The following is a 144179-nucleotide window of genomic DNA, read 5'->3' as shown; positions in this document are numbered from 1 at the left end:
TTTAGGAAGAGTACAAGTCACTCCAGACTGGGTTGAACACCACTCACCCACACTTCTGAGTAAAAATCAGAGGAATGAAGACTCTTCGGCACAGATAGACATGCTGCTTCTCACACAAATATGCATGCAAGGAAAAGAAGCTGAGTCTACATAGCCACACAAGCTTTTAATGTCTCAAACTCCTGTATTTGTTTTCTTTATATAATTTCTGATTATTTAAGGCTAGCCATGGGCCTTGATAATTTAATCAGTTGAACACCTGATATTTTCCCATGTTTACACTTGGACACACCTGGCAGTGTTCTCCATATGCTGTCAATAATTGAGTTTGGCTAGCATTTAGTAAGGTGCATCACTGGTGCATTTCCATCAGTGAGTTGAATTTTCGGGATGATGAACAGTGAGACAACAAGGCAAAAAGATGAGGCAAAAGTACCATCGGCATTACCTAGTCCAGTGCTTCCATAATCCAGGTGCCAAGTAAGTGATGATATTACCATTATTTGTGTTGAATCCAAGCAACGCAAGCCATTTTGTTGATCTCCCTTTCTAGAGACCAGCAAGGCAGAAGATAATTAAGTTTAAAGCTGACCACGGAATAATCTCAAACACATCACCACTAGCAATAGCAGTCTTCTGTCTTTTCAAAGGTCAGTCAGATGTTCTGCATCACATTCCTTGTAAATTGACGAGACTGTATTCTTGAATTATTGTTTAAAAATGAATGGCTCGATATTAGATGTTGTTGGACATAAGCTTTCATGGACTGGAAGTATACTCAAAATGGTTATCCATGGAGCAGTGCAAGTCCACAAGCCATTGGCTGCTGGTCCACAGTGGCTCCACTGCAGTCCAGTTGGATGGGACACTTCAGGGACCAAATAAGGCGCCAGTCCCTGGCACACTGGGGGGCAGGAATTGCCAGTTGAACACATCAGATAGCTTGAGTAGCACTCGGCAAGAGTTCTGCATCTGATGAAGAGAACTCTTGTCCATGAAAACCTGTTCTGCAAAATTGGGCACATATACACTTCCATTGTCCAATGAGAGGTTTTTCTGAGAGGTTTTTCTTTTCTCTGACCATCTTCCCTGGGAGAACCCGCTGTTTACTGCTGAACTGGAACAAACGTCAATTGGGTTTTCTGCAGATTGACATTTATTCTGATTCAGCAGTAAGCAGCGGGTTTTCCCGGGAAAGTGGTGGGACAAAATAAACCCCTTTTGGACCCATGTCTAGAAATCACAGAACAAATGGAAGCAACTGCAGGACAAAGGGAAATGTGGATGAGCCTGTAGTTAGATTCTGAAGTGCCACATAATTCTTTGTTACTTTTGCTGCTATCACTCTGGAAATGATTGTCTAGGAGTAAAACCCACTGAACTTCTGAGTAGACATATATAGGGTTGCACTGCTAATGTAGAGATCAAGTTACTTGAAGACTAAGTGATATTTATGATGACATGATTTAATTAGGAGAAAAAAATCAAGTAAACCTTAAATCCCCTTCACGTGCGGCTAATTATGCATGGTGTAGAGAAAGTGGATTAGGAGAAGTTTTTCTCTCCCTCTTCATAACAAACTAAAGTACTTCTTCACACAACCCATATTACCTTTCAGAGTTAATTCCCACAATATGTATTGATTGCCACAAATTTAGATGGTCTTAAAAGAGGATTAGGCTAATGGAGTACAGTGGTACCTCAGGTTAAGAACTTAATTCGTTCTGGAGGTCCGTTCTTAAACTGAAACTGTTCTTAACCTGAGGTACCACTTTAGCTAATGGGGCCTCCCACTGCTGCTGCGCCACCGCCACGCGATTTCTATCCTGAAGCAGGAGTTCTTAACCCGATTTACTATTTCTGGATTAGCGGAGTCTGTAACCTGAAGCGTCTGTAACCCGAAGTACCACTGTATAGGCTATCAAGCCACGATAGCTATGTCATACCTCCATTGGCTGTAGGCCTCCAAATACCAGCTGCTGAGGATCAAAAGTGGGACGAGTATACAGATTGTATATGAATCTCAAATTTCAGAGTGAAACTGCTATGGCTTTCATTCATGAACTAAGAAACCAAGACCGCAGCAGCTGAAATGCATTCCAATTCATCCTTAAAAGCTGGATCATTCCCAATAATCATAAGGAGCAAAACATTCTTTTTTAACACAATTTGGTCACTGGTTTGCTAATGGAATAAAAACTACTCTTGCAGTGCAATCTAATGCATGTCAGAAATAAGTCCCATGGAATTCCATGGAATGTACTCCCAGGTGAGTGTTTGTATAGACTGAGGCTTCAGATGGTCTTTCTTTCCAAGACGCAGTATTTATTTACCTTTATTAATTTCTTAAATTATCTCACATTCAATAAGCGGTGCCTATTAGTTTCAATTATTATTTTCAGTGAATTGTATCTAACTGGCCCTTCAATTCAAAGGTTTTCATGGTGATATAGTAATAGTTGTGGCAAGAAGCTGAGGCGATTTCTCACACCACGGCTTTCTGATGACTAACGATAACAATTGTATCAAAGAAAGCTGCCACAGGGACTGGGAAGAGTCATCATTTACCAAGAAGAATCAGAAGCACTTGCTTCAAGTTACAGCAGAGGACCAGATGAAACACTTTTTATTTTTAAGAACAATTGCACAGTGCAACATGTCGTGTCTTCTCAGAAAGCTAAGTGTTAGGTTAAGCTTAAGAGTAAACAGCAAAGACAATGGGAGAACAGGTGTCACTTGGTAGGAAGATTTATTCATTTCCCCCAAATTTGGGAAGTATCCAGATTTTTGGTCAACAGGGACAGGTGAGACAAATTGGTTTGCTTCTGATTCTTCCATATAATTTGCTTGGCATGTCAGGTACTGCCTCTGGCCTACATGAAGTATGTGGCGTGGAAGAGGCAGCTAATCAGGTTTTAAGGGATTGTTTGAGGTATGAAGACAAGTAGTACATTTCTGGTGTTATGATTTTATTTCGGGATAAAAAAAAATATTTGGAATCCAATACTGGTGATTCTGTGGAGGTTCTTACAGGTCACCAGAATTTATACTTGACTGTAATGGAGAACTGGTAATATTATAGCCAGGATGCAATAGTAGGATTACTAGACTGCAGCAGAATATATGTTTTCAGAGGTCTATCTTTCAAAACCTGCTTCTTCTCTCCTGTTTTTCTTTTCACTCCACCATCGTCATTAGGTTGGTCTCTTATCTCTTCTCAGTTTATTTTACCTTCTGTTCATCTTTTTTTTAAAAAGTGCTGATAATTTTAGCTCTGCGAGGGGCAAACTACAGTTCCCAGGATTCCTTGGGGGAAGCAATCTGCTTTAAATGTATGTGTACACAGCCTAAAGGAAGCCTGTTTTTATTTTGCTGTCCTTTGTTGCGGGGAAGGGCCTTAGTGATAAGAGTGCATGGTTTGGTTCCTGGCATTTTCCTGGCTTATTATTAAAGTTTATAATTCCCCTGATTTGAAAGATTACTTTCCCATATGGAAAAAATCTTTGTGGTCTTTCTAAGTCTGATCCTCTTCTTTAGACTGCTGTGCATGTTGTAAGCAAGCTGTCTTATCAGCCAACAACAGGCTTCTTTGGCCTTCCAAGAGAGACTTACTGTGCAGCAATCATCACACATTCCAATTAATTTAGCTAGAACACTTGAGCTAGTTATTGATCTCTTTCCCAGATAAATGTGTACATGGTGCATTTTCAGTTACAAAAGAGATTCTCCCTCTTTGGGTCGTGCAAGCAAATTTGTGGTTGGACTTTGCAGTGATCTTTTTAATACCGCACTTTTCAAACTTTTTGTTAGTTTGCAAAGAAACAGCAAATGCTGCCCTTCTGAAAGAGTAAACGCAAGGAGTGTGCATAAAGCCTTCATACACAACTGTGACAACTGACTATCAATGCATTCCTATTATAGCACAGGACCTCCATATCCATGGCAATTGTGGGACCCTAATTCACAAGTATGTGATTGAAACCCACCCCAAAATAGTAAGTCTAGAAGCGCTTTCTCTTTGCTTTGAGGGAGAGGAAGGTGAAATCCTAAATGCAGCATTCTTGCAAAGCGGCCATAATTTCAACATGCAGAAGCAGGAGGCCTGGGGCACTATCCATTGCCTCTTAGACAATATTCCTGCTCTCTGTGTTAAGGGTCCAGTGCATGTTCTTCCTCTTTTTCGGTCTAGAAGCATGGAACTCACAAATGCATGCCCAATGCATTTCAGATGTACGCAGATTGTCTATTGCCTAATACTAAAAATGGGCCAAAATGCATATTAATAAGTTAGCCAAGAATGTGAAACATGCTGGTTTGCAACCTGTCTGTGGCTGTGTCTTTCTTACGTCACTCACAATTTCATATTTGCTTCAGAATATCGTCTTCAATGTAGCAGCAGCTTGAGTTATGAGACATGGAAGATTCAATGATGCAGCCAATGATTTGATTTGATTTATTTTTTTTAAGGCCTTCAAGCCTTTCTAACTTAAGGGGTTGTTCCAGTCAGTCCATTATATGTAATTTTAACTGTATCCAACTGAGAAGTCATATAATTGTAAAGGTCATCTTTGTGTAATAGTCCCTGGAATCTTACACAAATACCACCATCCGAGACTGTGTACCCGCTATACCTTTAAAGCACATCATTTCTCTCAAATAATTTTGGGCATTGTGGTTGACACCTGACAGAGTTTCAATTCCCAGCTGAGTGCCACAGCTGAGGTCTAAGATCTAGGTCTCGTCACCCAGACATCTCAAAGCAAAGGAACACACAAACATTCAGGGACCCACAGCTTCCTCAGAAGATCAAGATACTATTGAGTGTCATCAGAAAGTGGTAGATTCCTGACCCAAATCTCTATACAATCTCTCCTGTCAGCGTCACATAGATGTTAAGAAGCACAGAGTGTAAGAGGAATCTCTGCAGCACCCCATGAGATAATTCCTAAGGTGTGGAGCAGTCATCCTTCCAGAACCATCTCCTGCAATTCCCTGGTTAGGTAGGAAGTACTTGTTGGAGGGTTTCCAGTCACCAACCCCGACTGGTGGTGTGGAAAGATATTAAAGGTGACTGAAACATCTGGGAGAATCAACAGAGTCACATGCCCTATTTCTCAGTGCAGTTCATCCACCAGCCAACCAAAGGAGTTTCTCTGTAAAACCAAACTGAAGTGGTTCCATCTAAATACATAGCCTGGAACTGACCAGCCATCATTCGTGCTATCACTTGCCCAGGCATGACAACTCTGAGACCAGCATCGGTAAATGGGCTCATCAGATCCATTATTTCAGAAATTTCTGTTCAAAGCACAAGCGATGGAAGATCTATGTTCACAGCAGGATACTTAGTGAATGCCTTTGTTTTGCGGAAACTTGGCATGATTCGGGGATGTGTTTTCCTAGCATGCTTAGAATTCATATAATGGGAGTGGCAGACCAAGTTTTTTAGTTAGTTGTTATCCATCTCTCTCAAGAAACAATAGAGTGTGCCTCGGGGTTGAAATAACTAGACTGACTGTTGCAGTTGAATGCAGTGGAATTCCTATTAGTGGCAGGGTGAAAAAAATGTAATCCCTTCTGCTTTGGGGAGGATTTCTCTGAAGCAGTTTTTTATAGCAGCTTTGGGGTAGAGTGGTGTGGATTTTGACTGGGGAAATGATATGAGGAGGAAGGGTTAACCCTCTCCTCCATTGCCATGGCTCCAATCCAAATTGGATCCTGTGGCTGCTTTGAAGTCTTTTAAAAATTATGGTATCTCCTGGGGAAGGTATAGTCTGGATTTCAGTTAAAAGGCACTTCTTCAGCCCATTCCTTCCCTTTGATGTCTAAGCCTTGAAAACAAAACATGATACTGGAAGTAACGCAATTTCAATTTGTCTTTAAAATAATCTCCTATGGAAAATAATGGGAGTCTCACAGCATGAGCTTCTGAACTCAGAAATGGACGAAGCTGTGCAGCATGCAGAAAAAATGTTTGGTCACAGGATGAAGCGTCGCATTATGTAGTACAGGGGTCACCAACCTAAGGCCCATGGGCCAGAAGTGGCCTGCAGAGGTCGTTTGACCGGCCCCCGAGCCACCCACTCACGTGCTGTGCTAAACCGGCGCAGCGCAGGGAGTTGCTTCCGCTGTGCTGGAAATGGCGTCTGTGCACACGCAGATGCCAAAAATCACATCTGCGCAGACGCCGAAAATCGTGGGTGCACGCGCTCATGCACACACACAATCCAGCCCATGGAGGGATTTCCGTGAGACTGAACCGGCCCAGGTAAGATAAACCTTGCTGACCCGTGATGTAGTATCATCACCTTTTGTTCCCCAAGAACGTCATCAGATTTTGATAATGCATTACGGATTGCAGCATTTCATTCAGTTGTGATGACTGTGTTCTTGAATAATAAACTCATCGCTGTAGGACAATATGACTGTTGTCCTGCTGTGAGGTTCTCAATGGATGTCAACTTCTGTTTTCCCAGCTCTGATTCCCATGTTTCTGGAATTTTAATTCTTAGGTCAAAGGTTCTGTGTGTTTCTAAAAATAAAACAATCCTTCTATAAATGTACGTTACAAGTGTCTCTGTACTCTAGCCACTGCAGTAGCTGAACTACTAGTGACTTTTGGACAAATGTCACCAGTCTTCAAGAAGGCCAAGGAAGGAAGAAGCAATGCTGGTTTAGAGTGCACATCTATTATAAACAGGACAAGGTAGACTTTTGAATCCATGATATCAGCTAAAGAAGATTCAACTACCCATTGGCTCCCATCCTTTCCTTGGGCTCTCCATTAAATTCATGGGCCTGCTGAACAAAGACATTTTGACAGTTTTGGTGCACGATGCACCATTCATAATTCTCAGTGCTCCTTGAGAACTTGCCGAGATGGAATATGAGGAAAGAGCAAAATCAAGAGTAGAAAAATGAAAAATAGAGAGAAACTGAAACTAACACATTTATTCATCTCTTGAGGGAAATAAAATGCAAGTATAGATACTGACAATTCAATTAGAGCTAGTAATATCATTGTACATTTAAAAAAATGTGAGCAGATCATGCATTTCTACTAAAGAATTTAAAAGCAAACCCTGAAAAACTGAAGCAACCTCCACTTGAGCTAGATTTCAGGACACTTGTAGCTCTGGTGTTTGGGGCTATTTAATTTAGAATAAGTAGACTGTAAAATTACCCATGGTATGTAGAAAGGGCCGCTTCAGACTGCTGTTTTATGATAAGTGGTGGAGCAACATGTTGTTGACACATTAATAGTGTGATATTAGTGGTTGTATACTGGATTGCCTACACATAAACTCACTTTATCAGTTGTTTTGCAATGCTTCCCCATGTTCCTCCTTTGTTGCATTCAGACTTTAACTGCCCATTCCATCATCCATGTTCCCAACACCTTGAATTCTCTCACTCTTTTTTTTAGTTACTTGTGCACCCATAATTTCATCTGTACATTCATACATATACTAGTGGCCAAAATTGTGGAAACCTTTTGGGGAAAGTGTATTTCCAAGGTTTGATGGCTCATAACACCACTTTTTTTGGAGTAATGCCATAAAATTATATATCAATGGAAAGATAATTTAATGAAGAATGTAATGCAATAATTTTTATGACGGATTATTTATTACAACAGCAGTCATAAAGAAGAAACATGAAACACATAGAAAAAATGAGATATACAATACTTAGTTGAGTAACCTTTAGTTTTAATTATGGCCTTACAAGACCTTCCCATGGAGTGAACCAAGTTTTTTTAGTTCTGCAGCTGTAATAATCTGAAACCAAGATTGAATTATTGCCTCTATTAATTGGGTTTTATTGCTGGGTTGCTTCTGACAAACAAGTTTCTTTTGTCGGCTCCACACTTCAAACCATGTTCATGGCAGCTTACAACATTTTTAAAAATGCATAATCGCAACATAAGAATAGTAGTCGTAAACAATAAATGAAACATTAAAAAAATATACAACCCAACTGAAAAAATTCCACATATATCACAAGGTCCAACAGCAACAACCCTCCCAACAACTCCCTCCCCCAAAACAAGAGCCCAGCCTAGGAGTCGGTTCAGCAGCCTCAGCTTTTGTAGTTGGTCAGTCAGGGGGGCCTCCCCCCAACAAGCTAAGTGGAAAAAGCTTGCAATCTGTACACTTCTTATGTTTGCTATGATTGCTTTGCTACACCATTGCTCATTTCCACCAAACGGAACAAAACAAAACGCCCACTCACTAAAAAACAAAAGCCCACATGAATGCTGGTATCCGGCATCAACCTGAAGTATATGTGAGTGGTTACATCACAAAGAAGCAGATACAATGCAGCACATTGCCAAGGCCCCCTTGTGCTGTAGCGCAATTAGAAGCTGGACTAAAAAGAAGAAGAAATAGAACATTTGTAGTACAGTGGTACCTCGGGTTAAGAACTTAGTTCGTTCCGGAGGTCCGTTCTTAACCTGAAACTGTTCTTAACCTGAGGTACCACTTTAGCTAATGGGGCCTCCTGATTTCTGTTCTCATCCTGAAGCAAAGTTCTTAACCCGAGGTACTATTTCTGGGTTAGCGGAGTCTGTAACCTGAGGCGTCTGTAACCTGAGGTACCACTGTATATGGGATTTCAGGAGGAAACTACTGGACATACAATGCAAAGTAGTGTGACTGCTCCAAAATCTTTGAGGGCGCAAATCGTATTTACTCTAGGAGCGCAGACAACCATCTCAATAATGCACAATAAATAGGATGAAGGTTTTCTCCCATTCTTATTCTACTAGAATAAGAAGCTGGACATTGGAAGACTCAGGACCTACAAAGGAAAATTCTTCTTCACACACTGCATAGTTAAGGTATGAAATTCACTCCCACAGGGTGTAGTGATGGCCACAGGGCCTGCCCAATACATTTTGGCACCCGAGGAAAACCACAAAATGTTGTCCCCCCCCCCCCTGCCAGGGAAGAAGTGGCAAGTGAAGACCTACATCAGGAACAAGGAGGGACTAAAGATCTATACTGAGATCTGCTCCCCCAAAGATCTGCTGCGGAACACCAGTGAGGAGAGTGCTCAGGTACTACTTGAGAACTTCTCACAAGCATCTGGTTGGCCACTGTGAGAACAGGATGCTGAACTAGATGGGCCTGTGCTCCAATGCTCTATTTTTCTATGGCCATGTGTTAGCCACTTCCAACAACACATTGCTTTTTTTCTTGTTGACGGACATTGCAATGTGCAAGGATGCAAAGAAACTTCTGGGAAGTCTTCAAAAAGTTAGTCTGCATGTCGTTTTTCGGGTGTATTTTAAAACAAGATAAGCAGATATTTACATGCTCCAACCCACCGCCCTGTTCCTTTGTGGAAATTGCGAAATTAGTTTGTTTCAACTGAAACCATCCTTATGGGAAAATTCATCCGCTTTGGAGAACAGAAAAGAACAAAAACTCAAAAGAAACCAATGCTGGCATCCGGATACTTCTTAACTCTGGACCAAAGTCCCCACCCTGCCAAGATCTCTTGGCCTGAACATGTTTTTCATGCTCCCAGCTCAACAGCCTGGTATGTTCCAGCCAGTGAAGTCCTACTGAAAGTCCAAATTAGGTTGCAAGTTCAGCATGCTTTTTGGCTGATCACCCAGGAAATGTGGGGGCCTACCGCCATCTGTTGGTAAGCCTCTTTCACAGCAGGTGCAGCTTTCAAAGAAGAACATAAAACGATACGTTTTGTCTTGCACTTTTGGAAGCTTTCAAGTGACATGGAACTTTTCATCGGTCCAGGTGGAAAAATTGCTAAGTCTTCAGCATGGGAGACCATCCCCTTAGATGTGCAATATTCAAGACATTTCAGAGAGACTGTCTAATTATAAATATCACACACACACACACACAGAGAGAGAGAGAGAGAGAGAGAGAGAGAGCATGTAAAGGTTAAGGAGAATTCTGAAAGATATGAAAGTTTGCCATTCTTGAAGTGGGAGAAGAGAATTTTTATTTTTGCTCCCCTTTCTCTAGAAATCAGGAGTGTTTCTTAATCTGAATATTTAAAGGCCTTTTTGCACAACTGGTCAGGATTGCAACCTTCAGATTGAGGAGCCTACAGAGAAAGAGGGGAAAGGGGTAGAATCTGGCAGCCTAGATGAAAATTGGGGAAGGGAAGGCAGAAAAAACATGCCTTTCCCCCCTTCCCCAACTCCTCAAGCACCCCTCCTCAAGACATGAACAGAACTAGCTTCCTGCTCAAAGCTCTCAGGAGTCCTAAAAAGCACCCCTCTTACAGGGCGGGATGCACTACAACATTGTGTTGCAGTTCTCAGACGATAAAAATAATAAATTATAATTACTATGCACAACTCACAGCACATTCCTATTGGTTTAATGGGGCTTACTCCTAGCTAAGTGGATATAGGAATGCAGCCTAAAGTTTGAAAATGGTCCTTGGCTGATATCCAATTATGGTAACAATAATGGAATAGGCCAGTAATTAAAGAAAGAAAAATTATTAAAAGCTGAGATTTGGTAACTCAATATATAAAAAAAAGAATTACAAATCTCAAGAAGAGGAATAGATTATTTGTACTTATAAGAGAAAGAACATTTGGAAAGCTGGCTCGTATACTTTTGGAGCGAGTGTGATATTATATTGTTCATATTCGATATTTATTAATACTTTTTGCATATTTCACTTTTTGAAGGGTAACCTGTGCAATAGTTTATGGGCCAGTGTTTATAATTTCTTCTTTTTCTGGCTTTCACAAGCAGAACTCAACATTTCTTTCCCACCGCATCTTTTTGCTGTTGTGCAGTTGAACAGAACCATAACCAGGAAAAATGTGGGACTGTTTCACTTTGAAGGAGAATGTTGGCAAACTGGATTCACTTGGGTTGTAGTGATGGGCAAAAGAGATCTCTTTGGGGAGTGCTCCTTTGGGAGGAAGGCCAATACATAAATAAAATAAATAATCAAAACAGAATAAGTACTCCTAAAGTCAAGGGAAGTGCATGTCAAACCTCCTAAACCAGCATAGGAATATAATGCAATCGTCTTCATTTTTTTGAATTGAACATCAAGGTCTGTGCAAGTAAAAATTAGCTGAGTAACGACTGCACCTGCCATAGGCTTTACTTTCTGTAAAGCCAAGTTGTATGTGCAGATGTCAGTGAACTAAAATGGATCAGTGAACTAAAATGGACGGGAATGGGCGAATTCAGTTCGGATGACCATCATATCTACTACTGTGGGCAAGAATCCCGTAAAAGAAATGGAGTGGCCCTCATAGTCAACAAAAGAGTGGCGAAAGCTGTACTGGGATGCAATCTCAAAAATGATAGAATGATCTTGATACGAATCCAAGGCAGACCTTTTAACATCACAGTAATCCAAGTTTATGCACCAACTACTGGTGCTGAAGAAACTGAAATTGACCAATTCTATGAAGACTTACAAGACCTTATAGAAGTGACACCAAAGAAGGATGTTCTTCTCATTATAGGGGATTGGAATGCTAAAGTAGGGAGTCAAGAGATAAAAGGAACAACTGGCAAGTTTGGCCTTGGAGTTCAAAACAAAGCAGGGCAAAGGCTAATAGAGTTCTGCCAAGAGAACAAGCTTGTCATCACAAACACTCTTTTCCAACAACACAAGAGACGACTCTACACATGGACATCACCAGATGGGCAGCATCGAAATCAGATTGATTATATTCTCTGCAGCCAAAGATGGAGAAGCTCTATACAGTCAGCAAAAACAAGACCTGGAGCTGACTGTGGCTCAGATCATCAGCTTCTTATAGCAAAATTCAAGCTTAAACTGAAGAAAGTAGGAAAAACCACTGGCCCGGTAAGATACAATCTAAGTCAAATCCCTTATGAATACACAGTGGAAATGAGGAACAGGTTCCAATACTTTGGCCACCTCATGAGAAGAGAAGACTCCCTGGAAAAGAGCCTGATGCTGGGAAAGATTGAGGGCACGAGGAGAAGGGGACGACAGAGGATGAGATGGTTGGACAGTGTTCTCGAAGCCACAAACATTAGTCTGACCAAACTGTGGGAGGTAGTGGAAGACAGGAGTGCCTGGCGTGCTCTGGTCCATGGGGTCACGAAGAGTCGGACACGACTAAACGACGACAACAACAACAACAACAACATGCGCAGATGCGTAGAATCGCGACCTGTTGTACTGTGATTATAAAAGTCATAATTTTTGCTCACTTCTAGTGTATAATTGGGACGCGGGTGGCGCTGTGGGTAAAAGCCTCAGCGCCTAGGGCTTGCCGATCGAAAGGTCAGCGGTTCGAATCCCCGCAGCGGGGTGCGCTCCCGTTGTTCGGTCCCAGCGCCTGCCAACCTAGCAGTTCGAAAGCACCCCGGGTGCAAGTAGATAAATAGGGACCGCTTTATAGCGGGAAGGTAAACGGCGTTTCCGTGTGCGGCTCTGGCTTGCCAGAGCAGCGATGTCACGCTGGCCACGTGACCCGGAAGTGTCTCCGGACAGCGCTGGCCCCCGGCCTCTTGAGTGAGATGGGCGCACAACCCTAGAGTCTGTCAAGACTGGCCCATTCGGGCAGGGGTACCTTTACCTTTACCTTTAGTGTATAATTATCCCTGAACCAGGCAGGCTTTTAAAAAGAGAAATAAAAGCCAGATCTGGCTTCCTATCGCCATTCCTAGAAGTTTCAACCGCTGCTTTATGTTGCGGCGTTTTCGGATCCAGCACTGAACTGTGCCGAGCTTGAATCTTACCAGCGTGGGCACAGAATGCGCTTCTGAACAACCTGCAAGCGTTAAAAGCGCGTTTTCTCATCATCACAAAGGCAAGGCAAAGCCTCTAGAGGCCGCTTGATCTGGCAGAGACTCGGTGTCCTTCGCCCCATCCTGTTACTTATTTGCCCATTCGGGGAAGTTCGCCTTTTCCGCAGGGCTGCTGGTTCCATCTATTCCGGCCAGCGTTCGCATCTTCGAAAGGGGTCGGCCCTGAGCCGCCTGCGAGGGGCGGAGCTTTCCTTAAGCACCGCCTCCTGGTGCCTTCGCGCGGCTCCGCTTTGTTTAGCCCAGCCCAGCCTAGCTCGGCCGGGACGGGTGATTGACACGGACCAAAGTTATCCCGGAATAAAGGAAGCACGCATGTGCCATCACACCGGATGTGAACATGCTCATTTGGCCTCCTCCGCCTCCATCACCCGGGAGCTCGCTTTGTTAAAAAAAAAAAAATCAGAAGGGGGGGGGGGCAGCAATCGTGCCAAGCCGTGCCAAGCTGGTTTACTCCGCGCTGCGGCTTCCGCAGCAGGAGAAAAAGAGAGGGGGGCAGGGTAAATGCATTCGCCCCTCGTCCCGCTTCCTAAAGACGATCCCCGACAGTAAAGCTTTAGCACCAATAAACTGAAGCGGGTCAAATCCGTGCCAGCCCCTGATGAGGGTTTCAAGCACTCCTTGCGCCTTGCCGGCCGCTTCTCCCTAATGCCCGTCTCCTGCGCTTCCTGCAGCTGCTGTTGGGGAGCTGCTGGGCTTCCCCGCGCCGAGGGGGCGGCGGCAGGTTCAGAGGCCGGGGGTCGAGCATGGATTTCCGAGGGAAGAAGTACGAGCGGGGCAGCAACTGGTCGGACCCCGAGGTGGTGGAGCTGCTGCACTTGTGGGCCGACGAGTCGGTGCAGGCGGAGCTGGAGAGCTGCCTTCGGAACCAGCACGTCTTCAACCGGATCGCCGAGGTGCTGCGGGAGAAGGGCATCCACCGCACGGGCGACCAGTGCCGGGAGAAGATCAAGAAGATGAAGCTGGAGTACCGCCGCATCAAGGAGAACAACAAGGCCCCTCGAGGGGGCAGGACTTGGAAGTTTTACGACGTGATGGATCGGGTCCTGGCCAGCCGGCCGTCCCTCGCCTACAGCGCCGCCGCCGCCAACAGCAGCAGCAGCGGCGCCTTGCTGATGGCGCAACAAGTGCTGCCGCCGGGGAGCCTGGTGGAAAGCTACCGTCCCCACTTGGCACCCTCGTCGGCTGTGCCCTTCCCGCCCTCTCAGCCCCCGGAGCTGATGGAGATCAAATGCGAGGAGGTGGATTCCGAGGTGGAGCAGTGCTTGACGCCGGAGCCGCCGCCTTCTCTCACTTACCAGCCGGGGGGCTCCCCCGAGGAGGAGAGGGCCTTTTTGGACGACTCGCCCCTCTCCAGGCTGGAGATGCCCATCGAGACCAGTGTCTCGCCCTCAGGTAGGACGGCGGCGGCGGCGGGCTCGGCTCACTTAACGTCGACCCGGCAAGGGCCTCTTCGTCACAACAGAGCAGGCCCCACCCGAGACATGTTGGCACTGGAGGGGGGCATCACATGCTGCCCCCCTTCTCTCAAGTCAAGGTACACAGTACCCAAGGCAGGTGAAGTTAGCCTGGCGCCCCCGAGGCAGACAATCCCACAAGCACCTCCTTCCCTCACAGTAAAAATACAACAACAATACATTAAGTAACCAACCATTTGGTGTCCTGCCAGGAGCGAACATTGTTTTTGTGGTGTGTGCTAGTTATGTCAGCAGAAGATCGGAAAGCAAAGAATCCAATTTCTGAGGGATCTGGCTTTCAGAGTGGTCAGTTACAATCTCTCTTTTGCTCTATAAAAGATGAGGCGTATACTCCCCCCCCCCACCAGCCAATCTGTGTTTTCCCAGAAAACGACAACACTCTGTTTTAGTTACAAAACTCATTTTTAATCAAGTGCCTTTCCCTGATCTCTCCAAGAATTCCCAGTCCTTTGATGCCAAGTCCCTCTTTCCTGCATTGAGACCAGGCTTACCTGTCCTCTGGTTTTGTAATACAGCATAATTTCAGCCTCTCCCCCCCCCCCAATACAGGTGTGTTGTGTCTGTCCCCCTCCCCCAATTCCTCCAAGGGTCCTGATGTGCTGATTTGAAAAACTTTTATCCTATCTTTATCTGAAGCCACAAAACATTGCCTTGGGCATGTTTCAGGCAGAAAGGCAATTAAATAAATAAATGGTATACTTTGGGCCTTTGAAACACTCTGAGGCAATGAGTTCTGCAGCTAAATGCCCTTTGCAGTTAACAAATAGTAACCTGAGTTTACAGAATGCTGACTTTCTTGGAATTGTCCCATGTATCAAATGGGGAACAATGCAAAACAGTAAACTAAATCCATGACTCAAACTACAAAAAAAAAGAGGTTTAAAATAGAGATTTGGGTGATTTCTGGGTGAGACAGGCTGCTTTGGATCCTGGAGCAGTGGCGGACTTTGGGCTTAACATTTCAGTGGCACCTTGTGCAGCACCAAAATCCCCACCTCTCACCTTCCATTGTTCATCAGCTTTCTGTGAGGCCCTTGTGGCTCCGCAACTGGTTATAATAATAATAGCAACAATTTATTATTTATACCCTGCCCATCTGGCTGGGTTTCCCCAGCCACTCTGGGCGGCTCCCAGCAGAATAAAAAAGCGATAAAATATCAAACATTAAAAACTCCCCTAAAACCACCTCTGCCTGGAGTTTTAAATGCCACAAAGCAAATAAATAACTCTAAATGCTGAGTCTACAATAATACCTCTGTTCATGTCACCTTGCATGAGGGGAAATCTATACCATGAGCAGGTGTACCAGTGGAGATGTTTAGTTTGGCATCGTTGGTATCAGACTTTAGAATGTGAACTTCCACACCATCCATAGGCGCCGACTCCATGGGGCTTGAGGGGGCCCGAGCCCCCTCAAAAATTCGTTTGGGGGGGCTCCGCCCCCCCATTAATCTCCGGCGCCCCTCCAGCAGAGCGCCATCGCCGCCCCTCCCCCAGCCCAAAATGCACAGGGAGGGGCGGGCTGCATGCCTCCTGCCCTCCCTCCCGAGCAAAAGCTCCACCCAATTTCCTTTGGAGCTGATTAATAGGCGCAGCACGCTCTCCCCTATTCGCTCACGAGGAGGCGGCGCCACTTTATTTGCATATTCATGAGCTTATTTATTATTCATGAGCTTTCCCGGGCCCCCCCAATATTTTTTATAAGTCCGCGTCCCTGACACCATCCATTATTTGGAACCATTTATAACTCAGGCTGGTGGCTTGCTGGGATCAAGCCATCTCTAGGGCGTTTGAAAACCTGTTGCTCAGCCACTACGGCCAACCACGGTATAGAATTAAGGTACAGAATATACCCTTTACCTTTTACCTAGAATTAAAGGTGAAGGAGCTTTTCAGTGAGAGGAAATGGCATCCACCAAGATTGATCTCCAGCATCGGTGATTTTAGAAATTGAAACAGTGGGAGCCATGTGCATTGCAGGGAGTTGGCCTTGATGGCTCTTGGGATCCCTTCCAATTCTACAATTCTTCCAACTCTACAATAGGATTCTATGTCAGTTTCTGTAGCTTGTTCGAAGCACGATGCTGAATGAGTTGCATCTTTTTGTTGCAAAAAGTTAAAGGAAAGGGTGCTTTTCTAGATGTGCGAATTTCATGCTAGGAATCATCAGGAATAGAACTGAAAATAAAACTGCCAATATCATAATGCCACTCTAAAAATCTGGTGTGACCATAACTGTGTACAGTTTTGGACACCTTGCCTCAGGAATGATATTTGAGAGCTGGAAAAGGTTCAGAAGAGGCCAATAAAGGGGCAGGAACCCTTATGATAAAAGGTTCAGAAAACACTCAGAATTTTAGTTTAGAAAAAACTTGAGTAAGGGAACATGATACGGGTGCGCAAAATTATGAAGAAAATAGATAGGCAAAAGTTTTTCCTCCCTCTTACAAAATACTCCCAACGTGGGGGCATTCAGTGAAGCTGGGCATTAGAAGATTCAGGACAGCAAATACTTCTTCCCACAAGAAACTTCCCACAGGAAACTATGAGATTTGCTCTCGCAAGAGGCAGTGATGGCCACCAACTTGGATGGCTTTAGAAAGGGATTAGGCAAATTCGTGGAGAATAATGACTACTAGCCATGATGACCTTCACTGTGGGAGACACTAAGTGTCTGAATACCAGTTGCACGGAGGATACTGCTGTTGGGCTCAGGTTCTGCTTGCTGGCTTCCCCCAGGCAACTGGTTAGCCACTGTGAGAACAGGATACTGCACTAGGTGGACTATTGGCCTCACCCAGCAAATGCTGCTTATGTTATGCTGATTTATCAATATCCTTACTAGTTTGGTTTGCTTTGAGATTCTGCTATGGACAGGACTGATGCTAATTAAAGGCAACAATGGCAGAAGGTTCAAGCAAGTCTGACCGTAGTCAAGAAGCGTGAAATGATTTTGTGCCTCAAAAGAAGGAATTTCCCTTTATCTGTTTCCTCCTTCAGGTTTCAGTGAACCCAACATGGCTTCGTCGTCCCGGATCCAAAGTCTGGGGCCACGGCCTGGCTTTTCCACCCTGCACCGCCTGCGGAAGAAGCGAAAAGCCCAGCGGCTGAAGGATCCCCTGGACGCGCTCTTGCTGAAGACCCTGGCGGCGCAGCGGGACATGGAGGAGCGCTTTCTGCAGATGGAGGAACGGCGGCTCCAACGGGACCTGGAGGCGGAGGAGCGGCGGATACAGCTGGAGCAGCGACGCTTTGAACTGGAACGGGACCACGAATTCCGCATGTTCAATGTCTTCGCCCAGATGCTTAGCATCCTAAAACAAAGCAATAACGGCTCCTTTGCAAGCGGGCTGCCCCAGGGCATGGACCTTAGCCAAGCATTTTCCGATAGCACTGGGGCAGGCGAAGGGGCACAGCAGGAAGTGAGGACCACACAGCTGGTGCGGCCCGTCTTGGACAGGACAGCCTATGTCTTTGATTTCTGCAACCATAGTGATTTCCAAAGCAGCCCATACCTCTCGGTCCGAGGCAATATTGCCAACATCTTCAGGGGGTCCACAGAAGAAGGGTACAGGGCCTATCATGCCGACAAGTATGAAGAGGACAAAAACCCTACGGTGAGTAAACTCTGTTTCTGCTGTGTGCCTTCAAAAAGAAAAATTATTATTTAATATGGTTATGGATTTTCCACGCAGATCAAGGTTCAGCATAATCAAGGAAGAGCTCTCTGCTGCAGGAGCTTACATTCTGACGTGTGATCAAGGGTGGAGAAGGGTGTATGAACAAAGGATAAATCTGAGCACGTGCACTTAGGAAGCCTGGCCTTCATTTTGGTTGGGGGTAAAAACTAAGACTGTAATCCTCTGTATAGCTATGGGAATAAACTGCATAGAGTTCAACAGGATCAGCTTCTCTCAGTTTTGGGCTGCCCAGGATTGAACCAAATGGGAAAAGGTGGCTTTGAGGAGGAAAGGGGGATGGAAAGTCTTAATTGAGGCATCCCCCACCTCCCACCACTCCTTGGTGGAGAATTTAATATAGTGAGTGGACAGAATCCTCTGTTATTTAAAAACAGCTGTACATCCATCCATCCACCCAGAGAAACTGGCAGTTACATGCACGACTCCTAAATTTACACAATTTACATAGCATTGTATCTTTTGATATCTTTCCTGAAATGAATGTTAGCCCAAGGGGACTTATAATTATGTTTTTTTTACAATTCGGGGGCCGTGTTATTGTGAACACTAAACCACAGTCTAACACTATATAGATGAGTCTCCATGTGCCCAAGTGATACACTGGACTAACATTTCTTCCTCTTTCCTTCTCCTCCTCCACATCCATGGGTGTAGCCAAGTAAAACAATAGAAATAACTAACTGACCAATCACATCGGTTCTGCCCCCCCCAACAAAAGTCCTGTCCCCCACCCCCCAACAAAAATCCTGCCTAAACCAATGTCTTTTGCTTTCAAATAGGTTAGCATGATGTATGTTGAACTGGAGTTGAAAGACTTGGGTTCAAATCCTTACTGGGTAATTTTGGACCAGTAACTATTTATCAGCCTAATCTACTTCCCAGGGATGTTGTGAGGGGGGAAATGAGGTCTGTGTACCCCACAGATTATTAGAGAAAAGGCAGTATACAAATGTAGTAAATAAATAAATTACCTGGGTAAACATGGTGACTGCCCAAGCTACTGTCTCCAAGAAAAATCGTATCTATACCTACTGACCTGCAGTTTCTTTCCTACTGTATGAATGATGAAGTGTCTATTTATGAACATAAATGAACGGCATGAAATGATTTCGTTGAGGAATATGAATATGTGCCATGTAAATGCACGCAGATTTACAGCTGAAGCCTCTCACATAATTGTACAAAAAGAGGAATCTTGAATTCAGATATATTCACAAGTGGACTGAAGAATAAATTATATACTATTTGCTTATATGCCTGATCTTTAAAAAATCTATTTCCCAAAGTGCTCATTGGCTCCAGTACTTAAAGGAACTCTGGTTCACACATTTTTAACGGGGTAATAGCACGTCAGCTAATGTGAAATACATATACATGCAGTGATTGTTTTTCTTAACAATACTTCTGTCTCTGTCTCCAGGGAATCATTAATTTTGGCACCAGTGAAAACAAGCTGTGCTTTGATCTGATGTCCAAGCGGGTAAGAGAATCGTAAATGTGCTTGATTTCTGAGCTGTGCTGGTGGTGTTGCTCTTTCCCTTCCCAATTCAGTTAGCCCTCAGAGACTTAATTTTACATGCTGAAGCATCTTGATATGAATACTTGTTGACCCCTTTCTTTTCCATTTGGGAAGCTTACAAATTTGTGCCTTTTCCAGAGTAGTGGTGGTGGGAACATGGCACCTCTCTTGGGTTTCTTGCAGTCAACCACCAGACACTTTCAAATATTGGAAAGAACTTTCTGCCCTATTCCTGCCCCAAGCCCTTGCTTCCCTAGTATGCATGAATTTATCCATCCCCAAAACAACGGGGGGAGAAAGTGGGCAAAGGACCCAGAAGAGGATTGAGACAGGACTCTGCAGAAGAGCCACACCCTTTAGAAGGGATGGAAATGTTTCCCAAGCTAGCAATCTTACCTTGACCAAGCTTTAAACAATAATAGAAATCAAAATTATTGTTATTCTCTTAACTTAGGGTGTTTCTTTGACTTTCAAATTCTGGGTACTTCTAGAGACAGTGTCTCTTTCCAGAATGAGGGTCCTCTTCTGATAATAATGTTGCAGGAGCACTAGCAGTGTGCCTGTTCCCGTGAAAGGAAATGGGATGGACTTGCCTTGCTAACCAATATAGACTTGCGTGTTTTGGGTTTTGTAACTTGTAAGACGAATGCCCTCCAGCAGGATGGGAGCATTCGGTTCTACAGGTTTGATTCTTACCTTTTCCAGACCAATTTGGCTTGCTTAATTATTGTGCCCTCTCCTTCTCCTTGCTAATAGCTGACACAAAGTGACATGAACGTCATAGAACCTCCACTGCTACAATATCCTGACTGGAAGGGCCATATGTTGTGAGTAGTAACTGCCCTGTATCTTTTCCCCTTCGTAAGTATCTTCACCCTATTTTCTGCACCTACAAGGAAATTATTATCCTGTTCTGCAGGATATTGCAGGTGCAGTACAAGCAATAAAGAGAGCCTTTTCCAGGCAGGCAAAGTCAGATCTCTCTTAGCAGGTCAGGATCCCGGTCAGCTGCTTTGCTGAGCTGTGAGACATGTTTCAGCAGAGAGCTGGGGCCATCTAGAATCCTGTTGTTTGATGTTGGTTGGTTATGCCTATACTATTTTTCTAGAAAAAGAAGTGCAGGAACTCACCATGAACACCTCCCTTGTTGTCTTAGAATGGCAATGGTGCCCACTTGAGAGGTGCCAGAACTGAATTCTGGTGAGTTCCAGCTGGAAAAAAAGCCCTTCCTCCCTGAGGAACTGGCTGAGCTGAATTAAAGTGCCCTTCTGCAGGAGGGGCTGTTATTGAGGAAACACCCTGAGACTGTGAGAGCTCTGTGGGAAGTGCTGAGCCCCATGCTAACCCCCTTCATGAGCAGCTAGTATTTCCCCATCATCTTTATATTCCCTGAGGTAGTGGAAGGGGTTGAGAGGAGGTCATGACAGTTCTGGCGGAGGAGGAGTATTTTTTAAAGTGCCTGAAATGGCTACATGCTATACAAAAATAAAAAATAAAATCTATGATTGTTGTAAGTACCAAGAGCATGGTTGTGAGCATGGTTGTGTGCATGTGTGTATAAGAAATCAGAAAATAAAATACATAAGGCGTATGGTGGAGGAAGGGTATGCTGAATTATTTCAAAATAGCACCTCAAGAGTGCAATGGACTGTTTGCTAACTGTGTGGCATGTGAAGTCTTTGCGCCTGAGGTCGTCTCTTGAATATAGTTGATAATTTTAATAACCATATATTCTGATAACACATTCATTCTCCAAAGGCTGTTGTGAGCATAACTTGGGTGCAGGGGAAGCTATGTACACTGCCTTGGAAGAAAAGGAAGGAAGGAAGGAAGGAAGGAAGGAAGGAAGGAAGGAGGGAGGGAGCTAAAGAGGACTGTGGAAATACCCAGGACATGTAGTTTGAACTGGTCCAGCCAGGAACATACCATGCTTGTAACAGGAAGGGCTGATCTTTCAGTGAATTAACTGTATGTATATTCTCCTTTTCCGCAAAGGGAGCTCAGCTCAGTATACCAGGGAACCTGTGCCCCTCCATTTGTTGCTGACTACAGCTCCAGCCATTTAAAGCCAGCATGACCAACAATCAGGAGAGATGAGAATTGTAGCACAACAACATCTGAAGGGCCATCTGCATCCCACCAGGATATGGTTCTTTTAAGCAGGGTTGGGGAGTCAATAACCCTCCAGATGCTGTTGGACTCCAACTCCCATCAGCCCCAGCTAGCATGGTCAGTGGTCCAGGATGATGGGAGTTTTGGCCCTGCATCTGGAGAGTCTTAGGTGCCCCATTGCTGCTTTTAAGCATTTTATACCTTCAGTTCTCATTGCAACCAGACCTAAAGTGGAAATTAACAATAATAAAGTGCAGGATTTTATGGCATCTTACGTGTGTGAATAACGGAAATGTTTTGTGCTGGCCCACTAAAACTTTATCCTGTTTCCATGCCTACTGCATAAACCTTCTTTGTGTTCTGCAATGCATCCTGGTGGAGAGCGAAGCCTTTCCTTGGGAGAAGCTAATTCCATGGTTGCTTTTATATCTCCTTCAGCTTGCGAGAGGAAGTGGCTCGATTTTTGACCTATTATTGCAAGGCACCTGCACCTCTTAAAGCAGAAAATGTAGGTCAATTTACTTCTGGCTTGTTTGTTCTTTTAGTAATGTATTGGCACTCATAGTGATGATTATCCTACCCTAAATGGGAGTAAACATCTATCCCAACATGTCTTCTGCAGGTGATCATACTGAATGGCTGCGGCTCTCTGTTTTCTGCTTTGGCTACTGTTCTCTGTGATCCAGGGGGTAAGTGAGATAACTAGAGAAATAGTGGGTGGTATTCAAATTAATGACTCAGTTAGGTCCATGAATTTTGGTAGGCCTATTTTGAGCGAAACATAGTTGAATACAACCCTTAATATATGGATTTGTTGGTTGGTAATAGAGTAGGAATATTGCAAAGAATAGCAACAAAACTGCTAATGTTTATAGTCATAATTCTGCTGGGTATTCTTCTTTATTCCCTTGCCCATTGTACTTGCACTAATTAGCTACATTAATCAGGGCAAGTAAAAGTTAACTCCAAACTGGTCTCTCTGGACTCGTAGAAAGGAACTTTTCACAAAGACCCTGACCTCAGCTGCATTGTCCCAGCTGTAAATTTCAGGGGTTACAAATTGCAGCAGTGGGGTAACCGGCTTTCTTCTTTTGATTTCAGAAGCCTTCCTGATCGCTACCCCTTTCTACGGAGGCATCACCCAAAGTGTGTTTCTCTATGGGAATGTGAAGCTGGTCTATGCCCATTTGGACAGTCAGGTAAGAAGGAAAGCGGACAGCCATCACATTCTATGACCTAAGGGTCCGAATGTGGACTGAAATTTCCATCTGTCCCCATGCCAGCATATCCATAACATCTGGGGCCACCATGTTGGCTACCCTTTCTATTGTCCTATGGCATTTTCTGGCAGCAGGCAACCTTACATATCTTCCTCACAGTTCACTTGAGCAATAGTTGCTAAAAAATGGGTTCAGGCTCCAAGTCACAGGGAAGGTTGGGTATGGGTTGCCAAACTGGCTGACAGAGAGGGAAGTATTGCACACAATATATATTTAGTTTTTCTGAGAAGACAAAGTTTCTGAACAGAAATTACCTGTGTGTATCCCTACAGTAAGAAGTTTTGGAACACCTTTCCTAGAATATGTTTGCTGAATTTAAGGCTTAAGTAATTTGGGGTGTGAAGGCTGCCTTTGCTTGTATCCAAATCAGCATTCTGGCATTCCTCTGTAGAGGTCCACGAATATCCCTTCCTCAGTAGAAGTTGAACTCCAGCTTCTGTGAATGGCTGCTCAATTCATGATGTCACTGGGAAGTGTGTTAACCATTCTTAACTCTGTAATAACATCCAGTTGAAGGGAGTGGAGTCCCTGTTAAGACTTCTTGAGATGTGCAGCACAAATAGCTTTTGTTCGTTTCTGAAAGGCTTTTGTGCTCAGCCTACTCTTTAATGCGTTTCAGGTCACCGGCACCTGCAACCGTCCGTTCCAGCTCACTGTGGAAAAGCTAAAGAAGGCCTTGCAGGATGCACAGTCAGAGGTGAGCTTGCTTCATCTTACAGTTGCTGAATCTTCCAAGGCTTCGTTGGTGGGTGGGGCCACAGATTACAGGGCTGTTGTGGAATGTAATACAATAAACCTTTCGATTTTGGGGTAATTCAGTGTTGCGCTAATACGGCCGTTCTGTCAGTGCAAGCATTTCTGCTTGCCTGATGGAACAGTCTTCCCCAGACACTGTTCTGGGGTTTTTCCCAAGCTCCCAGAGTGGATTTAGGGGAGGCGCAAGGGGAAGCCCCATTGCTAGTGGGAGTCTTTGCACTGGCTTCTGCTCACGGGCCAGGTTAGCTGAATCTGGCCCCTAGTTTTGATTCATTTCAGTGGTCCAGGGTGGTCTAAGTATAAGCATTGTTGAGGCCAAGTGTGGTAGAGGCTGAATGTATTATGGTGTTTTTACTGCTGCATTACAACTTTGGAGCTTTGATAGACAACTATTTAATTACAGCATACGGCAGGCATAGGCAAACTCCAGCCCAGCAGATGTTTGGGACTACAATTTCCATCATTCCTGACCACAGGTTCTGTTAGCTAGGGATGATGGGAATTGTAGTCCCAAACATCTGGAGGGCTGGAGTTTGCCTATGCCTGGCATACGGGATAGTTTGAATGGACCCTTATTGCTTGCTTCTGCTTCTTTTGACAAAGTTTATGCTCTATTTTGTTCTCATTTGGAAAAGACTTCTGTTTTTTGAAGGATACCTTCCTACCTCTAATAGCTTCCTTGATTCTGCTCATTAGCCACATTGGCATCTTCTTGTCTCTGATGGAGTCTTTCCTTTATCTGTGATGTACTTCCTAGCTCAGTTTGTATGAATGAGATTTTGAACAATCTCTAAGTATTTTGGTGAGATTTGACACTTCCCACTTCCCCATTCAACTTTCTTTTTACCGATTCCTTCAGTTTTGGGATGTTTCCTCTTTTAAAGCCAAATGTGGCTGTGTTGGATTTTATTGGCAATTGTCCACTTAACATCTATGTGGAATTTGATTGTACTAAGACATTTTTGATTTAAAAAATATTGTAAAGCTATAAAAGAGAATTCAACCAAGCTCCTTTACTTTGCTACATTCCATGATGCACTGGCAACAGGCAGGTAAAAGCAGCCTGATAATGAGGGTCACCAATGTTATAAACCAAAGTGCCTCAGGACAAGTAGGTTTCTCGACAGGCAGTATTTTATATAAGGTCCCTTGTTCTTTGTGTTTTACAGTTTGATGCTTTTGTTTTATAGGGCGTCAGAGTAAAGGCTTTAATTCTCCTGAACCCCCATAATCCCTTGGGGGACATCTATTCTCTCTCTGAGTTACATGACTTCTTGGAATTTGCAAAAAGGTATGATCTAAGACTTTGTTTGGAGATGGCTAGTCCAACAGACCAAATATTGTAGGCTGGGATGAGTGAAAACATGCATTTTTACATCTGCCTAGGCTACATGTACTTAGTTTCTGCAGAGCAGGAGTGGGGAACCTGTGGCTTGTCATCATCAGCCTCAGCAAGCATGGTCAATGGCCAGGGATGATGGGAGTTGTAGTTCAGCAACATGAACTACATGGAGGGCCAGAGGTTCCCCACACCTGTTGTAGAGGTTGTAGAGGATGAGGTTCAGCTGAAGACTCCACAGAAAAGGTGAGGGGCTTTTTGTGGGGTGAGGTGGTCCTTGAAGGCAAGAGTTGGGTGTGACACTAGACATACTCCAAGAAGGAGCTTTAGCTATAAGGGGCAGCAAAGGAGAATTGATGGGGTGCCATTCAATGGTGCAGGAGGTCTTCGTTTACTGGAGAGTGGTGGAACTGGAGGAGCAAATGCCATGACTGGGGATAAATTTCTGGCTCCATTCCATTGATATTGCTTCCTCTATAGAAAGAACTAGGAATGCTGGGGGAGAGTTACACCTGTGTAGCATCCTGGTTGCTTCCAGATGACCTATTTCATTGCACATTCATCCCGATTAGTTCCCACGAAGTTTGCAAGGTCAGATATCATTGGTCATTTCCTGAGCATTCCCTCTGATTTGTTTGCTGGGATGCCTATACAATGTTGTGTCAGCAATTGTTACTGCCCAGTTTTCATTGTTTCCCATCGTTTTCCTTATCACAAAACGTCCAATTTTAGGGAGGATATTGCCCAAGAGAGCCAAATCAACTTTTAATTGCATGGCCTGAATTTGCCCAAATGTGATTGAATGCCAATAAGATTGAACCCACCCCAAAATAGCAACAATCTGAAAGTGTCCCCTGTTGTTATCAGCAAGCTGCTTTGCGTGTCAGTGAAAGGTAGCCTTTTCGGTGGGAAACTGAATGTCCATGAAGGTTTTGCTGTCATCTTTAGTAATGGGAGAGCAAATGTGGCTACTAGGTGTGATGTTTTCACTCTGTTCCTGCTGTCCGGTTTTGGGAGCATTGCCCTACTAAATCCTCCTCTCTAGTGGCAGCCGGTTGAACTGTGCCCACTTCCTGGCAGCAAGCAGTCTCTCTACCCATTTCCAAAAATCCCGTTTTTCCTTTCTCTCGTTCTAGGCATGAGCTGCACGTGATAGTAGATGAGATCTACATGCTGTCAGTTTTTGATGATTCTGCCACATTCCACAGTGTGCTTGAAATGGACAGGTAAAGGTATCTTTAGTGCTTCCATCACCTCTTAATGGGGGTCGCCAACACTATAAAGTTCTGTGGAACAGAAAAGCGGCACTGAGCAAACACTTTCACAGCACAAACTGCTATTAAGAGTCCTGATGGGTTACAAGTTGGCAGCTTCTACTGGCAGCCGTGTGGTACATTCCCTTTTTTAGGGGCTTGTAATGGGGAAAGTGCTCTCCATGCTTCTGCACCACAATATCCCAGGGCTTCAAAGGGTTGCTTTCTGGCACAGTTTTAACAGTAGCAGCACTGTGAGAATGCCTCTCTGGTTCAGGGGCGAGGAACCTGTGGCCCTCCAGATATCGGTGGACTGCAACTCGCATCATCATTGGCTGTGCTGATTGGGGATGATGGATGTTTGAGTCCAGCAGGCTCCCCACCCTGGATCGGGACTATGGAGGAGAGGAACAATATGCATACAATTGTCCCTGAAATTCTTTTGCATGTCTGTGATAGTTGGAGGTTTTCCTAAACGTGGTGTGGAAATACGCAGCTTGGAAGCAGAGCGGAGAGACCTCAGAGAGTCTTTTGACTCTCTGAGAGCAAACCAGGCCTGACACATTTTTGTTATGGAGATGGACTACCACAGGGTAATCCAAGCAGCCTTGAGAGTATGTGGTGGTGGGGAAGGGTTTTTTTAATTCTTTTCCTCCATGCCACGGTCCCATGGACGAAAATCCCCTTTCCAAGCAGCTACTTTCATTTCAAGGGGAAATTTTATTGGTGTCATTGGTAGAAAAGCTGTTCTTTCCCTTCTCTTTTCCAGGTCTTCTGGCAAATCAGAATAGTAGCAAGCCCCTAAGCAGATAAGAGAGGTGGATTTAGGGCAGTGCAACTGGCTTACTGCTCTTGGCACTGAGCCTAGGGGGCGCTTGCAGGGCGTCGCAACTATGACATAGTGAATTGAGCAGAACAAAAGGCAAGGATGACCAATTTTGGTCTCATGCTGCTGAAATAGGAAAGACCAAAGTCCAGGCTTTCAGATAACATAGGTGACGCAGGGGAGGATGAAGAGGAACTCGTACTGGGTGGGAACTAGAGACACTTGCAGTTTCCTTGATAAGTCTTAGTGGGTGTCCTTGGGAACCACACTGGGGACTGTATAATTTCTTCTGGTGCTTCAGAATACCCTAGAAGCCTCGTTGATTTGTTGCTAACATCTACATATGCATTCTCTTTATGCACAGATTTCCTGATCCGCAGAGGACCCATGTGATGTGGGGAATTACTAAGGTGAGTGCTTTTTTCTTTTCTATCTTATTTTCATTTTCAAATTTTACAAATATTTTTAACAAAAAAACCAAAATCTTTCAAATCTCATTTACCTTCCCCTCTACTTCCCTCCCCTCATTTCTGCAGTTACTTGTTTTATATCTTTTTATTACTGCGTATCCAATTCAAGTCTGTTTACTAATTTTCCAGTATCTTCGCACTGATTATCTCTTGCTGCATGTGTTTATATCAATCCTGCTAATGTTTTGATTTGTTTACAATGTATCTTCAAATAAATTGTCCCCATTCTGTTTTTAAAAGTCTCTTCTTGATTTCTCATTCTTCTGGTAAGTTTCGCTATTTCTGCGTACTCCATTAATTTTAATTGCCAGTCTTCCTTTGTCGGAACTGTTTCTTCCTTCCATCTTTGAGCATCAAGATGCATTTTTTCCCCTGATGCTCAGGTGGTATTATTTCAAAAGCCTGGGCCATGCATGAGAGAGATTTGTTTATTCATTGGTTGGCTCAAAAGATTATTAATTTCTGGCCCCTGCAGGATTTTGCTGCCGCAGGGATTCGCTTTGGGACACTGTACACGTTGAATCAAGATGTTGCCAATGCTGTGGCTTCCTTGTGCTACTTCCACGGGGTCTGTGGGCCGGTCCAGTACAAAATGGCCCAGCTACTCCGAGACAGAGGTGAGGCCAAGAATGTCGCACAACCCCTCCCTGCTCTGTTCTCCCTTTGAGAAGGGAGCTTTGCCAAAACTGCAGCTTTTGCCTGTCCAGGATTCTCAGGCTGTAGAGTGGAGATGGTTGCCAATTCAGCAGCATTTTCAATTAAAGCATAAAAATATTGCACAGCCAACAACAGCCCTTTTCATAGCCTCCCCACCATAAACGCAGCAATGTGTGGAGTCGGAAGTAACGCCACATACCCAAGCTCTGCACGTTTGGTTGGACATGTGAAACAGCCCCCTTTGCATGTACAGCTCCCATGAGATCTGGAGCTCTGCTCAATCCAGGGGTCCAGATTGCATGGGAGCCTGCATACAAGTCTACTCGCTTAGGGGATCCTTTCAGACATTCTGCCTATGATAGAGTGGCTTAGATCAGGCATAGGCAAACTTGGCCCTCCATGTGTTGTTTTTTTTTGCCTACAACTCCCATGATCCCTAGCTAGCAGGACCAGTGGTCAGGGATGGTGGGAATTGCAGTCCCAAAACATCTGGAGGGTGAGTTTGCCTATGCCTGGCTTAGATGGACCTCCTTATATTTTTAGGTGTGTATCTTAAGATGGTTTTCATGTGCACACCTGAAATGTGACCAACAGGAAATTGCAATGCATTGCATAAACTGACAAGGCCCTGAGGATTTTGCATCATGTTTTGCTGCTGCAATAGTTGATCGTGCAGAAGGTGAGAATAAAGAAAAGGCGGCAGTGGAGTGAGACCAACATTTCAATACAAAATATGGGCAGTGTTGTGTAGATCTTGCCCACGTTCTTCTCTGTGGGATGCTTTGTGCGTGCACATAGTTCGCCTGCAGCACCAAGTGATGATCAGTGTTTGAATGAGTTGCTGCAGATCAGCTTGCCACAGGCAGAACTTGCCTATATTCTTGAATGGCTTCAGATGCAATGCTTTTCAATGGAGTCAGTTCACACGCTGAACCACCAGTCATCAAAGAGTTGAGAAATCAAGCGATTTTATATGTATGTGTCTGAACTGCCTTATGTGTCTTCCTCTTGGCTAGACTGGATCAACCAGGTGTACTTACGGGCCAATCATGAAAGGCTGAAAGCTGCCCACACTTTTGTAACAGATGAGCTCAAGACCCTTGGGGTTCCCTTCCTGAACCGCAATGCAGGCTTCTTTGTATGGATTGATTTCCGAAAGGTCAGTGCTCATTAAAGGAGGCCCTGCAGGATCAAACCAAGTCCTTCTATTTCAGCAGTGGTGGGTGCGAATCAATCAGACATCCAATGTTATGGATTTCAGAAAGATCTGGCTGGTGTGTTCACACACACTGTCTCAGTGCCAAGGCATTGCTTTATTTTGTAAAAACAACCTCACCCCACCCCCCCGCCGCTGCCGCCCCACTTTGAATAATTCATCTCCAAAATTATCCTTTGAAAATTCTGAGCTTACTCAGAATTTTCTGTAAAGTAGAGAAGTAGCATTAGTTGTTTCAATTCAGAAACACATCTTGAGATCTTTTATGAGGCAGTGAAGTAGTTTTCTTGGGTCCTGTAGGCCTCCTTTTCCTAGGTTTGGTTTTTTTTACAACCGTAGCATTTTTGCCTTTAGGCGACTGCTGATTTTTTTTATTTCTAAGAGGGTTTCCCTGAAGAGAGACTCGGCCATTTTGTATTGCATTCATATGGAATCTTGTAATTTAATTCTTTAAGAACTTAATTCTTTAAGAACTGCTTTTGGACTGTTCTGCATATTCATTATGAATATAGATTTGGGGAGGGGTTGCTACTTTTGTACACCATTTTGAAGACATTTGTTGGGAAGCAGTTTATAAATCCTTATATAATTAAATATCCCCCAGAAATGTGAAAATGCCTCCCTTATAGCTTCAGACCTTTTTTTAAAAAAAGAAAATCTGTCCTTATTTTAGTGGGCAGGGTCTTTTTGCATGATTCTAATTCTATGGCTGGGCAGAAGGCAAGTCTGGATCTACTAGTAGATCCATGGGTAATTTTCAGTAGATCCCCTTGATGTTTCTGACTCCCAGAAGTCTCTCTCCCACACATACACACATCCCTGAGTGATGTTGCACCTGACTCCTGTCGGTGGATCTCAAGGTTCTATTAAACAGAGTAGATCCTGAGGGTGTGACTCAGCTAATGAATCCTGTCAGCAGATGCCTTGTGTGATGACTTTTCACAACAGAGCTTTCCACTCCTTCTGCTTCTGAAACTGAGGGAAGGGGTGTCGAGATTTTCCCGAGAGGGGGAATAGTTTCATCTGAGAAGCCAAAATCCTTGTTCTAACAGAAGACCGTGGCATTGAATTGCCCCCCACAAGCCTGAATCCTGCCTGCCCCTGCTGCGAGGAACCTCAGGTCTCCATGGTCTTACTGAAGTTGAGGAGATGTGGCTGTAACTCCTTCTTGTGAGTCGGAGCTTACTTGTTTCTTCACTCCTTTACTCCCTAGTACTTGCGAAGAGGAACATTTGAAGAGGAAATGTTGCTCTGGAGGCGCTTCCTGGACAACAAAGTCCTGCTCTCTTGTGGTAAAGCTTTTGAGTGCAATGAGCCTGGCTGGTTCCGCATCATCTTTTCGGACAAGATACATCGGCTGCAGCTAGGTCAGTGTTGTCCTTCTCCTATCTTCTCTCCCAGCTGGTGACCCAGCATGCCAAACCCACCAGCAAGATACTGTGGCCTGATAGCTCAGACCTGTTAGTTGGTTCTCTTGAACTGTCAGTCACTGCTTGGTTGCTTCAGGACCATAGCTCTCCATCTGAATCCAGCTTTCGTTCCAACTGGTGAGTTTTTCTCTCCCCCTTCCTCTCCCTTTCCTCCAGGCATGCAGAGGGTCCGTGAGGTTCTGGAAGAACACGAGCATGGAATCCTGAAAGAAGGTAAAGACCAGCCTTGTGAGTCTGACTCGGAAGGCAAAGCGGACAGCGCAGACGAAGTGATATTTGTGTCCCACCATCAGGAGCCAGCCTCAGCTGGTGGCTCCAACCTCGGCGATCTCATTGGCCTCCTGCAGCAGCAAATGCGCTCGTCTGACTGGCTGCAGAAGAATACCGTGGAACAGTTTGCCCAGGAGAAACCAGAGGTCTATGATGTTTTCCGCAAGTTGGTGGGGAAGCAGTAGACGGTTTTGCTGCCCTTCCACATGGATTGCCGCTGGAAGTTCTTGCTGCTCGGCTTTGACTTACCTAATGATATATATTTCATATAGCAGGAAGCTGTTTGTAAACCTCCTTCCTGTGGCCATCTTCTCATCATTCTATTAAACTGGGGCCAACTACAGATGGGTGGCTTTTATTCTGTCTCCACCCTTTGCGTTACAGTTTTAAAATTTTTGTTTCTAATGACCAAGCTCATGCTCTCTTGTGCAGACGGAGAGAGAGATTTTATCTTTGTTTGTACTGTTTCTGATTCATCTTCACTCGTTTTCTATTCTTACCTCTAAAGAACTTCTCTCTCTCCTTTTTTTTTTTTTTTACATCTTCCATGACCTAAAATGAAATCAAAGTACAATTCGCTATGACCTAAGTTGAATATTTCATTAACAAGTTGTTTTAATACAGAATTTTGAGGCAGATTTAAATGCGCACCATCTCTGATAATCTACTACAGGTGTTTTTATGTAACTCAGCTGGTGAGTATTTGTTACTAACAACACTGAATTCGAGTCAATGTATTTGTAGTAGGAACATAAGAGAAGGTTGCTAGATCAAGACAATGGCACGTCTAGTCTGGCAACCTGTTCTCACAGTGGCCAACTAGAGGCCCATGGGAAGCCAACAAACAGGATCTGAGTGCAACAGCCCCTCTCTCCACTTTAGATTTCCCACAACTGGTATTCAGAGGCTTACTTAACGCTTCCTGCTTCTTAAGCAGGGTTAAGCTTTCGGGAACAGACCACAGCCTCACATGCACTCCCATCTAGCTCTTTTCCTCTCGTACTAGAATTTCCCTTAAATGTTTCAACCATGGTCACTTGTAATGGCTGCACTGATGTTAACTTAAAGGTAAAGGGACCCCTGACCATTAGGTCCAGTCGTGGCTGACTCTGGGGTTGCAGCGCTCATCTCGCTTTATTGGCCGAGGGAGCCGGCGTACAGCTTCTGGGTCATGTGGCCAGCATGACTAAGCCGCTTCTGGCGAACCAGAGCAGCACACGGAAACGCCGTTTACCTTCCCACTGAAGCGGTACCTATTTATCTACTTGCACTTTGACGTGCTTTCGAACTGCTAGGTGGGCAGGAGCAGGGACCAAGCAACGGGAGCTCACCCTGTTGCGGGGATTCGAACCGCCAACCTTCTGATCGGCAAGTCCTAGGCTCTGTGATTTAACCCACAGCTCCATCCGCATCCCGATGTTAACTTAGGTTAACCCTAATCTTGGTTTGCTTCTCCCCAAAATCTGAAATGTTGTTCCAGGGACAGCCAATGGGGTGCCCTGCAGATGTTTTTAACTACAGTTCCCATCTTCCCTAATCACTGGTCATGTGGATCATGGCTGACTGTAGGAGAACTGTAGTCCAAAACATACTGAAGACTCCACATTGGCTACTTGTGTGTGCTAATCATAGCTAGGGTTTGTGCATATGCCACGACTAACCATGATTAGGGCAAGAGAATTCATGCACGAGATGAGTCCTCCGGTCTGTTCCTGATCCTTTAATGGGATGACATTGTTGTGTCTACTCCAGCCTCAAAAACAAAAAATGATGAAAATCTCAGTGGCTTAGGTCCCAACTCTTTTAAATTCTGAATTTTTTTGCAGCACCATCTTCAAGAATTCAGTAGTTTGAGTTGGCAAGAAGTGGCCAGTCAGGCCAGTCAATTTTTTTTTGTAGCTACAAACACTGTCTCTGAAATAAGGTAATCACTTTGAGTCTCTCATCTACTATGAAATTGAAGGGTATCTGTTCTCAGTTCTTATACAAACTTTTAGCAGTAACGTGCTTCACAGTAGCCTTTTTAAGTTCCAATACCATCATACTGGTGGAGTGAGCAAGGGCCTTGTCTGATGGACATTGTTGAAGAGGCAGAAGAGAGACTGTGATTCAAATATAGTGAAGTGGACCTCACATGGTGGTTTGCAAGTTAACAATTTCTGATAAATTCTTGGTTTTTTAAAAAGGGTTTTTTTTTTTTAAAAAAGGGGATGTGTTAATGTGATTTTAAACAAAGGGAGGGAAGAAAGTAACTTTTCCTTGTGTGCATTAGCCCTTTGGTGTTCACTGGTAGCTGTCGTGGGTCAACTTGCTTTATTCTGCCTTTTCCTTTTATATATATATATAAAAGATGGCATTTATTGCTTTCCATTTCACTGCTGTGTTGGGCATTAGCACAGAATGACAACTGTGCCTGCCCCCTACCCCAAAGGTAGAACTGTAAGGTTGGCTTAAAGGTCATCTACTCCAGCAGGATATTCCACCCCGAACAACCCTATCATATTAACTCGCATCATCCATATTACAAGTGTAGAGCAAGCAGAAAACAAGAGGGACTGAGAGATGTCAGAAATCCCTGCATGACAAGGAATAACCATCCGCTCAGCTAGCATAAGCTGTGCTGCATGCTATGGGAGTGAAGGTGAATGATGCACTGTGGGACTGAGTAGAGATCTGTGGTGCAAAACAATTTAGATTGCAATCCTATACCCACTTACCTGGAAGCAGGCCCCTTTGAAATAAACAGGACTTTTGGGTAGACGTGTCTAGCATTGCACTGTTCACTGCAGTCCTGTACAACTGCATTTATAGTTTAGGTCAGGGATGAACAGACCTTAAGTTTGTGGGATCTTTGTGCTTTTTTAGTAGAATACTCAGGTCCACCAATCAGAGCCAGTTGCAGAATAGCGGCTGCCAGATACAAATTTATTTTTAAAAAATTTATATGCCAACACTTGTCAGAAGACCACAATGTGGTTTATAACATACAACACCAATGCCACAACATAACACTAGTACAGCATAATAACTACACGCTGTACATGCCAAATAATAATTATATAGATCCAATGTCGGTGACTGGCTGGACAATGAGGAGTGGAGGCTGGATACTGATAAGTGGGCACCGGGAGAAAGGGGGTTGGATCCCCTTTCGAAGAAGGGATCCGTGAACTGGGGGAGCCTGTAACAGCCAGGAGATGAGTCTGAGGCAGGAGAAGCTGCAGGATTAGAGAGTGAAGAACAGGTGCAGGAGGAGGGAGAGAGAGGTCAGGCTGGTGGAGAGTCAAGGACTTCCATACCACCACCTCCTGCTGCGCCCACTTCTGCTCCACTGTCTCCCAGGGCCAGAAGAGGAATGAAGTGAGAGGAGCAGAAGGTTACACACAGGCAGAGTCTTTGCCTGCTTGCGAGCAGCTCAGATGGGGGAGATACATAAGCCAGGGACGGGGCCTCTCTATTGTAGCAACTGTGACATCAGGTGCACACCTAGAAGTAGCTGAGAGACATGGGGCAGATATACACGTCTTTCCGTAACTTGCAAGTGTCCTTTTGACAATTAAGAGTTGATTCCTCACTCTGGACATTCCTGGCCTGAGAGCACAGTGACATACAATTATAATTAGGAACACATTAAAAAATACAGATTCTAGTAACAGTAACAGCGTAACAAGAGAAAAATCAGCAACCAGGTATCTAAAATACAAAGACAACACCCAAGTACAGAATCTTTTCTTAAAGGTAAACCAGGTAACTGCTTTTAAAATGTCAGGTGGTGTTAAGTCAAGAGGAAAAATGAGACAATGTCTTCCCTCTTCCTTCCCATTGCAGCTAGAACTGAACCTTGTACTGCCATTACTGCCACTCCCTTATCTCCCCTTCCCATTCTGAATATGGCTGCAGAGAGAAGGTGGGTGTGTTTCACCAAACTTCTGAGTGGCATAATGGGAGCAGCTTTCTGCTCATGACCATACTTTGTCCATGTCAAGCATAGCTATGAAGGAAGAAAGGGCTGTCCAAAGATAGCTCAGTTGGTTAGAGTGTGGTGCTGATAACACCAAGGTTAAAGGTTCAATCCCCATATGGGACAGCTGCATATTCCTGCATTGCAGGGTCTCTTCCAACTACAGTTCTATGCTGCCCTCATTGTTCATTCGTAAAGCTAATTTCTGGGGTGTTGAGTGGAGCAGGACCACACACTTGTGAGCCCACAATGTCTCCTGCAGCTGCGCATAGTGGGGCCTGCTGAGGGGCTTGGCAACACCCTGCTTTCTCCATCATAGTCAGGCATACTTTGTGAGCAGGCTGCCATTGGCTTTGGCCACAAGTCTGTATAGAACACGGGTGGGGGACCTGCAACCCTCCAGGTGTTGCTGCACTACAACTCCCATCATCTCTGACCATTGAGCATGCTGGATAGAACTGATGGGAGCTGGAGTCCATAGGTTCCCCATCCCTGGCTTAGACAAAAAAAAAAGCATACTGGGAGCTGGCTGCTTGTAGATGAAAAATAAATAGAAAGGAGGGTAGCCGGCCAAGTCACAAGGTCCAGGCTTTTCAGCAGTTTCTTGTTCAAAAGAGTTTACTTTTTGTCCTCAGCTTGCTTGGAACACTTATTCATAGTAAAGGACACGAGCAAAACCAAGCATAGCAAAATATATTGGATAAACACTGGGAGCAAATGCTATTTTTAGCACCTCTGCGTATTCCCTGCTGTTCTCCACCAGATTCCAAATGTGCACAGAAAACATGCAGGAGGGCTTAGCTATTCTAGGCAAGTCCTCCTCGTGACCCTTTCCCTTCTGAACACCCGAATGCAGAAAACGTGGGGTGGATTAAAGATGAAAGCTAAGGCAAGCCACGGAAACAGCTTTCCGTAACGGGCGTTTGAGTTTGCTTTCTCAGTGACAGAAGCTGAACAGAGCACTTCCAGAAAAGACTCAAGGCAAGCTAAGTCAACTCACCAGGCATAAATTGGGGAGTCACTTGATCTGAATACAAAAAGCGAAATGTGCATTTTGGTTGTATTCTTCATGGGCCAGACCACTGCTGATCCCAAATGCTGTATCTCCCAATGACTAGGTGGTTCGCAAAAGTAGTAATCTTGTAAAATGGACACCTAGCACAGGACTGGGGGACCATTGTGAAGGCAAGCTGCCTTCTGGGGGCTACATACCATTTGCACACCCCTTTCTGTCATCCATCCAGGCAGGGAAGAAACATCAGAGCTCATGGACATGTTCCAGCTAGGCAAAAATGCTAAAGGAGGTTGCAAAGAAAGCCTGGGCAGGGCTGTGGCCTTTGTATGATTCTGAGGGCCAAATCGAGAGGGTTGCATTTGCCACCCTGCCCCCTCACCCGGGCCTAAGTCTCCTTATCCTCATCCCTGATCTAATAACATGCCTGGTATAGTAGTGTGTGGTACTATGACCCAATGCTTCGCTTTCTATTTTTATTCCTCTTTTATGTTATGGAAGCACTGGTGAGGGGGTCAAATGTTCCTGGGTCTAGTGTCCAGAAAATACAATGGCTTCCAAGAATTAGAAGCTCCCCATCCGAGAGGATGCATGTAGCCAAGGTTCATAAGTTATGAGATAGGGGACTCCACTTCTAGCCAACCATAACTTTTTCTGTAGTAATCTTATCCTTAAGTACACAACACTTCAATATAACAGACTATGAGGTGATAACTCCACTATCTGCCCTCCTGTACAAGATGCTGTCATAACCACTCCAGCATCGCTAAAGATAACCAGCTGAGGAATCCCAGCTAAGCCCTGTTGCTATTTTGCCCTCCTCTGCAGTAATAATAAGGAACAAATGGAACTGGGTAAGCTGATGCATCTAGAATATGAATGAACAGCAGACCAGGAACCGGCTGCAAGCCGAAGGCACTTTATTTGTGTTCTGAAACTGACCTCAGTCACGCCGCACATGAAGGCGAAAGGGCGGAGTGGTGGAAAAAGCCCTGCTCTGACGTATTTATACAAATTAATAGCTTGTCACCCTGAAGCTGATGAATAATTTTGCGGGATATAAATGGCAAGCCGGAGTCCAAAAATAGATCGGTTTGCTGCAGACCTGTCTGCCTCAGCTACACTGCCAGAATACAAACAAGATCCCTTGCTGGGTTTCTCTGCAGAGCCAAGGAAATCTCTGCTCAAAGCAATGTCCCCAAACCTAAGTAGTAGTGGAAGAAGGAATCATTGCACAATATATACACTTTGCTGATTTGCTTATGTTACCTCAATTGCCCTCTGCCCCTTGGTGGAATTTTCCTATTTTGCTAGTGAAACTATTCGTCCTGACATTTTGCTTCTGCAGTTGACCTGGTACAGCATATTCAATCTGGAAAAGCACTGACATGAGACATGCCTGTGGACATTCAGTGGGCATCAGCATGGCATGTGCCTCCACCCTCAGCCCCCTGCCCTCTTCTCAGTTGGCAACACGTGGACTGGCTGGTGTTCTTCTCACATGGCAAAGTTCTTCCCCAGGGCTCCATGACATCCAGTCATCACCATTCGCACAGATGAGAGCCTCTCCATTCATAAAGAGGCAACACTTGATTCACAATGCACCATTTGTTCTGGCGTATTCCTAAAATAGCATCAGGGTACGTGTTTTGTTTGTGGCAACCTACAGATGCCCTGTATGAGGAGCAATATATATTTGTGGAAGGGTTTTGCATACAGTTCCTCCCCACACGAGAAGCTGCTATGGGAAGGCGGGAAGGGTGATCCCTTAGGGAAGGACTGTAGCTCAGGGACAAAGCATCTGTCTTGTGTACAGAAGGCCATATGTTCAATCTTTGGCATCTCCAGGTAGGGCTGAGAGAGGCCCTTGTCTGAGATGCCAGAGAGCTGCTGCCAGTCATTGCTGAGCTAGATGGGCCAAGAGTATAAGGCAGTTTCCTAAGTTCCTATTCAGCAGTCTTGGTTGCTTGTGGGCTCAGTTCAGAGACCTGCAAATTCATAGGCATGTGTGCTGCTGCCACTCTCTTTGCAACTGAGGAATGCTTGAGTGCAGGAATCCCCCTTCCTGCAAAAAAGGCTAGTAGATGTTGATATCCTTACTCTCCCTGAATTTGTCTCATGAAGATAAACACAATAATCTGAAAACCAAACCTTATGAGGAACGGTTGAGGGAGTTGGGTATGTTTAGCCTGGAGAAGATTGAGAGGGATATGATAGCCACTTTTCAAATACAGTGGTACCTCGGGTTACAGATGCTTCAGGTTACAGACGCTTCAGGTTACAGACTCCGCTAACCCAGAAATAGTACCTCGGGTTAAGAACTTTGCTTCAGGATGAGAACAGAAATCGTGCGCTGGCGGTGCGGCAGCAGCAGGAGGCCCCATTAGCTAAAGTGGTGCTTCAGGTTAAGAGCAGTTTCAGGTTAAGAACGGACCTCCAGAACGAATTAAGTACTTAAGCCGTGGTACCACTGTACCTAAAGGGCTGGCACATGGAAGATGGAGAAGGCTTCTGTAGTAATGTAGACATGTTCAGAAAAATCATTCCTTGGTCAAGTAAAAGAATGTGGCCTTGTGGGTACTTTGCTAGTTACAAGGACCCTGGGAAAGGGAGCTGTGTATCTTTAACCCCAGACTTTTTGGCTCCTTGCCATGAGAGGTTTATGGGAGGAAAGGGGTCCTTGATTAATGAAAGGTTTGACACCTGGGCTGGTGGTAAGAATCTCTTCCTCCTTCCCGGAGGTTGTTTGTTTTCAAATTGCTGAGAATTGGGGATCTGGTTAATTTCCACAGGTGGGAGGAAGATTCTTTGATTAAGGGTTCACACCTAAAACTGACCCAGCTGCAAAAGAATGGGCTAATCCAATTAAGGCTCATGATTGGCCAAAAGTTACGACGCAGAGTCAGAATTGTAGATAAAAGATCAAGGGAATTGCTGACTCTTTGCTCTTTGCCAAGGCTCCCTGCCTTTGCTCTCTGCCATTGCGTTGCAACTTGCAAAGATGCCCGGCTGTAACTTTCATCAATAGCCGTCGTTACGTCCTTTTGAAATGGAAAATCCTCAAACAGCTCCATTACGCAACAGCTTGAAAGGACTCTTACTATCTTATCTGTGTTCCTTTGTAGGTATGTAACAGTTAGTTATAATGTACATCGTTATTATTTTCATGTTTGTAAGACATTTAAGATGTGCCTGTGGTTTTCCCACATGTTTTCAGTTATTCTTTTAAAATAAACTTTTATGTTAGAACCTGTTGGTATTTGTGCCTTTTCCGGGGGAATAGCTAAATCCAAGCCTTCCGCTTAGTTACGCTCTACCAAGTGAATTTCTGCCTGCAAGCCTGTGGATGCAGCTTGTAAGGAAGGGGGGATTGCCAGGTTAATTGGACACACTCTTCTCCCTGGGTGGTGTCCTTGGGTTCCCCTGAACTAAAGGGAGTGGTGGCAGCCCTACCGGTGTGATTTCGGCCTGTGTTTGAGAAAAGTAAACCCCCTCGCCAACCTACTCAAGAAACCTGGACTGGCCGGAGAGCAGAGTCGGGTGATGGAAGGGTAGTGTGGGCGAGGGGCGCCTTTACTACATGTTGGCAGCGTGGTGGGATCTAGAACTTCCCTGCGGAAAAGCACTGTAATGTTTTAAAAATTTTTTGGCACGTATCTTGTGGCTTACAAACGGTTTGTTATTTTGGATAGAGATAGTTAGGATGGAGGACTCTTTAGCAACTGCACAACAATCTATGAGAACTATTGATCAATGGGGGGAAGTGGGAGAAGCTAGTTCCCTACCGGTGGAAACCAACCCCATGAGGACTCCAAGTCCTAGCGAAAAATCCGCGTCCTGGTTTTCCGACGGGTCCCAGGAGGAGCTGGTGGATGCCAGTATCCCGGAGACGGTTCGGAGGGGTCAGCAAGAGACCTGCCGTGCGGAAGGAGGGAGGGCTGCGTCAGAGTACCAAACCCTAAACCCTCGTGAGGAGGTGCACGCAGAGGCAGCTGCTGCACGTCCTAGGGAAAATTTTCCTGTTTACACAGAGTCTAAAGAGATGGATTTCTCGGAGGGACTTGATGTGGAGTGGACACGTGATCCAGTGGACGGTGGATTCCGTTCCAGAGAAAAGTGTCCAAAAGTCGGTGAGGCTATTCACCTAGCACCACGGTACGACCGGAATGCGTGCGATTACCAAGGTTTGCCGCAGCAGCGACAAGAGGTGGCGGGGAGAGACTACAGCCGAGAGGCGTATGGGCCAGATGTGCGCAGGAAGGTGGAACAGCCTTCGTTTTGCCCGGGAAAGGTCTACTCGCCCGTCAGTGCTCAACCAGTGCGCGTGCCAGTACGCCGGTATGTAACGGAGGAGGAAGAGTTCTTTCAAAGACCTCAACGTGGCTGCGTGGCGACAGACCAGCAACGCCCGGATGGGTGGATGGCGCCTAGCAGAGCTCCAAGGTATGAACCTGTCCCAGTGCGGGGGGGAAACCAGCAACAACCGCCCCCTCCAGGACTGACTTTAAATAACCTCAATTGGAGGGTGTTCCAAAAATATCAACCTCCTACTGATGTACTGTGTTACCTAAATCTTTTTGAGGTGACTTGCAAAGACATGGGAGTTGCTCCGGAACTTTATATGGTGGTTTTGCGCTCCCTGGTCTGTGGGGATTTGTCAGAACTGATGGGACATCTTCCCCAAGATGATTTGAATAATTATGAGAAATTTAAAAAACTAGTTATGCGACGGCTGGGCTTACATCCTGAGCAATATAGAAAAGCCTTTCGGAAAGTGGAGAAAGGTGGGCTCACTGACAACATAACCGTATTTTCTGCAAAGATGGCTCAGAATTTTGAACTGTGGCTTGCAGCCGAGGGGGCTCGGGATGCGAAGGAGATCAAGCAGCTCCTGTTGATTGAGCAGTTCATGCGGTCGTTGTCCCCTGAAATTGCTAGCTTGGTTGCAGACCAAAAGCCACGAACTTTGGAGGAAGCCACTACTCTGGCTGAGTCTTTCTGGCTTAATCGTGCCCAACGGACTGCTAAAGGGGGGAATAATGCAAATAGACCTATGATTGGGTCTGGACGACCTGCCCCCCCCATCAAGGAACCTAGCCGAGGTAGTCCTACACCTGCTAAAGAGTTTGCTGCAACAGGGGGAGAGCGTTCTAAACTGTCCCCCACATCGGGATTGTGTTTTTTCTGTAAAAAGCCGGGACACGTGAAAGCAGCTTGTCCCCAGCTTGGAAATAAAAAACCGCCCATCCTCACGTCCACTCCCGCTGTTCGGATGATACAGCGGCCGGAGGAAGATTGGGAAGAGGAACAGCAAAAATCCGGAGTGGAGCAGAGTTTGGCTCTGAAGGAGGAGGGTGGGGCAACACCTAAAGTTGAAACACCTGCTGTCCCAGTAATTGCTGTTAATGTGGGTCCGGTGAGTGCGGGGAGTAATTTTAAAACCCCCCATGTGAACTGGGCGAAGTTGGAGTTTTCTGCCCCTATTGAAGTCAATAAAAATGTTGTGGAATCGTATCGGGACACTGGCTCAGATATTACAAGCGTGTCTAGAGATCTGGTCTTGCCTAGCCAGATGCAGGCAAAGCCCCTGAAAATTAGCCCATACGGGGTAGAAGAAATTTTTCAGCCAACAGCAATAGTCCCCCTTCAATACAAAGGCTATAGCGGGGACCACTTGGTGATTGTTCATGACCCACAGGTTTGCAAAAGCCCCGTCTTGGTTGGGAACGATCTTGGGTTTCAAGTTTACTTGCAACAACAAACCAAGGTGAATCCGGTGACTGTAGCAACCCCCCCCACCCCAATTCAGGCAGGGACAGACTCTGTTGTGCCTGAGACAGGGTTGGATGGAAAACCCGGAGGGGAGGGAGAGGTACCCATTTTGGATGTGGATCCCAAAAAGGACTTTGATGCCCCTGTTGAACTGAGAGATTTGGGTCGGAAGGTGGGGACTCATTATGATAATCTGCCCAATAAGTTACAAAGTGTCCCCTCGAAAGCAAATGTCTTGGAGAACCTTGTCCCGGATAGGGAGGGTGGAAGTTTGGCGCCTGATACTATAACTCCCAAAACTACTAAGACTGTTGAGACTGTGACACCTGAGAAATTGATGGGGAGGAGGGTTGGCTTGATACGAATTGCCACTCCTTGTGTTAATGAGCCCTGCTCAGCGTCTGACGTCATCCCCAGGGTTCATCGAGTTGTTGTGCCTTCTTTTCAAAGTATGGACTCTGTTTTGTCTCCATGGTACCAGCCTGACTTCCAGAAGAGTAATCCTGGTTGTGGAACTTTAATTCCCCAGCCTGCAACTGCTGATTTGTTTATCTCCAAGGGTTGTATGGGGGAACCTTTTGATCCAGGTCTTGAACCCCAAGTTAGTGAAAATTCTCTTTTGGGGGAAAATGTTTTGGAATCGGCAGTCCCAACACAGCCGCTTGCAGCAAACCCCCTAGGAACACAAACTGAGAACTATGCAAGTGTTTCCTGTCAGCCAAACGCTGAGAGGCAAGCAGAAGGAGGGGGGTCAACTCCACCCAGTCAAGCAGCTGTAAGAAGTTTTGAGTTTTTTGATCATTCTCTCCTAGGTTGCCGGGAGGCTGCGGAAACTCCACTTTGTGAGATTGAGTTTATTCCTGTTGTGACTAACCAAGAACTTTTTTGCCCGCAGCTCAAGGACTTTAAAGACCCTGCTGATGTGTTTATTGTGTTTCAAAAGATGTTTTGTAATGCAAATGTTTGTGTCAAGAAGAAAGTGAATTTGGTGGGTCTTTTACAAAATTTCAGTCCTAGGAAACAGGATGATGATGTTAAGAGCAAAAATGTTTTCAGGTTTGCTTGGAGTTTCATTTTGCCCAATCCCTGTGTTCAACATCTGTTGGGTATGTTTAGAGGAAAATGGGAGGGATTGGAGGAGCTTAAGCTGATTTTTTCTGACTTGTGGCCAAAACGCCTTAAGCATGTACAGAGTGTCTTGGCCCATTTGCAAGATCCAAACCTGATCGAGAAGCTGGGATGTGCAAGATTTATTACTGTTATGGATTTGACCAAAGGGTATTGGCAAATCCCTCTGTCCCCTGAAGCTTCTGAAAAGTCTGCCTTTACCACTCATGTAGGCTTATACCAATTTAAAGTGCTACCCTTTGGATTACGAAATGCTCCTGCAGCTTTCCAAAGGTTGATTAATTCCTTGATTCATGACATGAGTGAATTCTGCTGTGCTTACTTGGATGACCTAGCTATTTTTTCCGAATCCTGGCCAGAACATCTTAAACACCTGCAGAGAGTTTTGGCCCGGTTACAAGAAGCAAACTTGACTGTAAAAATGTCTAAATGCCAGTTTGCTCAAGGAGAGGTGGTGTATTTGGGATTTAGAGTCGGGTCTGGAAGCATCAAGACTCTGGAGGCTAAGATACAATGTATCCAAGAGTGGCCTCGCCCTGTGGTGAAAAAAGATGTGCAGTCCTTTATAGGGTTGGTGAACTATTACAGGCGTTTTATCAACCACTTCTCAACTCTGGCAGCTCCTCTTACCAACCTTTGCCAGAAATCCTTGCCGGTTAAGGTAGAGTGGACTGAGGAGTGTCAAAGAGCTTTTGATTTGTTGAAACATGCATTGATAAGCAACCAAGTCATGTTGGCCCCAGATCAGAGACGGCCGTTTAAAGTACAGACGGACGCTAGTCAAGTTGGATTGGGTGCCGTTTTGTTACAAGAAGATCAGGAGAAAAATTGGCGTCCCGTGGTTTATCTGAGTAAGAAATTGATAACCCGGGAACAAAATTATTCCACCATCGAGAAAGAGTGTTTTGCCTTGGTCTGGGCTCTAACTAAATTGCGTCCCTACCTGTGGGGTACTTCCTTTGAGGTTCAGACTGATCACTCCCCACTGTGTTGGCTGGAAAGAGGAAAAAACTCTAACCAGAAACTGGCTAGATGGAGCATGGCCCTGCAAGATTTCCAGTTTAAAGTCACTCATATTCCTGGAAAAGAAAATGTGGTTGCTGATACTCTGTCTAGAATGTACCAATCTGTTCCATGAAGCGTGAGATATGTATTACCTGTATCCTCTGATGAGAATTCATTGTCTTGAAACTGTGAAAATATTGGATTAGGGGGGTGCTGCTAGTTAGGTATGTTTAAAAGCTGCTAGAACCCCCTGGACCAGGAAATCTACCTCAGTGTAAATAGTTAGATGAAATTATGGGACTTTACCCTATTAATTTCATCTGGAGGGGAGGGTGTAGTAATGTAGACATGTTCAGAAAAATCATTCCTTGGTCAAGTAAAAGAATGTGGCCTTGTGGGTACTTTGCTAGTTACAAGGACCCTGGGAAAGGGAGCTGTGTATCTTTAACCCCAGACTTTTTGGCTCCTTGCCATGAGAGGTTTATGGGAGGAAAGGGGTCCTTGATTAATGAAAGGTTTGACACCTGGGCTGGTGGTAAGAATCTCTTCCTCCTTCCCGGAGGTTGTTTGTTTTCAAATTGCTGAGAATTGGGGATCTGGTTAATTTCCACAGGTGGGAGGAAGATTCTTTGATTAAGGGTTCACACCTAAAACTGACCCAGCTGCAAAAGAATGGGCTAATCCAATTAAGGCTCATGATTGGCCAAAAGTTACGACGCAGAGTCAGAATTGTAGATAAAAGATCAAGGGAATTGCTGACTCTTTGCTCTTTGCCAAGGCTCCCTGCCTTTGCTCTCTGCCATTGCGTTGCAACTTGCAAAGATGCCCGGCTGTAACTTTCATCAATAGCCGTCGTTACGTCCTTTTGAAATGGAAAATCCTCAAACAGCTCCATTACGCAACAGCTTGAAAGGACTCTTACTATCTTATCTGTGTTCCTTTGTAGGTATGTAACAGTTAGTTATAATGTACATCGTTATTATTTTCATGTTTGTAAGACATTTAAGATGTGCCTGTGGTTTTCCCACATGTTTTCAGTTATTCTTTTAAAATAAACTTTTATGTTAGAACCTGTTGGTATTTGTGCCTTTTCCGGGGGAATAGCTAAATCCAAGCCTTCCGCTTAGTTACGCTCTACCAAGTGAATTTCTGCCTGCAAGCCTGTGGATGCAGCTTGTAAGGAAGGGGGGATTGCCAGGTTAATTGGACACACTCTTCTCCCTGGGTGGTGTCCTTGGGTTCCCCTGAACTAAAGGGAGTGGTGGCAGCCCTACCGGTGTGATTTCGGCCTGTGTTTGAGAAAAGTAAACCCCCTCGCCAACCTACTCAAGAAACCTGGACTGGCCGGAGAGCAGAGTCGGGTGATGGAAGGGTAGTGTGGGCGAGGGGCGCCTTTACTACAGCTTCTTTTCTGCTGCTCCAGAGGGGTAGGACCCAAACCAACAGATTTAAGTTACGAGAAAGGCGAGTCCAAGTAGACATAAAGAAGAACTTTCAGAATGTAAAAGCTGTTTGACAGTGGAACGGACTCCCTTGTAAGAAGGTGGACTCATCTTCATTGGAGGTTTAAAACAGAGGTTAGATGGCCATCTGTTATGGATTCTTTAGCTATGGTTCCTGTTTTGCAGGAGGTTGGAGTGGACAACCCAGTGATCACATTACCGTATTTTTCACTCTATAGGATGCACTTTTCCCCCTCCAAAAATTAAGGGAAAATGTGTGTGCGTCCTGTGGAGCAAATGCAGGCTCCTTGGCTTCAGCGATAGCAACACGAAGCCTCGGAAGCGCAGAGGGAGAGCTCCCCCCGTGCTCCGGAGGCTTTTCGTTGCTTTCGCTAAAGCCGCCTGAAGCCCCCGGAGGCTTCAGGCAGCTATCCGCAAGCCTTCGGAGCACAGCAGGAGTTCCCGCAGCGCTCCGAAGGCTTGCGGATAGCAGCCTGAAGCCTGGAGAGCGAGAGGGGTTGGTGTACACCGATCCCTCTTGCTCTCCAGGCTTCGCTTCGCTGGAGAGGCACTGCACAGTTTTCCCTCTCTGCGCAGCGCCCCGTCAGCGAAGCGGGAGGAGAAATGGAAGGCGTTCTGTTTCTCCTGCTGCGCTGAAGGGGCTCTGAGCAGAGAGGGGGAGAATTTTTTTCTTCCTGTTATCCCCCTCCTATGGTCCAGTGCGTCCTATAGAGTGAAAAATACGGTATGTTGCTAGTAATGGTGCAAGAGAAACGGCTGCTGTTTGGCTGGTGGGAGAAGGGGGATGTTCATACCTCTCCAAATTGAGCAGGACGGTTAAATAGATTTATTTATTTATTTTAGTTAAACAAGCATGGGGAGGTCTCACATCATTGTCGGTGTATGAGATCAGCAACGGAAGACTGGTTACAGAATTACACCTTCAATCAACTCTGACCCTGATATCTCAGGGTAATGAGCATCCATTCTGGTGGGCAAGTGATGTGGTGCTGTGCTACCCTTTTCTTGGATGAAATGCATTTGAGAGAGTGCATGCGGCAGCAACTCTGCTGCTTGAAACTCTCAAGGATGGGGGGGGCACTCGGCTCGAAAGATGTGGGAAGCTACTTGAATGCTAACAGCTCTGGAGTGATGGGCTCACTTTCTTGTGACAATGCCTGGCCATGGAACTCCAGTCTGGGACACAAAGAGGTGCAAAATAAACCAGGAGTCCATAGTACATTCGTGGACATGTTCTGTGAAAAACAGCAGGTGCAGTAAAACAGGGACAAGGTTTTCTAAAATGGCTCCAGGGTGATATTTCCTTCACTGTTTGAAGAGCATCTCACCAAAGGGGACTCCCCCATCCCTATCCCTCTGTCTCACTTGGAAACATTTGATCAATGGACTGACCTGGCTGAGGGCCAAACTCCCTGGTGATTTGTTTATTTATTTGAGATTCTGCCCCTCATCAAAAGATCTAAAGGCAGTTCACAAGAAAAAACACACAAGTTAAAACAAAAACAAAACAATAGCCTCCCCCCACAAACACATTTTAAAAAGCTGTAGAATATTAATCAGCTAAATTAATTTATTAATTTTCTATCCCACCCTTCCTCTCAAAGGAGCACAGGGTGACAAGAAATAAAACAGCAAAACAATGCCATTAATATGAGAGAGAGAGCTTTCTGTATTGCAGGAGGTTGGACTAGATGACCCTCAGGTCCCTTCCAACTCTACAATTCTTTGCCTCTATAAGAGAGAAATGATCAAGTATTCTCACGGCTAAAATGTTCAAGGTTGCCAGGAACTATATACTGCAGCCATCAAATGCCCAGGCATTGAACAGGATTGTTTTAAAATTCCACCTGAATGTTAATAACAAGGGAGACAGAAACACAACATATCCCCATGGAAGGCCTTCCATAAATGGGGAGCCACTACCAAAAAGGCCCTATTGTGGGTCGGCACCAACTAGGCAGTACCCAGCTGTTGCATTACTCACACACTACCATTTAGAAGAAATAGAAGCTGGGGTTACCTATCTGGAAAGTGTTCCCAAGCTGGATTGGGGCCTCACACCCATTTCTAGACCTGCTCATGTCGAACGCACCTGGTATTTGCCTGTTAAGGTGCTGTTTCCTACAAACCCTGTAAACAATGTGTGTGCATGTATACATGCAATTTTCAGCAGTGAATCTTCACAAGGTGCCAGTCTAGATCAGGAGCATGGTCCAGACTTGAATCTCACAGCTCCTTTTCCATCATGATCATAGCTGCTAGCTGGATTACACTTACAGTCGTACCTTGGTTGTCGAACGAAATCTGTTATGGAAGTCTGTCCGACTTCCGAAAACATTCGACAACCAAGGTGCGACTTCCAATTGGCTGCAGGAGCTTCCTGCACACAATCAGAAGCTGCGTAAGCTGCGTCAGACGTTCGGGTTCCAAAGAACGTTCACAAACCGGAACACTCACTTTTGCGGTGTTTGGGAGCCAAAACGTTTGAGTCGCAAGGCGTTTGGGATCCAAGGTACGACTGTCCTTTTTTAATGAGTGAATAATGCAAGACATAGTTTGGGGTCGGTGAAAAGGTCATTGCAGTGCTAGTGGGAGGGGTGTGGAGCTCATAGTTGAGCTTTTCCAACTCTTACTATTCTGAGCCAACGTTTCTTAAATGCAAAAATATATCGTGTGTGGCACTGTTCAGAACATTTGAAAATGGATAACGATGAAATATCAGTTCCTTGGGGAAAACCTAATTGTGTATCCTAGGGAAAAGCTGATACGGAAAGACACACTATTTCTGTACCGGAAGCTGTCTCATCTCCATGCATCCATCCAGCCATTGCCCCATTTAGGTATGGGTCAGAATAATCTAAGCACCAGTTACTTGATATTTGGGATGTGAGCACTAGGAACTTCTCTCACTACATAATCACGTAGCCTTGGGGACCAAGCACATAGAACAGATTGACTTACCAATATAGTGGTAACCTACAGCGCTGTTTACATTTCACAGCCATAGGCAAGTTCCTTCACTGTGACTTATGTCCCATAGACATTTAGCTTCAATCTTTTGGCTTCACGGTTGTCCCATTCCAGAAGTGGTGCGGCAACAGACTAAATGCAGACCTAGACCTAGCTATGCAATGAGTAATATCGTCATCCGCATCAAGGCTGGCAGTGAGAGCACGCTCCCTAAATATAGCAGGGTATAAGGTTAAGAGGAGCCTTGCCAGTTGCAATGGGTGCGTGAACGTGCACATTCCCAGGAAGAAGCCCAAGCAGTACTTACGTTTGCTTTAACCCCCTTGGGAAAGAGCAATCGGCTATTCAAGGGAAAGTCATCGGAGTCACGCAATCTTACGTGTGTTCACTTCAACGGGCCTGCAGTAAGTCTCAGTCATAATTAAAATAGTAGCATCAGCAGAATGGGAAATCAGAGCATGAGTAAGTCAAGGCCCTTTCGCTTTCCTGGGTGATCATGGAGAAGCAGAGGTCCAGTACTGAGCTCTGTCTACTGAACTGCCTCAACTTTTTACATTCAAAAGTATTTTTTACATTCAAAAATATTTTTTACACTCAAAAATATTGTGACCAATCTGATTAAAAGCAGTGACCAAACTCTTTAAAAATAAAACCTAACTTTTTAATGACACATTTTTGAGGTGTGGGGTGAGGTAGGGTGCATTATATTATATTATATTATATTATATTATATTATATTATATTATATTATATTATATTATATTATATTATGTTATATTATTATATTATAATATTATGTTATATTATATTATATTATATTATATTATATTATATTATATTATATTATATTATATTATATTATATTATATTATATTATATTATAATATTAATATTTTACCTTTTCCCCTGACAGGACTCAAGGCAACTTATATATAAAAATAGGAACCATTGAAAACATAGGAAAAGCAATCATTTAAAACTTGAATTAAATTGAATTGAACATTGATAGAATTAAAGCAGGCATAGGCAAACTCGGCCCTCCAGATGTTTTTGGGACTACAACTCCCAACATCCCTAGCTAACAGGACCAGTGGTCAGGGATGATGGGAGTTGTAGTCCCAAAACATCTGGAGGGCCAAGTTTGCCTATGCCTGAATTAAAGCAACCGGTGTAATTTTTTCAGAATCAGTGCAGTGTGATTCCATCTGGCTGCATAAGTTAATGTTCTTGCAGCCACATTCTGCGCTAATTGAAGCTTCCGGGTAGTCTTCAAGGGCAACCCCATGTACAGTAAATTACAGTAATGCAAATGGGAGGTTACCAGAGCATGGGTCACTGCAGGTAGGCTACCTCTGTACATGAATGGTCAAAGCAAGGAACCAGAAAGATGGAAAAAGGCATGTCACACAACCAAGACTACATGAGCCTCTAGAGGCAATGCTGGATTGATGAGTACCCCTCCTTCCCCTGGTGTATCTGCTCCTTCAAGGGAAGTACAATCCCATCAAGGAGAGGCTGTACACCTAATTCCTTGATACAAGAATCATTTACCCATAATGCCTATTCTCACCCACTTCCTTCAAGGCTTGTTCTATGATTAAATGGCTGTCACCTGAAAGCAGAAATCTTCAAGGATTTATCACATTGGTTTTAACTGAGTATTTGAATTAATTACATCTGCATAAATGCACACATGTATAATAAAGCAATATGGCATGGGGTGGGGAGAGATAACCCGCATCCTTGCCCCATGTTCCCCAACTGTGGCTATTTGAACATCTTTTTTTAAAAAAAGTAAAGCTTTATAAATGCAATCACACAATTAATGTCTTATTTAGCTTCATCCTACATGAGAAGAGATGGCTCTTCAAAGGTAACACTTATCTGCATTTTTTTTGTACATGCTTGTCTAAAAGTGTTTTTTCCCCCAATTCTGTCTTTTCAAAGCAATCACAATGTTTTATATGGATTAATGTAACCAATTAATCAACTAAGGGTTGTATTCAAGGCTAGTCCGACTCAGAATAGACCCACTGAAATGAATAAGCCTAAATTTGTCATGTCTGTTAACTTTAATGGGTGGGTCTACTCTGAGAAGGACTAGTTATTCCATCCTAAAACTGTGAACTTGTACAGTGCTCACTTACTTGAGAGAATGCACCATTGCACTCAGTGGGTTCCACTTCTGAGTACAGAATTGCACCCTAAAAACTGGTGAAATTAGCAGTTTTGCTAATCGTCAATATGTCTGGGTTTTTCAGCAGAACCAGGAAGTGTCCGGACAACTTTTGTGTCCAGATTTTTTACTTCTTGAAATATGGCAACCCTACCCCGCCACCCACACTTACATTTCTGAACCTAAATAGAGCAGCACTGCCATCTGGTGTTGGTCCATGTTACAACCTTAGAAAGAGCTGTCCAAAAACCTATGGCAAATTGCTTAGCAAATAATTTTTCAAGCAGACTTAGATTTAATAGGGCGGACCTCACATTTACATCATGGGGGCAATCTATAAGGTGTGATTTGTAGCTGGGATGGGTCAGGCATGGAGAAGCTGAGATAGAAAAGCTAGATGGAAACAGGCAATATTCCCTTTTGAAGGAATAGCAGGAAGAGGCATTTACTGTACATCAGGGGTGGACAGTCTTCAAGGCCACAAGATCTACTTAGCTTTGACTAGAATCATGAGGCTTTGTAACCAGAGCCAGATGCAAAACAGTAATTTAGTCAGAAAGACATATGCCAGGAATTACTGTAAGGAACAGGATGTCTGAGCACCTGCTCAGTTCAGTGATTAGCACGAGAATCAAGCTCAGAAGCCCTTTCCACACACCACTGGTTTTCCCTCAAGCATCCCTCTTCAGCCACCCGATTTAAGGGAGAAAAGCTTTTTGTTGCTGTTGTTAGATCATTGGGAGTCGGAAATGCTTGCTGACCTATAGACGCATCCATAGATCTCTTAGTAGGTCTCAGTCTACCTTTTGCCTATCCTTCCTTTGCATTAGTCCAAACAAGGTATGCTGAAGAGTGGCTGGCCACCGAAAAGAACAGCCCCATGAAGACAGAAACTATTATAGGGGATGAAGGCCAAGCTGAACTTCATGACCAAGTGGGGAATCCGAACCCTATAACAATTGATTCTTTGTTATATAGGAATACTGGTATTCCCAATTTTGTGTCAAGTTCACCCTCGTGGCAGCTATTGTGTAGCCAGTTACATCCCCTTGTGGCAGCCATTTTGTGACTGTAGCATCACATATGTGGGATAGAACTGTTATCATGGGGAGTCAGACTGATGTCTGGAATTAGCCCTTTAACGCCCCAACATAAGGCCTAACAGAACTGGACCTGGAATTGCTTTCTATTTGTAACCATTCTATTGGGCTGTTTTTGTTTTTATTACCGTATTTTTCGCCCTATAGGACGCACCGGCCCATAGGACGCACCTAGATTTTTTTTGGGGGGGGGAAATAAAGGGAAAAAATTTATTCCCCCCCCCAGGCCCGCCGCCAGCCTCCAAACCAGATCGGGAGACAGCGGGATGGCATGTGTATGAGAAGCAATACACTAATGGGGGGGATCAAAGACTGGTTAACTGTTACAAATAAGCTGAGAGAATTTCTCAAACGGCTGCTTTTCGTTTCAAGGCCACAAGAACAGCAATTGTTTGATATCTGCTTTAATACTCCCTCTCCCAGAAATGCATAAGGAATGTTACAGCCAGTGACATATAGCTCACATCTGTATGATTGCTACACCCATTCGACTTGTCAGCACAGTTCAACACTATGTAAGAGGCAGACAGTTCACCAAACCAGCTTAGACCCTGACACTCAAACAAGGAAACCAGAGCTAACAGAGATGTTGCAGCCTGGCTATAAGAAGCCATACCCATTGCCGTCCAAGAGTCTTAACAACTACAGGGAAAAAAGCAGTAGGTTCCTGCCTGGTAGCCTGATGCTTTAGTGTGCTTAAACTCTTTACTCAGTAACAGAGGCTGCACTCTTAAGCTTTATTTAGTTTTGCTGGGCTTCCTTTAGGCTTTAATATGTTTTATGCAGGCTAGTCCTGTGCATTATGTGTTCTGTAGGCCGTGCGCCTTGCTGTGCTTTATTCTTGCTGTACATGAATAAAACCAGTAAGTCTTCACCCAAAAGTGTGCCTATAGTCTCTGAATCCACAAAGCACAGCTGCCCACAGCATTCTCTCAAAATTCTAGTGTGCCCCTGGGACCATAAAGGTTGGCAAAACACAGGCTCCTACATGGGTTGGGGGACTATTAGACAGCTGCGTCTGAGCAACAAACTTCCGCTTTGACTGGCCCTAAAAAACCCCCAACCCATTCCATAGCTGGCTGAGAATGATCTCCCTCGACAGACATCAGCAGCATCTCCTTAGCATGCATGTGAACACCATGAGACCTGCTCTGCTCCAGAGGAAGAAGTGAGGGGAGAGACTTTCTACAGGCAATGACTTTTCCATCTGCCCCGCCCCACCCTCCAGTCCCAGATCATGACTTTGAGAACAGCAGAAGCACTGGGAACAGAGTTCAGGAATATTTTTTCAAGTTGTGGTGTCCTTGTTTCTAATTTGATCCTTTTACATGGTTTTGTATCTTTGGGGTATTTGTGATTTGCTGTTATTTTTATTGGTTATGTTGTTGTTGTTTAGTCGTTTAGTCGTGTCCGACTCTTCGTGACCCCATGGACCAGAGCATGCCAGGCACTTCTGTCTTCCACTGCCTCCTGCAGTTTATTCATTATAGATTAGTAATTATTTATTGTAATAATGGTAAACTGTTTAATTATTTTTGCTGATGTCTAATTTTACTGTTTACTATTAGATTCTGATGTATTGTTGAATGTTGCTTTATTTGATATAAGTTGTTTATTTTAAAGTTATTGTGACTTTTTATATTGGATCAGATTGTTACTATTAATGTTTGATGCATTATTATTATTATTATTATTGGTGTTGGAAGCCGCCCACAGTGGCTAGGACAATCTAGCCAGATGGGTGGGGTATAAATAAATATTATTCTAGCATTGCAGAGGGTTGACTAGATGCCCCTTCGGGTCCCTTCTCTACGATTCGCCCTTGGTCACATGCTCAGTCCATACAAGGATCTCAGCAATTCTGACGACTAGCTGAGGAGCCCATGCTTAAGAGCCATCTCAGCCACCGGCTTGCCTTACTTTGGCTTCAGATGCTTGCCGGAAAACAAAAGCCCGAGGAGCGTCGTTCCCCGCGCGGAGAAGCGAGAGAACGGCAGTCCGCCTGCCAGCGTTTCGTCGCGCCGGAAATGACGCCCCGCTCGAGCGGAAGCCGGAAGCGTCGGCCGCGGCTGGCGGAGGCGGAGGGGCGTGGGAGACGTACGCCGTTTGCGGTCTCTTCCTTCCCCTCCGCCGGAGCGCCGTGAGGTGAGGAGGGCGCCCATGACGACCTGGGTCCTTCCCGGAGCGTAGCCGGCGTGGCGACTGAGGGGGAAGCGAAGAGAGCCGGCAAGCCAGTTCGCGCTGGGGTCCTCCTCCTCGGGCGACCGGGTGAGTGGCACGCGGGCGGGGGGACCCTCTGATACCCCCTGAGCCTCGGGGTGGCTTCGGGTGTCCAGGCGAGCTGGGGCCCAGCTACTCGCCCTCCGTTGAGCCCCGAAGTCGCCCTGCAGGTGAGAGCCATTCGAGGTGGTTTCCTAGCGCGCCTTGCCTCCTCACCTGTGGCCGAAGAATCAGAGAACTGTAGAGCTGGAAGGGACCCCGGGAGTCATCGAGTCAAACCCCCTGCAATGCAGGAATCTCAAGTAATCCGTGACAGGTGGCCATCTAACCTCTGCTTATAAGCCTCCAAGGAAGGAGAATTCGCCAACATCTAATGAAGTCCGTTCCACTGACAGCACAGCACCCACTCTTTAGGTTGTTTTTTTTTTACTCTCAGTTCCTTTCTCATTGTCAAGGTTTCAGACACACACACCTCTGTCAGATTAAGTGCTACTTTCACAGTAACAAGAAGCATGGGAATAAATGGAGCCTGATGACACACGTGTGTGTGTGTGGGTCTGTCCTGCCCCCTCCCCCCGTGATGGAAATTCACTGAATCTAAGTGGCTTGTGGGTGTGCCTGTAGGAGAAGAGGAGCATCGATGCCCACATGCAAAAGGAAGCTGTAGTGTTCATACCAACTTAGGTGTCCCAACACCTGATCAACAATGTCAGCTTTACTGGTGCCAGTTAGCATGCTTGATTCATATCAAAAGTAATATTTTACTCTCAGGGAATTCAATCTCTTATCTGCTCCCCGGCTGTCATCAATGACTGTGTGGGATAAGGCGATAGTACTAAGCCTAGTTTTCTGCCACTTCTTGATCCAGGCTTGAAACCAATATGCAGGTCCTTAATTTCTGAATGTAGCTGTCCAGTGCTGGAAATTCTAGGCTTTTACCAGTCTAGATGTGAATGTGCACAGAGAAGATAGCTTTATTTGCCTCACTTTCATGGGATCTGCAGAGAATATTTAACCATCTGCTGTCATTCAGATAGCCTGTTAGAAGTACATATTGAACAAACATTTTTAAATGTCAATAAAGGAGTATTTCACCTTGCATTTCCTACTAATTTGGATCTTTAGTGGCTTTCAAAACCACTGTTCTTCAGTAATGCATATTCTGTTTTACTGCACTGGTACAGAGCTTACTGTACTTCCATTTTCCTGATTAGTATCAGTCCAGTTTTTGACACATTTGTGAAGTAATGTGGAAATTACTGGGCATTAGTCAGGGGATATGTATTCTAGAACCCTGTCACTTTCCTTTAATTTATTGATTTTCTCAGAAAGCTACTGGTGCTAATTGGGTAGTATCTAATTCTAAATGTGACCGTGAGGATGCAAATGCAGTTTATTATTTTTTAGCAGGAAATGTCATAGGCTTTATTTAATATTATTTGTTTTGTAGCAGTTATAAAATATGATTAAGTATCTCCATGGAATGACTGTGTATGCTGTAGCCTGGCATGGAAAAATATTTTCCTCAGCGACATAAGAACTTGTCATGAATGCGTGATCTCAGTGATGCATCAGGATATTCCATTGTTTGGTGGGAAGAAGGTGTCAATTAGTTTCATTAAAATGCTAAGATATTATAGTGTAATACTAAGGGTAGTGTTGTTTTAGACATTGAAACTTTGTAATCTAGGTTCTGGGAGGGACACCTTAATAAGTTAGAGAAGCTTAATGAAGAAGGCTTGCAGCATGTGGATCAACTTGAGGGAGGTGGAAGTGATTGTTTTGGTGCTTTTTGGTAGTAGAATGTGAAAACTTTTTCAGATAGATCCAAAGCCCATAAGACAGGCATAGGCGGCAAACTCGGCCCTCCAGATGTTCCTGTTCCTTGCCGTCTTGAAGCTGTTTTTTCTCCAAGGGCAGGAAAGCAGACTGGGTGGTGGTGGTTATGTTGAGTGGACAGCTGCAGTAAGGGGGAGTATTAACGGTTAAGCAGCCCTTGCTTTTCCATTCCTAATCAGAGTCTATGAAGTCGTTTTCCTTTAAATAGCAGTGAAACCATACTAGGCAGGTATGAGGCCCAAATGTAGTCCTGCAGAATAGTAAATGCATAATAGTAAATTACCAATAAACTTGTATTTCTTCTGATTACAGTGGTGCCCCGCAAGACGAATGCCTCGCAAGACGAAAAACTCGCTAGACGAAAGGGTTTTCCGTTTTTTGAGTCGTTCCACAAGACGAATTTCCCTATGGGCTTGCTTCGCAAGATGCAACGTCTTGCGAGTTCTTGCGAGTTTGTTTCCTTTTTCTTAAAAGCCGCTAAGCCGTTAATAGCCGCTAATAGCCGCTAAGCCGCTAATAGCCGTGCTTCGCAAGACGAAAAAACCGCAAGACGAAGAGACTCGCGGAACGGATTAATTTCGTCTTGCGAGGCACCACTGTACTGATAGATTTGGCAAAGAGAGCTAAGAACGCTATTTTGCTGAGGCAGTCTAGCAGAAATGTTTAAGAGCATACACACCCACTGTCATTGTTGCTACAATACCTGCCATCTTCCTGTTATCTCTGTTCTGCATGTGGTAAATTGGCATGCCTCTAGGCAGGAATGGGGTTGGTCATAGAATGGCATTTTGCTGGGTGTAGTTATGTTGCCTTGGGAATAACTTATCAGTCACAATTAAAAGTGTTAACACTTCTTAATTTAAAACTGTTATATTGCAAATCATCCAGTGTGAAATAAAACAACTTTAATCCTCCACAAGCCATGATTGCATAAAAGAATAGTTTTAGAGAATAAATACCTCAAGATTGTACAAGTAAAAATAAAATTTTGGCAAATGTTAAGTATATACAGTTTAATATGTGACTGAACACTTAACATGTGCATGCCTTTACAGAAATTTGGGGTTTTTTCCCCCTAGAAACTGTAAAATAGCAACCTGAAATATAAATAAAACTTCAGGGCATTTCAGCTTTATCTGTTCTGCTATCTGCAGAGTTGGTGCTAGTACTTACCATATTTTTCGCTCCATAGGGCGCACCCGACCATAGGGCACACCTAGGTTTTTTTGGGGGGGGGGGGATAAAGAAAAAAAGCTCCCCGGGCTTCAGGCTGCAGGCTGCTATCCGCAAGCCTTTGGAGCCCAGTGGGAACTCCTGCCGCGCTCAGAAGGCTTGCGGATAGGTGCCTGAAGCCTGGAGAGTGAGAGGGGTCGGTGTGCACCGACGCCTCTCGCTCTCCAGGCTTCAGCGAAAGCCTGGATTTGCTCCATAGGACGCACACACATTTCCCCTTCATTTTTGGAGGGGAAAAAGTGCGTCCTATAGAGCGAAAAATATGGTAACAAGGACATGTGTTGTTGCTACTATCCTTTTATTATTGTGTTTCTCAAAATGTTTCTTCCCAGGTCCTAACTGTGCCTGCCCAGTTCTGCTTTGCCAGTTGTGCAACTGAGAGGTATTTTGTATGCAACAATTTGTACTCTGGTTTGATGCCAATATTGAAGTGCAAAATACTCACTTATCAATATCAGATGTGAAGGGTTTAGACATATATAAATAGCCTTTTCACCTTTTAAAATATACACGAGAAGTAAATGAGAATGAGAAATGATCACAACCATTGCTGGTATGTACTTAAAAACAGACATTCCATTTTATACACATGTATGCCCTTCATATCTAATGCAGTATAACTGGGACATGGGTGGTGCTGTGGTCTAAACCACCAAGCCTCTTAGACTTGCTGATCAGAAGGTTGGCAGTTCAAATCCGTGTGATGGGGTGAGCTACTGTTGCTCTGTCCCAGCTTCTGCCAACCTAGCAGTTCGAAAGCATACCAGCACAATTAGATAAATAGGTACCACTGCAGCAGGGATGTAAACAGTGTTTCCATGCGCTTTGTGCCAGAAGCGGTTTAGTCATGCTGGCCACATGACCCAGAAAACTGCCTGTGGACAAATGCCAGATCCCTCGGCCTGAAAGCGAGATGAGCTCCGCACCCCATAGTCTCCTTTAACTGGACTTAACCGTCCAGGGGTCCTTTACCTTTACCTTTTTTTAATACAGTATATGTGTAGTTTATACACTACGTAAGAAGCATCCTTTAGAATATCTCTATCAGAGTAAATGAACTTTGCCTAAATATCCACGATTGGGCTGAATGCTCCTGCCATTGCTTATCTGAAAATGAAATGCTTTGATATACTTCCTAGTATTCCGTAGCTGTGTTTCAAAGAACCATGGAAGGCCCTTCTTTGTATTCACCTTATACTACACTGCCTGGGGTTACGGAGAGTTTGGAGACCCTAGTTTTTTGCAAGCACAATGGGCTACAGTAGGGGGCAAAAAAACCCTTCAGAGTGTGTGTCCAATAAAACTATTTCTTATGATCTCAGTTGCTGTCTCCTGATGCTACGACCTGCGTATCCAGGCTATGTGTGTACTGACCATGGTTTGCTTTAAGTTGGTAACAACATTATATAAGTGCAAAGTTTCATACAAGATTTTTCAATAATTTACCAGACTGCACTGTGAACCAGGAATCTTCAGTTTAAATCTGCAGTCTGTCATCTGTTACAAGTTGATCATAGGCAAGAGTTATTTCTCAGCCTCAAGTAATCAATCTGCAATATGCAACAATACTGACTTAGCCTAGGGTGATTGTAAGTAGTATTGAGAAAATGTTTGTAAACTATTTGGAACAACCTAAGCTTTGTTTGGAGCCTAGGGCTTGCCAATCAGAAGGTTGGCAGTTCGAATCCCCGCGACATTGCTTGGTCCCTGCTCCTGCAGTTCAAAAGCACATCAAAGTGCAAGTAGATTAATAGGCACCGCTCTGGCGGGAAGGTAAATGGTGTTTCCGTGCGCTGCTCTGGTTCACCAGAAGCAGCTTAGTCATGCTGGCCACATGACCCGGAAGCTGTACGCCGGCTCCCTCGGCCAATAAAGCGAGATGAGCGCCGCAACCCCGGAGTTGGCCACGACTAGACCTAATGGTCAGGGGTCCCTTTACCTTTACCTTTAAGCTTTGTATAAAAGCTGCTGACCATTTAGTTCCCCCTTTTCCCCAGGAAAATGAATTCTGCCTGTAAAACTAGTTTGTTTGTTTTTTATTGTAAGCTACTAAACCCAATCAGGAACCTGCCTTCCTAGATGTTAAATAGCAGTAGATGACAAAAGAAAAATTGAGAGGTAGTCCAGATTGGTACATGCCAATGATATTGCCTTGTTTGGTCTGTTGAAAACAACAGCAGCATTTTCATCTTAACTGATATTCTAGTGTGCAGTACAGTTGCAATCCACTAGAGCACAATAATGTTTTTATTTTATTTTAATTACATGGATTTCTGACCAGGTTGCCACAAATTAAACATACCCTTTTAAATTTTGTTTTTCCATATATTCTGTTTTCCAGAAGCTTGTGGGAAAGGTGGCTTGTTTCATTATGTGTGCGTCAGTCAAATATAACACCCGGGGTCCAGCCCTCATCCCAAGAATGAAGACTAAACACCGCATTTACTACATTGCTCTCTTCTCCATTGTGCTGTTGGGCCTCATTGCTACAGGCATGTTCCAGTTCTGGCCACACTCCATAGAGTCCTCAAATGATTGGACAGTTGAAAAACGCAGCATTCATGATGTGCCTGTGGTCAAGATTCCAGCAGACAGTGCCATCCCAGAACGAGGAGATCTCAGCTGCAGGATGCATACATGTTTTGATGTCTACCGCTGTGGCTTCAATCCCAAAAATAAGATCAAAGTCTATATTTACTCTCTAAAGAAGTATGTGGATGAATACAACATGCCTGTGAGTCATACCATTTCCAGGGAATACAATGACCTGTTAACCGCCATCTCCGACAGTGACTTCTACACAGATGACATCAATCGTGCCTGTCTCTTTGTGCCATCAATTGACGTACTCAACCAGAATATGCTCCGTATCAAGGAAACTGCTCAGGCTTTGGCACAGCTCTCCCGGTACTTACACATATCTTACTGTGAATGCTAGAGCTACAACAGTAAAACAAGGGTAAGGGGACTAAGAGGGGAAACCAGATAGTCAAGGAGTGCATTGGTTTTCAGTCTTAATTATTGACCACCCTGTTCTCCCACTGTTTGGTAATTATTCATTTGGGCTTATACATCAGGCAGGCCAATTGCAACTCATTTGAGAGTGCCTGGTTCAGAAATCATGAGAATGATGACATTTATGGCTAATCTGTGACCCTTGGGCTCCTGCATTTTTTGTAGAGCTGTTTTGTTACAGAGTGGCTTTGGATGTGTGCTTATCTCTGAAGCTCTGGTTTCAAGCATGTGTGGTGGTCTCATTTCCCCATCATTTTTCTTTCTCAGTTGGAATCATGGGACAAATCACCTCTTGTTCAACATGTTGCCTGGAGGACCACCTGACTACAACACAGCACTTGATGTTCCAAGAGACAGGTAGGCAACTCTGGGTGCAACTCTGCTTGAAGCAGAGAGGTTTGTATGAGGTTAACACAGATTGAGTGAGGGACATCCACATTCCCACACTATCCCTGTACCTTTAACCTATCGGCATGCTTCTCCATCTCATTGATGTATTGCACGATACATCTTAGGTTGCGTCCTGTTTACAACTTCCTCCTTTCACTTCTCTCTCGGACCTCAATATGAGAGAGAGGTCATCTTTAACTGTCCTCTGAGAAGCAAAGGAGCAGGCATGGCTTCCTTGTTGTTCTCTAGACTAGTTAGTTGGACTAGAACTAGAAACCTTTCTGTCCAAGCTATGTGTATCGTACAATAAACAACTTTATTTTTTTCCTACCTACAAGCATCTCTGTGTGGGATTGCAGCAAGAAGAGTCTACTCTCTAACCATGATTTGCTAGCTAAGTGCTGCACTTTCTGCATACTAAGGTGTTGCAACAGGGTAATTGGCTCACTTCTCCCAATAGGCAACTTGTTGCTGTTTCTTTGAGACTTTTTAGAACAAGTCTCTAAATAAGATCCAGAGCTGTTGGGAGTCAAAGTGTGAATTTATTTATATTTCATAGAATTGTAGAGTTGGAAGGGACCAAGAGGATCATCTAGTCCAACTCCCTGCAATGCAGAAATCTTTTGCCCAACATGGGGCTCAAACCCATGACCTTGAGAGTCTTATGTGGTGTACACACTTCCCCCTTCTCCATTTTATCCTCATAACATCCTTATGAGGTAAATTAGGCTGAGAGACAGTTACTGGCACAAAGTCACCTAGTGGGCTTCAGCACTGAGTGGGGATTTGAACACTGATTTCCTGGATCCTTGCCCAGCACTTATACCACTACTCCACTCTGGCTGTGAGTGGCTGAATGCTTTGGACTGGCCCGGTCAGCACTTACCCTCCTCGTGCCATTTTGTCAGCTTTGCTGCTTCTGAAACTTAATGGAACATAAATATACTGCTTTCTAAAACAAATTACTTCTACATAGCATTTAACTAGTTGGCCTTGATTTACAGCCAACCAAAGGGTATCCTCCTATTGAAGACGAGAACTTTTTTTAAATCTAAGTTTTACATCTTAGAAACATGGCTTCAGTTTGTCTCTACTGACTGTTAGTATCTGCATATCTTTATGTGGAGGTTTTGCCATTGATTTGAGTGGAATTTGGATTGCCCTCAAATTCTTGTGTATATCTAGAAAGTTATACTCCAGAAGTTCCTGTACAGAGAGCAGTCAAGGAGTATTTTTGTTTCCTCTCTATGACTTGTCAGAAAAAAGGATTATTGTGTATGTATTGGTACGGGTAATTTAGTTTTTTAGCATCTTATGTCACAATACTTGAATCCCTCCTGTGTATATATGATGTGATTGGCCAGTAGAGGACAGTCAAGTATTATTATTTTACCATCTAAATGTGTAAGTGTGTGTGTGTTCTTTAGAAAATCCAAGGTATAGTCAACCTGATTAAATATTTGATATCACTAGGTGTAAGTTTCCACATTTTTATTTATAAACTCTTATAGGATTCTGTGCCCTCCCCTCCCCATTATAGGTTAAATAAATAAAACATTTTGTCTAACCCATATGCTTTTTTGCTGCCACTTTTTAACTCCAATCTGTTTCTTTAGCCACCTTCTACTACACACGGCAGCAAGGTATAGACATGGGCTGAGCAAACTCAGAGACTTGCATCAAATATGTTATTATTTATTAAAACTTATTTAATATAATAGGGATTTACTTGAAGGCAGGTTATTTAATCAATTAATAATAATAATACCCCAGCCACTCTGGGTGGCTTACAGCATATTGAAACATAATAAAACATCAAACATAAAAAACTTCCCGATAAAGGGCTGTCTTTAGATTTCTTCTAAAAGTTATGTAGTTGTTTATCTCTTTGACATCTGAAGGGAGGGTGTTCCACAGGCAGGGTGCCAGTACCGAGAAGGTCCTCTGCCTGTTTCCCTGTAACTTCACATCTCACAGTGAGGGAACCAGCAAAAGACCCTCAAAGGAAGTGTCTGGGCTGAATGATGGGGGTGGAGACGCTCCTTCAAGTATACTGACTTTTAGAAGACATCTGAAGGCAGCCCTGTTTAGGGAAGTTTTTTTATGTTTGAAGTTTTATTCTGTTTAATATTCTTGTGGGAGCCGCCCAGAGTGGCTGGGGAAACCCAGTCAGATGGGTGGGGTATAAATTATTATTATTATTATTATTATTATTATTATTATTATTATTATTATTTATTATTATTTATTATTTATTATTATTTATTATTTATTATTTATTATTTATTATTTATTATTTATTATTTATTATTTATTATTTATTATTTATTATTTATTATTATTATATTACTGGGCCAAGGCCGTTTAGAGCACTTTGAATTGTGCTCGGAAATGCACTGGGAGCCAATGAAGAACCTTTAGGACCGGTGTTGATAAAATCCCGGCAGCCACTCCCAGTCACCAGTCTAGCTGCCACATTCTGGATTAGTTGTAGTTTCCAAGTCACCTTCAAAGGTAGCCCCACGTAGAGCGTATTGCAGTAGTCCAAGCGGGAGATAACCAGATCATGCACCACTCTGGTGTGACAATCTGCAGGCAGGCAGGGTCTCAGCCAGCATACTAGATAGAGCTGGTAGACAGCCAACCTTGACACAGAATTGACCTGCACCTTCATGGACAGCTGTGATTCCAAAATGACTCCCAGGCTGTGTACATGGTCCTTCAGGGCACAATTACCCCATTCAGGACCAAGGAGTCCCCCACACCTGTCCGTCCTCTGTCCCCCAAAACAATACTTCTGTCTTGTGAGGATTCAACCTCAATCTGTTAGCCACCATCCATCCTCCAGCCGCCTCCAGACACTCACACAGGACCTTCATTGGTTATGATTTGAAGAAGAGGTTGAAGTGGATATCTTCTGCATGCTGGTGAGCACCCAGCCCAAACTCCCTGATGATCTCTCCCAGTGGCTACATATAGATGTTGAAAAGCATTGGGGAGAGGACAGAGCTCTGAGGCACCCCACAAATGAGAGCCCAGGGTTCTGAACACTCATCCCACAACACCACTTTCTGGACATGGCCCAGGAGAAAGGAGCGGAACCACTGCATAACAGTGCCCCCAGCAATACTTGGTTTGTTAATAGTTGATATGCCACTGTTACTTTAGCAGATGTTACTGGTGCTTTAAAAGTGTTATTGCTAGTTCTCATCCCTGTGCAAAGCTAATAGCCAGTCCCCTTTTCTCCTCTTATGGTTAACTCACAAATACTCCACCTGAAGCCTTCTCTCTGGTCAGGGTTTTCCAAAGCGATACAGGGTGGAACAGGATCTCCCAGCTGTCACTTCTTGGTTTCGGTTTTCTTCTGAAACCTTCCTCCTGGTCAGGCACTTGAACACCAGGACTTGGCCGTGAAGACGTCACAGTTCTCTTCTCTGATGTCTCCTGCAGCCAACAGTCACCTTCTGACCAAAGTTGTCGTAACTTACTGGAGAACTTCCTTCAGAGTCTTCCTCTCCAGACTAGCTTTCCCCCACTTCTGCCTAGAAGTCTCTTCACTTTCTGATGGCTGATTAAAAATCTCCACACAATATTGTGCCTATCTATATTCTCTGTCAGAACCTTTTTGGAATATACTGTTTGTACTTGACCAGTAGGTATAGGGTGGTATACAAAATCATCATCATCATCATCATCATCATCATCATCCCATAGAAATGGGTCAGTGGGTAGACACTCACTAACATTGGATATCAGCCAGTGATTTTGAACAGAATGTACACTAAGTGACCTATCACAATGTGACCCATTTCAATTCTCCTGTCCCATATGAAAGCCAGATTCTGCTGTTAGCTGTCATAACGGAAAACCTTACAAGAATGTAAACACCTCTTTTGAAACTAACAGCCTAGCTGCTTCTTGGCCTGCTGCCAACTGAGCCTCCACACATTATCTTTTCCTGGCTTCAGTCACAACTTAACTGCCACTTTTTTCTCTTCATACCGTTAACCCTTTACCAAACAAGCGTTGCTAAATTTAAAATTTCCCTCACCATGTTCCTTTTTCCTCCCACTTGCCTTCAGAAATCTAAGAGTTAATATTTTGGTTCTTGTGCTGCAGAGCGCACACCCAAACTGAATTACTTAACTGGGTGTTGGTTCCCTGTGGCTTTGCTTAGGTAGATGCACACCTGCGTTCTCAAGGTTGATGAAGTGGGGTTAACATTGCTTACTGGATCTAAATTAAAACAATCTGGTTACTATTTCTTAATTAGGAAGGAGAAACAAGGAGCAAAAGTGCAGGAGAAGTAACACATGAGCCAAATTCAGTTTTTTCTTGCTTTCTTGTTCAACACCTCTGAATTCATGTGAAATTGGGAATGTGAGGCTTGAAGGATAACAGCAGCATTCTGCACTGCTGTGCTGCATGTCACTTAAAATAAATGGAAAAGAATGCAAAATAATCACTGGTTTTAGGAGCTAAAACTCATTCAACACTTCCCTCATCTAGGTCTCTTTCTGTAAACACACATGTAGCCTGGGCTGGTATGTTTGAGTTTGCTTCCATTTTTTTATGGGAGGTTTGAAATATATTTTTTCAGCACCTTTTGGGTGATTTCCAACATTAGTTAGAATACACTTGTTGAAATCAATGGACATTGAACTCTGGAACTCTGAAAGCAGTTCACAGCATTTATATAGCATTAATTGTTCCTCCTTTCTGGAGTTCAGCAACAGCTGTTTCTGGTTTTTTTAATGCTCAAAATAAGTCATGGAAAATAACTTATGTAAGATTGTCTATTCTGATATAAACCAAATATTTCTTGTACCCCTCCTGAGCATGAGTTTTGTTGGTTGAGTAGAATGTGTTTAGATGATCAAGAAGTTCATGTGGGCTTGATGGGGTGGGATGATAGGAAAGGTGAGAAGGCACCAAATTTCCATGCTCATGAATACTGGAACTTCTGCTTTTCACTAGAGGTTGCATTACATGACTCTGCAAGTGGAAGGCAACTCACACAACAGAACTTGTTCTCCCTCCTGCCTGCAGCCCCTGTACCCACCCAAAGCCTCTCCATGGGGTTGAGGAGGGGGCTACAGAACATTGTCAGCTGTGCCATATGGGGCTGAAGTTAGTGGGGGATCATCTCTTGCAATGGGTGAAGGAACCTTCTGCTCATGTGACCAGTGGAATCCTCTCATTGTCTTCTCAGCCATGAGGGCTAGTATTTTCTTTTAAAGTACCGTATTTACTGGAACTTGCACATCACATTTCATGCAAAATCCTCTGTTGGATCCTGATGGTGAGCTACTCTGGGCTCAAAGTATTTCATATTCTTAGGTACCAGTAGCTGCAGCAGCTTGAATGATCAGCTGAAGAAATTTGCTCACAGTTAACTCAATAGTAAATGTATGTAGTGAGCAGCTGCACTGCCCAACGGTGGTCCTTGCACAGTGCCTATAATGGGCATGTATCTATTTCACTGAGCGAAGTTTAAGATCTAAGTGAAGTAGATGCTAGTTGGAAGTAGTGTGTCTGGCCCTGTTCGTTTTAGTGTCTGGAAATAATAAATTCTACTGCTGTTCAGGGGATTTTTGGCATGTACTTGAAGTGATGGGTTATGTTCATCTAATCTCCAGGACCTGAAGTGATTAAAAAATAAAATAAAAAGTATGCTAATTTTCCTGCAATGTGAAAATCGTCTTCCCCATAGGGAAGTGCTATAGCTCAGTGATGGAATATATGCTTTGCATACACTAGGTTCCAGGTTCAGTCTCCAGGTAGGGTTGGGAAAGACCCTTGTTTGAAAGGTAACTTGAATTTAAATTCACTGTTTAATGCAAGCCATACTTTGGGTGGAATCTTGGAAGATTCTTCCTTTGCAGTTCTACTGAGGTTGGACTGGGTGTGTGTTCTTGATTGTTTCTTTGAAGTTTGAATAACCTGACATCATATGACATAAAGAGGTTTACAGGAGGAGACACCCACCTGTAAAAATGGACCTGCTCACAGGATCCGATTCCCCACCCCTGAAATAAAGGCCTCTTTACTCAAGGAAGTTTCTTAAAAGACTGTAATCTGAGTTGTTTTAGGTGTGAGGTGCCGAAACTACATATATAAAGAAATAAAAGTTCTCACTTCTCAAAAGCTGTACAGAGACAAAACAGTATTTGGGAGATAATTTTATTTCTGATGTATTATCTGCAATTTTAAGAGTAATACAGCGAAGTCCTTCCCCCTAGAATTTGATGCTTAGGCACACAGTCGACTGTAATGAGAGGGGAAATGTTGTTTGGGTTTTCCCCTGTTGTAAAACAGCGCATGACCCAGATTAATACCACATTGCCAGGATGCATGACTGCATCCAAGAGATGCAGTCTTCTTTCAATCTAGATGTGTATACTAGATTCAGGGTATTAAAGATGAGCTTTGCATCGCATCAGGTCATAGGCTACTTTCTGGGAATGGCAGGCTGAGAGCACCTGTCATCTGGAGGCTCTCTTCACTTAATATTTATGAATGTATTTCAAAAACGTATACCACCTTTCCATTTAAAAACCATTTAGTGCACCTTAAAGGCGGATAGAATAGTGTTTCCTAGCCAGGATGACTGTGTTCTACCACAGCCGTGGGATTTTCTGGGAATTACAAGTGGGGAAAGTGCTGTTGAACTCAGGGTCTGCTTGCAAGCTTCTCTTAGGCATCTGATCAGCAACTGTGAGAACAGAATGCTGGACTAAATGGGACAGTGGTCTGATCCAGCAAATCGAGCTGTGCTTATGCTCTTATTTGAACCTAGAATGCCTATGTAGGATCTTCAGGTATCTGAACTCATTACATATATTGTTTTTGAATCAAAATGTTTCTAAAACTACAGCGAGAGCTTGCCATTTTCCTCCACTCCACCTCTCTGATTTTCTGTCTTTTGAATAGGTGTTGGGTTGTTGCGGTGGGAGGGGGGAATATAGCTGTAACTTATCTTTTTCCTTTTCTCCTCAGAGCTCTGTTGGCAGGAGGAGGTTTTTCTACGTGGACCTACCGACAAGGCTATGATGTCAGCATTCCTGTTTATAGTCCACTGTCCGCAGAGGTGGAACTGCCAAATAAAGGGCTGGGGTAAGCTGAAGATGAGTGGGAGAATGCAGCATAGTTTGTCTTCTTGCTAACAATGTCATATAATGCCAGCTGCATCTGAGCTGCTAATAAATTCAGTCCAGAAAACCAAAAGCACGCAGTATTGGGGACGGGGGGAAGCTGGTTGTATAGCTGCTCTTGTAATTGTTGAGAGCTATGAGACCGAAATATGGCTGCGTATTATCTGTCAACAGATTATCTCATAAGTGCTATAGAAAGCCCAAGTTCTAATTACACTTATCAAGGTTTCCTGAGCAATAATGGATGCTTTCCCTGGGAACCTCTGACATTTGCTTTAACTAGCAAAAGTTAACACCTAACAGTTGGGGAGGAAGGGAAATTTATCAAAGTGAAAGTGGTTTCTGCTGCTCCAGGCTTGGCCACCATCACAGGCTAAAACATGTGACTTGCTTTCGGGATCATCTGTTTCTGAAAAGGATTTGTCTCTCTTGTTATGTGTCCCTGGATTCTGCCGCCTTCCCCACCCTAGTAGTATTTGGAAATTTCAAACCTCCAAAATAAGAGTGCCTAATTTTCACTGTCTTGCTTTCCTTGCTGAATCCACTAGAGTAGAACTGCAGTGAAGAGTGGACAGAAACCTTGGAGCAGGAAACCATGCATTTGGTCAGGAACCAGAGCAAATGGGAACTGAAAATTACTTTACAATTTAGTGGGTATTTGGGCTTTCCATGGTACCCATACAATAATGTTCACTCCTTTCAGCTTTAGTTAAGCAACTTACATAAACACTCTTTCTCAACCTATCTTCAGCGATCTTTTGCTGAAGTAAGATAGACATTGAGAGTACTGACTCATAGGCATTGTTTCTCTCTCACAAACATTTTTTGTGAGACAGTGTCACTTCTGGAGAAAAGTCAGTTACAAAGGGAGGAATTCAACATTGTGCTTTTCTGATCATTTCTTCAGCACAAGCATTTCTACTTATCAGACAGAATGATCTTTCCTCCCCCTGCAGGCTGTTCTGGAAGTGGTCCCGACCCTCCAGAGCAGATTTGGGGGAGGCGTGGGGGAAGAGGGAAACAAGAGAAAGCCTCATTAGTTGAACTATCCCAGGTTAGTTGAATCCAGGCCAATAATTTCAGTGAATGGGAAATGGCATGTATTCTTGCAGTCTTGTCTACAGGACACTAATTTGAATATATATAAAAAAAACACAGCTAATGTACTTTTAAAGAAAGCAAAACAGTGCACAGTAAATCATTGTGCATATCTTTGCCATATCTGTTGGGGAACCTCCCCCCAGAAAAAGTATCAGGAGACTTCCTAAGTATGTAGAAAAATATTTGTGTATTTGTAAATTAAGAGAAATGCCACCACCAGCCCTGCTAAAAACAAACAAGGGCTGAACATCCTTAGTGGCTTCCAGAACTCATAAATAATTGAAGTCAGGTGAACATTTAATTACTGCATTTATATCCCACCTTTTATCCAGGCAGCTCAAGGTGCCAGACAGATTCCTACCCTTCCCATTTTAACTCTGCAACAACTCTTTGAGGCAGGTTAGGCTAAGCAACTATGGCTCGTCCAAGGTCATAGTGGGTTCAAATCCCCTGAGAGTGGAGATTTGGACCCTAGTCTCCCAGGTCATAGTCTGATACTCCAACCACTTTAGAAGCAGTTCACCAATTTTAAAAGATATGTTATAGGATATTTTTTTAGTGTTCCTGAAAATTTTGAATTTTTCCACAGGGGAAAAATTCAAAACAGCCCCCTCCTCCCCTCCAACCCCCCCTTTCCCTCCCTCCCCACCTCTGTTCTGAACTTTCACATATCTGGGTTCAGTGCAACTTACAGTTTTCTTTAATAAGGACTGAAGGCTGTGTTGTGAATGAAGAGAAATATATTTAAAGTTCTGTTCTGCTCACAGTCCTGCATGTTAGGTGTTCACTATTGTATGGAAATTGATTTCCCTTTTTATTCATAGTTGGGCTTGAATGGCAAATTTTTTAAAAATAGCAACTTCCAGTCATGTACCACTTAGCTAAGATCACCGGCATTTATTGTATTTGCCTGAAGCTGTGCTGATGCATATTTTAACTGTTAATTTGTTTTGGAAATCTGAGATGAGAGTTCAGTTTCATTTTATTACACATCTGTGGCTTTGCAGATACAAAGCCTGGAGTGCCTGCAGTAAGCATGTGGGGACGACTTCAGATAGCAGGTTTTAAAAAACACTAATCTCTACATATATCTTGCATCTCAGAGCATCAAGTAGGAATATTTATCTTCATATGTGCTACAAAGTTGTAAATGTAAGAGGCAGCTATTAAAAGAAGGTAAAGATATGGGAAATAGTTGAGGCACTGGTTAATTTAAGGTCTTACCATAGACCAATGAGGTTCAAAGGTGGGATTATATACCTGGTAGCTACCTCTCTCAGAACAACCTGCTGGTTTTTGAGGTTTGCAAAGCAGGTGATCAGCAGACTGTATGTTGAACAAATGGCTCCAGATTACTCAAGTGAACCAAGACAGATGCGGTGAGGAAAGCGACCTCTCTTCCTGACCCAAAATATGGCAAGGAGCTAAACTCTGACTGTTAGAGACACATCTTGAGTTCCAATAACACAGTGGTGTGATTTAAGCTGTAGAATACTGCTTGTATTACTTTTAAAGTTATGAACACTTCACTGAAGAGTTGCATAGGTTTCTTACAAATTGCTACCCAGTCAGTAACACGCTTGTAACTTGGATTTTCTAATGTGTGCTCGTTGTTTCCAGAAGAAATCCATTTGATTATAACCGAGTTCTTGGTTGTTGTTGTTTTGGAAAAGAAGGAATGTCTGCATTGCATCATGGAGGATATAGGTCTTTAAGTTTTATGGAGAACTTGCTGTGTTAATAAGCAGAATTGGTATGGCAGCAGTTATCAAGAGGAAATGTCACTTCTGTTGTGCACTTGCCACATAAGTAGCACTTAGAACAAGCTGGCATTTAGCCAAATTAAGAAACGATGCAAGAGTTTAATTCAGTAGGAAATCCTTATCAGTATGATGCCAAGCCTCCTAAAATGCTGTGCTGTCCAATCTGCTTTTAAAGACTATTAGCAGTATTTACTGGGAGCGGAGTCCCACTTATTTCAGTAGTGCTTCCTTCCAAATAAGAATGCTTAATCTTGCTACACTACATTGCAGTTCCCTGCCTGCTTGTTCAAGTAAGTCCTGTTACCTTCAGTGAAACTGTCATGAGTGAACGTGCAGAGGAACCGGCTGTAAACTTGCAATCTTGTCATACTTGTTCATGGTGGGACTCCTTGTGTATACTGCACTCATAGTTCACAACTATGTATTTTATTTATGTGCTAATATCTACTGCTAGTTGGGTCTTACAGCTTGTATATGAATCCTTCTAGAATTCAACTTGATTGCACCAGTATAGGATTATTTCCAACTCACTTCTTTCTAGTAAAGTAAAGAGAAATGCTATGGCTATAAAGCTAACAAGTCTGAGTCCCGCAGCAGCATAAAGGGAAACACATACCAGATTATCTAGTGAGAATCCTGCAGGATTTGTCAGGCTCTCATTTATGGGGTCTTCAGTCCCCGTAGGTACTTCCTCCTTTCCTCTCAGATGGCTCTTCATCCTGAATACCGTTCTGACTTGGAGGCTCTTCAAGCTGAGAATGGAGAATCTGTGCTGATCCTGGACAAATGTACCAACCTCTCAGAGGGAATCCCTTTTACTCGTAAGCGCTGCCACAAGAATCAGGTCTTTGATTATCCCCAGGTGCTTCAGGTAAGTCTGCCTATAGTGCCTCTATCGCTTTTGTATTTGATTACAGGAAATTATGGATTGTGACATATGCAATTCTATGCAATTTTTATTCTGAAGAATAAGATGTATTATACGGACTGATTACACTTTGGATATTGTTTGTTGCTGTCAGTTCTAAGGTGTTCTGATGTGTGATGCTATGTGCTACTTTTTTAGTTTAAAGGAGAGAGAGGATGATATACAGCTAAGTCATGCTCAAGAGTAGACCCATTGAAAGCAATGGAATTATGGGCGATATTAAACTAAGTTTGAATATGTAAAGTCTATTGCTTTCTTGAATATGAGTTGGTTGGATATCCCCTTTAAGTTCATTGCTTTCAGTAGATCTGCTCTTTCTTTTCTTTTTAAAAAATTTTTGGACTTACTCCAGTGTCCAAATTCATTCTTGTACCGAGCATCGCTATAGGGTTTCTTGTCCTCATACTTATTCTTGAGAGAGAGAAATTGGCTTACAAATATAAATGGCCAAGGACGTATTTGAAGAACATATTGCCGTAGTTAAATAACTGTACTTCCCTGAAGTCATGACAAATGAAGTTGTTAAACTAGATTTCATGCCTGTACTGCTTCACCCAGGAAGTGGCAGTTCTGTTATATCTACAGCTCCAAAGTCATATTTCGTTAGGCAAGGAAGATAACATCTGGCCTGCATGTCTCTTTAATGGCTGCAACATATACAGCATAAAGGTGCTTTGGTGTAGAAATATGGCAAGGGAGGTTTTGCTCCTAACTATAGCAAACTATCTCATTCTGTATGTAAGTTCAGAGATTAAAAAATGCACCATTATGCAGATGTTTAATTAGTTGCAAAAGAAAGATGCTTACAGTTCTGTGTTGAGGAGTGGAAGGAAGGGCTTCCCTAAATTCAGATGTTCTGTCTGAAGATCAAACAGTTTCTCTTCCCTTTCTTTAAAGGCAGACAGAATCATCCTAGAATTGCAGTTGTGAGTTTTTGCGAGTTTAACAAATAAAACTTTGAGGAGAGCTGTCATGCAGAGATAGTTAAAATAGCTTTCCCTCACAGAACCCTGCATCTCCATTTGGAATGTCTGGCTGATAACGGTGATAATGTGAGGATATGTATTTATAGTAGGTTTTGTCTAGACAGGAAAAAAAGGCTAGTTGGGTAAGAGGAGTGTATTCATCCACATCATAGTATTACTTTTCCCTCTTAAACCCATTTTTATTCCCTTACTCCTAGCAAAACTACAGGGGTTTCTTAACAAGTGATATTTGACTTTTTTGTTCCTTGTAAATATATGATAATAGTATATTAATATATGATGAAATAATCTGGCATTATAACAACATGAGAAGAGCCTGCTGGATCAGGCCAGTGGCCCATCTAGTCCAGCATCCTGTTCTCGCAGTGGCCACCCAGATTCTTGTGGGAAATCCATAGGCAGAACCTGAGCACAAGAGCACTGTCTCCACCCACAGTTTCCAACATCTGATTCAGAATTATGACTGCCTCTGACCAAGGAGACAGAGCATAGCCATCATAGTTAGTAGCCATTGAGAGCCCTATCCTCCAATGAATATATTGTGTGGGGGCACATTTTCCACACAAAACAGCACTGTTTTCAGACACGTACTTAACGGTGTAAAAACATTTGGACTGGGGGGAGGGTCATAACCGTAATACTGTGAAGTAGATACTTGAAGTGGTTTTATATCTTACGGGTTTTTAAATGCACGATTTTATAAGCTGCTATATGAAAAGTATTCTTGAGAATTGGATATAAATTTGACTGCTACAGAATACACACAATCACAGCATTTTTATTTGGAAATAATTTTATTTCACACGCACCCATAAAGATTACATTTTTTAAAAAAGAAAGATTTATCACTTTTTATCTTATTGGCTTGCTTATAGCACTGGGATCCTTGTGGTGTAGTTATGTTTCCTAAGAATTCTGCTGAAATTAGAAAATGTGTTTCACATGTTATCAACAATTGAAACTCAGAGCAAACTTTGAAATGGTGGCCTAGAATTTGCAGCACTCAAGGTTTTTGGTGCTGAGCCTGCTTCCTGCTCTCTTATAGTACCTGTGTTTTGCACCAACAGGAGCAGCTGTTGCTGCATTAAAAAGCCCAAATTTCCTTTCTTTCTTAAAACTGCATGAGTGGACTCCTGCTCACAGTACATTGGAACCCGCTTCTTGCTATCATTTTTTTGGTGTGAGTTTCAAATCCAGCCTACAAGGCAGCAAAGAATTCATGTATTTGTTATATGGTATGGTAATAATGGGTATTGACATGACAAATAAATTAACAGGGGAGATAGCAGAATTAAAAATGGATTTTCCTCCCCCTCTCCCATGCCACCTGAGCAGAAAAGCCAGTGTGATGTCTTCAGATGGTGCTGGACTGCAGTCCGCTTCATCCCTGGGCATGCTGGTGAGAGCTGTAATCCAATAACATCTGGAAGATGCCATGTTAGCTACCCCTTCAAGGGGTAAGGAAGCGTCTTATATCTTATCATGTCTATTTTTGTTTCCATTTGCTACCAGGAAGCTACATTCTGTGTGGTTCTGCGGGGAGCCCGCTTGGGACAAGCTGTGCTGAGCGATGTACTTCAGGCTGGCTGCATTCCTGTTGTCATAGCTGATTCCTATATTCTGCCTTTCTCCGAAGTTCTGGACTGGAAGAGGTAGTTTCACTATGGTCATGTGTGCTCCATTGTTGCAACTTGTTCGGATCTGGAATGGGTTTACAAAATCAACACTGAACACTCAGTTGGTAGAGCATGAGACTCTTAATCTCAGATCCCTGCATTGCATGGAATTGGACCAGATGATCTTCGTGGTCTCTTCCAACTCTACAGTTCTAAAACATTTTTTAAAGCTATACTTATAGACTGAACCCCATTAATGTTTATCCAGGGCATCCATATCGTATTACATTTATATGGTGTGTGTTGAAGGGAGGGGTAGTTCCTTTAGATTTATTTTCAAATACTCCTCCATGGGCTTATCTGTTTGACTCTGTGTGAGAGGAATCCAGTTTTGGCTAATTAACTACCTGCAATTCTCACTGTTTCCCTTTTCCCTTTTCCGCATTTAGAGCTTCTGTGGTGATACCGGAAGAAAAGATATCTGAGATGTACAACATTCTGCAAAGCATACCTCAACGACAGATTGAGGAGATGCAGAGTCAGGTAGAGTATAGGCCATTTGAGTATAGGCCATGAATATTTTCCTGGGAGCCAAACCTGAATTTACCTGCCCGGCTGTTGTGGAGGTTGAGGCAAATGTAATAATGATTTGCATGTTCCCATATTTTTCCGTTTAATTAAAGGTGCTGAATATTGCATGTTGCTGAATTGTGCAAAGTACATACAATGAAGTTACTCAGATGTAATTTTATGTATTGTTCTGGATCAACACTGCATATCTGTTAAAATTAAATTGCCACCCATATCTTGCCACCTACGTGGCTGATTTGACCTGCTGAATGATTCGCTCCCAAGTAACTTTAGGATGAGGAGGATTTCAAAGTTATTTGACAAACTGGTTTGGATTTGAAGCTTTGTTCATTACATTTTATTTACCTCTAGGGCTCTAAATGATAACTTAAATTCATTGGGGCCACCAAATGTGTTGCTTAACATACAAAATGGAAGAAAATGGTACCCTCTTGTGACTAACACATTGAACTAAATTAATGTATGAGGAACTTGGTGTTAGCATGCCATATTTGCAAAATCTAGCAAATATATATATATATAGTTTTATTTATTAAGTTTGCATTCCACCCTTCATCTGTAGCTCTCAGGGTGGTTCACAAGATAAAAATACATAACGAAAAAAGAACAACTCCTCCCCACCCCACAAACACATTTAAAAGGACCACCTGAATGAAGTTAGTGGGTTAGTAGTGGTCTGTGGACTGCAGTTGGGAATTCCTGTGCTACAACATTTCCTATTAAATACAACACAACATTTCTCTGCAACAGAAACACATTTTATTAAACTGTGACCTGCATATACACTGTGATTCCATGCAAGTACAAATTAAATTATCCTGAGACCTCTAGCTTTGAGATTTTGTTTTCAAAAAATGTTTTTCCTTAAGGACATGAACATCTGGGCAATGCCTGGTGAAATTTCATCGTTCCCAGAGATCAAGGAGTGGCGATTCAGTACTTTTTATGCATCTTTTCCCTGGTTTGACTAGAGGAAGCAGAATAAATTATGGAAAATAAGCAAATATATGCAGATTGCCTACTTTGTATAACATTGATAAGTTGCATGATGTAGATAGATCATGGAAAGTTGCTTTCTTTAGGGCGGAATTTTAGTTTTGCTCTATTAATTTTCTTGTGTGCAGATTATAGGCAAATCTATTCATAAACCTCCGGTTTGCTTTCCACCCAATATAATTACTCAAATACCTAGTATAACACAAACCTTATATACATTTAAGGAGGTAGTAGACATCTATCAATGCTGTACATTACAGAATGGAAGCAGCGATGAGTTAGTGATTTTCCAATTGTATAGTCCAGATTACTGACTAAATGAGACACACAACACTCTTAAGTATATTATAGGTATTTGCACACATGTTCATATAACAAGCTACTTCAGTTTTGATTAAAATAGATAATCTACACTGAACTTTAGAAGTAAGATGAGGAAACCTTGCTCTAGGACAGAGTTGTCTAGATTATGAACGAAAGGCTATCAGTATAAAATATGACTGAGAATTGACACTTCAAAAAATACCAGTCTGAAAATATGCATATTCTGTTTTCTGAGTACACATCAGTTAAATTCCCAACACTTTCTTCACAATTATGAAGACTGGACATGGCTTTTATTTTTTTTATTTTTTAATGAGGAGTCAGTCTCTTGATCCACTCTGCTGTGAGCCTCTGATAAAAAGTGTGCCTGGGGAATATTCTCAGGAGCACAGAGATAGTATTGAGATACATGAAATTAAGCATATCAGAAAACTTTCATAATTAATATGAAAAGCATATTTGTGAAATACTAGGAATCTTCCTATCCAAGTCACTTGATATGAGGCAGTCCTGGAAACTCCAATATGCACTTGGATTATGTATGACGTAATTGGATTACTTGGGGCTTTTGGGGTGTGTGTGTTTCTACAGAGAGTTTTCTTGTGCTCAGCCACTTTACCAATATGACAAATGGCCAGAAGAGGTCTCTGTTCCCTTGATTCATACTGATTTTCTTAGCTTCTCACTAGGCATTCTAAGTGGGCATAGAGACTCAAGTAGCCAGTTCGGTTAGGATGGAAAACACTGCCTTTTGATTTGCTACTGGGGGTCATGAATAATGTGGCTTTGCTGTAAGAAAGTTCATAGATGTGACCTGATAACCCTAGCTATTCAGATTAGCATTATTGACTCTTTCTGTAAATGCGTGAGCAAACGTCGTAACTTCAGTCCTGTGCTCGTGGTAGATGCCGTCAATTACCATCTAAAATCTACAGCAGTAATACAAAGAGCTGCAAATACATCTCTGTACATTTGTAACTGTGTTTATAGGTACCGTAACCCTTCTTTCCTTTTCGTCTACGTAGGATGCAACATCTGGCAAAGATGTAGGGATGAAATTAGAGCCACATCTGTCAGTGTTCTGGAATTGCAGAATTGTAGAGTTGGAAGAGCTCCAATAGCTCCTCTCATCAACCCCCTCCCCCAACTCCAACTTAGGCTGCGCCAGACTTTAGAACCATTGACATAGATCTGTCTGGCTGTCTTGTGGACCCTCCAAGCAATGAGGCACCACACCTCCCATATGTAATTTAGTTTCAAACTGCTTTTTTGTTAGGAGGTTTAGGCTAAATCTACTTCATTTAAAAATAATTCCTTTTTGACCTCAAAGGGTAAACTCACTACAAGCGATTGGTTCTTACCTGTATTAATGGAGGAGCAAAATGAATGGGAGGGGGGAGCACACAGAGAACAGGAAAGAGAGTTGGAATAGCACAGAGCGAGGGAGATAGATGGGATGACACAGAGCTGTGCAGTCCTGCAATGAGGCAGACACCACTGGTTTTGGCTCTGGCCCTGCCCATTGCTGGCATGCAGACTCTGACAGATTACCTTCCAGGGAATGCAGCCCTGCTTTAGAAGTATATAGAGAAGTTACATGGGTTCTGTAGCTCCTTCCAGTGTTAATTTCTGTGGAGTGTCTGGACTGCTAATAACTTCAGCTTACACATTTAAGTGAAGGTATGAGTAAAATAAAACCCTGAATGATTAATGCCACCTTAGCTTAATTGCTCTGTCAAAATGAAGCCCCTGTTGTGGTGGTAAAAAAGTTTTCACTATATTTTTTGTAGATTGCCAGTACCTAGGGCCTATAATTTCACTCTGATTTGAGTGTAACTTAATGAAAACTTTAAAAACATTAAGTGCAGTGGGTGGGGAGAAACATTGCAACATCACAAAACAGCCGATTCCTTTATTGTAAGGGAATATGTATGGAATGTGAGAGTAGAGGTTTTTTTATGTCTTCAAGATCAGTTCTGACCCCAAATGCATTTCAAATACAAATTTGAAGGAAGCAGTATTAGAGTCGTAGGTGTCTCTTGATCAGAATGTGTGAGGTTTCTTTTTTCTAGCCCTAAGGTTAATATTTGTGTACGGAATTTTTTTTTAAGGCAGCAGAATATATTCCTGAGCACACCTTTCAATGGCTTTTCCTGAACTCTGCTGTTAGTTCTGCATATCATGCACTGAATGCCCACATTTTGCTTGGCAGCCTTATTGATTAGTAGATTTTTATGTTTCAGCTCCTATAGAATCTCTCCAGTGACAGACACCTGGTTGTGTGACATTTGTAGAAAATGCCCATTCAGAAACTGGTCTCTACCATAGATACTGACTAGCAAAACAGTCCAGGGATGCACATTCTTAGTTTGTGTGAAGAAGCCCACCACCTGCTTAGCAGCTGTTCACTTTTTCTCTTTTCCCCCTTTCTTTTTTTGCCATGGAGCTATTTCACAATAAAGTGATGGGTTAAAGATGGCCCTTGACACAAAGGTTAAAAACATACTTGTTTTCTCTCTAATGTGAAGGGAGTGGGGTGGGGCGGATGTGAGAAGAGAGTGCTGGGACTTGCCAGCAGGTTCTTTTTTTCTGTAGCTTTTCAATCTCTGCCCTTCCATTTAATGTTTTTCTTCTTAAAAGAGACGTACTTCTGTGATACTCTGCAAGCACCCATGATTAAACAAAAAGAAAAAGAAAAGAAAAAAGGTCTTGCTGATTTAAAACTGCTAAGGGAATTCCAAGTTTGAGGGTGTTTGAAAGCTACTGCATCAGCTTGTGGCAGGTAGGAGCCAATATCATAGATGCACAGTGGTCTGTGTTGGCCAGGGAAGAGAAAGGGAAGGGGGTGGGGGTGCAGGGATGTGTTTTCTACACTTTGAGGGCCATTCTCTTACCATCATGCTGTCCCATTTTGTGATTTGATCTTCTGTAATATTGGTTTGTACCCACCCCCTACTTCACTTCTTCTAAGATTATTATATAGTGCTTTTAAAAGCCAGATGTAGCTTGGGGAGTGATACATAAAAATACATTTGCTTACACATCACAGTTGTCCCGTTGTGACAGTAATTTGTGTGCAGGGCTGTGATACAATTGCTGCACAAGGATGCGAGAGAAGACGCCCACATGGTGTAAGCTACATGCATACCTCACACAGCTGTCTGGGAGTGGGATGTGAGATAGTTGCAGCTTCTCGCCCTGTAAGAATGGGCACTGTGAGGCTGGCTTCTAGAGGAAGTCCTTCACAATATCAAGCGACATTTAGATGTGAAGAAGGGTGCACATAGCTCTAGACCTTCTCCCTTGCAAACGTGATGGTGGTGGGGTGAGTGACCAAAGCCCTTTACAGTACAGATCTTTTGTAAGAGCAAGACAAGGCTGTTTCCATTTTCCTAGTTCTCATGCCTGTTTGGGACTGTGAGTCTTTGGACTACTATCCCAATGCTCTGAGCACTACAGCCAGAGCGGGGGGTGGGGCGGGGAATTATGTGGCTTTCAACTGTGTGGCAAAAGCTGTAAGAGAATCTTGTACTACATATAGGCAGAAGGGTGCTGGCTGCACCAGGGGCAAACTCCCTCATTAAAAGTCTTAAAATGATTTTTGTTAGAATGAGGTTTCTGTTAGAACAAACTCTTACCTGCCTACCACCTTCTGTACTATCTGATGTGAATTTGAAGGTCATCGCTACTCAGATGTTGGTTCTAAATGATGCTACGTTGTTCGGCATCCTCGCCTGGCCTAGCGTTGAGAAAAGATTCTAGATTCTTCATTTGCAGACTCTAGCTTTTGAGTCTCTGCTAAATTTAATCATGGTTGTTGGGTTTGAAATCGATGCAATACTTTTAAACCCTTCCTTGACCAATTTCATTTATCTTCAAGTTTTAATAACAAATATTTCTAAGGAGATATTTAGTTTTTTGTGCTTCAGCTGCACATGGGGAAGCTGGATGATTAGATGCTTACTCTCTGTTGTATGTTCTTTTACAGTGTGGAATACATAGTGGAGTCTGGGTTTATCATGGATCATGTAGGCAACTCCAGGCCCTCTCAACTTCCACATATTATTTTTAGGATGTAATATCAATAATTAAACTTGGTTGCTTTTGCAGGAGCCCATTTGTGGACTTATAATTATGATGTGTTACCCATCTGTAAACTTTCTGCTCTTGAAATTTTAATTTCCTAAACTCTGTCAAATAGCTTATCTCTCTCCATCTTTTATGAGTAGTTCTTCTGCATTTTCTATTTCTCAGATCACAGATTATTGACATTGTGAAAGTCACCATTGGATGGTTTCTTGGTGGCCAGCTTTATCCCTATTTTTGCTGCTTACCTGTCAAAGTATATTATTTGCTCTAAAACTGAAATTGATATTCTGATTCCTGGGCATCCAAATTTTGATTGAAAGCATTGTTTTTAGCATTCTAGGTTGTTGTGATTAAAATTGTTCTGCAACTGCTATGATTTAATCGTTAACAAGAATCTTTTAGACAAGAAATGGCATACATTTGCAGCACAGAAAGGCCTGAAACTCCCCCCCTTTTGGGGGGGGGGTGAGTCTCTGCTGCTGAGGTGGAAATGTATTCCATACTCTTTGAATTAAATCATCTCTTAAGATGAGTGTGCAATATGTGTCCATGTTTTACTTTAGCCCCCAGGAAAAGTACTTGGATATTGTGGAGGCAAAATTTATTTAATATAAACTTACTTTGCCAGGAAAACATTTAATATATAAACCAGAGTTGAGGAGCTGTGGTATTTTATGGTTAAGGATTGTGTGGCTTAGGCTTTCTTGTCCCCTTTTCTCTCTGCTGACTTGCTTGCAATGAGACCTTGGGCAAGTCCAGCAATCTAGACTTTTTATAATCAAGTTGGCTAAACAGTTTGCCGTACAAGGCCCCAAGCCCACCTGAATTTCTGACACATCTTTGACTGCTAATCCTGCAAACTGATTTGTGTTCATGCTTAATCCCATGCAGTTATGCCTTGAAAGAATGGAAATATGGTGTCCATGTGTGCTTGGAGTATGTGAATGTCCCCATTACCCCCCACCCCAGCCCCTCCTTTTAGCTTTACAGAAACCAGAGGTTTCTTCTGGCTTTATCTAACCCCAGCAGACTTGCCACTTGGAAGAGACATGAGCCAATTGAACTTATGAAACTGATAGCAAGCTGGCTGAACACATGGATTTCTGAGACCACCCCATGTCTGCTAAGCAGCTCTGTTGCCAGCCTGATTTCTTAAAAAAAGCCACCTAGTAAGCATTCTTCTCAAACCCTCCCTCCCTCATATTAGATTCACATGGAGCTGGAAAACTAGATGCTCTTGTGAGTGGCAAATCCAAAGAAAGCTCTGCATTTGTCATAGGCTCCTGTCACTTCCTGTAGATCTCTGTCTTTGATCTGCTTGTAAGTCACAAAAGTCACAGAGTCACAAAAGTGCAGAGAAACTGGAAAAAGGTATTGAAGTCAGTAGAAAAGAACTGTGCATGCCTGCATACAGGAACAACTACAGTGGTATCTCGGGTTAAGTACTTAATTCGTTCCGGAGGTCCGTTCTTAACCTGAAACTGTTCTTAACCTGAAGCACCACTTTAGCTAATGGGGCCTCCTGCTGCCGCCGCGCCAATATAGCACGATTTCTGTTCTCATCCTGAAGCAAAGTTCTTAACCCAAGGTACTATTTCTGAGTTAGCGGAGTCTGTAACCTGAAGCGTATGTAACCCGAAGCGTATGTAACCCAAGGTACCACTGTACTTCATTTTTATTGTCTCGATGGCTCCTGTTCTCTGAGTGGACAGGGTCACATGTAGATCCTTTTGGGGGGAGGAGTCATCCCACGCTTTCCAGACTGGCCCTGGCTTCCCAGTTGCGCAAACAGGGTCTTTTAGCGCTGAAGAAATTCAGTAATTCAACACGTGGAGTGCTTCTAGTTTTATTTCCTTTTCAACTTAATTTCCTTGCTTTGGATTTTCAACGCTTAGCTTAGTGGGTTACCCTTTTTTTCAGCGGAGCTTCCCTTTCGGATTTTTTTCTTCATTTCCTTGTTTTCCTCTTCCCCCTGCCTTCCGGGAGGCTTTTTACCTTTCCCCTTTTGGAGCTCAGGTACCCAAGGCACAAGGAAGTACAGAAGAACCTCTTTACCACTCTGGCAGAGGCAGGGTAGCCGTGCAGCCAGGCTCTGCTTCAGGAATGGCTTCCTGCCCATCAGCTGGGTAGTGCGGTAGCAACCAGATTTCCCGCGTGGCATTTTAAGAATACAGTCGTACCTTGGATCCCGAATGCCTTGCAAGTTGAACATTTGGCTCCCGAACGCTGCAAACCTGGAAGTGAGTGTTCCAGTTTGCGAACGTTCTTTGGAACCTGAACGTCCGATGCGGCTTCTGATTGGCTGCAGGAGCTTGATGATGCAGCCAATTCTGCATCCTTTGATGTAAACTTAATCTGGGAATAGCCTGAGGCCAGGTGGAGGACCATAGTCTAAACTCTGGGCTGGTGAAGAAACACTTAACTCCAGACTTGAAGAGTTGGTGTTTGTTCTTGTTGATAACATGTGATATGAGAGAGAGATTTATCTTATAATGTAGTTATATTTCAGAAGGTTGGTTTTACTGTATCGAGGGGAGGAAAGTGATTGGGTTAATGCGTGCCTTCTAAAAATAATTCAATGGAGCTGATCTTCATACAATTTCTGTTCATAGTAATGGAGCTTGTATGGGAGATACTGTTGGTGAATTTTGCCGGAGCCCCTTTGTCCTTCTGTGAGCCAGTTAAAAGAGATTTATTATAAAACAAGCAAAGATACCCTCTGCTTAATTGGGTAGCAAGCCTGAAGTTTTCTGTACTGCCCGTCTCCCTTTTATGCCAAAGAGGAGGGATTAGTGCTGCTTTGACCTCTTTATTTAGAAGAAGCATCGCAGTGGCAGCGTGTTTTGCTTTTGTTCCAAATGTCTCAACTCTGACCTCCAAGTGGGCTTCAGTCTCCAGGTCAAATGAGACATTTGCAGGAGTAAATAATTTATTTGTTTTTAATGCCACTTTAAAACAGCTTGAGTGACTGGTTTCTGTGACCCTTCCCCTTTTTCGTTTAATGTGCTGCTTTTCGCTCTTCTTTAAAGGGGACTCGGTGGAGTAATTTTGACTCTTATCAGTTCGTTGACAGCTATATGAGCTATTACTGGCTCCAGGCAATATATGCAGGCGTGTGAAACCTCTCCTTTTTTAACCCGGGAAAAATTTCTGCACCAAATGGATTGTGAAGAATATGGAGATGGGAACTGGAGAGAAATCTGCCTAGGACAGCCTCCTACTAGACTGCTTATATAGTGTACAACAAATTATTTATTTATGTCCAATCAAAGCGTAGTCTGTGTTTGGTTGTGTATGAAAAAATGAGAATGCACGGATTTTAAATGATTATTAAAGGAGAACGTACGGGCAACTGCTAGATATTTGAAAGGCATTCAATTAGTATATTTGACTTTCGGCCATCTGTCTTCCCCTTGAGGGAAAACAGCCTCTTTCTCAGGCTCTTTAGAATCATTATCACATTGAAAAGAACTTTTATCCATCTGCCATTTGTACTATTTTAGATTGTGTGACTGGAGAGCCTAACCCCACTTTAATCCTCCCAGAGTGCCTCTCTAGATTTCTACCTTCATAAATGTCAACTCTGGACACTTTTCCATCTTATCAGATGTATGAAGCAGAAGCTCTCCGTTTCCTATTAAGAGAGATTGTATGTGTGTGTACAACATAACATGTTTAAAAAATAACTCACCAAAATATGGAAGCTGAAAGTATTACTTTTGTAAGTTTGTGTTACATTATATCACCTCACTTTTTTTTGATCTTGTAAAGAATATGCTTCTGTTATGCTGGATCTTAAGAAGGATTGTGCAGTAAGGTGAGGAAGAATCTTCTATTACGTGGCTGCTTGCCAGAAGTTATAAGAATCCTTAGCATCTAATAATATTTTGTATATTTATAAATTTGTCCATAAGTGTTTCCCCCCTAGTTGCCTCATTTCTCGCATAGTGTTCTTGGTTCTTATGTAATGAAGCAATCTTGTGTTAGAATTTTGGGGATGCAGTTTTTTTAAACAAAGCATTTACAGTGCTTGATCCTCTACCTGTGAGCATGTCACCAGTAAACCTGCACTAATATGTATATATTCCTGTGACATCAGAGTAAATAGGTGGCATAAGGCACTGGAAGACTAATCAAACTTCATGTGGCTCAAGGAGCGAATGCCGGGCTGAAATAACTCCTTGCCTCCCCTTCTTCTAGGTTTCTCCCTTCTGCAGTTAATTGGAGGCCTTCTTATTTGAAGTCTAGGGGTCCTAGGGTTCAGACCTAAACCTATTTTGGGGCCAGGCATCAGTCCTGGGAATGAGAAACAGTAATAGTGTCTCGTGAGTATGAAAAGTATCTGCTCCTGAGTGATCATAGCCACCCCTCATAGTGGGGCTTAGTGCTTGACTTCTGAGCAGACTCTTCATCTTCTGTTTATTAAACACTGGTCACCAGAACAAAATTATCATGAGAGCTTTTCTTGGTTACACACTTTATGGAATACTGTGACACTGAGGACCTTGTGAGATACGAGGCATCCCTTGTGTAGTCTTGGATAAAGGGCAGCCCTTTAATAAAACAGATCCCTATTTGAAGCAAAAAGAAATTTGGTCCTGAATTTCCTTCATATTTAACCTCTGCATTCAAAGGAATTAAATCTTCTATTCCCTTGCTATGGCAATAATGAGAAATCTCAAATAAGATCGATGTTGTTGTGGCAGCAGGCCCTTTGTATTTATTTACTCATGATGTTGGATACTGATTAAAAGTTTCCAGCCATGTTGTAAGCCTGCCCAGTCTAGAGCCAGGGCAGCTGTCGACCAAGGGAGATGGCTAGGGGACATAGTACCAAATCACAGTAGGAAGCATCAGTAGATAGCTCAGAGAGCTGGGAAAGGTGTAAACAGAGCCTCAATTTATCTGCCGAGTGGGTTCTCTAAACACAGTTTTATTGGACAGTGGCTCCTGCTTTACTAACCTCTAACCTCCGTGGTGCTTGGAGGTGCTACCCACTGACCAGCCTTGTCTTTGAACCTCTCTTGGTTCTTGCCACCTCAAAGGCTTGCTGTTGGATTCCTATGTTTTTCTTGGGACTTCACCTCTCAGCTGGATGCCTGCAGCAGGGAAAACTGATCCACCCTTAGAACACTGACATATTTGAAAGCGATACCCTCGAGACTTGAAACCTATTGCTTTCTGTTTCGGGAGCTGTCCGTCACTTGTCAGAAAGTGTAGCTGAATCCTTTTTCACCCTTTTTCAGTTGGCAGTCATATTGCGTTATATATTTATGCGTAGCACTGATTTTTGTTCTCCCCATTCCTGGCAAACCCCTCTTGTGTTGGCAGTAACTGAAGCAGATGTGAATATCTGTGGATTTGGGTTTGTGAGGTGATAAGTACAAAGCAGAATGTTGGATCTGTGAAACATTTAGACAAAAGGATTGTAAAAATTTCCCTGTAGAATTCCTGTGTCTGTCCTTGCTTATTGACTCATTGCTCTGAAAGATCAATACTGCAGACTTCGTACTGCCTGGCTGTTTTCTGTTGCTCTGATGTATCTCCTTCAGTGGAATTAGGTATGATTTTGTAGAAGAAATATCATGGTCTTTCTGCTCTTCCTCCTTCAAAGTAACATTGTTGTCTATAACTATTGTCCCTCCCCTCTGAAATATGGCAGTCCTGAATCTTGTGTGTGTGTGTGTGTGTGTGTGTGTGCGCGCGCGCCAGTTTAAAATTCACCTGTTCACCCAGGAATTATTCATTTCTAGCTTGGTAGATTATGATTAGCGACCACAGTTTGAAACTAGAGGAGTTGCTGTTGTCTGTTCCCTCCTTCCCAGCCCAACACAGTTGCTTGCTGAATATTGCTGATATATTTTTCAGGTGCTCCAGCCTTGGTTGCTTGGACTGTCTTCATTACTTGAGATAAATTTGATGGCAGGTTATTGTGTAACCTGTCTTGAGCTCTGTAAGGCCTTATATGTTAGTACCCAAACCTTGAGCTTGGTCTGGTAGCAAATTGGCAGCCAGTGCAAATCCTGAAAAGAGAGTGGGTGGGTGGGGGAACTACCTCATGCATTTAACAAGCAACCTAGCTACCATGTTCTACACTAGCTACTCTGGAGTAGCCCCACAAATAGCAGAGTAATCCAACCTTGAGGTTGTTGTTGTTTAGTTGTTTAGTCGTGTCCGACTCTTCGTGACCCCATGGACCAGAGCACGCCAGGCACTCCTGTCTTCCACTGCCTCCCGCAGTTTGGTCAGACTCATGTTTGTAGCTTCGAGAACACTGTCCAACCATCTTGTCCTCTGTCGTCCCCTTCTCCTTGTGCCCTCCATCTTTCCCAACATCAGGGTCTTTTCCAGGGAGTCTTCTCTTCTCATGAGGTGGCCAAAGTATTGGAGCCTCAGCTTCACAATCTGACCTTCCAGTGAGCACTCAGGGCTAATTTCCTTAAGAATGGATGCGTTTGATCTTATTGTAGTCCATGGGACTCTCAAGAGTCTTCTCCAGCACCATAATTCAAAAGCACCATAATTCAAATCTTGAGGTTACCAAGTTGAAATTGGAGGAGGGAGGCTATGTTACGTCAGTGTCCTTGCTTAGATATGCAAATGCCTACATGTGTCTTCACACAGAATTTGCCATCATTAGAACTAAGCAAGAACATAGAACACTGGCAAGTTTGCAAAGTCTGGCACTAGTAAACATTTGTAATGTTTCTCTTTTGCTATTATGCATCTGAATGACTTGCATAAAATGATGCTTTGAATACTACTGAAGCCCAAACTCAGAATAAGGATCAATAAAAGGTAGAGTTAGTAAAACAACATATCTTCCCTTTTTAACCTCACCACTGGGACTCGTCTGCGATGTCAGTAGTTTACAGCAACGAAACTGAGAACCTATAGAAGGCAACTCCCAAGTGACCAATATCTGGAGGGTCAGACAAAGATTTTGAACTGTGACCTTGGTGCTCCTTGTGAATCTGAAACTACAAAACAAATGTTGGTACTGGCTAAGATTTCATTCCTTACATACAGGTTTCTGGTCTGATCAATAATGAAATACTCCTAATGTGTGCTCTTACAAAGTGAGAGTTCAAATTCCCTAGGTTGGCATCTCAGTTTGCCAAATGCTGGCAATGGTAGTTTTTGCTAGGCTTGGCATTAAAGTGCCATAAAGACCATGGGGTCAGTTGGTGGCTCGATGATCTCAATATTCTTGGATAGGCGCCAACTAAGATACCATGGGGGAGTTCACCAGCAGGGTAGAATGGCAATACAAATTTCCTTTTCTCCCTGTCCTGTTTTAAATGCTTTAAACAGCATTTATACAGCAGTCAATCATTGCCAGGCCTGTTTACTCGTTACTTCTTTGTGGGGTAAAGGTACCCCTGAGAGTTAGGTCCAGTCGCGGACGACTCTAGCGTTGCACGCTCATCTCGCTCTATAGGCCGAGGGAGCCGGCATTTGTACGCCAACAGCTTCATGCGGCCAGCATGACTACGCTGCTTCTGGTGAACCAGAGCAGCGCACGGAAACACAGTTTACTTTTTTGTGGGGAGGGGATGTCAAATCTCTACTTGGTATGAATCTTGGGTTCTCATGTTCCTTCCACGTCAATATCCACACCAGGTAATAAGTTAGCTGGGCTGTACTGTGTTTGTTTTGAATGAAGCATCCCTTGCTCACCCAGTCTGTCGGTGCAAAATTTTGTGTTTGTTTTTATTAAAGAAGTTCAAGGAAGTATCATGTCAGATAAACACAGTATATCCTGTTACAGATAGGTAGCCGTGTTGGTCTGCCATAGTCAAAACAAAAAAAAATCCTTCCAGTAGCACCTTAAAGACCAACTAAGTTAGTTCTTAGTATGAGCTTTCGTGTGCATGCACACGAAAAGTATCTAAAGTATCTGAAGAAGTGTGCATGCACACGAAAGCTCATACCAAGAACTAACTTAGTTGGTCTTTAAGGTGCTACTGGAAGGAATTTTTTTTGTTTTGACAGTATATCCTGTTCACTTTTTACTCTTTCCTAGAGTTGAGTGTGAGGGTGTTCACTCCAAGACTCATACCACTTAAATAATTTTATTTGGAAAGTAACCTACAAACTGGCCTAATACAATCCTCTAAGTTACTTTTTTTTGGAGTGGAAAGCGTCTTCCTTGAGTTTCTATTAGCTTGTTATCAAGTTTCAGTGGATCACTGTGGAACTACTTTGAGGTTTTTTTTTACAGTCAAACAGTGATAAGTTTTATGAAATAAATAAAATAAAATAAACATGTAATGAAATAGGTTTTATCCAATACTGTGTAAGTGGAGTTCATGGAATAGGACTTTCCCTTCTTCTCCTCCCCTCTGTGAGCCCCCCCAAATCTGCTCTGGAGGGTCCCCAATCCTTGTGAGAGCAATCTGATGCAGTGTGCATTTATGTGGCTTGCCTCCCACATGAAAAAATTGTGAAATCAGCGGGACTTGTATTAATACAACTTAATGCACGTTTGCAGTATTTCATGGGATATCAGGTTTAGATTTGCATCAGGTACAGATGTACTGTTAATGGCAGTGGATATGTTGATAAGTTGAAGCTTGTGAAAATTTATGGCCAGAAGCTGAAACAGAGTCTGGGTGGAGGGAGTTGGCTTTGCAAAGACTAAAAGTTTAATAAAGGACAAAGACCAGTATAAAATTAGGGATAATTGCAGTACTGTTAGAACAGTCACCTCTGTTTTGCTTACCTGAAGGTAGTAAAAGATGTATTGGTTTCTATAAAGCTTTTCCAAAAGAAAGCCATTAAAGTAACCTCTGCCAACATGAAAATGGTAGCACTTCAGGACCTCATAAATGGTGTGAAGTGTGGCACTCTGGGAACACTTGACTCTTGCAGTGGGGCAACAACTTGCAATGCTATGGCGCCTGACCGTTAGGTTAGGCAATTAACTTTTATTGCTTTCTTCCAAGTCCTTCTCCCTTTCTCTTGGCTGGTTTTTCTCTTTTCCGACTAGAACTTTGGTCTAGGTGATTGATGCAAGCCAAAAGTTTTCCCCTGCTGATGTAGCCCCCATGTGATTAATCTGTTTTCATTAATACTGCCTTTTTGTGCATTTGCCAGTATTATTTTTTTCATATTAAGTTAAGACGTTTGTCATTGTGCAGTATGATGAAGCATCTCTAATTATGCTAACAGCAAGTTTTGCTCATGCTATGGCAATAAACTGTAGTATATAACTTGATGCTGTGCAGGCCTGGGGGCGGGGGATAGGTAGTTAAGCATGTGCATTTGTAAGGAAAATAGCATTTTTGCCTAAATCAACTTTCCCCTGCTAGAGAGTCCAAAACAACTGGGAGGTCACCAACTCCCATCAGCCTCCACCATCATAGCCAATGGTCAGGCATGATGGGAGTTGTAGTCCAAAACATGGCGAAGGCTAGTACGTATCTATGGATACTAGTTTCAGTGTGTAGATTTCTGCAAATGCTACATTACTGCTTGATCCTGGAAAAAAGATTCTTCTAAATATCTACCATACACTTCTCTTATTAGCATATTGTTGTGCTAAAACGAAGTCTGGCCTTGTTAGGGAGTGTGGAAAGTTCCAATATTTCCAATATTTATGAGGTACATGTACAGACGTTTCCTTCCTCAAGTGGAGGCGTGCATGCATGTGGAATAAATTGATCCTGCTCTTCTCAATAAATGCATCTTGGTGCAGCTAAGCACATGAGAAGCTAACGCTAACATTTGTTTGTAAACCAATGGGAGGGGGACCTAGCGCACATGGATCAAAATTGGCCTTCCATATCTCCTCATTTTGCCTGCTAGGCCATTTCCCCTGAACTCCATCCATCTGCCCCAAACCTGATGTCATGTATAAACTCATGAAGGTCCACATACCTTTTTGAAATTTTATTCAAATAAGATTTATAAGATTCTATTGCAACTCCAAGGCCACCCCAATCACATAGGCCTTATAGTTGCACAGATGCATTTAAACGTACTTTATTGAACCCAAAATGTCTTGTGCCAGTGGAGAGGCACTACAGCAATGCAACACAGGGTTCCTGGATTCTGTTGCTTCCATGTCCCACTTCAGCCCCTTGTGCCTTATCCCACATTATCCCATATGATCCCTGGACCCTAGAAGCAGCTCTTTATGGGGTACATAGCACTGCAGTGGGGAACAGATAGGAACCTGCAAACCCCATTGTCCAAGTGGAGTTGTGGTCTGCCTTTTCTGGATCAAACCCAGAGAAAGGAAGAGATAACTTAGAGGGAAAAGATGAAACAGATGGATAGTATAGAAGATGAAATTATTTATCAGGTTTGAATGGTTTAACTAAAGTTATAAACAGAAGAGTGTTATAAATTAAGTGCACCATTCCTTTACATAACAAATACAAATTGCATTAATAGGCAAGTTCGTTTTGCCTCTGCTGCTTATTCCTGTGCATCCCTCAATCCTGAGCTTGTTTGTTAATTTACTTTATAAAAACCACCATTCTTTTGTAAGAACCAAAAATTACACTACAGTAATAAAGGACATCCACTCCAAAAACAGCACAACAGCAGCTGTTCTTGAAAGCAGCTAAAACTACATTTCAGCAAAGTGATTTTGCCTGGTCTGTAAAATACTAAAGAGGTTGAGCTATGATGGAGCTGGCTCATAGACGGTCACAACTTGAATGTCTAATACTGCATATCTACTAGTTCTTCTAGGATGTTGTCACAAACTCTAAAAAAATTAGTGAAGACCAGAATTCTAGTAGGTTCTGGATCTCCATGATATGAAACGGATTAGAACAGAATAGATCTGTGACCACGTAATAAATTGATTTGAGGGAAATTCCAGGGGGCAGGTGAGGATGAAAAGCAGGACAAATAAATAGTCCAGTGTGGAGCTTTAAGAACACAGCCTCATTGCAGAAATACCTTTGTCTCCGCATGCAAAGTCTGCATGGATTACCAAATGAGGCAGGTTTAATAGCCAAACAGCTGCAGCTGGTTGACAGGTAGTGATAAAATAGGGCTAAGGTGCCAGAACAACAGCAGCAAAAGTGCAGAGAAGTTCAACTCAGAAACTCTGTCCTGACACCTTATTCTACAGGGCAGTACCCACAGCTGAATTGTCATGTTTCGGCTAGTGCAAACTCTCTGATGGAGAGGACTTTTGTATCTAGAATCACTCAATTTAATCTGTCTCTCTGATTTAAAATCAAATCAGCCAGAAAAAGTTGTGCCATGTGATAGTGCCAATTACCTGTGTTTCCTTTTCGTCTAAGTTTTTAAATTATGTGCACTGCGAGGGGGGGGGGATCAAAGCTTTCTTTGATGAAATAGGCAAGGGGCATTTCTTCTTAAGCAGAAGAATTTCCTGTTGTGCTTAGTAATGTTGTGTATTGGACAGTACTGGATGACTGACTAGCCATGCTAATCAGTTTTTTTCCTGGAAAAGCAAACAAGGTGGGAAGGATTCACTGAGCTCTGAAAACATCTGTTTGGAGATTTGCAACCTCCTTGGAAAGTTTTGGATTTTGCCTCAGTGAAACACAGCTTTAAAAAAAAAAAAGATTGCTAGTAGATTAAACCCTTGCATCGTTATCTTTTTAAATTAATAATTATTTAGCTATACATGGGCATAGATATTTAGGCTATAAAAATTGTTCGCTTTCCTTTCATGTCTTCCTAATTCCCCATCCTTTGTGGGACAAACATAACATTCTTTTTGATGTTGCTAGTAGAAGTTTGAGGAGGTGAATGCATTCTGCAGGAATTGAGTTTTTTATAGACACTCTTACATCATATCACAGAAACCTGTTTCCACAGTATAAAATTGAGTGGAGAGGGCATGTGATGGGGCCAAAGTGATTAAACTAATAGCTCTTCACTATTATGAAATAATAGTGCAGACCTGGATATTAACAAGAAAAATACTAATATTTCAATCTGGAATATTACCAAGTTTCATGGAAATACATGGATGATTTTGCATGCTGTTTGCGAGCACCCTCATTAAGGTGTGTGAAAACTTCCTGTTATTGAAGCACTCTTAGCTCTTACATATATTGTTGAAGCTTGGAACACCCAATAGCAGAACTGAAAGGCCTCTGGATGTTTTCGTTGATTGCAAAAGATACAGAATATGGAAAGAATATGAAGTATACAGATAGGAACATAAGAAGAGCCCTGTTGAATCAGGCCAAATGCCTGTGAAAATCAATTGTGCATTTTGAAAGCAGCACATAAGCTAGTTTATTTAATTGTTCTCATCATGCAGGAACTATTAAAATATCTTACAGTTCTCCTGATGATTTCCTACTTAGAAGCCTAAGCTAAGGACACATATTAACTAGGATACACACATTAACTGAAGGAAGGAAAACAAAAAAATGGCCATACCATAGACAGATTTATGGGGTAGTTTTCTACCCAAAGCTTGACATCCCCTGTGGTGCAGTTTGCCTGTCATACTAAGCCAAACCATGACTAAGCATGAACAAGCAAGTATGCAGTACGTGGAATAAAAATCACAACCACTTGGTTTCTCCTCAGTCCTGCTTCTTTGCTCTTCGGAGCTAAGACATGGTTTGGCTACCTGGGCTTATACTTACGCACACACACACCCCGAACCAAATAAACCCAGACGTTAGCCAAGCACAAACCCTGGCTACATCTTGTGGCTTGTGTGGAGCAGATACAATTTTTTCAGATAACCCACCATGTTAGACTTAGTGTTGTGTCTGAACCAGACCTATAGAACATCTGTCACAAGCCATGTGTTGTGTCAGGAGAATATCACTTTAATCTGCTTCCCTGGAGCAATTTTTGCTTGAAAAACCGTGGGACATGTTAGCTAACACATTAATTCTTAAACAGAAACTAAGAATCTAACAGACAGGTTTTTTGGGGGTTGTTGTTGTTGTTTTACCCCAAGTTGAATTTGTGTGTCCTAGTGTGGTGCAATGTTACAGAAATTCAGGTCTGCTTCTCTGGGTCAATCTTTGCTGTGAAATATCATTGGGGACAATTCTCCCTCCCAGTACATTAACATTGGTTGAGGGTGGGGCAGTGCCCCATTAGTGGGATTTTTTTTGCCTCCAGCACTTTTTACTAATGGAAAGAAAACTGTAAATGATAAGGGGCTGAAATTTAGGGACATTGCATACTACTGTGCAACTGACAAACCAGCACTGTGTTGTAGGTCTATTTCTGTATGAATTCTGCAATGAAAAGTGCACTCAGAGTGAATGTCAACCCTGTTTTTCATAACTAACTGACAACTTGGCTATGGGAATCCATGTATTTGTCTCAGAAGCTACATCTTCATAATCTTCTAGTTGGAGCTTGTTCTTTTTATAGGGGACTTGGAACTGACAACTTGTAAAGGATAATGGGTTTGTTCCATTTTGCAGGCACAGAAAAGCACTCTGTATTTAATAGACACTAAGCATTCTCTGTCCTGCTTGAGAGCTTATTGTAATACAGAGGCCACTTTATCTGTTCAAGGACAATAATTTATTTGTACATAGCAGTGAGAGTCTTCAGCCACACAGTACAACTGCATAATTTCATAAGTTGTGTTTAATTCTGTTATTTCACCATGACTATATTTGTGTTGCTGGTTTTTCTTCACAGTTAGGAAGTCAACCTGATAAGCATCAGAAACTCATGACCAGCTGTGTTATGCCTTTGTCTTTTTATCGTGCTCTGAAATTTTATGCACAGTCAATGCAGTTGAGGGGAAAAACACTGTTTTCCTTGCTGGCTGGCTGTCCTACACAAACACATGCAGATATTCCTCCTGGCTGATACTGGGCCTTGGGGAGGTCTTTAAATTTAAGTGCCTTCTGGACACTTAACTGTGTTGGAGATCTCTGCAGAAACAATTAAGTGGAGAAAATAACTTCTGTAAGGCCAGACCACTTGAGATATGATTATTGGCAAAGTATGTTTCCTTTGGGGTTGATAGTTTTCAGAATCAATTTGATTCCCAAGTCCTTACGAATTTGTTTTGTTGCAGTTCGGTATGAGAAGCAAGGAATGAATTAATTACATTTTTAAAAAGCCACCCATTGCCTGTTCTCAGGGCTTTTTTCAGCCAGAACTCGCTGGAACTCAGTTCTGGCACCTCTTGGGTGGGCGCCATTGCCATTATAAGAGAACCAGGGAGGTGTTCATGGTGAGTTCCGGCGCCTCTTTTTCTGGAAAAATATTCTGATAATTGGCAGTGAATTTAAAATGATAACAAGACAATGTGTTCTCTGCGTACATCCTTGCATTTTGAGTTCTGTAGTTTGGATTTGGCTTCTTGCATTATATGGCACCAGTAGCCATTGTTTCTAAAGGGCTAGAATAGGAATAGCCTTTTCTACAGTGTATTTATTATCAGGAAACAGTAAACTGTTTTGAGGTTTTTTGTTTTTGTTTTTGCAGTCAAGCAGTATATACACTATATTTAATAACAAGCAAATAAATAAGATAAAATAGGGCCAGACCCATTGCCTCTCCTGCTTTTTAGGTACACTGCCATTATTTGTTTACTGTCTAAAGAACAAGAAAGGCAAGTCTGATCAACCTTTTTGGCCATGTTTTCCTGCCATGCCATATCCTCCCTAAGGAGGCTCACCAGTGACTCCAAAATTGCTGTCTATAATTAGGTGCATGGCAAACCTGCCTGTGAAGGTGGCCTCCCTAGAAGATTTTAAAGCCCAGCCAGGCTCATACTGGGTGATATGTACGGCTTTATAGTTCATAGCCAGCACTTTGAATTGTGGCCAAAAATGAACCAGTAGCCAGTGCAGCTGTTGTCACAATGATATTCTCTTCTCCTTGTAACTGGCTTGGGTCAGCTATTTGGACACAGCATCTTGGATCCACTGAAGTTTCCAAACACTTTTTGAAATCACATTGCATTAATCCAAACAGCATGTAACTAAGGATGAATGAATGAATGTAACTAAGGTGTGCATCATTGTAGTCAGATTGGACGGCTCCAGGAATAGGTGCAGCTGGCACACTAGTTTTAAATGTGCATGGATGATGTGTATATAATAGGCCTCCCCAGTCTAATGCCCTGTAGATGTTTGGGGCACATGTCCCATCTTTCATGATCTTCAGCCATGCTGTCTGGGGCTGATGACAGTTGGCTCAGAAACATCTGGAGGGCTCCAGGTTGGACAGCTGTGGTGATTTAGTGAATCTATTTGTATATGGCATCACTCTGTGGGATCAGTCTGGGCTGAAACAGCCCACTGTCAGGAGAAACTTCTGTATAACATGGTGGAGTCATTGAGAACCAGATCTGCTTTAGTCTTCAAAACCCCATCCTAGTTTCAGTTTCTTAGTGACAGTTGCATGTGACACATATATGTTTCAACCATATACAGATGTTTGATATTTCTGTCTGGCATAAATATGTTGTGAAAATACTATTCATTATTCTTTGCAGGCAAGATGGTTCTGGGAAGCTTACTTTCAATCAATGAAAGCTATTGCTTTGGCAACCCTCAAGATTATCAATGACAGGATCTACCCATATGCTGCCACATCATATGAAGAATGGAATGATCCCCCAGCAATTGTAAGTAGAGCTATATTTCTATTAAATTTAATATGCTGGGCCTCTTCAAAAACAGACTCCCATTGTGATCTGCTGATATTTTATATTTTGCTGTTAAACACAAATTTCACTTAACTTTGTCCAAAATATAGCCTAAAGGGAAATATTTGTGTATTAGCTTGCTACACTATTTTTCTTTTTCTCTTAAAATGGGAGTCTTAAGCTATTGTCGTACGTTAGAAGTCTAGTTTGGGCCATTGCAAACAGTTCTTAAGATAAGTGCACGCATTTCTGCTTTAAGAAATTTGAATTACTTGTTAGCAGAGGCACTTCCAAGAAAGTGGCCGGGAAAGCTTTTTGACTGAGAATAGTAAATGTTGGACTCGGGATGGCAAATGAGTGATTGCTGTGTGTTCAGTAGGCATGCTCTGTCTGACAATAGAAACTGATTATTATTGCTGAATTTTGGTGCTATTCCATGATTACATTGCAAAATGTGGAAGCTGAAATTGTAACTAATCTCCAATAAAGAAGTTAGGACATCTTACAAGCTTCTACTTCAGAGAGACTCTCCAGAGTAGATTTTGGGGGTGCTACAGCAGGGAGGAAATGAAAGCAGAAGTCTTGTTGTGCAAGTTGAAGTCCTCTTGCACTCCATTGGATACAATCCAGTGTGTAGCAAAACAATACCTGTGACTCCCCTCATCCTTTTAACTGAGAATTTTAATTTATTGGTTTACTACCCCTATGACACTTGCAGAGTCAAGGGAGTGTTCATATTTGTCAGTTTATTGCATGTTTAGGGAGTACTCCTGTGCCACCTTTTGAGCACCATGGTACAAAATGTATGGCTCTGTTTTGTCATTGCTGTTTCAGTGTTCTCAAAAGGGGTGTCATAAATTGTAGTTTAACCACCACTATTTTAATAATCGCCAGGAGACCTGCTGTATGCAGAGCAATAAATGTACTTTCTCAGCAGACCTCCATTTTCTCTGTGACTGACTGCTAGAGAGCAACTTGGCTGTGAGACAGGAAAAGAGATGCCCTACTAAATGAAATAACAGATAAATAGTTCAAAGAATGGCTCATGTGTAAGTTAGAGTGAGAGAGCAGCTAGTGCAGAGAATGGTATGAAGGTTCTACTGCTGAAACTAAGCAGCTCTTCTAGTATAAGCCATCTTGGGGAAAGATTGCTTGGGACCAATAAGTCAGTTGCTCTGAGCTCCTCAGGGAGAGCCGATTACACAAAGATACTGCTATCTAAATGCTTGTTATACAAAAATTCACTTATCCAAACACAAGGAATTAGTACCAAATCCATGCTATACACGCTACAGATTCACATACCCGAACAGCTGAACCTGTCATATATTCTCGTAAAGGTAAAGGTACCCCTGCCCATACAGGCCAGTCTTGACAGACACTAGGGTTGTGCGCCCATCTCACTCAAGAGGCCGGGGGCCAGCGCTGTCCGGAGACACTTCCGGGTCACGTGGCCAGTGTGACAAGCTGCATCTGGCGAGCCAGCGCAGCACACGGAACGCCGTTTACCTTCCCGCTAGTAAGCGGTCCCTATTTATCTACTTGCACCCGGGGGTGCTTTCGAACTGCTAGGTTGGCAGGCGCTGGGACCGAGCAACGGGAGTGCACCCCGCCGCGGGGATTCGAACCGCCGACCTTTCGATCGGCAAGCCCTAGGCGCTGAGGCTTTTACCCACAGCGCCACCCGCGTCCCTACCTCATGTCAAATGTAGCGTCCCTAATATATTGTCTGTTCTAGTCTAAGCAGTTTGCCTTAGTCGTGTAAAGTTAAGTTATAGTAGGTTTTGAAAAACACTCCTGCTTTTCTCAAAGGACTGATCTTGAGAGGGTTTTTAAAAAAAACAGAAAACACCCATGAGTTTTATTAGTGTCCAATGGGTTTAGATGTCATGATGATGGATATCAATACTGTATTATTATATTGAGCCATCGTGTTAGCAGTGATCTGAGAAAAGCATTTTATATAAAAACTAAAGCTATGCTTGTTGCCATGAGTACTTTAACTTACCAAACATACTGTTTGGAAAAGATTTTACAGTGCATCAGCTGAATATCTTTCAGAAATGTTTCCAGGTGAAATTTTATGGCATCTATCCTACAAAATGTAGGACAAGGTAACGACAAAGGCCTCTTAAGACCATACACTTTATAGCTATATGCAGCTTGATTGAAGGTTTTGGCACAGATGTAGCCCAAAAAATGTTCACTTAAAGAAAACTGTATTGAACCATTTTAGTTTCAGATCACTTGACACTTCAACGTATCAGTTAAAATATTGGAAATGTTTAAGTGTTTCTGTAGCTGGACACTTACCTGCTTATTTGAGGAGAATATATTTCCTTTCACATGAGTAACTTGTCAGACCTGAGAGACACCTCAATGAACAGCTATTAAAATAGCACAGGGTTTTTCTTTTGGACTGGCCAACAGATCTTTGTAGATCCTAGTTTGTTTGGACTAAGTAACAGGCGTATTCGTTGTGTGAATTATGACTTACCTTTGGAGAAACTTGCCCCTAAAATTAATGGAGTAAATACAGAAACTGTTAAAAATGCACAGACACCATGGTGCTTAGATGTCAAGGCCATGCCAACATTTAGGTAGAAGCTAATTTTGTCGTTGCTAACAGCTGCTAAGTTTCTGTTAGTGGTAAATGAAAAAAATGTAGATTTGCTACCTATTACAGATTGGTTTAACAAAACATGGAAACTCTCAGTCATGGAGAAATCTCAAACCAAATTAAAGGGGCATAAAATCCATACTCTACGGGTGACTTCTTTTTTAAGGCTCCCATTTCTTGCATGCATAGACTCAGCAATAGCAATGCACAAAATACCATTGCACCTTAGTTCAATTTTTATTTTGTCATGGATAAGGGTAGTAGAAAACTTGTTCTAGAATTGTAGGGTGTGTTTTTTTACTGAACTTTGTCTTTCTGACCATTTATAGCCTGAAATGTAAATAAACTACAGTAGTACCTCGGGTTAAGTACTTAATTCATTCCGGAGGTCTGCTCTTAACCTGAAACTGTTCTTAACCTGAAGCACCACTTTAGCTAATGGGGCTTCCTGCTGCCGCTGCGCCGCTGGAGCACGATTTCTGTTCTCATCCTGAAGCAAAGTTCTTAACCCGAGATACTATTTCTGGGTTAGCGGAGTCTGTAACCTGAAGCATGTGTAACCTGAAGCGTATGTAACCCGAGGTACCACTGTATAGTTTTTGCTTGATTTATACACCTACTGCCACCGCCACCCAAACTTCCACTGATCAGGTGTCGACAGGGAAGAGGAGTGGAATGGAGGAGGATGCGACTGAATCCACCCCCCTTTCGCCTTTTAAACTAGCTGATCATCAGGATTTTAGTTTTAAAGAGAAGTTCCAAGTGCCTGCTTGGCTGCTGGGTTATTACAAAATGCTGGCTGAAAAGGGGGAAAACAAACATGCAATTGCTTGTCAAGTTTGAGTGCTAGTTTTTGCCTAGGTAAACTAGAGTGCTTTGCTTACTGAAGAAGTGACTGATGATATTCATTATGAAACTCAAATTCTGCATTAAGAGAAATTATGTTCAAGACATATTATGCAAATTAACACAGCATTAAGGGTTGGATCAAGACTTCCCCAGAACAGAACTTTGCTAACTAGACACAGCCTCAAGTGGAATAAAGGAGGCATTTTTAATTGGTTCCTCCTGCACCTCACTATGTCCCCTCAAAATCTGCTCTGGAAGGTTTGAGGACCCTACAGAATCATGTAAGAGGTTGGAGGGGTTGCAGAGGGAAGGAGAAATAGGTGTCAGTTTTGGCCACTCTCCTTTCCTCCAGTGGGAGCTGCCTCCTGGATCCAAATTCTTTCTGTAAATGGAAGGAGCTCTTCAGGTTTTGCCCTTTGACAAGTTGTGGATGGGAAGCATGGGGAAAATGTTGTCTCTGTGCTTTCAGTGGAAGCATTCTGCTTGCAGAACAAAATAAAACAAAGGTATTCCTTGTCAGGTAATTCATAATAGAAACTGCATTGAGGTGACAATAGATACTTAAAACAAAACACAGCCCCCAAACCGCCCTTCCTTGGAAAAATGATATAAGTATAATTTTAGTATTAAAAATGTGTTGGAAAGAACATTTTGATCAATGTATCATTAAATCCTCCTTACTTCTTTCATAATAGTAGTCTATTATGGTTCAAACGGAATATGATTTCACAAAGTAATAAAATATGGCTGCTGAGAAGAAAATTGTAGGAGGGAAGGAAAATAGCACTGCTTTTGTTCATGAGAACAGTAAAAAAAAACTTTTCTTATCACCATGTTAGCAATCCAGCAACGGGGGAGTAATATTCACCCTCATAGTGTGCATACGAGCATGTGGGCGAGACTGAAGGAGTGAGTAACCAGGAACAGGATCTTCAAATTGTGTTGGCTAGCTCAACAAAAATGTCCTATCACCTCAAAAAGGATCCAGAAAAAGTTCAGAAAAGTGGCAACCAAAATGATCACGGGGTTAGGGCGAGGCACTATGAGGAAATACTACAACACTTGGGACTTTTTTAGTTTAGAGGAAAAGGCAACTAAGTGTGGACATGATTGAGGTGTATAAAACCATGCATTGCATGAAGAAAACAAGTGCTAGAACTCAGGGGCATTCAGGGAAGCTGGTCATCAGAAGATTCAGGAGAGACAATGTCCTTCTTCACACAGTTAAACTATGGAATTTGCTCCCAGAAGAGACGATGATGGTCGCCAACCTGAACAGCTTTAAAAGAGGATTGGACAAATTCATGGAGGATCAGGCTATCAATAATGGCTGTTAGCTGTGTTGGAAGCAGCATACCCCTTAATACCAGTTCCAGGGAATCACATGTGGGGGATCACAGTTGTTGTGCTCAGATCCTGCTTACAGGTTGCGCAGGCTGAGTAGGCAGGTGGTCTTCATCTTCCTTCTGCACTCCAGTCTGTGCCAGCGAAGTGGCTCAGGAGCGTTATTCTATCTTCTCCTTTTTGTTCTCTTTCTGTCTTGGGGATTTATTCCACTTGATTATTTATGCAACATATTTATATGTTGCCTTTGAAAATAAATTTAACATCACAATAGTATTCTTTGACTTGGGTATTGCATTGTTGGCACATAACTTCTGTTGTATTTTTAATTGTTGTAATTGTGTTGGAGATAGAGTACAGATGTTTTCAGAAACAAACACTATAAATGATTATACACTAATCATTGGGAAATCAGTCATTCTCACTTATTACTCATAAGATTAGCCCCCACCCTTATGAAGTTTTTCTCTTTCCATGTGGGGTGAGGTTCAGAGTCCTTCATATCTCAGGAGAAGGGAATTCCATCAGGATCTTTTTTGTGGGGGGGATAACTTTCTTCTTTCTTTACTGAGTCTTAAAATAGTTTTAATACTGCATGCAGTTAAAGAAGAAGAAAGTTCGCTTAGCCAAAGCAAAGGAAATAAATTCTCCAGTAGCAAATGGAAACTTTAAAATGTTTTTGGTTTTTTTTTTGCTAAATGGCAGTCTGACACAAATGAGTCGCTTCTTGTGGAGATGTTCCTTAAAAAAAAAAAATCACCAAACGTTAGGCCAGTTTCCCAGCCTCCCACTCAGGTTCTGGATCCCAGTGCTTTGGCTTCTTTTGCTGTCTGCGGAAAGGAGACCGCTGTCAAACAGCCAGGAATGCCAGACTGAGCAATGTGAGAGCCCTGTTGCATTGCAGAGTTGACACTTGCAACTGGATATGGCTTGTACATAAAACTGATTCACGATAAATACCCTATCAGTCTTGGGTTAATTACTGTGGCTCCTGTAATGAATATTAGCTGGTTGAGCGTTGGGAAGCCGGCAGCTGGGGGTGGGGAGTGAGTTAGAATTGTCTGAGCCATGGCTGAGTGTCAGCACTTTGTCAAAGAAAGTGATGGATGATTACACCATCAGTACCAGTTGTGGGGAGTGTGTGAGAGAGAGTGAGAGAGATCAGTTGGCGATCTCCAATACAAGGCCTGGATGCACCTGAAACAAATGTTGACTGATGCGTTTTCTATTGTTGGGAAGAACCATCCTTATGTCACCATCAATTTCATGCCCTGCTTCTATAATAGGGATTTAATTAGGCTTCTGTTGAGTTAATTAACTGCATTGTTTGCCTTTCTCCAACAGAAGTTTGTAAGACTCAAGTAAATCATGGAGGTTTGAATTTGCCCAATTTCCTGCCGAAAGTGAGGTCAAGAGGTCCCAGACTGTAGACACACTTTTCAGGCAGGCAGCAGGGGGTTGGCTCTTAATGGTGCTTCAGCAATGCCTAAATGCCCTTTTGAAATGTTACTCTCAACTAAGGAAACTTGATTATTTTTGAGGTGGGGGCGTTCACTGTTGGATGTCAGAGTAGCAGAACATATTCTAGCTCAGCCATTCTTTACCAGTGTCTCAATTACACAGTGGGCTCCTTTCAACAAAGTGGCACAGCTGCCTAGATGCTACATTTCTTTATCTAGACTTAGAAATGTGTTGGATGTTAAATGTACTATAAGAATTTCCATCATCGTACTAGTATCAAAAAATAAAATGTTGCTTTTATGATATTGTTCATTTTGAAGGCAAACCTACTGGGATCAGTAGTAAATAGGGTCAGGCAATTTGCTTCATTTGCCATAGCCATGAATCAAAGCTGTAGTGCTGGAGCTCCAGCAATTGATTAGAGATTACTTAAAGGAAGCTTTTGATTGCTTTGTTTCATTTGTCATTTGTCTGCCCTGCCCATCATTTGTTCCTGTGCTGCATTTGTAGTACAATGGTACCTCAGTTTAAGAACAGCCCTGTTTACGAATGATTCGGTTTACGAACTCCGCAAAACCGAAAGTAGTGTCCTGGTTTGCAAACTTTACCTCGGTCAAAGAACGGAATCCGAACAGTGGAAGGGCACTGGTGGCGGGGGGCCTCTTTAGGGAAAGTGTGCCTCGGTTTAAGAACGAACTTCCGGAACGGATTAAGTTTATAAACCGAGGTACCACTATATGTACATGTAATGATTAACAGATGAACAGTGAAAGACAAGAGCCAAAGAACAACTTACATATGAGTAGGCACCCAGTCTTGTTTTAAGTGGCAAATAAGCTCCCCAACTTGCCATTGCAGGCATGAAGCTTGAAAGAATGCTACTTTTAATGTTTTGTCCAGACATTGTAAAAAATATTGTAGGAAACACCATACCTTTCCAGAGACAGAGAGAGAGAGAGTAGTTTTTCCAGAAAAATGCATATCTTTTCTAATCATTTCTTGCTGGTATACTACTGCACCATTTTATACCCATTGTCATTCAAGCACCAGTAATCTCCTGACTGAACTACTCTGGGTAACATGCTGTACCCAGAGCTGACCATTGACCTTGCTATGCCATTAAATGATTCAGAATTGTGCTGTCTGACAGTTTTCTGAGATGGCGCTTATTACTCTGGTTTTAGTTAATCTACAGTGACTCCCTAATCATGGTGCTGTTACTACTATTTAAAAGTCCTCAATGCAGTGGAGGACGCTGTGATTGCTCCACATTAAAAAGAACTATATAAAAAAACTTGGTGCCCAGGTAAAATTAGTGTATGGGAGGATCTAGCAAAACTCTATTGCAGAGAAGATCTAAATCACTTTCCTATGAACATTAGTAGATGACTGCATCACAGTAAGCCTTCCGCTCCAGCACTGTTCAAACTATTGCCGTGTTCTGTAGTGTTTTGTATTACAGCTCCCATCATCTCCCATCATGGGCCATGCTTACTGGGGCTGAAGGGAGTTGTAATCCAAAACTTCTGGAGGGCCAGTAGGTTGGGCAAGGATGGTCTCTTTAGGACACACGCCCCTTCCAGCTGCCCCTGATGGTTGGGAGATTCCCTAGAGCACTATTCAATAAAGTGTGAGTGGTTCTTGTTGGAAATGAAAATTGAGAATATCCGTATGTGCAACAAAATTATTTAGCTGCATATCAGACTCTGTTGATCCTAGCCAATATGTTACAATGTCCTATGCAAGGGTGAAGTTAATGCCCTAGTTTTTCATAGGCCTAGATTTTTTTAAAAATTGCTTTCCCCCTGTCTATATTCTTTAAAGTTAGTCTTTTATTGTGTCACTGGGAAAAGAAATGTATACTACAAAATGCATTCTGTTGGGACTCTACATTTTGGCTCTACTGTGCCTTATCTGCATCTCTGCCAGCTAAATTGGCTTCCTTATGATGGTAAAATAAGTCTTTAAAAGTATTTAGGGAACATTAGGTGGAGTAAATAACTAAAGTTGATCTTTCCCTCTTTTCTTTTTTTAAAAATGCTTGAAAGGTAGACTGTTTAAAACCATAGAACAAGCCTATTTTTGTTGAAGGTTGCTTTTTTATCCTTCTGTATTGAACCAAGAGTATGTTTTCTTTTTTATTTGTGCCCATTTTGTGTCAGGTTTATTAATTTGCCTCTTTTTACTTCATTTCCCCCCAGAAATTGTGGCACTAGGCTGGTTTTCTGTTTGTTGGCCTAGTCTGAATTCATATAAAGATTAAGCTTCCTTTTGGGAAGAGAGATGTGGGGAAGAAGCAAGCCAGGGTAGCCGAATCTTTCTGGTTTTCCAGTAATCTGTCTTTTATTCTCCGGTAGCCCTGAACATACTTGATAGTTTTTATTATGACTTGAACAAATGCACAGAACATGTTTATATTTAACCGATATTGGTGTTTTATCACAAAAAGAGGCTTTCAAAGACCAGTTTTCCCTCTAAACTGCTTAATGTTTTGGTGTGCTGATCTGGTCCTAATGATGGAAATTGCATTCAGTTGATTTATTCCAATTTTATTACTGAAAAGTGACCTTTGTTTAATCCTACTTCTTTCCTTTCTGCAGAAATGGAGCAGCGTAAGCAATCCACTATTTCTTCCGCTGATTCCACCTCAGTCGCAAGGCTTCACTGCTATTGTCCTGACCTATGATCGGGTTGAGAGCCTCTTTAGAGTCATCACTGAAGTCTCAAAGGTGCCCAGCCTTTCAAAGTTGTTAGTAGTTTGGAACAACCAGAACAAAGTTCCACCAGAAGGTAAGTTGTGGGGAACCAAGCTCCTCCTATGAGGTGACCCATTTTTCCTTTACACCCTGGCTTGAAGTCATGTCATACTGAAAACAGAAAAGCTTCCTTCATAAGCATGGGGATGATCCAAGCCATGCCTGTGAAGGAACTCACTGGGGCTTGAAGTCACCTCTCAAACGCTGATTGGCAGTGACTTAAAGCCTCTCTTCCAACAGGGATCAATTGCTCTCCAGAGTTCCTGAGTGTTGCTAATTCTGGCAGGGCTTGCATCTGGCCTCTAAATTAAAAAGGCACTGGATGCAAGCTCTGCTAATCGTAGAACAATCAGGAGACCACTTTTAAGGTTCCTGATTGTTCCTTAACAGCCACATCTTGACCTGCACCACAGCTGATGTCATATACAATGTTGGCTTGGAGGAAAATGCCTCATGAGCCAAATTAGGACCACTGCTGTCCCTAACTAAGTCTGTGGTACCAAGGTTTCACATACCTGCCATAACAGCTTAAGCACAATATTCTTTGGAGCTTACTTTTGACCATACTATTGAGGAAAGAGAAGTATTTTTTGTGATTGTCCATCAGTTGTGGAACTCTGTTAAGAACACTGTGAAAGTTGAAGCCTTTGAGAAATGTTGTGGATACTGTACGTCACTGTTTAATGGCTTTTAGTGCCCAGATTTTAAGTAGATGTGCAGTAATGTGAATTCCTAAATGTAATTTAATTTCAGTATAACCATCTTGAGAAAAAGCAGAATAGAAATTAAAATACAGTGGTTCAGGGCACAAGTATTCTTGATTCTAAAACTAACTCCACAAATTATTTATCTTCCCTTGTCTCCTTTTAAACAAGTTATGCAACTTCCATGTTCAGATTTTCAAAATCACAAAGTAGATCACTTACTTGGCAAGTCGTGAAATATTACTATAAAAGGAAAATATGCACTTAAAATAAAATATTGGGTGCTGCTCTGTTCAGCTATTAAGTCAGAAGCAACCACAGACTGTTTGCCAATGGAAGTTTTCCTTCCCTGCCAGACCATACTCATGAAAATACTGACCAATTGTTTAAAAGCTAGGCTTCATCTCATGAATGACTCTGGTGTGCCAGTGCTTATTGCTTTTCCAAGCCCTATTTGTTAACTTCAGTTCTCACTTCATTGTACTCTTGTTCTTCTAAATAGAGCAAATCCTACCAAAATTTAACAGTGAACCTTTTCATGAACTTTAATATCAGTATATTTCAAATGTCCCATGAAATTACTGCTTAGACCCTAGAATGTTATATGCCATCTCAGCCAAACTGCATGTTCACCTACCAGTGATGAGTAAATGTTAATTGACGGTTAGTGAATTTCACTTTCTTGCTTTGAGGTAATAGAATTATCAAGTGTATAATTGAACATTGCATTTCTGCATGAAGCCTGCTTTTGCTGAAATTCCCATTGCTTGAAATTCTCTAGAATCTAAGAACGCATTCTCAAAGTCAGAATGTCTAACCCAGGGATGCAGGCCTCCAGGACACTGTCAGGCCATGCCCCCTCCCCAGCACTCTCTTTGAGTGCTTTTGCCTGGCTGAATGTGCCCTTGAACTCTGTTAATGCCTCTTGCTTGCCTGGATGGAAGGAGCTACCTTTAGAATGGGCAGTTACAAGGTCACGTCTAAAGAGAGCCTCCCTGAATTCTAAGTATTGCAACAAGTACTGACATCCTGTGAAAAAGCCCCTATTCAGTAAAGTGCACAAGTGGGTGCTTGTCAGCTCCAGGCACTTTTGGAAGATTATTTGAATCCATTTTCACCTGAATCCCTGATTGTGAACTGCTTTTACAGCACTTGAGTGCTGAGAGTACAGGTTATAATGGCCTACAACGAATAAACGCTGTGGCCTATTGTGCTTGCTTATGAATCTCTAGTCAAAGACAGTCAAAGCTAAAGTGATCGCACCAGCCATAACTTGCTGAGTAACCATGGATTGGATATGCTGCCAAGCTAGGAGGAAGATGGAGTAACTTGCTGTCCACTCTTCCCTTCCACACTTGAGCATATGCCTTGAACCTGCTACACTCCAGTTTTCTTGGGGCAGGCAGCAGTGGTATCAACAAGGCGAAGAAGTCACTGACTGCCTACTGCTGTTCACCAGAACTTCTCAGAATCGTTGGTCAGCTTGGGATAAAGAAAAGGGCATGGCATGTTGCACCCTTCTCCACAGCCCAGACCAAGCTCCAACAATTGCTTTAGGAGTGGAGATTTCTTTAGGGGTCCATCCTCCTCCAGTGCTGTCTCTTTTGTTTGTTTCTTTCTAGCAACTGGACAAAAGAACAGTGAAGGAGTATGGGATCCGGATCCCTCCTTTTGTGTTTCTTGAGAAGAGAAGTTGTGTGAGGGAAGTTAGAAGTAGGTGGTGGTTCATGTCTTCATACATACAGGTTCATACATACACAAAGGTGTATGTATATATACCAGAATTGTGTCTGTTGCCCTGTCCAAGTTCACACCCTGGATTTCTGGGTGTGTGTTTCCACTTTCTATTTATATAAATAAAAATATGCACTTTCTTTCTAGTACTTTAAGCTGTTGTGCTTTTAGTGTGTCAAAGAAATAGAATACTAGAAATGATTTGGGGTAGAAAGGGGTTGATTGTGTTGATTACTGATTGATCAGTTGATTACTGGGCAGCTTTATCTGATGCATGTAGTTCATAGATACTGAAATATTTTGCATTTGGGTGAAATATTTTTGTACCTTTGAATAAAAGAAGCCTATCTGAAGCTTTGTTATAAAATGTATAAGTGTCCTGCCTCTTGAGAGCAGAACAATCATTGAGTTTCTTAAGCTCACATGGCTTCTTACCATCTCTCCCCTGTGTGTGTACATGTTCGTTTATTTAATCTTGAGATTTGGATGAAGCCAAATTATTTGATAGCAAAATTGTCATGGCCAAGTAGTATTTCACTATTTTTAAACTTAAAACTCTGTTCATTGTAGCAGATCATTATATAACCCTTTTTCATTGATATACTGTTGAAAATATATTAAGTTGTTGACATGAAAAATAATTGGCCCTGAAGGTCATAGGTTTGTTTCCTTATTGAGACTTAGTTATTTAGCTTTACTTTCTAATAGGTATGTATTTTAATAACTTTCTTATGTGACCGCCAGCTACCCCCTTCATCTATGTATTTTTAACACTTGGATAGGTTGTGGAATGTCCTGGTCTGCTGTCGAGGGGTTTAATTTAATTTGTTTTAATTCAAATGCATACAGTTCGTTCCACCTAGCTCTTTGGTAGGATAGCAGAACTTGGTTTCACTAAGTCTTTCATTCAGTCTGTCTATTACGGCTCCTAATCCTTGGACTTCAAAGCTTCTGCCATTTATAGCCTATTAAAGCCAGGAAGTTTCTGATGGATTAGGACAAGGAATGAGTTTGAAGTTAGTAATGCACACCGCTGTCAACGATAAGGTCTAGTTTATTACCCTACGGTAGTATCTGCACATTTATGGCTATTCTCTTTTAATTGGTTATAGTAAAGCTGGGACCATTAACCTGGTTGAGTATCAAATGCAGGATATCCTGGCCAGTGCTGTATAGGGAACACATTTCTGGCTTTGAGCAAAGTCAGGTACGTTTTCTGTTATTTGAACCAGTTGTAATTTTGATATACATTAATGGGAACTAGAAAGAGAACATCAAAGGTAATTTTTGCTCATGATGGCCCTACAGTAAATTCAGATTTGAAATTGGCTTTTAATATTGGCTACCGCATCGGTGGATATAAAGGCAGTTAGCTTATCCACCTCTCCCCACAATTCCCCATTGATGTCCCCATAGTAACTGTATAAATTCATCTCTCTTTATGTATTACCAATTCTCAATTTGTAACTTGGTTGTATAATAAAAAATACTGTAAGCCTTTGCTACAGGCTTACAAAAATTAAAGGGAAATAAAATGAACTCATGCCAGTGTTCACTTTAAGAGTGTAAGGTTACAGGCAAGTTTGAAGCCCCCACCCTAGTATCTCAGTGACTACCTGACATTTCTGAAGTGTGCTTCTTCTGTTTTATTTTATAATGAAACAATACTAACAAACATGTTACAAGATTATAAATCGTGTAAATTGAAGTCAGGCATAATTTTGTGTGACGTAGCTTGAAACTATTAATTGCACAAAATCTAGAACTTGTGCTCTGCCACCTTGGTCCAGTCCTGCCTTCAGGACCAAGTCCAGAGCGTAGCATTGAGAGAGTGAGTGCCTTTCTGGCCCCTGGCAGCTACATTCTGGGGTATCGCAGGGGACTATCTTATCTCTTATGCTATTTAATATCTATATGAAGCCGTTGGGGAAGTGGTCATTGGGAGTTTCAGGGCAAGGTGTTATCAGTATGCTGATGACACTCAGCTCTGTTTCTCCATAACATCTGAATCCTCCATGGTGAAATGGATGAGGGTTAGAAAAGCTGAGCTTGAATCATGGCAAGGCAGTGGCAGTGTGGATGAGTAGCTCCATTGTCTGAGAAACTGGTCAGTTGCCTGCCCTGGATGGGGTTGCACTCCCCTTTGAAGGAGCAGGTTCACAGTCTGGGTTGCTTCTGGATCTATCTGCCACTGGATGCTCAGGTAGCCTCAGTAGCTATAAGTGCCTTTTACCAACTGTGGGTGGTTCTACAGCTACAGCCATTCCTCATTCAGGAATGCCTTTCCACCGTATTTCATGCACTAGATACTTCAGGACTAGATTATTGCAATGCACTCTTATGTGGGACTTCCTTCACAATTAATCTGGAAGCTGCAGTTAGTGCAGAATGCTGCAGCACAATTGCTGACAGGAGTGAGGCCTTGTCAGCATATACACTTGTGCTCAGAGATCTGCACTGGTTGCCAATTTGCTACTGGGCCAAGTTCAAGGTGTTAACATTAGCATATAAAGCCCATAACAAGTTGGGACCAGTTTACCTATGAGGTCGCCTTATGCCACATCTGCCCACTCGACCACTTCGATCAGCAGAATTGGCACTATTACAGGTGCCCTGTAACACCTGTTCTGTCTTTAAAAGAACTTGATCATTTAGTGTGGCAGTATCCACACTTTGCAATGATTTTAATATGTTTTAGTATTTTAACTTTTGTATGTTTTAAAGTAGGGTTGTACATTTTTCTTGATTTTACTGTTTTATCTTTTAAGGGGTGTTTTGTTTTTGTTTTTGTTTTGTTTTTAAAAATCCCAATCAAGTGTTCTATCAATTTTATGAAATAAATAAATAAAATAATAAATGAATCCAGAAGTGTCAGCTTACAAGTATCAAATCTTTCAGAAAACCATAAATGCTCTCTCACCGGAGTATTAAAGAGCCTTTGAGGGCTATTGGCTGCATGTATGTAAATAGATAGTTAGACATCATTAGCAGAGTGTTCAGTGTGTAAGGAGGATTGTCGGCTCAGCCAGAGTGCCAACAAATGCATATGACTTGCACATAGGATATTAATTTTAAAAAAGAGACTGCTTGGACGCTTTGCAGTGTTATAGGAGAAACTGATGTTTTTCACTTAGTCTGCATTTGCTAAAATAAATATTGTGGTCTAAATGTCTGCTGCTAGAAATATTTGTGTAGGCAGAAACATTATTATAATTCTCCCTTCTTATCCAATAACTTTTCATTAACATTTAACTCTAAACTGATGGTTTTTAAGCTCAAGAAAATTATGCAGAGTGGGTAAAAGTTACAATGTTAAGAGTTGATCTCGTTTCCACTGCTATTGCCGCACCATATTCTACAACTTGAAATTGCTGTCACCTCTGTAGCATCCTCACTTCACTGTTGGTAGTTATACCTATATAACATTTAGATAACACACGAATCTCTAACACAGTTTATTCTTGCTCCTTAGCAATGCTGACAGTAGAAGGATATTAATTTAGTGAACTTATCTCTATTTACATGCAGTGCAAAAAATAAAAAATAAAAACGTTTTCTGTTTCAAGCTGAAATGATGCACAACCTGCTAAAGATGGATATCTATCTGCCTATCCCAACCTTCCCTTAAAGAACATGTGGGGTGACACATCTGGCCTTAGCCTGTTTCTTCTCACTATGACCTTTTGAGGTAAAACTAAACTAAGATAGTGCCTTAGGTCACCCGGTTCAGTAAACAGGATCTGTCTGTTAATTTCTTGCAATTGTTTGGAGTTAAGGAAATATACAAAAACATACAAAAATTAAATTGTCTACTACTGAGAGCGACTAGAATTTTTGTTTAGGTAATGAACTTATATTTAGGTCATCACAGTGTCACAGAACATGGCTCTAGAAAGCCACCGTTTCCTCCTCTCATCTTCTCTTGCGTCTCACTAGATACTCACATGTCTCCGTTCCTCTTCCATCTCATCTGATTCATACCTAGCCTTTTCTGGAGTGTATACTTTAGTGCCCCTCTCTGTAGCTTGTGTGTATTTGTGTACACACAAAGTGTGTGTTCTGCCACTGAACCAAGGCCTCACTAAGAGTGCTAGTAAGAATTAATTATATAAAACATTTTTTAGTTTTAACAAGGGCCACCTTGGAGTAGGAAACTGAAATGATTATATTTCCAAAACCTCTCACTCTGTATTTCTTGTTTCTTTTGCTCATCTGGGCCAATTCCGCCTTTCTTAAAACCCCTCCAAGGTAAACTTTCTTTTCATAGTTGTTTAGTGTGGTTTGGAAAGGGGTACAGTTTTCCTAAGGAAGCTGTCTCAGGTATTATGTTTGGATGCCAGCATCTGAAGTGTGCAGAACTTTATACGTTCTTTTGGAGTACTCTGTAAACTATGAAATCAGACTCTCCTAGCAGTGAAAATGGACATCTGACCATAATCTCCATCAACTGTGTTTTCAGGAAACAAGAGATGTTTTCATGTACGTCTTTTATGTGTACCTACTAATGCCATATGATGTCAGTCACAGAACAGTTGAAGGGATCTCTTAGGCCTGATATCAGTGCCACAGTACTAAGATCAGAGAGAACGTCTCCTTATGAGTAAAAGGCAGGAGAGGGATCTCTTGTCTGGTCTTAGTGCTAAGCACCACCATGCCATGATTGGCAGTGAGCCCTCTGCCTGCCTTTTCTGTAAAGTGCAGGCAGAGGGTTCTTTCCAGTTACCCCCTTCTCCCAGATTTGGAGTGGAGAGGGCTGGGAGTACTGAGTGAGTCCCTGACCTGCTTGCCTGATGTGTTGGAGTGCATGTATGAGTGTTAGAGAGTGCTGAGTGCTTGGTGTCTGGTGATGTGTATTTGTAACAAAGGGAAGATAGAGGTCCATACTTTCCCCCCCCTTTTTGGGGGGGTTGTCCCATCTACTTTTGCCCCATCAGTCGTTGCAATGTGTGCATGCAAACACACACACACACGTATGGTTTCCCCACCCCTGTATTAAATAATGATGTATGTTCTTAATGCTAGTAGTATTCAAAGTCATACCTGTATCTCAAGGTTATTTGAATTAATTGGAGTGTCGGAATACATTGGATGAAGTTCAGTGTTGTGCAGTTATAAATGTTGCATCAGTGCAAGCATATCAGCTTGCCAGACAAAATTATTCCCTCTCCCCTCCCACTGCATGCTGTTCTGGGGTTCTCCTACAGCCATTTGTGAGAGGAGGAGAGGGGAGAACAGTCCCATTGTGCAAGCAGACACCCATTCGTAGGGCTTCCACTGACAGGGTTTGTCAAGTGAATCCCTCCCATAGTTTAATTGTCCTGCTGTACTCAGGCCTAGTATAGAGCACAAGGACTTGATGGTGGGGGGTTAAGGTGTAATAAAACTGCAGATGAGATACAGCAGAAACACAAATAAAATCTTAGATTTTGTTCTTCTTCACAGAAACTGTTTGGCCGAAAGTTCGAGTGCCACTAAAGGTTGTACGGACCACAGAAAACAAGTTGAGTAACCGCTTCTTCCCCTATAATGAGATTGAAACGGAAGCAGTGTTGGCCATTGATGATGACATAATCATGTTGACATCAGATGAGCTGCAGTTTGGTTATGAGGTAAGACGGCTTCTGCTTTTTGCATGACTTGAGTTGATTGAGTTAAATGCTTCTGGGGACAAATCCTCAGCTAAAATGTTCTTAACCTTCAAGTAGTGCCATGATGCATAATCAGCATAAAGTTCTTGCAGCTATCCAGGAAATGTTGTTAATCTTCAGAAAATATTATCTTTGCATTTTGCTGCCCTTGCTCCCCAGCACGGAGGGAGGATTAGTTATAGTTCTTTTCCAACTCATATGCAAGGTTAGCACATAAAGATGTGTGCCAGAGAGCCTGAAAGATGAAACTCTTGGACAGAAGCAGAGGGGAAACTATATTTGTATTTCTCTCATGACGCTTTTTGGGGATTTCCAAAACCTGTCTTTCTGTGTTGCCCGTTTAGTCTTCTACTATAAGCAAAAGTTTGTCTGCAGCACATTGGATGATTATTATGACATAGGCCTCCCCAAAATGCTCTCAGGACAGCTTAACATAAAATAGAAACAAATTAAATATACAATAACCATAGGAACGATACCATAAAATATGAAGCAGCATAAAAGTAAGTCAAGAGCAGAAAATAAAACAGCATATTCCACAACCAGGATGCTACCACTGAAAAGGCCCTATAACCACCTGCCACACCCTACCTGGCAGGAGTCCCTGGAGAAGGGATTCGAAGATCCTGGAGTAACTGCTACAGCTATTACTAGCCCTCATCCAGTGGCGTAGCGTGGGGGTGCAGGGGGGGCCAGCCGCACCGGGCGCAACATCTGGGGGGGGGCGCTCGCCGCCTCTGGAGTCGCCGAAGAGCCTCGGGCGCAGGCTGTAGCAGAGCCCCATGTCTCGCGGAACCGACGAGCTGGCAGCGGCTCTCAGCGCTTGCCACGGTCCCCGCGCGTCAGGGCCGCGGAGGGCGCGCCAGGCAGCCCCTCCTCACAGCCCAGCCGCCGCTGCTGCTGCTGCAGCTGCTGGGCCATGTTGCATTTTCCTCGCCTCTCTGCCCTCCTCCTCCTCCGGGCAAGCGGCGTCGTTTGGGCGGCAGCGCCAGCGCCAACTCGCCTCAGATCACCTGACACGGACCCGCCGCCGTGGCTACCTTACCGTAAATACCCCAGCCCAGGCAGCAGCAAGAAGAAGCTGGCAGCGGCGGCAGGTTAGGGGTTAGGGGGCGCAAATTACTTGCCTTGCCCCGGGTGCTGACAACCCACGCTACGCCGCTGCCCTCATCCAACCCACTACTATGTCTAGATACTGGTAAATTTCCTAAAGATCATCCCCAACAGCTTCATATTGGGGGTGTGAGTGTGCCCAGCAGTACTTCACAACACAGCTGCCTGTGTCAATCACCCAGTACCATTCTCTGAAACTAACCCCATAGATAGGAGCCAGACCACAGAGTCTGTCCAGGATGATGCCATCAAAAGGGACTAAGAGATAAACCAGAAGCAACAGGGTCACACTCCCCTTATTCTTATCTCGATAATGGTCATCAATCAAGGTGACCAAGAGCAGTGCAGTCCTGTCATCAGGCCTAACCCTATTGAGACTCTTCTCCCCCGAAAAGAACATTAGCATTCAGGTGGTAGCCAGGATGAGCAAAGATCGAGAGAGTACGTGCTGATTGCATTGTTGCCAGTACCTGTTGGCCCTGCTGTTGGCAGTGTCATCAGGCCACATTAATTTTGTGGTGCCCTCCAAGGGTGTGAGGTTCACCACTCCTGGAGTTCAGCATTGTGGAAGCTATAGAAATCAAAGATGTTGACAGTGCTGAACGTTACAGAATAATTTAGGAAAAGTCATTGGGTTTGGCTGGAAGTTGAAGGTGTGAGAGGAGAAGATGAAGTCATGTCAGAAAGCTTGTTTTTCCTTTAAGTGTGCAGGGTTGTTTTTTTAATAAGAGGGGGATATTGTTTTAAGTGGCAGAGAGGAGAATGAGATGGTCTGGATCCTCAAGTAAGGAACTAAGGAAGAATTTAAAGGAGTGGGTGAACTAATGGTAGCTTATTACAAAAATGCTCTTTAGATTTTTCTCCGTAATCATGAAGAATAAGCTTAAGACAGTTGACATTATATGGAGTTGGTTTGACAATTGACATACTGACTTAAACAATAATAAAATATATGTGGAAAAAAGAGATTTAAGTATGCCATATGTGTCTCCAGACAGGGAGGTTCTCCCATGGGGATTAGCGGTTATATGAGCAGCCAAGCTTATATTTTCTTCTTTTGGGGAAACATGGAGGATGGAAGGTTACACTCAAACAGGAGTGTGGACAAGTACAGAACAGCTGTGTATTCACAATGGAAGGCTAGACAAATGAACATGTAGCCTGCTCTGGTTCAGAACACATAAGGAAGAAGGACAGAGGATAAGTTTTTCTTTGACACACAAGCTTTCAGAAAGAAGAGAGATCTTGACATGGGACTGTTTCAAATAAGCAGTTTCCTTGGGCAAATCTCCGAGAGGACTGTGGCATGTTGGTTTGAACAGACTTGGCTAAATAATCTCATGTGTCTGGACTGCTGGCAAAGGACATGGTGAAGCAGCTGTAATATGGGGAATTGGCTGGAGTATCTGTATATGCATTGTTTTTGTGTACTTGAAGAATTTGCATTCTAAGTGTGGCTTAGATTCGGTAAATCAAAACTTACAACAAACTGTAATAATATAGACCATTTAGGAGAGGAGGATATAAAGGTAAAATTTGTTAAGAAAAATCTGGGAGAATGCAAGAACCATCAGTGACTTGACAGGCCAAATGCCTATTGTTGAAATAGAAAGGTCTCCACAAGGTGGCAAAAAGCCATAAAAAAGGGCGCAAAATAAGCCCCCTAAGGATGCCCACTAGGAACGTGCTCTGATGTGTCCCAACCAGCCATATCTCTGATGTTGGGGCTCGGAGGACCTTGGACATGGGCAGGAGGAAGCTGCAGCTCATATTTCACATGGGCAGGAGGAAGCTGCAGCTCATATTTCACTTTAAACGTAAGAACACCAGAAATTATACCAAACACGCACTCACCACTCTTTCCATATATAGATCACTTCACAGTGGCTCATGTTAAAGAGGCTAACTTAGTTTCTCAAGGCAATATAGTGATTCAGTGACTGAACTGGGGATCTGTAACTCCCAGTCCCACATTTGAACTTCAGGGTCCATTTTACCTAGTTTGCCTGACTTATGTTGGCCAGATGCTTGGATTGTGGAACTGCCTGAATAACAGCCTGGATAGTCTTTGTGTGAATTTGCTGCCATTTGGACAGAGCTTCCTCTGATTTGGCAGACACATCTGAGTCTTGCAAAAGCTGTTTTTCTCTTAGTGTGTTTAAAATAGTAATAATCATAACAGCCACCAATTTATAGAATAATTCTAGAATCCAGGGCAATGCCATAAATGTGGGATAGAAAAGAGCCCTAAAACATATCTGTTTTAGCACAACCATGCTAATTTTTAATATTAACCGGGGGGTGGGGGTGGGGAACTGAATCAAACGTCCAGAGTATGGCAGTTCCTTTTTTATGCTGTTTCCTCTATAAGAGCATGAGGGGAAGTGTGTATAAATGCAGTTCCTACCTTCAACCCGCAAATCAGTGACTGCAGATCAATCTTCCCTGGGCCAGAGTGTCTTTGACTTGCTTGACAGGCCTGAGCTGGCTACCAGATGTTTAACTTGTCCTCGGCCTGTGGTAATTTATTTATCTGTTTATGTATTTCACCAAGAAAGTATCTGTTGCATTTCTGAGCAGTTTGCAAGGGAATTCTGAGGGAACAGTAGCAACATATAATGTTACCAGGAGGGTTTCTTTTTTAAGTGTCTTGCTTCAGTCAGGAGAAACATTTGGAAACGTGATGTTGGTAACGTTCTTCCTCTGCTTATTCTCCAGACCTTGTTTAAACATGTGGCTGAACTTTCTAGCAGCACAGACTTGTCTGGCTGTATCGATTAGGCTCTTTTTATAAAAAGAAGAAGAGAAGGGGGGTTACTTTGATCTCTATACACTTTCAGCCATAAAAATTAAAGTAACACTCAAAAGTGTCAGACATTTTTTTTTACTTGTTAAAAGTGAACTATTAGGGTCCCTAATGATTTATTGCATGGTGCAAAACTACTGGAGCAAGAGCAATATAGCCCCTATGTGCTGTTTAATTTAAGGAGGCATGCGAATATCTACGGCTCTGTGACTTGAAGTGGAAGCTTTGTGAGAAGTAAGAGGACAGCTTTTCAGCATTGTGTTGACAGAAGTACTGACAGATAGTGTTCTGTGCTCTTAAACAGTTAGGACTATACAACATTTCTACCCATTCATCAGCTGTTTCTGTTCCCCTTACAAGAAAGATAAAAGCAAAAGAGCAAAGAAATGTAACATGGATTCAGCTGAACATAATTTTTGAAAATGAAGGCGAAGCAGACCAGTCTTGCTCTAAACCACATTTTTCATTTTCAACCTTCATGCAACTGGAAGCTACCTTTCTTTAACCATGACGTGGTTGTGTTTAAAATTTGTTTCTTTGTGTCCCAAAATATACATTTAATAACAGTTGTAGTGCTTATGAATCTCTCTGTTTATCTCTCTGTGTTGGGAATTGCCGGTCTTGTCTTCTGTGCGAGAAGCCAGTGGCTTCAGCTCTGCCTGCTTCCGTACACTGCTGAAAAAGAGGGATAACTCTTGCTTGTTCTTGTAGCCCAGCTTGCTTGTAAAACCAACCCACAGGGGGGCAACAGGCATGCTAAGCTCTACCCCCATCACTGTGACCATATTCCTTGTCCAAGACTTGGAAGGCAAGGAGATCCTCATGCGCTCATGGCATCTTCCCACAGAGTTTAGAACCCTGAAAGAGCCATGGTGGTGATAAGGGGGAACTTACTGTGCTCATCCCTGCTTCCTTATGAGCTCTACATGTGAATAGAATGCCTGAGGCAGGCTTATGTTTCACATTGATGATAAATGCTAAGTGCCTGTTGAGGCTGAGCAAAGATTTCTGCTCTTCTTGCTGTTTAAGGTTTAACTTGGCACACTTCCTGTATATTCATAGAAAAACAAGTCAGGCGTGGGGCAAAGCCAAAGTGTGTCAGCTAGGTATGGAAAAATGTTTGGCTGCTGCTGTTGTCGTTTTTACCTAGTTCTAATGCTCTTCGACATGTAGTTGCTGGACTTACACTTTGCCATTCTTCTGCTACGGTAATAAAGCGAGCACTATGTCCTATATGAGCAACAGCTGTTTTCTCTATTAATCTAAAGTTTAGGCTCAAAACTTTCCTATGAGTATATTTTCTTAACTGTTCCTAGAAGAATGTATGCTGTCTTCAACATATGAGCATGTGATTACCTTTATATGTGGTCACCAGTTAGCAATAAAACAGAGACTAAGACTGCCTTTATCACCCATTCTAGCTCAATCTTTATGCATTTCTGGTCATGAAACTGTGGTTTGGAGGCAAGGAATGTGATGTCTGAATGGAACCTGGGTTTTGCCTCTGTTCCTAACTTAAAGGTAAAGGGACCCCTAACCATTAGGTCCAGTCGTGACCGACTCTGGGGTTGCGGCGCTCATCTCGCTTTATTGGTCGAGGGAGCCGGCGTACAGCTTCCGGGTCATGTGGCCAAGTAGTAAATAGTCCATCCTTTCGGGAGCCTCTCATTTCTTCTCCATCATTGTATTATACATAAGTATGTTTTGGGTGCTTCAGAGCAGAAGAAAGGTGGAACAACTCCAGCATCTCAGGGGAATTTTAAGATAATTTATGCATAAATCAATTTATAAGCTATACTACAGGCCTCCTTATATTTCAAAGCTAAATTAGACTAGCTTTATCATACTTATACAAGCAACTTGTATAATTTTTCTGAAATAATATAATTTAGCATGATAAGCCTTAAAATGTTTTTATCTCAATTTCACTGCCTGGTTCCTTCCTCTGCTTCCATTTATTAGACATACTTCAGTTTACATCAGAGTGTTGTGATGTTCTTAGTCTCTAATACATGCACTATGCCAGTCAGCTGAAACTGTCTTCACAGCTGAGCCTGCCTATTTTCAGCTTTCTTCCCCAGTCTCTCTTTAACCATTATCTCTTCTCTTCCCCTACAGCTGTCCTTTTCAACCCTCCCCCACCTTCAAGTTTCCCCCTTAAGTTTTCTGTCTGGCCTCTCATTATCTGATCTGCCTTTATGGCACAACACTTCTGCACTGGTAGGTGCAAAGAGTCGCAAACTCAGTGACACTGTAGCAACACTGCAAGGAGAGCTGCTCCCCATTTTACATTATAGGTCTGTCCATAGGGTCAGAAATAAGGGACTGATGCTAGATCCTTGGACAATGCCAACAAAATAAAAAATAAGGGTAGAGAAGAGGGGAAAGCCACCCAAAGAATCTTTGAAAAATGTTTGAGAAATGAAACCAGGCCAGGTTTGAGCTGTGAAACCCCAGATTCTGTGGCACTAATGTATGACTGACAGCGTTAAAAGCAAGGAGAAAGAAGGAACTGAAGAGCAGAAAGACAGGGTGAGAATCTTTGGGTTTGACAAGTAAGATTCTTGTGTAAGATTCTTGTGCATTTTCATCAGAACTGTCTTGGTTGAATTATCGGGATGTAAACCATATGAAATAAGTCAAGAAGCATTTATCAGAGTGAAAATGGAGACACCAAATGTAGACTGACCACATGAGAAGTTAGCTAGCTCTTCCATTGTTTCTGATGTTTTGACTGTGATCTGTCAAAACCGATCCACACATTATGTGGCAGTCATGTTCAATGTGAATACACTGGTGATCACAATGTTTAATGTGGTGAGCATTCAGAAGCGTCAAGGCGGAGATGCACATCTCCTGTCACTTGCGGGTAATAGTGGAGATGAATTATCATTGGTACATATTATAAGAACGTAAGAAGATCTCTGCTGAATCAGACCAAAAGCTCCATCAAGTCCAGCATTCGGCAGTGGCCAGGCAGATGTTTCTAGGAAGCTTACAAGCAGGGCATGCCAGAAACATCCCTCTCTTGCTATTATACCAGATCAGACTATTTGCCCAGCATTGCCTAGTCTGACTTGTTTGACTTCCAGTGGTCCTTTGGGGCTTCTAGATGAGGTCTTTGCCATCACCTGCTACCTGACACCCTTAAATGGAGATGCTAGGACTTGAACCTGGGACTTGCCTGTGCTCTTCCACCGAGTATGCTCCCTCTGCAGAAACGTCTATTCACTGGTGTACTGCCTCTCAGTATTTACTTACAGGCATACACCACGTCTTCCGTGCTTTACAGTGCTCACTGTAGTGAACAGTGGTACATAGGTGAAGCACACCTGTCACATTATTCCTAAAATGTCTGATTAATGCCAGTAGCATTGCTTGTGCCAAGCAAGGGAAGCACCCATGCTGTTTTAAAATATTCACACATACACATAAGTTTTTTTTGTGTGTAAATTAGAACCTCAGATAACTAAACAATGCACTTCACAGATAGAACTTCCTCTGTCTTTAAACGGCCTACCTGCAATTTGTACCACTATATTATTGGGCACGCACATCTTTCCTTTCCTGCTCACTCCGGGAAATGTGTCTTTGAGTAATGTAGCCAGCACTCTATAGAAGCTAAGGGGTGTATTAATGATGACTTGTCCCTATTCTTGTCAGCTTGTGTTTTGATCTGGTAGTCGCTAGCAGAGTAATGAAGTGATAGGAATAAGCATCCTGATTGTATCCAGGTGCCAGGAGCAAGGCAAGTGGAAAGAAACTGTAGCAGTACTGCTACCAAAGCACCTAGAAAGTTGTTGAAAAACATAAAAAAGTTCTCATGTATGTCCAAAAGTGACTTGAGCCACACTGGGAAATGATTCATACAAAACTACTAGATTTTACTAGATTAGTCCATATAAAAACTGTTCACCTCATGATCAAAGCATTTGTCTTAACCCGCATGTCCAAAGTCTAAACATGAAAACTGAAATTGTTTTCTGTTTATTTTTGTAATAATAAGCCATATTTGCACACAAAAAATTTTCGTTTTTGAAAGTGCATATTGTATGAAGTACTCTTTGTGAAGATTTATTGTTTCAGATTACTGTGTCACTAGATTTTTATTTTTTTTACTCGCTCCAAATGCAGTATCACAAACTGTCACTGTGGTCACTGACTGAAATGAAAAACAGTCACATCTGAAGCTGTTTGGGGGAGCATATGGTAGGTGAAAGGAATTGAAGAAAGTGAAATAGGCTGTCAGGAAAGACTGTTGTATGAAGCAACCATTTAATCTCAAATAATCCTTTTGCAAGGGAAATGAAAGCAGATGACTGCTTAACACAGCTCAAGAAAACAACTTAAATGTTTTGAAGACACTTGGTTATAACATCTCATAAGGATGACAGCCTGCCTGAAGAGTCTTGATCCCTGTACTATATTGCTGTGCAGTAGAGTGGTATTTAGCAGCCACTGCCAAGTTGACAGAGGGACAACTGAAAGTTGGCTATAGACCAGAATTGGGCAAGGAGCAGCAGCAGTGCTGATGCCACAGTAGGCAGTGGGGGCACACCCACCATTCCCACAAGAACAGATACAACAACAACAACAACAACAACAACAACAACAACAACTGCTTTCAGAAAGGCCCAAGGAGAGAGCAGCCGCTGAAGCAAACATCACAAAATGGGGAAGGGAAGGTTCGTCAGGGGAGTTCTGATTTACACCATTGTAACCTGTGGCAGACACTCTGTATTTATTATCTATAACTGCTATTTTCTGGGGTGGGGGGGGGGGACAATATTATTAAGCCAAATTGTCCAGCTTTTTGGCGAATACAATTAGCATAACACCTCAGTTATACTCTGCAGGTATGGAGAGAGTTCCCTGACCGGCTTGTCGGATATCCTGGTCGCCTACATTTGTGGGACCATGAAACAAGCAAGTGGAAATATGAGTCGGAGTGGACCAATGAAGTTTCAATGGTGCTCACAGGAGCAGCCTTTTACCACAAGGTAAGAAGTGACATAATTCTGAAGTAGTGGGTTTGCCTGTGGCATAGGGACAGAGCCTCGTATGTCAGTAGTGGATGGTAGACACGTTATAGCATAATGCAGGCGTCGGTGATCTTCCTCTAATGTGCTGGTTAAGGCAGATATGAAGGAGAAAGAAGCCACATTCTGTTGGTGGATCCCTTTGAATAAAATGTCTATCTCTTTGGAATATTTGGATACAGACTCAGAGGTATAATGTTACGGGTTTTTCAGCAGAGGGGAAGGGCTAATATGTTTGCATACAAGTGGCTATTTTTATTCATCTCTTTGCCATTGAATGGCACATTCCATATTTTAAAAATGTTTTTGAAAGATTCATTGATTTGAAAGAAGTTCACCGTGTAACATTAGGAAGGCTGTGTTTGAGTAGCTCAAGCCCAGACATTTCATGGCCATGTGGTACTGGTTCTTTGGATCTAGGCTACTGGCACAATTAAGATTATCAGAAAAGGTTTTGAGCAACATTTAGAGTGGAATGATGAGGTAATGATTGTGTTTCCAGAAGCCGCATCTTGGTTTCTGAATGTTTCGGAAGTCGAACGGACTTCCGGAACGCATTCTGTTTGAAAACCAAGGCATGACTGTAGTTGGTCCAGCAAGTTCAAATTGCGGATTGCCATTTTAAAATGCCATATTGGATCAAGTATCTAAGCTACTGGGATGGGAATACATGTTGGGCATGATACACCTCTAGTGGAGTTGTATCTTCGGGGCTGCCTGCTCCCATGTACCTGCTTGTGTACTGCACTAATCCTCACAAGTCCTTCTCCAGTTGCCCCCATAGTGGTGACCAAAGACATCCTTTCCAGTAGTGGCATACCCATCTTTGGAATACATTCCTTTAGTGCGCACTCTCTCTGTGGCACCAGGCAAGGATCTTTTACATTTTTAAAATAAAAGGTATTTTAAAATGCCACCTGTGTTTTGGAGCGCGCACACCCCTCCAATTTTATTTTTCTGCTGTTTTGTTTTTATTATTCTTTTTTAAAAAAATTCTAATTTTGATTCTAATTTTATTATTAATTCCATTGTGTTTGTACTCAGAGCATATATAAAATAAAAGTAATCATAAAATACGGTTGGTTCCATCCAATCGTGCAAAGGCCAACCTGAAAGGGACTGCTGCAAGGATGTGGCATGATTTTTTTGGGCAAACCTCTGTTAATTCCAGTGGAACCTTCTCACTTAACTCCCATTCCAGTTCAAACCTGTCTTGGTTTTTTATGGTTTAGGAAACCTGCAACTGCAGCATATATGCACAAATATTACTTTTTTAATCTCAAATCGCTTTTCCTTTCTGCAGTATTTTAACTACTTGTACACATACAAAATGCCTGGGGACATCAAGAACTGGGTGGATGCTCACATGAATTGTGAGGACATTGCCATGAATTTTCTAGTGGCCAATGTTACTGGAAAAGCGGTTATTAAGGTAAGCTTTGCTTCAGCTGTTCTCTCAGACTTGGTAATGTTGTATTTTATTCATGCCATTATTTTTTTTAATCCCACCCTTCCTCCAAGGAACTCGATGTACAGGTTATCCCTCACAACAACCCTGTATAGTAGATTAAGTTTAGGCTGAGAGACAGAGTGACTGGCTCAGGGTTACCAGTGATCTTCATAACAGAGTAGAGATTTGAATCTAGATCTCCCATATGTTCCCGGCTATTACTTTTGGGCAAATGTCATGTGGATTTGAGGAGTTTGAGCCATTTTGGTTGCATAAGGAGGTGTTGATCCCATTAGCTGTGATCATTCTGACCAGACAAATGTTGTGTTGGGGGGGGGGCGTGTGGAGGGGAGAGCAAATTAAACATTTTTTGTTCAAATCACTGAGCAAAATTAAAAGGGGGAAAATATGCCCAACCCGATCCATCCCTGTCTATCTTAACTGGCAACAGCTGATTTATAGGAATGCTAATTGCAGGAATGTTAATTGCAAGATCAGTTTTTAAATGAACTTTTATCCCTAAATTAATTTCCTGACATGTTTCAACACATTTCCTTGGCCTGGATGTTCACTTTGTCTGCTCATTTCAAAGTGTGTCAACTCGGAATGAGATTTAGAGGCCTCCAGGCATTACTTCAATTAGCAAGGTCTGCTTTCCTGCCTGTCCATCATCATTTATCCAGACCGGTGGCTGTGCTTCCTAGAAAAGCCTTAGAAGATAAAGTGTGTGTGTGTTTGCTGTGAGAGTTTCTGAACTGTGCAAGGGCACTGCAGAGTCATTTGGCACCTCGGTGCAGTTGGGAGAGCCTCGCAGAGTTTGCCAGTCAGCTATTAAGTGAGCAAAGTGTGTCTGTTGGATTAAGGTTACGGTGAAGTATGGGAAGCTATATTTCATCGCTCTTATGGCTGCAAGAACAAATGGTGTTTATACAGGGACCTTGGCAGTGAGAAAACAGTCATTAAACAGGAATTAAGGAGCTTGTCATCGCCACTACTTTCCACTTACAGAAGGCAAAACCCCTCCAAGCATTTTTTATTGGGTCACTGTGAGTTTTGCAGTCAGCTGGGCCAGATGGAACTAAGTGGCATAGGTTCTCCTCCCCCCCCCCTTTCGAGGGTTTGACTTACAGTACAGATATGTTCAAGGGCACTGTGCTGCATTTCTGAACGCGGGGATTAACGTTTGTGCGGTGACAATGTTGCATTGACTTTGCACAGGTGACCCCAAGAAAGAAATTCAAATGTCCAGAATGCACAGCTATTGATGGGTTATCACTAGACCAGACACACATGGTGGAAAGGTGAGTGTCCCATCCTGTTCCCTTTGCCATTCCCAGTCCATAAGAGTCTTTGAAGTTAGGACCAAATCATTCACTGCTTTTTATTTACAAAAACATGGTTACACAAATCTAATTTGCAAAGGCAGTTTTAGCATGAGACAACTTGCCCGTTACTTATGCTGAGAAGCTAGCTGATTGCATCCCGAGCCCAGCAGGTCTGTTGGGTTTGAATATGTACTATACACACATATGAGCACAGGCATCCTTGTGCTTAATAAGATGGCATGTCAAGCAATAATAGAATTGTTTCAAGTAAATTAAAACGATGAACTTATCAGAATGATAGAAAACCAGAAATAAAATGGGTATAGGAAAGAGAGAATGATCTGAGCTCAAGGCTTTGGAGGTGCAGCCTGCATTGATATTTTAGCATGAAAGCAGATAGAAGTAAAACACGGTCCCCTTTTGCATATCTCCTTTCATACTTCCTTGATGACTCCATTAAAAAGCATATTTTGCTACCTTTTGACATAGGGTTTAGTGGTTTTGAACTGATTTCAACAGGCCTTTAACTGTCAAGTCTACATTGCCATGAGAGAGGGAAACTATGGCATATGAAGAATAATCTGAAATGCATACCTCTAAATGAGAGTAACTGGGAGAAACAGTATTATAGTTCAAACAAATTACCTATTGTGTTATATTTCAGAATCTTGAGCTCTGTAATTCTGGATAGAAGGGCACCCAATCAGAAGAGAAGTAGCTATTTGAAGCACACTTACCAGACATCTACACACTCCTTCCTTTATAATGCCTTGCAACTATAACAATAGGGATATTTTGTATTCACTTTGTGCTCTTTCCATCACAATGTTTTACTGAGAAGTTAAGAGATCACTGGTGAAATGGACACTGTCACAGGCTGTGTGAAGGACTGATTTATGAGAAGAGATTAAGACAAATATATATAGCCTCGATAAGAAATTACTAAATAGGTATAAGTCTTCAGGTATTTAAGAATGTAAACACCAAGCATGGTGATAAGTTATTTTGGGTGGCACAAGGATATATAATATGAAAAAAGGGGATTAAATTCAGGAAAAGCCATCAGGAAGTAGTACTTAATCATGACATCTTATGCTATAGATTAGAATAGTTTCCAATTGGAGGGGGTGGATTCCTTAGGAACTTAAAATGTGAAATGAACCTTATCCTTTTCCTCCTGTGTGGGCCCTCTGACACTCTCATCATGAGTCCTGTCAATGAACAAACTAGGCTGTCACCTATGTAGCACTATGATCCACATTTTAACCAGGCCCAAACCTGTATTAATTTTGAGAGGAACCTTTCCTTCCAAGCAGTCTTAAGACAGGACTGCACTAACTTTAGAGGATTCAGAGGCAAGATCTAGTTGCACAGTATTCTTCATTTTCAATTTAATATCATAGCGTTGAATCCTCTTGTCCGTGGCTTAGATCTTATTTCGTGTTCTATCTCCCATGGTGGAGGCGATATTGCCTCTTCATACTGGTTGCTGAGAATCGCAGGCTGGTTGGGTGAGTGCTGTTGTGCTCAGCTTCTGCACACAGGCTTCCCATAGGCATCTGCTTTTCTACTGTGAGAACAGAGTGCTGGATTGGGTAGGTTTGGCCTGACCCAGCAGGCTCTTCTTACATTATCATATCTGGCTTCTCAGATTTTCAGGCTTAGGTATGGTTCTACTGCTGTAGACTTAAATTCCTCATCCGCACCACCTCCACAGCATATCTGGATGAGATAATAGTTATGAGAATCATCCAAGGTGGGCATTGGGTGCATGAACGGTCCTGTTCTGGCTTCAGTGGTACTAGTCATGTGTCTCCCATCATTTTGGGCTGATGCATCATATTTGATCCGGATGTGTCATTCACGCCCTTTAAGGGTAGAAAGCACATTTGGCTTTAATGTCCATTGTGTTTATGGGATGTCATTTAATTTTCATTTCTGTCAATAGCTTTTATCATGCAGATCCCCTCCCTCAAATATCAAGTTGACATTGATTTCATACAGGATATTAAAAGAGCTGCTGTACTGACATTATTCTTATTTATTCTTATAAATAAATCTCAAAGGAGCACAGGGTGGTACACTTCATACATATTTGTGTGTTCATTTTCCAGGTATCGAACTGAATATACTGCACACAAAATTAGTATCCTAGCACCTATGTTTTTGTCTGTTTTGGAAATCCAAGTTTCCAATCCTAATGCTTACTGAGAAAATCTTTCAGACTTATAGGCATTGTTGATTTCAAGCTAGTGAAAAGTTTTAAAAGTTTCTAGTGGCCTTATGGAAGGGACACTAATACCCCACAATGGACATCATCCCCCATGGCAATTATTTCTTGCTTCCCTCAGCTTACTGACCACTTAATCATAATTGCCATGCCCTTCCTTCCCTTGTTACTTTCACCACCCGATTCCTTACTTAAGACTTTCCCCATCATAAAACTGTTTCCCACTATCTGGCATTGAATGAGTTTTTGCACCCTTTGTATTAGCATGCTCATTGGAACTTAGTATGTTAAACATCCAGCACAGTTTACCAGGGTACCTTGTAGACATCAGAGTTCTAACACTTATATTCTTTCAGATAAATTTGTTCTGTTACTTACTGCTAACCCCGTGGGGAGGTGGGGTAAAATCCAATATTATTAAATATGGATACTTTATTTCACTCAGTTGGACAATGAAAATAAACCAGTCAGTTTCAGGTTTGGGTTTTAAAGTAATGTTGTATTTCAAGCTCTCAAGTACAATCAGTGCTGTAGAGACCCTAAAGAGAATGCTTGTTTGTTTTTAGGGGAAACCCTGTTCCCAGGGAATTTTTAAAATAAAATAAAAAATCCAAGAACTATTTCAGAATGCCTTTTGGTTTCTTAACTGCTTATTTTTGCAAGGCCTGTTCTGAGCCAAATTCAACCTGACAGTGGCTCTTTAAGAGCTATGTTGGCAGCTAATCCACCCTAGTTTACAACATGTACATTGCTTTAAGAATGCCTGGAATTCTGGTGGGGAGGGAATAGGGAATCTTTGACCTCTGTGGAAATGTGCAGCTGACAGCATCTCCTTTCTCTTCGCTACGATTAAATGCTTCAGTCAAAGAGCTTCACATCTTTGCCAAATCCTATATGGTATGAGGCTCCACCTCCTGTTTGGTGCATCTGACCAAGTAGGAAAATGCATGCAATAGTTTGCTAGGTTTAAGGTGCCAGTGGCCCCTTTACTGTACTTCCTGTCAGGAGCTCGTCCTACACTCAAGTAGGACCCTGGCAGAGACACATGCCCAACTGGCATGTTCTCTCCCTCCTGGTTGATTGTTTGGGAGCTTCAAAAGCTTTTTTCAGCCCGAACATCACAGCGACTAATGTCAACAGACATTGGCACACTTAGGGATCCACAGAGTGTTCACAGTTTGCGTAACAGACCTCAGCAACTCAGCATTTTGGCCAATCTACTTTATTTACATATAAACACATGGCTCCCTCTCTCTCTAGCATCAGACAGCAAAGAGAAAAAGAACAATAGTCCCACTTCACGGAACACAGTAACACAAACATCCTGTCTCCATCACTTCCCACTCTGTGGAGTCAAAACATACACCGCCATGTGATAGACAAAAATCTCATGACTGCAATCATGGAGCAGGAATTCTAACACTTCCTACAACTTACACAGTGACTCCTCCGAACCCACTTGTGTGCTCACCACCCACATGTATTTGATGTACAGCTCTGGGAAGACTAGGATCTTCAGAGAGCAAGATTACAGATGCACACCTTAGTTATGAGAGTAAAGGAGAGTCCCTAACTACCCAAGCCTGAAGACTGAGTGTGATAATTTGCTACAGGAGAAAAAAGAAGGGAGGGAGTATACCTGATCTAGGAGCAAGTGGCGTGCAAAGTCAGGGATAGCAGGCTGTGTCTTCTGTGTGATAGTTAAGCTCTCTCCTTAGAATCCTGTGCCAGCAAAGTTACAGTATTCCTTGCCCATTCTTTGGTCTGTGGTCAAGGGAAGCAGAAAGCTTTATCCCCAAGATCGCAGAGCAAATAGGGGGTTCTGTTGGAGATGTGAGCTACCAAAGCACTTAAAATCTGAGGTGTAAATACAGTTTTGGGCTAATACACCTCAGTGGATAGGCTTTCTGGATGAGGGAATAATATAAGACCTGTATTCCTTTGAATCATTGGAGGGTGGTTGTGTTTTTTTGCAAATTCCTATACTTTAAAAGCATCCCACCTACTTCTAAAAGGCTAAATATAGTTAAAGGGCAAAGGCCAAGTTATAGAGGAAAGTTTTTGCCTGGTGCCTAAAGACAATACAATGATGGTGCTAGGTGATGCTCCTTGGGGAGAGCATTCCACAAATGAGGAGCCACCACAGAAAAGGCCTGTTCTCGTGTTGCTACTTTCCTGACCTAAGATTATGAGCTCGGAGTTCAGGCTGGTTCATATGAGGAGAGGCGGTCTGCAAGATATTGCTGTCCTGGATTGTTTAGGGCTCTATTGCTCACAAGCAGCATTTTGAAATGGACCTAGATTGGCAGCCAGTCCTGTCAGGGCCAGGATTGGTTTTATGTCTTGCTGAAATTCTGCAGTAACTGAAGTTTCCCAATCGTCTTCAGAGGCAGCTCCACATATAACACTTTGCAGTAAAACAACCTAGAGGCTACTAGAGCATCAGCAACAGTGGTTAGGCTATCCCTGCCCAGATAGAGGCACAGCTGAGACTCCAGATGAAACTGATGGAAGGCACTCTGTGCCACCAAGGCCATCTGAGCCTCAATCAACAGCAAAGGATGCAGAAGTACCCACAAGCTACATACCCACTCTGTAGTAAAAAAAGAGAGCAAATGATGTAAAAAATCCACATTGGCACCCAGTGTTAATGGTATATAGTGTTTTAAGAGAAGATTAAGTTATAGTAAGCTGGATAGTAATTGCATAGCTAAACTTAGCATATTATAGTGAAACGGATCTGTTGCTAAGCAATGCAATTGTTTCTTTCCGTAGGTCTGAATGCATTAACAAGTTTGCCTCCGTCTTTGGGACCATGCCTCTGAAAGTGGTGGAACACCGTGCGGATCCCGTCTTGTACAAAGATGACTTCCCCGAAAAACTGAAAAGTTTTCCTAACATTGGAAGCTTGTAAAGAATAGACGCAAGGCCAATTGGATATTGGGATCCAATACACAAACAGTGACTGGTGCCGAGCATCAGGCCTTGGAGAAGAGTTCCTGGGCGTATTACAAGGAGGATGCAGAGGTGCCTCACTCCTGGTGCAATTCAAGCTTTTTCCATGGACAACACAGGGCAAAGAATCAAACCACATGCTGCTGCTGCCTTGCTATGTGGGTCTACTAAAATGCCATACAAATATTTATTTGTTCTACAGACCTTACATTCTGACAAAGAGTTAAGCACAAACAATACAGAATCCTACACACACACACACACACACACACACACACACACACAGTATTTTTTCCTCTAAGGGCCATTGGTTGTCACTTAAATCTATTGTGGAATCTATTATGGAAAACACTGCTATCTCTCCTAAGAGCTGCTTTCTGCGCTTGCTTCATAGACCCCACATTTCTCTTCTATGCAAGCCTGGCTTACATGCAGCCTTTGAGATTTGTGATTAGGATTAACTCTTGTGCAGATATGCTAGGGTTTTTTTTTGCTGAGTAGGATTAGAAAAGAAGATTGGCATGACAATCTTATACAGACTTATACAGGGGGCGGGGAGATAGCAATTGGAGTAGAATAAATCATTTCCTTTACTCAAATTACTTCTTCATGAATGTGAACACATTTCATGTTTATTTTCACAGAAGAGAAGACTGCATGCTTGACCAGCCTCAGTCCCCTTTTCTTACTATGCTGAAACATTTTTTTCAGTTCAGATGCACGTGGTCAAGACATAAACCTATGCAGCATCTAAACAAAATTGGTACTTTGAAACTCTGCTTAGGAAACAACATGTCATGTTCTGATTCTTAAACGTGTTTCTGGAGAGAAATGCACTTTTTCTATTGGATTGTGCAGGTATGAAGTATATTCACAGCTAATAAAAAGCAAACTTTTCTAACCAGCCACTATTTCAAAGCTACACACAAAGTGTTGGTACGTAGAATTCACTGCCCACAAGATAATTGAAATCCATTCACTGCCCCATAAAGGACCACAGTTCAGTAGAATGTGCTTCCCCTTGAAAGCAGTCAGCCACCAACCATCTGTACTTGTTGTACATGAAAACCTCGTTTATTTCTGTAGGCCTTCCCAGAAGAAGGACAAACCTATTCACAGATAGGAATTTGTTGGCACTTTTTAATGAAAACACATTGTATGTTTTACTGTAGTTTGTTTTTGTTTTTTATACAGTTTATTTCTAATAAACAAATAATACAACACATGCTTTACATGCAAACGGGTTCAGATCCTGACATCTCAACATAAAACAGGGAAAGACTCCTATCTGAAATCCTGGGGACCTGATGTCAGTCAGTGGAGGAAGTGATGGGAATGCACATACAAAATAGTTAAAGTGGCACATCAGAATGAGCTGGACTGAGGAATGAACAGACATGCTTTTGAATTGCACAGACCTCTTTACCAGAAGTTAATTGGAATAACATGTATAGATTGATTTATGTTGAGTTTCTTTTTCTCTTGAGCCAGCGCAGCAGCAGCTACTACCCAAACTAAAGATAATAGGCGTACGTTTATGTTCATCTAGGTGAGGAAAGAGTTTTCCTCTTTGTACCAACAGTATGGCGTTCCAGTTTGATGCATTATGGGAGATTAGCACATCTCCCTGAAGCCCACTCCACTGTTGTTTTCAGAGGTTACTCTTATCTACGGTGTCTGCTCATGCAGTTTACCTAACTGCAAGCTGCATGACAAATACTAGGAACCTTTTTCATCCTTCTCACGTGAGACTGAATGAAAGAAATTGAGAATTGCATAGATTCTCCCCCACCCCCGAGTATCCTGGGGAAAAACGGGCTTGCTCCTTGTCAGGGTGATGCTGATAGAACACTGGCTGGAAGGGGGTGTTTCAACTTCAGACTCTCAGGGAGTTACAAAGTAGACTATTCCGTTCATCAGGGAAGACGGGTTTTTCCTACGTATTTTTTTCTAAAGTTTTCCAGATTACATCCTTTGCTATATCTTTGACTAGAAAATAATGATAGATGATGGAGGATTTGCTGATTTCAAAACACCAGGAGCTTTATTTTGAGCCACAAAGAACTCTTCAGTAGACTCTGATTTGCAAAAGGCTTATCACTGTAACTAATTTTGCATCTGTTCTGAGTGAGATAGTGGGCAAAGGACTCTCCTTCCTTCTGGTTTAAGAGTGCTTCATCTAAGCTGGTTCTCTTTTCCTTGGTGCAAGGCAAGTGAGAGTGGGCCATTCTCTTTTTTTACCAGTGGGAACTTAAGCTCAACAATCTAACTACTTTTTATCTATGTTTCATTATAAACTATCATCCCTGCCCCTATAGTTTTAAAAAACCTTCCTGTTCCTTTCTTAGGAATACAGTGTGCAAGTTCTTTAAAAAGTTATCCTACATATATTGGTGTTCCACAATTTGATTTTCTTTATCTGGGATAAGCTCTACATTTAAGCTGAACTGCTGCAGAATCTATGCCCATCTTTGCAACGTTTTATGCCCTTTTAATTCCTGCCCCCATTCACAAGGCCTTCGTTTGTCTATAGCAGTTAGTTGCTCCTAATTGTAAACATTATTTCACAATACTTCTACCATTAGAAGGTATTTGTGTCCACCAGTGTGAACTAGGTATAAAGTTAGGGTAAACGATTACCCTGACTTCCTTTCCATTTTTTGCAAAATTGCAAACAAGACCAGATACTGTACATATTTTTAAAATAAGGAAGAATATTTGTTCCCTAAGTGCCAGAGATTTTAAGACACTTAACAATTCATAAACCTTTGTTTCATTATAAGACTCATTTCATAACCAATCCATTTATCTGTTTCATCACTTAACCACCAGCTATCTTTGACAGTTTCTGCTTCTTTATCTCACCTCTTCCACAATCCACATTTCCTAAGCTATGATAAGGATGTGGATATCTCAACCATGGTTTACTAGTTCCCTTCTCAGATGTTACTAGATCAGTATATTCTTTAGGTGTTTCTGATACACTACCAGGATCTCCAACCTGAAACATCATCCTGTTCCAACTGTATGGAATCAGTTTTTTTTCTGGATGTCACCCTTGGTGATTCCTCTTTGTGCCACTGATAGTTCTTGACTTCCAGTCTTAGGGTTCATCCACACTTTCATTTGACCCATGTTTTTTGTTATATTACATATTGATCTCTTATCCTGGGTCCAAGAGCTGCTCTTTTTCCTCCACTGCTTGCTCCAATTAGAACCCGATGCTAAGTGCTGAATCAGGTTTTACAAGATCCATCTCCCATTTGGACAAGCAGGATTCAGCATAGTTACTGGTTCAGTCCCATACAGCTTGGAGATGTTCTGTATATTGAATCAAGTATGCTGAAGAAGTCTCTTATGTGAGCCTCCCTTTGTTCCCAAAAGAGTTACTGTGTCATCATGTTATCACCCTAAATGTGTGTATCTCGGCTGTAGTACGTTAATGCATATGTTCATAAAGGCTAATCGTACATAACTGGGAGGGCAATTGTACCCACCGCCACAAGTTTATCAACCGGAAGATAAACTAAGTGGAATTCTGATTGGCAAATGGAATCTCATTTCACACATGGCATTTTTAAAGGTGCACACTAAATGTTAACTGCACATCTGGAAGTGAAAAATGTGAATGCACTAAATGGGTTTGTACTTTTGCCAGGGAGCTGTGATAAGCTGCAGCTCCTTGTTGAGTGTACACTCAGTAGCAAAATGAGTGTACACTCACATTTGCTGCTGCCTGATGTGAAAACATTCAGAAGCAGGCTGAAATATCCCTTTCTTACCCACCTAGATTTCAGAAGCATTAAGTGAACAAACTCTTTGAAGGAGTTCCAGTGAAGGTTGCTTTTTTAAAATAAGTCTTCAACCAGTAAAATGTGTCACAGGTATGGTCCTAAAACATTTCACAGCTGCATTTATATTGGAAACCTTTTTCCCCCTCTACTGTCTGTTAGCATTCTTTAATGACATTGTCCAGGGACCACTTTTCCCCTGTGTGTGTGTAAATGCGTTTTCTTTTTAAAAATTAAAACATTTGTAAATACAATGTGCCTGAGTCAATATATTCTCTTGATTGTACAACCTGAGGGAATAGTAATTTTAACAATGTATCAAAGATGACTTGTGATTTGGAGGCGGGGGATATTTTTAAAGAAAATATGCCAGTGTGTGTACGTTCTGTTCTACTCATGGAAAATTTTACTGTGGGTTCTAGCAGCTCTACTCTGATTCTTAAAACAAAAAACAACACATAAGCAAACACAAAATTACACTGAATCTTCTAAAAATATCAACTCTTCCAGCATCTGGTGGGTTTCAGCAAATAATATTATTATGTATAGATGCTGCATCTTTTTTTTTTAGAAGCAGATGTTTTTATTCTACAGGTGAGAAAATGGAGAGTCTTGAACATGGTGTACCATATAAGGCTCAGGTGGCAGCTCATCTGGCATTATATCCCAGGGTTGGAGGTTAGAAATTATCATCATCATCACCATCAACTTTTAAACAACTGTCTTCATGTGATGTGCACTGCAGATAATATTAAACTGTTAAACACAAAAACAGCAAATACATTTAAAACTAAACTAAAACCATACAAAGTAGATACAAGGTAGATGGACCTTTCTTTCTGCTAGCTGATGTTTGGTGTAGCAAGGTACTGCTGTAATCCTTTCACAAACCCTGTAAAATAGGCCAGTATCCCATTACAGCAGGGGTGGTGACCCTGTGGCCTTAGCCATGGGATATGATGGGAATTGGTGGCGAACATTAAATGGAGAGCCATCATTTCACCGCTCCTACATTACAGGTATGGAGCTGTGGGTTGAGAGGCAGTAGCTTGTCAAAGGGCCACCTCACCTGACTACTAAACTAACATTTGAACCTGGGATTTGGGGCACATACCTCATTTTTTTTAACCAGTGTACGATACTCACAGTCACTGCAGCTTTGCACTTCCAAACATGGGTATGTAATCTATAGTGTTAATGTGATTCTAACTTCCCTTCCCCACCGATTCACAATCAACACTAGAAATGAATTAACCTCAAAAGGAAACACACGAATTAAAGCCCATTTAGTTTATTTTTAAATCAACATTCTCTGATACTTAACAGTATTGAAGTTGGTGGGACATAATTTAAATCCAAGGGTTTGTTTTTTTGTTTGTTTGTTTTGCTTGCCTGTACTTTGCTCAAGGATAAAAGTTGATCAGAGGATGAGAAAAGCAAGGCCAATTGAGGAAACAGAAATATAGAGGGGGGTATATGTGATTTGTGTATTTTTCAAAGCCTGCACGGTCTTGGACATAGCAATCGTCCCTTTTCAAACAATAGTTTCTGTGTTCCTTTAGACTCATTTCATTAAAAGAAAATGTAACCTAGTGCCACAGACATGTATGTTATTTAGTTCAGTTAAACTGCAGAAGTCTCGTTTTCTAAGGAGCTGAGAAAAATAAGAAAATACAAATAATTGCTAGAACTCAACTTGAGAAAGCGGGGGCAGAGATGGTTTTCCTTCACCTTTTTATTGGGACTGCAAACTATACTGACATTCCCTCAGCACTCTGAATCTCCTCGCCACAGCATGTTAAGCTGAGCTATATACATTGGAGGGGGTAGGATTCTGTTTTCCCAAAAGCTATAATTTATACACGCATTTGGAGCATTCATTACTGTAGTTTTGAAGCATGCTTGAAATCTGAGGTAGTCCAGTTATGTTCTCCTTGAGAGTAGATCAGAAGCTACAATAGACTGAATCCTACTCAATGCCACAGAAAGCACGAACCAAGATGGCTGCCCTTTATGGCCCAAAGCACTAGCTAACCAAGCCATCAGCCCACCAGTATTTATGATTGGTGTGTTGCTCTCAGCCTACCTCAAGTCTGAAGCTATTTGGAATCTCTTGCCTTTTCTGTGTAATTTCAGTTCTGAACTCACCACTGTTTTACAGTCCTACATCTGCTGAGCTTCAGGATTCCACCGCCTGCCAGGTTCTTGTGGCGGTGGCTGTGAAGGAAAAGTTGTGTTTCTCATTAAGGGGATAACAAATGGCAACATCTGAGACAATTAGCTGAAATGGAGCAGTGATGGTGGTGGCTGAGGCGTAATCCACTGGAGGAAACGCAGCACAGCCCTGATAGGTATTCCCAGCAGAAATTCCAGCAGGCTTTCTGAGAAGGGATTCTGAATGGAGAGAGGCCCCCTCTTCGCCAGCTTCATTTTCCGGAGTTGGTTCCAATAATTCCTCTCCGAATGTCCTTGACTTTATCCTCGTTCGCCTTGATTGTCAGTTTACTTGAAGAAAGAAGGAGTTAAGAAACACTTAACTCATTCACCACCTAACTTCTGTCAGACCATTTTTATAGTTCTTGGTAAGTTGAGACATCAGTGGTGGTAGATTACCTTAAGAATACACGAGAGAAAGGGGGCAATCTACAAAACCAGTGAACATTTGTAATGCAGTGAGAAATGGTAATTTTAAACTTGATTGATGGGCCCCTGATCCTGAACTATGCCTATTTAATTTTAGTAACTGGCCATGTTTTATTTATTTATTTTGTTCTTGCAAACAAACGCTGACATAAGAAATGCAGAATCTCAGTTTCTGGTTGCCCTTCGTATCAATTTAAATAATATAGCACCTTGATTCCTTGCTTGGAGCGATGGCACCGCCACACTACATGCACAATGGATAGAGCCTGAAATGTTAACATTTGAACATTCCCAACAGAGATCCTATTGGGGATCATTAAGATCTCAAAAGTACGGCTCCTTGTTTAGAGCTACATCTGAAGTTGGATCTTCCAGTGCAAATGCTCAGACTGGCAAATAAAGTGAAAATTCTGTGAGCAATGTGGGAGATGAAATTGTAATGGCTTTTATGTGGGTCTGCAGAAAACAGGAGTCTGAGCTGCAAATATCTGTGGTTTCTAGAAGTTTAAAGTCAAATGTGCTTCCCATCATTTATACAGAATTCCGGATTACTTTAATTACCTATGTATAAAATAACTAGAACTTATAGTTACTATATTCTGTACTTCTTTGTAGGTGATACATCAACATTCATAGAACCCTCCTTTAGTTATCTGCACTCACGTGGACTTTTTAATGCTATGGCTTTTTACTTTGATATAGTGCCTCTGTTGTGAAAAGTGCAGGTGTTTGAAAAACTGACACCTTTCCTTTTAAGATGCACACGCACTGGAGCTAAATATAATCCTAAAAGATGTAAAGCCTAGAAGGGCACAAAGAGGCTAATGGCCTGAGCCTGTCTGCCTCATCAGTAACTTTCAATCTAAAGATAAATAGCTGGCAATAGATGGAAGAGGAAGGATACAACCAACAAATTCTTATTTGTCTTGGATTAAAAGTAACACCTTGACACCTGGTTTCCATATGGCCATAAAGAGATGCCTTTCCCACTTTCTCATAAGCAGCAATGATTGTTCTGTATTATTAAAAGATTAGACCACTCATCTTTGAAAGGAAAATGTAAAGAAGAAAAAGCTGAACTAGTAGCTTATTAAACATTACTTTTCCATGATGAAATTTCACACCTAAATGGGTTTAGCCTATTAAACAGCTCTCAAATCTTCTAGCCATAAAATTCAACAGCTGTGTGGACTCTTTGTATTCTGCAGTCAGTGTCCCGACCTGGCCAGCTCCTTCCCTGTATGTAATGAGAAAATAACCCAGAAGCCTTTAGGGTTTCTCTTTTTGATATACATCCTGATCCATTTCCCCTTGCCACCTCTCCCTCCTGCTCTGCAATTATAGGTGGATTCAGATGACCTGCCTGTCCCTGCAGTCAATGTATTCTTATTTTTTGTATGAACAAACATAAATTGAGCAGGATACATTTCACACCCCTTCGCTATGCTCACCCAATAAATTTGAAGACGTTGTTCAAAGCAAGTCTATGGAATAAAGTACAGGAGAACTGCTTTGAGTTACTATGCTGTTTAAACACATCTCTATGTAAAAAGAACCCAAGAATGCTCTATCCTTTACAGGGTTTTGCAGGAATGGGAGAAACAGAAAGACCTTCAAGCAATGCAATGTGGAGCTGGTTCCTCCACAAGTGGCAGCCCTAGACTGGGCAGTACAGTGGCCTATTCTAAGAATGGCACAGCTCAGCTCAGCGAACTCTTAAGTCAGCTACCATGTGAGGGGCAAGGGTGTGAAGGAAAACATGTTACACAATCTCGTGTAAGTTCAGGAACTACCTGGTCCCATTGCCAGATATTTGCTTCCTTTGTGCTTTTAGATTTTGCTGGAAGCCACCCAGAGTGGTTGAGGCAACCCAGTCAGGTGACATATTACTATTAATAGTAGTAGTAGTAGTAAGCCCAAGTTTGAACACATCCTCCATCGTGATCTCCAAGCTGCACCAAGCTTACTCTCAGTACCACCATCTATTTGCCATACCCCTACTATGTAGAGAAGCATTCCTGCTGGCTGTCCTGTAACTTGTGGGAGAGGGGTTATTGGTTTGTTTATGTGTGTTTTCATTGTGTATCTTTATGCTTTGGCCACCATGTGATCTTCAGGTGAAGGACAGTATCCAAACTGAACAACAACCACCACCACCACAACAACAACAACAGAAAATGGGTGTAGCTCAATGGTAAAGCATTTGCTTGCATTCAGATGGTCCATGGTTCAATCCTAAGCATCTCCAGAACTTCCATGTCACTAAACAATATGGCTCCTCCCATAACTGTTTTCTATAAATGGCCTTGAAGGTTGGAGTGGAACCACTGGGGTACAGTACCCCTACCCCCAATCCTCACCTCTCAGAGCCTTCCCAGAAGGATACAGGTCAACTATATCAAAAGCCACTGAGAGATCGAGAATGAGCAGATTGGCATTCTCTTTTGCCCAACAAATGACACCAACCAGCATGAGCTCACAGTGGAAACCCAAAGGAAAACATATGTCAAAATTGGTAATTTGTGGCGCTTCTCAAGTGAGCATCTGTTGAATAGAAACCTAGATCACTTTTGGGTTCTGATCACAGACTGATCCCTTAATAAGTTATATGGAACCACTCCCAACTTAATTTCCCATGTGCACATGCACTTCAAAATGCAAACCTATGAGCACCAATGCTGCATCAAAATCATCCTCTACTTTTCTCCTGCTTTCGGGTCTTTGGTCCATCTACCAGCAGCCTCTCAACTCACTGGATGTCTCATGTTTTGCCTGCAGGATGTTCCCGTCACTGCCTCTTGGCTGCCAAGAATCTCTAGAGGCAGTGAGGCTGTGCGCTGCCACCTGTTGTTAATCTAGCCTTGTTTAATCCATTCTGCTCTGTGTCAGCAGTTCAAAAGGGCACTGTTAGTATTTTTTGCCAACTTCAATTAACGTGAGATTTTGGAGGCCCCCCTCCGATCGCATTTCATCTGCCATGAGTCAGGCACAAAATAGACAGATTTCAGTTAGAAGCAGAGAAGAGATGGTTATGGCAACAAAGAAGAAGAAAAATAATACTTATTTGGATCTCTTCTGCCTGTGCTCTGGGTGTTTGTCTGTCTTTTCCCAGCAACTTACTTTCTGTTTGAATATTGTTTGTAGCTCTAAGGGATTTCGTTTCTCTCCCACCCTCAACTCTAGGGAGAGAAAAGTCTTAAGTGCAATACCTTACAACAGCAGCAGCAACAACAGCAACAGAAAAAACAAGATGCAAAGTAGTTTGTTCTTTTTTAATATTACAATGTAATGAATTTGCAGTACATATCTGTATAGGCAGTAAAATTGTATGGCACAACCTCACACTGCAATTTTTGTGGGCATTTTTTTTCCATTCCATTATTTTATTCTTGAACATTTTTGAATGTATATTTTCATATATTCTGCCCCAGGCCATAAAGCTAAAGGGAAAAAAAGTTGCATTTATACAAGGTTACAATATCTTACAACAATAATATTGACTGAGGTTTGTTTTCTTGCGATCTTTCTCCCATTCTCGCTTTCAAACACTGCACACCCAAAAAAATCTGATATATTATTATACATTGAAAACTGTCCTTCAACATCAGTAGTATAAAAGTCCTAGCGCTATCTATGTTCATGGAAGGAGTACTGGTTTGGGTAATACATTACCCGGATTTGCGGGAAAGGGTCACAACTGGTGTGTGGGGAGGGGGGGAAGTCACACTTTGGTTTCCCTGCACTACCATCCATGAAGTTGAAAGCAATCAAAAGCTTTCATCTGTTCAGCCTAACTCTGCCCCAGTTCCCATTTGGGCTTTTTTTTTCTTTTTTTAATTCCAAGTGTTTGCTTTTTTGCTATGTCAGTCAAAGCAGCAAAATAAACATGGAGTTCTCAGCGGCTGTGTCTGCCTGATCATTTTTCAACCATTTCCAGGAAGCTACCTTTTTCACTGTTGTTTGTTTTCAGAGTGTTTTACAACGTACTGTGAAAACTTAGCATACACCAAGACAAGGAATAACCATCCAAAAGAAGAAGAAAGACATAGGAATATCCTGCCGCCCTCACGCCAAATGCTCATATAGATTAAATTCTGTTGCTCTGGCCAGCAGATAATGTTACCATGGGAAGGAGAGCAAGCCAATGCTCCATCAAAACAGCCCTCTTGACCATGGTGGTATTCAGGGTACTGGATTTGTCCCTAGAACATCTAATTGTTGACCCCAGAAAGCCTCCTGAGTTCATTTATGTCCAACACAGAGTAAAACCAGGCAGAGCACTCTTGTGGAGGGCTGGCATTAATGGAATTCTCTTGCTTGGGATACATTTTTTGTTAGAACTACAAGCTATGTTAGACTCTAGACTGCCGCTAAAATGGCAGCCCTGTGTTGGCTTTTCCTGCGATGGCCATGTCATTTCCATGCCTACATCCCAGTCTCAGCCAATGAGGCAGAGCAGTGGCAAAGATGTGTCTCAACATAAGTGGCAGGAGGGAAAAGGGCTTGGCAGAGTGCTGCTGGTTTTGGCAGCAGCTCCATTTCAGAGCACAATGTTTTATTTTGTCCTTAGGGGTGAGTTTACTTAGTCAACGAATGTGTACATGTTGCATTGAACAGTTCAGTGCATGGTCCACAGTACTCCTCCAATTATCCTGAAATGTCTTCTGAAGGATCTGCTGAGGTACAGTCTAGATATAAACTGAACCGTTCATACACAAAGCCACGTTGAAGTTGACATCAGCATGTGACCAGCAGACTTCAAGCAAACCTAGTCTTAGGCAAAGTACACTTGAAATACATTTCTTGTGCACACAGACTTCACACACCACACTCTTGTACACTACTGCATGCATGTATGGTCTGCAGTGCGCAGCTAGAGTTGGCCATCTTGCTGTTCTAATGCAACAAAATAATGGCACGTTGCTCACCTATAGGAGTCACCACATTGACTTTGGGGTGGAGCCCAAACTTTTAGCCCTACCCTGGCATTGTGTCTTTTCCCTGAGACACCTGCACGTCGTGCACCGTTTCTTGTAGAGTAACCCCAACATGCTTGGCTTGGTTGTGCAAGTGCCTTTACATGTGAACAGGAGTTTGCATGTTTGGGTTTCGCCACAGGCAGCCATATGCATGATGTCAGGGCTAAAAAGCCTGGCTCTGCTACGAAGCACATTTGGTAACGTGCTGCACATGAATAACTCGTGAATAGGACTTATACATACAGCAATGTACCCCTCAAAGTTAGCGTCCAGCAATATGACCATTTTTGGAGCTGCAGATTTCACGCTGAAAGCTAAGGCAGCAGCTAAAGAGGAGGAAGAGGAGGAGGAGGAGGAGGAGGAGGAGGAGGAGGAGGAGGAGGAGAATAAAGAGTTCTCCCCCACCCTAGCTTCCCAACTAAAAGCTGAAATCACATTGGGCAGAATGCTAGTCATGAGAGATCCTATCCTCCACCCAAGAGATGGCAAACTTAGCTGTTTATACAATAAACATACTTGCACAGGCAGCACACACACTCACAATATATTCTCCTAGGTATGCACACTTAGGAACACAAAAACATGGTTAAGCATGGATAATATTACTTATGCATTCACGCACACATTAAGTGATAGCCAGCATTTGTCATCATCAGAATGGCTCCAGTGATTTCAGATCTGTTCTGGACATGACCAATGTTGGATGTTGCACATTATTTCTTGCATGAGAGTTCCAGGTACAACTCGATGCACACGAAAGCTCATACCAATAACAAACTTAGTTGGTCTCTAAGGTGCTACTGGGAGGAATTTTTTATTTTGTTTCAGGTACCCTTTCAGTTAGACTGACCACGGGCAGGCCAACGCCATTCAGAGGAGTGAACACTATCAATGCCAGAAAAGTGTGTGTGGGACCTTGATTTCATAGCTTTAAAAGGTGGCGAGGGGCAAATGAGAGCACTTATCCCTGATAAGTTGTTTGTGCCACAACAAATGCAACATTGTTATGTATTTGTTGTTGGGGGAACACAGGTGTCATTTCTGAAAGTTGTACTTTTACTGATGGGTGTTGTGTTTTCCGAGCCCTTGATGCACAAGGCATGATCCAAACACAGCGGAAACACTTTGTATGTCCTAGTGATGTCCTTAGCATTTTCACTAAAATCAACATGAAAACCCATTTTTTTATCTCTGCAGGTAGAGTATCAATCCTTGTAAGGCTTATTGTAAAATGTGGGTCTGGAATTATCACAGGCATGTATTGGACAGTGCACGTGGCATCATCACTATAGACAAATAAGAGAAGTTACATACATACACCTGAAAAAAGAGAGTGGGGGGGTATTGGATCTTTTTAGTCTGTGCCACTGGCACACTTATGTCTGCAACAGTTAAATGTGTAGAACTAGTAAAATTGCTAGAGGGATAGATGATCATGTGGAATGATCACATGGTGGTGAGGGAACATATGGCTTCCCCATCTCTAAATGGAGGCCCTGCTTCATTTACCTCTGCTCCACAAATAGGATAGTTCCAATTCCCCCCCCCCCCCATTCAGATTTTCCAGTAACTTTTCCTCCTGAGAACCCATGTGCACTGAAGACCAAGAAGCCTTGTGGTCGATGAGCTGACTTTTTTGTAAGAATTCCTGCCGGCATCCTTCCCATTCCAGGCCAGAGTGTGTGCAAATGCTTGTGATTCCACAGCCACATGTGAGACAGAAGGCAGGTGTGTGCTTTGTGTCCCAGGCATCACTGAAGGGGGTCTTGCTTTTGTGACGAGGCCCGAATGAAATCTCTGTGCCTGTATAGCAGCTGCTCACTGGCAGAAGGGAAACCAGTAGCTACCAAACCCAGTAAACACCCTCTTAAAAACCAGTCAGGTGGTTTAAACCTCCTTCTTTCTCTTCTCTGATGGATATGTAGCTCTGTGCTTAAGAAACCACAAAACCTAAACACTGTTTAAAAATCAGCTTATTCATAGCTGAGTTGGGCGGAATCTCAGCTGACTCGATCCAAATCTTCTTTGATCAATCTATAAGGAAAACAACCACAGGGGAACTGGGAAGTTGCCACCATCCTGATGAATGGGAGTGACGAGGTGGGTCCATGTCTGCTAAAAGCTTTGAGCTGAAAGCAAGAGCATTTCCAACCAAAGAAACAAGCTCTAGCTTTATTCCTCCAGTACATGGCACGGGCAATCTTCATGTGGTGGTTTAAGTCAGTACAAATGGAAGGGGACACCAGGAAGACTGTTTTTTGAGCTAGGCTGCGGATTGCGGAATTGTGAATACTGTTTAAAGAAGGCACTTGTTCTGGTTATCATGGAGATCTATCTTCTCTTATTAGTCAGAAGCCTGTGACCGTAATAATATAGGAAGGGAAAACCATGTTCTTTGGCCTTCTGTAGAACTAGCCATGTCACCTGGGCAAGAAGACAGGAGAAGGATTTTCTCTTTCTTGTAGACCACACTCTTGTCGCACTCTTGCTCTTTATTCAGGCCAGTAGTCAGAACCTTGTTTTGGACTGAATTATTGATGGTAGCAGCTCTCACAGCTTTATTTCTTTCCTCAGCTCTAAAGCAGGGCAAAAGATGGAAGAGGGTGGGCCATGGATCCTACTTTATGTTGATTTTCTTCCTTTATTTTCCTACATTTCCATGCTGCCCATGCAACAAAGTTCGCTGGACGGCACGCAAACAGTCACTTATTTGAAGGACTGTCAGGATGTGGTCCTATCTCTGTTTTAGAGACAAGGAGTCCTAAGGCTGTTTTAGAGACAAGGAGTCCTAAGGAGAGAGTGAGCAGGGGCATCCAAGTTGCCCATCCACAGGCAGCTCCTGGGTGGCAGACCCAGCAGACACGCCGGCCACTTGGTCAGTCTTCCCCACTATGGTTAGATGCACTGCATTTCTATGGGGAAACCCAGCCAGATGGGCAGGGTATAAATAATAAAGTTATTGTTAAAATTATTATTATTATTATTTCAATTATAGTTTCTACGTTGCATTATAAATTAGCGCACGCAAATGTTACGCAAATCCGTGCCCATTTTTGTCCTCTGTTTTGGTGATAGATTTTTATCATACTTGGCAATAGGTACACAGTCCCCCTACAAGGATGCAGGCCCCACTACTACAGGAGATGGCACAAATATCGTTGCTTTGAGTTGTGCCGTTCTCATAGCCCTTGGTTTGCTGCTTGGATCAAC

The 144179-nt window shown here is 42.6% G+C and overlaps 2 protein-coding genes across 5 annotated transcripts; both read left to right on the top strand.

Moving 5' to 3' along the window:
• The first annotated feature begins 12905 nt into the window (after positions 1-12905).
• Positions 12906-31447, top strand: LOC114596270 (1-aminocyclopropane-1-carboxylate synthase-like protein 1). Its single transcript, XM_028727647.2, has 15 exons — positions 12906-14192; positions 17276-17892; positions 19397-19456; positions 20252-20322; positions 22046-22115; positions 22230-22296; positions 22709-22806; positions 23507-23584; positions 24834-24934; positions 26119-26208; positions 27426-27471; positions 28007-28148; positions 29205-29347; positions 30618-30771; positions 30991-31447. The coding sequence occupies exons 1-15, from the start codon at positions 13544-13546 to the stop codon at positions 31287-31289; spliced, it is 2685 nt and encodes an 894-aa protein (XP_028583480.2). The 5' UTR covers positions 12906-13543; the 3' UTR covers positions 31290-31447.
• Positions 31448-53726: 22279 nt separating this feature from the next.
• Positions 53727-133601, top strand: EXT2 (exostosin glycosyltransferase 2). 4 transcript variants are annotated; one of them, XM_028727613.2, is made up of 15 exons: positions 53727-53959; positions 57316-57365; positions 59325-59890; positions 60266-60355; positions 67388-67504; positions 71082-71277; positions 73833-73972; positions 74386-74479; positions 95370-95501; positions 104397-104586; positions 112433-112599; positions 121414-121557; positions 122900-123028; positions 124265-124347; positions 129377-133601. In XM_028727613.2, the coding sequence occupies exons 3-15, from the start codon at positions 59355-59357 to the stop codon at positions 129513-129515; spliced, it is 2157 nt and encodes a 718-aa protein (XP_028583446.1). In that variant the 5' UTR covers positions 53727-53959; positions 57316-57365; positions 59325-59354; the 3' UTR covers positions 129516-133601. The 4 variants fall into 4 exon arrangements, with proteins under 4 accessions (XP_028583446.1, XP_028583437.1, XP_028583455.1 ...); XM_028727604.2 differs by lacking the exon at positions 57316-57365; XM_028727622.2 differs by lacking the exons at positions 53727-53959; positions 57316-57365 and adding an exon at positions 53965-54081.
• The last annotated feature ends 10578 nt before the right edge of the window (positions 133602-144179 follow it).

This window comes from Podarcis muralis, chromosome 1 (genome assembly GCF_964188315.1).
Source record: "Podarcis muralis chromosome 1, rPodMur119.hap1.1, whole genome shotgun sequence".
Lineage (NCBI taxonomy): Eukaryota > Metazoa > Chordata > Lepidosauria > Squamata > Lacertidae > Podarcis > Podarcis muralis.
The sequence above is the reverse complement of the archived record's forward strand: the minus strand, read 5'-3'. Positions and strand labels throughout refer to the sequence as shown.

Bases quoted from the DNA above. Each gene is read 5' to 3' on its own strand.
- LOC114596270 (XM_028727647.2), top strand. From the start codon at position 13,544: ATGGATTTCCGAGGGAAGAAGTACGAGCGGGGCAGCAACTGGTCGGAC. The intron at 14,193-17,275 runs GTAGGACGGCGG...TTCCTCCTTCAG, and splicing joins GACCAGTGTCTCGCCCTCAG to GTTTCAGTGAACCCAACATG. The intron at 17,893-19,396 runs GTGAGTAAACTC...CTCTGTCTCCAG, and splicing joins AAGAGGACAAAAACCCTACG to GGAATCATTAATTTTGGCAC.
- EXT2 (XM_028727604.2), top strand. From the start codon at position 59,355: ATGTGTGCGTCAGTCAAATATAACACCCGGGGTCCAGCCCTCATCCCA. The intron at 112,600-121,413 runs GTAAGACGGCTT...TATACTCTGCAG, and splicing joins AGCTGCAGTTTGGTTATGAG to GTATGGAGAGAGTTCCCTGA. The intron at 124,348-129,376 runs GTGAGTGTCCCA...TTCTTTCCGTAG, and splicing joins CAGACACACATGGTGGAAAG to GTCTGAATGCATTAACAAGT.